The sequence below is a fragment of the Oncorhynchus gorbuscha genome, linkage group LG11 (assembly GCF_021184085.1).
Source record: "Oncorhynchus gorbuscha isolate QuinsamMale2020 ecotype Even-year linkage group LG11, OgorEven_v1.0, whole genome shotgun sequence".
Taxonomy (NCBI): Eukaryota; Metazoa; Chordata; class Actinopteri; order Salmoniformes; family Salmonidae; genus Oncorhynchus; species Oncorhynchus gorbuscha.
This window is the reverse complement of record NC_060183.1, coordinates 40,058,565-40,202,743: the sequence shown is the minus strand read 5'-3', so window position 1 is coordinate 40,202,743 and position 144,179 is coordinate 40,058,565. Positions and strand designations below refer to the sequence as shown.

At 44.5% G+C, this 144,179-nt stretch overlaps 5 protein-coding genes across 11 annotated transcripts in view; 2 read left to right on the top strand and 3 right to left on the bottom strand.

The window, feature by feature from the left end:
- The window catches only part of LOC124048622 (protein prune homolog 2-like), a 10,308-nt gene extending 9,112 nt beyond the window's left edge, over positions 1-1,196 (top strand). For both annotated transcript variants that reach the window (XM_046369590.1, XM_046369591.1), the window contains exon 11: positions 1-1,196. This exon is cut by the window's left edge and continues 109 nt beyond it. The gene's annotated coding sequence lies outside the window, so the exon portion shown is untranslated.
- On the bottom strand, positions 356-43,017 carry pcsk5a (proprotein convertase subtilisin/kexin type 5a). 2 transcript variants are annotated; one of them, XM_046369588.1, is made up of 37 exons: positions 42,588-43,017; positions 41,183-41,287; positions 40,617-40,790; positions 40,097-40,240; positions 39,639-39,715; positions 39,248-39,336; positions 37,746-37,918; positions 36,914-37,132; positions 36,459-36,559; positions 36,076-36,179; positions 34,710-34,827; positions 34,227-34,415; positions 32,192-32,328; positions 31,851-31,976; positions 31,460-31,562; positions 30,972-31,162; positions 27,986-28,070; positions 27,593-27,696; positions 25,630-25,771; positions 24,802-24,917; positions 23,194-23,296; positions 21,655-21,791; positions 21,113-21,313; positions 20,823-20,891; positions 20,660-20,702; positions 20,343-20,485; positions 19,736-19,936; positions 19,374-19,457; positions 18,959-19,157; positions 16,575-16,789; positions 13,949-14,191; positions 13,470-13,697; positions 12,566-12,743; positions 10,135-10,352; positions 3,727-3,827; positions 2,848-3,073; positions 356-2,538 (listed from the first exon to the last, which is right to left on the bottom strand). In XM_046369588.1, exons 1-37 carry the CDS (start codon positions 42,768-42,770, stop codon positions 2,096-2,098), a joined length of 5,712 nt encoding a protein of 1,903 aa, XP_046225544.1. In that variant the 5' UTR covers positions 42,771-43,017; the 3' UTR covers positions 356-2,095. The 2 variants fall into 2 exon arrangements, with proteins under 2 accessions (XP_046225544.1, XP_046225545.1); XM_046369589.1 differs by having other exon boundaries at positions 2,848-3,046.
- An 8,894-nt stretch (positions 43,018-51,911) lies between these two features.
- Positions 51,912-88,900, bottom strand: LOC124048619 (inhibitory synaptic factor 2A-like). Its single transcript, XM_046369585.1, has 3 exons — positions 88,021-88,900; positions 83,231-83,305; positions 51,912-53,427 (listed from the first exon to the last, which is right to left on the bottom strand). The coding sequence occupies exons 1-3, from the start codon at positions 88,884-88,886 to the stop codon at positions 53,226-53,228; spliced, it is 1,143 nt and encodes a 380-aa protein (XP_046225541.1). The 5' UTR covers positions 88,887-88,900; the 3' UTR covers positions 51,912-53,225.
- Positions 88,901-89,338: 438 nt separating this feature from the next.
- Positions 89,339-103,172, bottom strand: LOC124048618 (extensin-like). Of its 4 annotated transcripts, none has more exons than XM_046369582.1 (3): positions 99,016-99,994; positions 92,061-92,118; positions 89,339-91,954 (listed from the first exon to the last, which is right to left on the bottom strand). In XM_046369582.1, the coding sequence occupies exon 3, from the start codon at positions 91,031-91,033 to the stop codon at positions 89,339-89,341; it is 1,695 nt and encodes a 564-aa protein (XP_046225538.1). In that variant the 5' UTR covers positions 91,034-91,954; positions 92,061-92,118; positions 99,016-99,994. The 4 variants fall into 4 exon arrangements, with proteins under 4 accessions (XP_046225538.1, XP_046225537.1, XP_046225539.1 ...); XM_046369581.1 differs by having other exon boundaries at positions 89,339-92,118; positions 99,016-99,142; positions 99,252-99,994; XM_046369583.1 differs by lacking the exon at positions 99,016-99,994 and adding an exon at positions 102,797-103,172 and having other exon boundaries at positions 89,339-92,118.
- On the top strand, positions 95,701-114,479 carry LOC124048620 (BCL2/adenovirus E1B 19 kDa protein-interacting protein 3-like). 2 transcript variants are annotated; one of them, XM_046369587.1, is made up of 7 exons: positions 95,701-95,793; positions 103,331-103,396; positions 109,218-109,371; positions 109,625-109,712; positions 112,169-112,248; positions 112,900-113,049; positions 113,509-114,479. In XM_046369587.1, the coding sequence occupies exons 2-7, from the start codon at positions 103,360-103,362 to the stop codon at positions 113,555-113,557; spliced, it is 558 nt and encodes a 185-aa protein (XP_046225543.1). In that variant the 5' UTR covers positions 95,701-95,793; positions 103,331-103,359; the 3' UTR covers positions 113,558-114,479. The 2 variants fall into 2 exon arrangements, with proteins under 2 accessions (XP_046225543.1, XP_046225542.1); XM_046369586.1 differs by lacking the exon at positions 95,701-95,793 and having other exon boundaries at positions 103,258-103,396.
- Positions 114,480-144,179: the final 29,700 nt, after the last annotated feature.

Here is a 144,179-nt window from a genome sequence, read left to right as displayed (position 1 = left end):
GTCTTGTGTGCTGGATGCAGTAAAAACAGATGTACTGTAAGGTATATTCCTGTGTATTTGTGCGACGTGGAGTCGCCATATTCCCTGTTAGCACTCAGACGTAGATCCTATGAAGACCACTGTAAAATCCATCTACAACACCTCTGACAGACCAGAGATGAGCATGTGGGGTTTCTTAATGCTGGTCTTTGGGACCCACAGGTTGCACTGTTTTGTTTCTTCCCAGCACTAACGTACCTGGTAGCAAACCATGGTCTTGATGATGAGTTGAATAATGAGGTGTGTTAGTGCTGGGTTGGAACAAAAATGTGCACTCATGCATGTTGCCCAGGACCAGTATTAATAATCCCCACGATGAGACTACTGGGATACTTGACAGTAAATCCACATTACCATGATAGTTTGTGAAGAACATAAATATGATGTGGTCACTCACAGTGCAGTACACACGTCCATTCAAAGTTTTAATGTTGTACTTAATAATGCATGAGAAGTGGTGAAGCACTAATATTGTCCATCTTGGATTTAGACAAGTCATTATGTCCTTGAGACATCACATCAATGACGGAACGTCAAAATCAATCTCACATATCTATGACATACTAAAATCCAATCCCCTTAGGAAACGACCAAGTAACGCGTCTCATCAATCTTGTTTTACATCTGAAAATCTTTTGGATCTTGATGAGAGTGTTAGACAGATAAATCCCTAGATGTTTTCACTTTGAATCAATCTGACGAACAGTGGATGACAAGAGTAACCACAGAAAAATATAATGAATTATATTTGTGTGTAACTAAGTGAATGTGTGAAAACAAGCTATCATTACATTGTGAGAGCATGTCTTTTCAGATGACTGGTCCTGTGAGAGTCGAGTGTGATGTGTGTGTGTGTGTGTGTGTGTGCGCGTGTGTCCTGTCAGTGTGTTTCCGTCAGACATCCTACATGTTCACCATCTAGGGCTCTTGTCTCTGCACCAAACAGGATATGACCTCAAGAGGAGGACAGAGAGAGAGAAGCGGGGGTCTCTGTGTAAAGCACAATATCGCGTACTGTGTGTGTCAGTGTGTGTGCGTGTTTCAATGCATGCTTCCTCAGATGCTCGGTGGCTCTTTGACCCAGGGCTCTTCTACATTGTGTGTAAAATGTGTTATATGATGGAACACTATATCAATAAATACAACTTTTACTCCGAGCATTGCTCCTGTGCTTTTCCCTCACGTTCCATCTTTCCATCTATGCCATTGACCTTTCTACCACAACACCAGGGTCGTATTCATTAGGGCGTGCGATGAAAATGAGCATTTCTTATTGAATAAGTACAAGTTGTCCCGTTTTCTTTCTTTTGGTGCCGTATCAATGCGACACATTTGTGTCTCTATTAGTGTTATCGCATGTCATTTCTTCAAATTCAATTAAACTTTATTTGAATAACAACACAATATTTGCTCATCAAAATTCAATGACTGCAAAGTAATTATACAATAGACAAGTGGCAAAACCATAGGTCTGAAAGTGTTAGGACTCCACTCCATCAGCGTTACTGCTGGGTTTAAATTTAAAGGCAGTGTTCCCGAGTTAGCGGAGACTGCGTTCAGGGTAAACGCTGCATATGTCGGCTCAATCGGAAATGACCTTAACATTTATTTTGTGCAATCTGTAACGCTTCATCGATTCCAGACTGAATAGAGACCGTATTAAACTTCAAAACCACCACAATTACAAAGAGTAAAACCATTTTGAAACCAATTTTTACGACAAATAGGATATTGTTTTACAGGCTTCATGGTTGAAGCCACACACAAAATAAACCAAAAGACACAACAAAATAAAATATACATTTCCCATAAATGTTAAAAATAACTGGTCTTTAACTAGAACATACAGTTTTATGAATGAACTGCATTTGTTTTAAACACCCCTCAGTATGAAATAGCTATTCATTCTTGTTTTAACTGAATATCAAAGGAGGACAAATAAAATGGATGCAAGCCCGGAGGGAAAGATCTAGTCAGAGAGAGAGAGAGAAAATAAAGAGGTAGAGAGAAAAAGGAAGAAAGAGGTAGAACTGTAGAAAAAGTGTAAAATCACTCATCAGCGAAATGTATAGCTCTCATCATCGTACTCCAGCTCGTCGTCATTATCATTCCCTGGCTGTCCGTACCTGAACTTCCTGTAGACCGTTCCATCCTGACCCATGTACACAATGTCCTCATCTTCGTCCTCATCTTCCTCATCCTTATTCCCGTAGCGCTCAGTGAGATCCACCAACTGGGCCTCGCGGAAATGCCCGCTGGAACTGGCGTGCCCGGCGGATGTGGTATTATGATGCCCGCCACCCAGCTTCTCGTAGCCACGGGGGGCCGTGATGGGGTCGGGGAGGGAGGGGCTCTTGGAGCGGGAGCGTCGGATGAGAAAAACTATGGTACCCAGGCCCAGCAGCAGTAGGATGGAGGTGATGATGAAGAGCGCCATGTTCCCGGCTGACTCCTCTTCATCATTGCGGAAGGCCAGGTTAGTGCTGAGGACGCACTCCCCTGTAGACCGGAGAGAAAGACAACAGACATGTGATCGGGTGGTTGAATACATGAACATGATACCTGTTACTATAAACTCATTCCAGACCTGGGTTTAAATCAAATCGTTCCAATCCTCTTAGTGTTTGCTTTAACCATGGCTGGATTGCCAGATGGGTGAGGTTTGCACTTTTCTATCTGTTCGACAGCACCAGGTAAGTTCAATCAAGCACAGCTAAAGTACTTTGAATGTTATAGTATTTGAACTCTGGTCTGCTTCATTCTAAGGGGTATGCTGGTCTGTATATTGGAACAGAGCCCTGAGCCCACCTCTTGTCTCAGTGCAGTTGCAGCATTCTTGCTGCTGCTGCTGCTGCGCTTTGGAATCTCCCTCTACTAGCATGTCGTTCTGACAGCAGAGCAGACAGCGTCCCCCGGCTGTGAGGATGGCATGGGCAGGACAAATGGTGCAGTTGTATGGACCAGGTCCGCGACAGTCCAGACAGGAACCGTCACAGTCCTCACAATCCTGGCCAGAAGACCACAAGTGGACAGGCTGTCACACAAACAGGGTGAATCTCAAAACTATTTTCCTTGTCATAAGGTGAATGCACCAATTTGTAAGTCGCTCTGGATAAGAGCGTCTGCTAAATGACTTAAATGTAAATGTAATGTAAATGATAACTCGACAAAGAAACAGGGGGTGAGTCTCAATTCTCTATCCTCGTGTCCTCTTCCCTGCCTCCTCCTCAGAATATTTCTCCCCTTGGACCTTCTCCAATGTGTTTTGAGAGGGAGTCAAGGAGAGAAGATGTGAGGAATCAGCACACAGGCCCCACCTCTAACTCCTAGCCCCGCTACATGCTATAATGCACATGTGCAGATGTGAAAGGACAAGGTAAGTTTAAGTCAAGGGTGCAGAGCACCGGTCCTTGAGAGCCACAAACCTGCCTTTTAACTAGGGGCACATTTCTACCCGGTAACGAGGTACCGTTCTCCAGCCAAACAACACTAACAACTATCGATCAAACACGTTTAAGTTAAATCAGTCATTTAACACTGCACTCATTTCTGCATTGACATCAGGACGTATGCAACTTTTTTTGTGACTCATTGACATCAGTGTCAAGCCTGACATATGTGACTAACATGAAGCACATTATACAGTACAGAGATGGTGAGTGGTGAGTAATGGGTATTCGTGGTTACCTGTAGCACGGGGTATTGACCCATGTTGCAGTGGGACTCACACATTCCGTCTGACAGCGTGTAGCCCATGTGACACAAGTCACACGCCTGAGATCCTTTTCCTGGAAATATGGGACAATTACATTGTTGGGCACTTGGACTGTAGCGTAGATGGCATGACATGCCAGTGCATTGTTTTTGTTTTTTTCCTGTTGGATTTAGTTAGTCAATTTAAAGACACAACTCAGCAAACAGTCAGTATTCGTGAGTATTCCGGTTCCGGTTGGAGCGAGTGGTCGCATCTGCACTTCGCTCCCACGCTCCCACGGGTAGTATAACTTTTTCATTATATTTCATTATATCACAACGGTTTGATTTGTCTTATCTTAGCAATTTCTTCTCAGCTAGCTACATAGCCGTCTTTGTATCAAAGATAATTGCGTAATTATCGTATTTCGCCGTCCTAACGTAGTCTTCACTAGCCAGCTAGCTAACGTCCACTGATTAGCTGCACTGGAGAAACTATTACACTCAACTGAACGACTTGATTAGTTTAGTGTTAGCTAGCTACATAGCTGTCTTTGCTGTCTTCGTATCATCGTATCCAAGATAATTGTGTTGTTTAGGTTTAGAGTGTGTAGTCTTAGAGTGATTATCTTAATTTACCGAGGTTAGCTAGCCATTTACCGAGGTTAGCTAGCCAGCTATTTGTCGTCCTTAACGTAGGTGACTCTGCTAGCTAGCCAACGCTAGCCAACGTCTTCTGTATAGAACTCAACTACCCGGTCGCATTCACAGGTAGTATCACATTTTCACTTCATTTCATTACAGTACAACGGTTTGATTTGTTTGATCGTAGCTAGCTACTTAGCTAGCTACATAGCCGTCTTTGTATCAAAGATAATTGTGTAGTCTAGAGCGATTTTCTAGGTTCGCTAGCCATCTATTGTCGTTCTTTTAACGCAACGTAACGTAAACAACACTGCTAGCTAGCCTGCTAGCCCCCGAATAGCAACACTGCAGAAACTATTACACTCAACGGAACGACTTGATTAGTGTAGTGTCAACAACGCACCCACTGCCAGCTGGCCTACTTCAGCAGTACTGTATCATTTTAATCATTTTAGTCAATATGATTCTTGCTACGTAGCTTAACTTTCTGAACATTCGAGACGTGTAGTCCACTTGTCATTCCAATCTCCTTTGCATTAGCGTAGCCTCTTCTGTAGCCTGTCAACTATGTGTCTGTTTATCCCTGTTCTCTCCTCTCTGCACAGACCATACAAACGCTCCTCACCGCGTGGCCGCGGCCATCCTACTCTGGTGGTCCCAGCGCGCACGACCCACGTGGAGTTCCAGGTCTCCGGTAGCCTCTGGAACTGCCAATCTGCGGTCAACAAGGCAGAGTTCATCTCAGCCTATGCCTCCCTCCAGTCCCTCGACTTCTTGGCACTGACGGAAACATGGATCACCACAGACAACACTGCTACTCCTACTGCTCTCTCTTCGTCCGCCCACGTGTTCTCGCACACCCCGAGAGCGTCTGGTCAGCGGGGTGGTGGCACCGGGATCCTCATCTCTCCCAAGTGGTCATTCTCTCTTTCTCCCCTTACCCATCTGTCTATCGCCTCCTTTGAATTCCATGCTGTCACAGTTACTAGCCCTTTCAAGCTTAACATCCTTATCATTTATCGCCCTCCAGGTTCCCTCGGAGAGTTCATCAATGAGCTTGATGCCTTGATAAGCTCCTTTCCTGAGGACGGCTCACCTCTCACAGTTCTGGGCGACTTTAACCTCCCCACGTCTACCTTTGACTCTTTCCTCTCTACCTCCTTCTTTCCACTCCTCTCCTCTTTTGACCTCACCCTCTCACCTTCCCCCTACTCACAAGGCAGGCAATACGCTCGACCTCATCTTTACTAGATGCTGTTCTTCCACTAACCTCATTGCAACTCCCCTCCAAGTCTCCGACCACTGCCTTGTATCCTTTTCCCTCTCGCTCTCATCCAACACCTCCCACACTGCCCCTACTCGGATGGTATCGCGCCGTCCCAACCTTCGCTCTCTCTCCCCCGCTACTCTCTCCTCTTCCATCCTATCATCTCTTCCCTCCGCTCAAACCTTCTCCCACCTATCTCCTGATTCTGCCTCCTCAACCCTCCTCTCCTCCCTCTCTGCATCCCTTGACTCTCTATGTCCCCTATCCTCCAGGCCGGCTCGGTCCTCCCCTCCCGCTCCGTGGCTCGATGACTCATTGCGAGCTCACAGAACAGGGCTCCGGGCAGCCGAGCGGAAATGGAGGAAAACTCGCCTCCCTGCGGACCTGGCATCCTTTCACTCCCTCCTCTCTACATTTTCCTCCTCTGTCTCTGCTGCTAAAGCCACTTTCTACCACGCTAAATTCCAAGCATCTGCCTCTAACCCTAGGAAGCTCTTTGCCACCTTCTCCTCCCTCCTGAATCCTCCGCCCCTCCCCCCCCCCTCCCTCTCTGCAGATGAATTCGTCAACCATTTTGAAAAGAAGGTCGACGACATCCGATCCTCGTTTGCTAAGTCAAACGACACCGCTGGTTCTGCTCACACTGCCCTACCCTGTGCTCTGACCTCTTTCTCCCCTCTCTCTCCAGATGAAATCTCGCGTCTTGTGACGGCCGGCCGCCCAACAACCTGCCCGCTTGACCCTATCCCCTCCTCTCTTCTCCAGACCATTTCCGGAGACCTTCTCCCTTACCTCACCTCGCTCATCAACTCATCCCTGACCGCTGGCTACGTCCCTTCCGTCTTCAAGAGAGCGAGAGTTGCACCCCTTCTGAAAAAACCTACACTCGATCCCTCCGATGTCAACAATTACAGACCAGTATCCCTTCTTTCTTTTCTCTCCAAAACTCTTGAACGTGCCGTCCTTGGCCAGCTCTCCCGCTATCTCTCTCTGAATGACCTTCTTGATCCAAATCAGTCAGGTTTCAAGACTAGTCATTCAACTGAGACTGCTCTCCTCTGTATCACGGAGGCGCTCCGCACTGCTAAAGCTAACTCTCTCTCCTCTGCTCTCATCCTTCTAGATCTATCGGCTGCCTTCGATACTGTGAACCATCAGATCCTCCTCTCCACCCTCTCCGAGTTGGGCATCTCCGGCGCGGCCCACGCTTGATTGCGTCCTACCTGACAGGTCGCTCCTACCAGGTGGCGTGGCGAGAATCTGTCTCCTCACCACGCGCTCTCACCACTGGTGTCCCCCAGGGCTCTGTTCTTGGCCCTCTCCTATTCTCGCTATACACCAAGTCACTTGGCTCTGTCATAACCTCACATGGTCTCTCTTATCATTGCTATGCAGACGACACACAATTAATCTTCTCCTTTCCCCCTTCTGATGACCAGGTGGCGAATCGCATCTCTGCATGTCTGGCAGACATATCAGTGTGGATGACGGATCACCACCTCAAGCTGAACCTCGGCAAGACGGAGCTGCTCTTCCTCCCGGGGAAGGACTGCCCGTTCCATGATCTCGCCATCACGGTTGACAACTCCATTGTGTCCTCCTCCCAGAGCGCCAAGAACCTTGGCGTGATCCTGGACAACACCCTGTCGTTCTCAACCAACATCAAGGCGGTGGCCCGTTCCTGTAGGTTCATGCTCTACAACATCCGCAGAGTACGACCCTGCCTCACACAGGAAGCGGCGCAGGTCCTCATCCAGGCACTTGTCATCTCCCGTCTGGATTACTGCAACTCGCTGTTGGCTGGGCTCCCTGCCTGTGCCATTAAACCCCTTCAACTCATCCAGAACGCCGCAGCCCGTCTGGTGTTCAACCTTCCCAAGTTCTCTCACGTCACCCCGCTCCTCCGCTCTCTCCACTGGCTTCCAGTTGAAGCTCGCATCCGCTACAAGACCATGGTGCTTGCCTACGGAGCTGTGAGGGGAACGGCACCTCAGTACCTCCAGGCTCTGATCAGGCCCTACACCCAAACAAGGGCACTGCGTTCATCCACCTCTGGCCTGCTCGCCTCCCTACCACTGAGGAAGTACAGCTCCCGCTCAGCCCAGTCAAAACTGTTCGCTGCCCTGGCCCCCCAATGGTGGAACAAACTCCCTCACGACGCCAGGACAGCGGAGTCAATCACCACCTTCCGGAGACACCTGAAACCCCACCTCTTTAAGGAATACCTAGGATAGGATAAGTAATCCCTCTCACCCCACCCCCCCTAAGTTTTAGATGCACTATTGTTAAGTGACTGTCCCACTGGATGTCATAAGGTGAATGCACCAATTTGTAAGTCGCTCTGGATAAGAGCGTCTGCTAAATGACTTAAATGTAAATGTAAATGCAAACAGATAACATTCTGAGAACCATATGTTTCTGAGAGCTTGGTGAGAGTGTGGTTGTCCTATGGTTATTTTGCATACAACTTTCTGGGAATGATGCAGGATAGATGCTTGGCTTCTCAACACGTTTGACAAAAACAAAAATGTTCTTGGTATTTCATTACTTGAACAGACTTTTCTTAAAAAGTTCAAACGCGGTTACGTTTCATTTAAATTTTGGTCATGTTCTAAGAACATTCTCCCAATGGTTTGACACTAGGAAATGTTGACAAATAGTTCAGAGAATGTTCATTCTCCTGAGGGAATTTCAATCTTTCTGGATAACGTTTTCTACAGGTTTCCTCACGGTTCTATTTAAAGCCATGTTCTCAGAACATTCAGAGATTATTAAGAAACAACTTTCTTCTGCGGGAATTTCCAGTCGGGCCACACAAATCAGTATTCAACATCCATCCATGTCTGAAGATGTCGGGGAATGACGTGGAAACCGGCCACTAGGGGCATTAGTGAACTCTTGTTACTCTGTTATGGTTCTGGTTTTGCTAGGGCATTGTGGGCGGGGATGGCAGATGGGCGTAAGCATCTGCCTTTGGTTCCAAAGGTTGCACCTTCAAATCCTGCGATAGAAAGTTGTTTTTGAGATGTGTTTTAAGCCTATCCCAAACCTTAACCATTCAGAATGAATGCCTAACCTTAAGATTTTGGCGTAAATGCCTAAACTTAACCCTAACCTTAAAACATTTGGAGTTAATGCCTAAGCATCTGACTCTGGTGCCAAAGATTGCATGTTTGAATCCAGTGATACAAAGTTGTTTTAATTGTTGGTTTTAGCCTATCCCAAACCTTAACCCTTACCTTAAACATTAAGTTAATGTCTTAACGTAACTTTAGAAACACTGAGAAATGTGAAGAATGTGAACTCGGAGACTGTGAGAGCTGGTTGGGAATTTCAGTACTTTAGCATAATGTTTTCTGCATGTTTCCTCGTGGTTCTAGTTAAAGTCATGTTCCCAGAACATTAAGAAAACTTACCATAAAAAAAACACAAGAAAACTTTATTAAGATTCAAAGAACACTTTAAGAATCATCAACCAAATTCTTAAGGAGCGCTTGTTTCTGTTGAAAATGGGGTCTATTTGAATAGGCTAAAATTAACAGCTTTGAATGAGTAAAAATAAAAAAAGAATTCTACTGACTAATTCCATGGATACAGAACAGAAGATCAAAAGTTTGAATTTCACTGACACTGTGCCACAGTGAAAAAATAAATGTGTTTGCATGATTAATGCCTAAGCAAACACATTTTCATGTGTCCCTTCTGTGCTTGAAGGTTAAAACAATTAACCCAAACTAAGCTAACAGTGTTATTGAAACGTTCTCAGAACGTAATTTAAATACCTTAAAACCACCTATAATTTCCATTCTCAGAACATTTAAAAAACGTCCCAGGAAAGGTTTTGGGAACGATAGTGAAACATTCTCAGAACCCCACTGCAACCTAAAAATGTACGTTCCCAAAACAGGGAAAAATGTTCACTTCCATTCTCAGAACGTTTTGTTTTACCGGTCAGGAAACTTATGGCTTTGTTCCCAGAACCAATGGGAAACGAAAAACATACGTTCCCACAACTTCTAAGGAATCAGATGTGCTAACTGGGAAATCTGTCTCGTCGTTCTCTGTTTTAGGAATAGGTCGATATTCAATCACTTGTGAATGCCAAAAACAGATTGATGTACTTTTCCCAGACCAGAATAAGGCTAATTCTGGACTAAAATGCATACTCAATGAAAAATCTCCATCGAAAGTACCTTTCAGTCCTGGAATAGGCTTAATCTGGGTCCAGGTCCGGGAAACAGCCCCTTCATGATTATGGTAACAAGTATTGACTGGGTTTCAAAGTATCTTGTGATCCAACTGTGAAAAAATGACTCAGACACACACACACACACACACACACACACACACACACACACACACACACACACACACACACACACACACACACACACACACACACACACACACACACACACACACACACACACACACACACACACACACACACACACACACACACACACACACACGTCTCTTGTCCTCCCTACCTGAGCAGGTTCTGCAGCTCGAGTGACAGGGCTCACAGGTGTGGTGCTGGCTGTCCTGATAGTGGCCCTGGGGACAGCTGGAGTGACAGTGTCCCTGTTTCCTCAGGTAGAGCAGTCCATCTGCACAGTTCAGACAGCCATCAGCCCTGCCCCCGGAACACTCACCGCAGCTTGGGTCACACCTCTCACACGTCCTCGAGGTCATGTTTCCATAGTGACTGCGAAACAGTCAGACAGGGACACCCATCATAATAATATAGTTGCTAATGGCAGCCTGCAGTACACTGGTCCGACTTCAATTGGAGTTACTCAATGAGAAGTGGCAGCAATGAGCTAGCCTGCAAGGTTACTTCCTGGAGTAGCTCAAACTGTGCATGTTATGTCTCCATAGGACACCATCTTAACTGACATAAGGAAAGTATTCAGACCCCTTTGTCCACATTTTGTTACATTACAGCCTTATTCTAAAATGTATGAAATAAATGTTTCCCCTCATCAATCTACACACAATATACCATAATGACAAAGCGAAAACAAGTTTACATTTTTTCCAAATGTATTAAAATTAAACACAAATACTTTATTTGAGCTCAGGAGCATCCTGTTTCCATTGATCATCCTTGAGATGTTTCTACAACTTCATTGGAGTCCACCTGTGGTAAATTTAATTGATTGGCACACATCTGTCTATATAAGGTCCGACAGTTGACAGTTCATATCAGAGCAAAAAGGTAAGCCATGAGAGACAGGATTGTGTCGAGGCATAGATCTAAGGAAGGGTACCAAAACACTTCTGCAGCATTGAAGATCCTGAATAACACAGTGGCCTCCATCATTCATAAATGAAAGAAGATTGGAAACACCAAAACTCTTCCTAGAGCTGGCCGCTCGGCCACACTGAGTAATCGAGGGAGAAGAGCCTTGGTCAGGGAGGTGACCAAGAACCCGATGGTCACTCTGACAGAGCTCCAGAGTTCCTCTGTGGAGATGGGAGAACCTTCCAGGACAACCATCTCTGCAGCTCTCCACCAATCAAGCCTTGATGGTAGAGTGACCAGACGGAAGCCACTCCTCAGTAAAAGAACAATGACAGCCCGTTTCGACTTTGCCAAAAGGCACCTAAATGACTCAGACCTTGAGAAACAAGATTCTCTGGTCTGATGAAACCAATATTGAACTCTTTGGCCTGAATGCCAAGCATCTCGTCTGGAGAAAACCTGGCATCATCCCTACGTTGAAGCATGGTGGTGGCAGCATCATGCTGTGGGGATGTTTTTCAGCAGCAGGGACTGGGAGACTAGTCAGGATTGAGGGAAAGATGAACGGAACAAAGTACAGAGAGATCCTTGATAAAAATCTGCTCCAGAGTGCTCAGGACCTCAGACTGGGGGCAAAGACCACGACCGTAAGCACACAGCCAAGACAACACAGGAGTGGCTTCGGGACAAGTCTCTGAATGTCCTTGAGTGGCCCAGACAGAGCCCAAACTTGAAACCGATCTAACATTTCTGGAGAGACCTGAAAATAGCTGTGCAGCGAAACTCCCCATCCAACCCGACAGAGCTTGAGACAATCTGCAGAGAAGAATGGGAGAAACTCCCCAAATACAGATTGTAGCGTCACACTCAAGAAGACTCGAGGCTGTAATCGCTGCCAAAGGTGCGTTCAACAAAGTACTGAGTGAAGGGTCTGAATACTTATGTAAATGTGATACTTCAGTTTTATATTGTTTAAAAACCTGTTCATGCTTTGTCATTATGAGGTATTGTGTGTAAATTGATGAGTGAAAACAATTCTTTAACACATTTTAGAACAAGGCTTGAAAAAGTCAAGGGGTCTGAATACTTTGTGAATGCACTGTCAGTGGTGTGTCCCAATGCTTATAGCTGTGTGTTTGGGAAACATCACAGCAATAAATATGCGTTTTTACCATTTGTGTGCCTTTTGTAGCCTCTTTGAGATATTTAAACTGGCCATCAATTGAACAGCACATTACATGTGACCGTCTCAATCACTCCTGCTCAAATACTATCTGGTCTACTTAACATTCATATGAAAGGCCATTTCAATCTCAGTCGTGAGCTCCATTGTTATTCAATGGACTGTACCTGTTGTCTGAGGTCTCAATATATTACACAGCACAGAAGACACGAGTGCGAGTGAAACAACACAATATGATGGATGGTCTGCCCAGACTCCGTTGGTCCGACGGAGCATGGTGATACAACGCTAAAATGTTGTGTTTGTGAGTTGCTGTACATGAGCCACATATACTGGAGTTAATGTTAACTGTTCATAAATGATAGAACTGTCATAAATAATATAAGTTGTTTTGGATCAAATAAAAATGGATCAAATAACTAAGCAACCATATCATAACATTATCTTCCAAAGTCAAAGTGACAACTAAATAACAACGCTATAATTAAACCTTGGTTGGCAGGTGTCCACACACTCCTTGCCCTCTCTGAATAGGTGGTCCTTGCAACTGAGACACTCGTGGCTGTGTCTGCCCATGCAGGTGAGACAGGCTGGGTGGCAGCCTTCACATCTCTGGCTTGACTCATCTTGGTAGAACCCAGTAGGACAGAAGTCCATACAGGTACCATCTACACACACACACACACACACACACACACACACACACACACACACACACACACACACACACACACACACACACACACACACACACACACACACACACACACACACACACACACACACACACACACACACACACACACACACACATGAAATGGTGGCTCAGGCAAAATTAACAATTACCGATCACGACGGCTGGCATGGAAAAGTGTCTGTTTGTTAAATTTGCTACTCATGAATTAAACATCTAAACCAGAGGTGTCAAACACAGGGTCTAATCTGGCTGGCAGGGGTTTGAGCAAAAAATAGGGGGGGGAACTAACTCAATATACTTTAAAAAGACTAAAACCAAATCGAAACTGTGTAGAAATGATAATGGACCTATATTCAAACAGTTTCTTGACTGTCCAGCATGCTAATAATTACTAGACAGCCGGGGGAGCATTTTTAATTCCAAGAACGATGGATAGAATAATATTTTTTTTAGCCAATTTTGACGGCAAGGAAATATAACATATTATCACTGTCGCCCTCCGGACCCCAATGAAAACCGAATGCGGCCAACATGACAAAATGAGTTTGTCACCCCTTGTTCTAAACCAAAAACGACTTTCAGTGACTGTTTTGTCCTCTTCTCTTCTATTCTTAGCATTGCACTTAGCATGGTCTTATCCACAGCTAGCGGAACACTGTATGATCAAGGGTTGAGGAATGAGAATGACTCCACTCACTCAGTATAAAATGGTTCTGGTTGCAGCTCAGACAGTGGCTCTTGCCCGGCCCATTGCACTGCTGGCAGTACTTGTGGCATGGGTGGCATTCTCCAGTGTAGTGGCGGGGGTTGCACCTGTTAACCAGGGGGTCACACTGCCCATGGGCGTCCAGTCTCTGGCCCTCTCTGCAGCTGGAGCAGGAGCCAGCGTGGGGCCCCGAGCACGTAAGACAGGAGCCATCACAGTCTGGAAAAAGTTGACACAGAGAAACGAGATATCACACAGAAACCAGATACGCCACAGCACTGGGTTGCATGGAATCTAGATGACCTAGTCAAGAGTCTAGATGACCTATAGTACACTGGAGAAGTGCATACTTTCCCCCTTATGGTTGGCTTTCTTTATTTGGTGGGTCACATTAAACTTTCCAAGGGTTTCAGGGGATCTCAGTCCTAAAATGCTTGGGAACCACTGTGTCAAGATCCAAGCCTCCTCACCTTTGCACTGCCCAGTCCTGCTGTCCCTGTAGGTGTGGGAGGGGCAGTTTGGCAGACAGGCTCCGTTGTGCAGGGTGGCCTCTGGGTCTGCACAGGAGTCACAGTCGTCCCCATCCGGACCGTCACACTGGGCACAGTCAAGGTGACAGCGGACACACACGCCCTGCTCAGAGTCCTGGAAGAACCTCTCGGGACAGTCCGTCACACAGCGGCCCTCGTAGAGGAAGTGGTACTCCTCACAGCCTGGGAAGGAGGCGAGGGAGGGAGGAATGGAGAGAGGGAGAGAGAGAAAGGAGACTGATGGATTAAGATAGGGAATTTCTTGTTCCCTGTCTGGCTACCTATTGATTTTTATATTTATTTCTCTCTCTTTGCCCTTTATCCTGATAACGTATGTGACATCAACAGAGAGGTATATTTCCTGGGTGATTTAAATATTGACTGGCTTTCCTCAAAGCTGCTTCAAACTGTAACTGGTGTCTGCAACCTGGTCCAGATGATCAGTCAACCTACCAGGGTCGTTACAAACAGCACAGGAATGAAATCATCAACATATATTGAGCACATCTTTACTAATGCTGTAGAAATGTGCTTTAAAGCAGTATCCAAATCCATTGGATATAGTGATCACAATATAGTAGCCATATCTAGGAAAACCAAAGTTCCAAAAGCTGGATATAGTGTATAAGAGGTCATAGAAGACGTTTTGTAGTGATACCTATGTTGTTGATGGTGTGTAATCCGGAGCAACCAGATGCTGCACTTGACACATTTATGAAATTGCTTATTGAAGTTAATAATAAGCATGCACCCATGAAGAAAATGGCTAAAAACCTTTAAATCCCCTTGGATTGATGAGGAATTGAAAAATGTTATGGTTGAGAGGGATGAAGCAAAAGGAATGGCAAATAAGTCTGGCTGCACAACCGATTGGCAAACGTACTGCAAATTGAGAAGTCCTGTGACTAAACTGAATAAAAAGAAGAAACTATACTATGAAACAAAGATACATGATATAAAGAATGATAGTAAAAAGCTTTTGGAGCACCTTAAATTAAATTTGGGGCAAAAAGGCAAACAACTCCATTTCATCATTCATTCATCACATAACCCACTGATAGGCATTTACTTTAATTCTTTTTTTTTAATTGGCAAGATTAGCAAATTTAGGCATGGCATGCCAGCAACAAACGCTGCCACTATAACTGATGAAATTATGAAAGACAAGCATTTAAAATTCTGTGAGTGTGTAAGTGGTGAAAAAAATGTCAGCACGCTTATAGGGAAAGACATTTAGAAGCACGGCATTTACACAAATTACTGAGAGAAATTGAAGATAAAAAGATTGTAGGAGCCATTTCGTTACACTTCAGTGCGGCTTTTGACATTATCGATCATAGTCTGCTGATGGAAAAACGTATTTGTTACGGCTTTACACCCCCTGCTATTTTGTAGATAAAGAGTTACCGGTCTAACCGAACACAGAGGGTGTTCTTGAATGGAAGCCTCTCCAACATAATCCAGGTAGAATCAGGAATTCCCCAGGGCAGCTGTCTAGGCCCCTTACTTTTTCAATTTTTACGAATGACATGCCACTGGCCTTGAGTAAAGCCAGTGTGTCTATGTATGCGGACGACAACACTATACACATCAGCTACTGCAGTGAGTGAAATCACTGCAACCCTTATCAAAGAGCTGCAGTTCGTTTCATAATGGGTGGCAAGGAATAAATATTTAAAAAACTAAAAGCATTGTATTTGAGACAAATCATTCACTAAACCCTAAACCTCAACTAAATCTTGAAATAAATAACGTGGAAATTTAGCAATTTGAGGTGACTAAAGTGCTTGGAGAAACCCTAGATTGTAAACTGTCATGGTCAAGTCTGTCCTTTTTAACAACACTATCAACAAGGCAGGTCTTACGGGCTCTAGTTTTGTCACACCTGGTGTGCTGTTCAGTCATGTGGTCAGGTGCCACAAAGAGGGACCTCGAAAAATTGGCTCAGAACAGGGCAGCAGGACTGCCCCTTAAATGTACACAGAGAGCTAATATTAACAACATGCATGTAAATATGCATGTAATTGGAGGAGAGATTGACTTCATCACTACTTGTTTTCTTGTAAGAAGTGTTGACATGCTGAATGCACCGAGCTGTCTAAACTACTAGCACACAGCTCAGACACCCCATGAGTACCCCACAAAGACATGCCTCCAGAGCAGAACAGAACAGTCCAGAACAGATTATGGGAGGCACACATTACTACATAGTGCCATGGCTACATGGAACTCTATCCCACAAACAGTAGACTCTATTTTTTTTTAAACAGATAGAAATATACACCTTATGGAACGGCGGAGACTGTGAAGAGACACACATACACATGATAAGACGCCCTCTACACCCACGTACACATAGACTGTAGATATGTGATAGTAGAGTAGTGGCCTGAGGGAACACACTTTATATGTTGTGAAAAGTGTCACGAAATGCAATGTCATGTCATATTGAAATGGTACATAAACTGCCTTAATGTTGCTGGACACCAGGAAGAGTAGACCTGTAATTGGGATCCTTAATAAATGACAAATATGCCATCACTACTCTCATCTGTGTGTGTCTCACCTGTGCACTCGCTGTTGGGGCTACACTCCTGGCAGGCTGTGGGACAGTGCTGACACTCCCCGTCTCTGAGCGTGTGTGCAGGCGGGCAGGCCTCCACACACTGGTGTTGGTACAGAAAGAAGGGCTCCACACAGCTCAGACAGTGGGTGCCATTTTTCTCACAGGAGGCACATCCTGTCGCACAGCCGCGACACACCTGGCCCGCTGCATACCCACTAAAAGTACACAGTGGGAGATCACAGCAGAAAGGACGTTAAGTTGCACACTGGGGTTCCCGGGATCATTCTCTACCCTTCTCCCCAAAGTGTGCACTCGTTCACTCCCTCTCGTGGACTGGTGGTAGAAGTATGGTGTAAATTGCCTAGACCAATCCAAAGCTTCTAAATCCACAAGGGGGAGTGAGCAATTGGAGTCAATCCACGACATTGTGATGGAGAAGAGCATCTCCGGGAAAGCTGTCATGACAACTGAGAGGGTTTGAGTAGGTACAGTAGAGTTCAGCAGGCACTCCAGTTCTGTAAAATGAAAGATATACACGCCATTTAGATAAAGAGGTGAATACATCACCATGTCATACAATATATCATCATTTTCCACAGCAATGATGTGTGGGGAGAGGAGCAATGAATCATGATCAAAATGGTGTATGAGCCCTGGGTTGGAACAGAAACCTGCAGACTCTGGGAGTTTCTAGGAGCAAGATGAAAGATGGATTTTTTTTTTACATTGCAGCCTTATTCTAAAATCAATCTACACATAATACCCCAAAACGACAACGTGAAAACAGGTTTTTAGAAATGTTTGTCAAATGAAAAAAATAAAAAAATAAAGTATTCAGACCCTTTGCTATGAGACTCGAAATTGAGGTCAGGTGCATCCTGTTTCCAATGATCATCCTTGAAATGTTTCTACAACTTGGTTGGAGTAAACCTGTGGTAAATTCAATTAATTGGCACACATCTGTCTATAGGGGTTGAAGAAATTGACTGTCGAGCTCCGAAACAGGATTGTGTCGAGGCACAGATCTGGAGAAGGGTCCCAAAACATTTCTGCAGCATTGAAGGTCCCCAAGTAAACAGTGGCCTCCATCATTCTTAAATGGAAGAAGTTTGGAACCACCAAGACTCTACCTATAGCTGGCTGCTCGGACAAACTGAGCAATCGGGGGTGAAGGGTCTTGGTCAGGGAAGTGACCAAGAACCTGATGGTCACTGACAGAGCGCCAGAGTTCCTCTGTGCAGAAGGACAACCATCTCTGCAGCACTCCACCAATCAGGCCTTTATGGTAGAGTGGCTAGACGGAAGCCACTCCTCAGTTAAAGTCACATGACAGCCCGCTTGGAGTTTGCAAAAAGGCACCTAAAGGACTCTCAGACCATAAGAACCAAGATTGAACTCTGGTCAGGTCAGGAGGAAACCTGGCACAATCCTTACGGTTTTCATGTTCTTTCTTCAAGAGGGGTGTTATAGTGCACCGGGCGACGCAAAATTAACTCGCCCATTGTCAGACTCTGGTTACCGGTCACCGGTCCGTATACACGCTCGGCTGCCTGGAACGGCTGCCTAGTTGAACAGCTAGGTATCCAAGTCGTGCAGTACTTGCATGATCATTGAGAAGCAAAATAGCAGTTAGTAGGGCCTCTGCATGGTTAAGACACAGATAGTTTTTTTTGTTGCCGCAAACACAAAACTCAAGCAGGAAGTTGCATGCCGCTGTCTAGACAGCATATCAAACACCAGCAAGACACAGACACGAAGTCTAAGCAGCGATATAAATGTTCATTTTTCATCATCATTGCACGCATTGGCTAAGCAGGAGGCAGACAGGCAGTCTAAGTAGTAGTGCTCTTTTTTCAGGAACTCTGTCTGGTGGCTACGATATGGCAGCAACTATAAAGGTGACCCTACACCCTGACACAAAACACTGATTGGTTTTGCGCCAATGAAACGTGTAGGGACTGTATGCTGCTTGTGCAACTGCAATACCCGTCACAGCGGACAGGATGAGGTTGTATAGCCTTCATAATATGTATGTTTGGGAACGTTCGTTCATCTCACCGCAGGGTTTTTGTTTCCGCTGTTCAGAAATACGAGGCAGAGACATAGGTGGATCAGAAGAGACATCACGGTTCAGAAGAGTAAAGAGAGAAACATGAAGGGAGGGGTCGAGTGTGAGCAGTAGTTACATAGTGTGCGTAAAATAACGCAGGCGCAGAAACATGACCCAGTTTCCCGGAAGGGCGGGAACGAGGGCAAAAGCTCCGTACAAGCAGCCACAGACTACATAAAAATGCTATCCACGAGTTCATCTGACTAAGTAGATCAAGGGCCTCTTTGCCTAAATCCCGAGCTATCACCTTTACCATACTCATATGAACTCTGACCTCTGGCATTGACGAACACACTGTCCGTCTTGCAGGTAGAGCGGGGCCTTGCGTACCACCTGACAGCGGGTGCAGCGATGCTCGTCCGCACACTGCACACACCCCCGAGGACACGGCTCACACACACCGCTCAGCCGGCCGGCGAACGAGCTCGCCGGGCACTTCAACACACACACCTGCTCTGCTGACAGGAACCGCCCTGGGAGGAGCACAGGAAGGATACGGTCAGAATACACACAGACGCACACGCAAGCATGCACACTGTCACGGTCTGCAATCAGGACCAGAACTGAACCAGTGGGATGTGCTTATCTTTCTCTTTTTCGCAGGGTTTAAGGCGACCTCACTGGAAACAGACGAGCACACACTACACACATTCTGACAAATTGACAGGCAGAAATATGGTCAGGCAGACCTTTCGCACAGGTTTTACACTGGCTCTTCTCCTCTCCTGAACACGAGTCACAGGAGGCATGGCAGGCCTCACACTCTCCTTCACCTGCAGGGAAGAACACGAGAAAAGACCAAACAAGTCAATATTATACAGTACCCAAGTACTAAAGTTGTTGGGATTAAAAAGTTACATTTTTTAAATTGCTTTCCTGCAGCAAGGTGCAATGTTAATGTAACAAACTCCCTCACAGGGTAAAGTGAAGTGCCAAGGTCATTAGTAATCGTCTAACAATAACTTGTGTAATGAAATACATTTCTGAAGTACGCACTAACAGTGTGGTAACATCCATATATTTTTCGGTAAATTGATCCTTTAAATCTCACCAGTGAGGAAGGTCTTAACAGGGCAGGAATCCTGTTTAGAGACACACTCCCCCTCTTCCCGGCTCTTCCCCTCCTCACACGACACACAGTCGTCACTGTCGGGACCGCTGCATGTCACACAGTCAGAGTGACACTCTTCACACTCCTGGGTGTCTTCGTCTCCGTAGAAACCGTCCGGACACTCCGGCACACACTTCCCCTCTGGGTGGAACAGAGCACACTTTAAAACATAAGAACACACACACGCAAGCACGCACGCACGCACACACACACACAAACAAGCACACACACAAACCCCCAACACACACACTTCCCCTCTGGGTGGAACAGAGCACACTTTAAAACATAAGAACACACACACGCAAGCACGCACGCACACACACAAACCCCCAACACACACACTTCCCCTCTGGGTGGAACAGAGCACACTTTAAAACATGTCAAGAACACACACACACACACACACACACACACACACACACACACACACACACACACACACACACACACACACACACACACACACACACACACACACACACACACACACACACACACACACACACACACACACACACACACACAGTTACACCGACCAAACCCTTACCTGATAAGAAGAGGTCGGTTTCACACCAGTAACACTCATGTTCGTCACAGCTGACGCACTTTTCATCACACGGCACACAGGTCATCTCCTCCTCTACGGTGAACGTCTTCGCTGGGCAGTTCTTGTAGCAGCCATCTTGGAATCTACACTCAATGCAAGAAGTTGATTTGTGTCGTCTTCCTCCCCTATCACCCATTCATTTACATATCACACATGGAGATATTGACAATTGAGGTGATATTCCATAAATTAAGGGGAGGAGGGGGGGGGGGGTTCGTTAAGATTAAAACGAGATTTTTATTCCTTGCTCTACTTACTTGTAAAAGCCGTCAGTGCAGGATAGGCAATGCCTGGGGTTATCTGAGGAATAGAGAAAAACTACACTCAGACATCTCCTCATCCTATCCCTCTCCCCGTGGCCCTCGCCAACCGTGTTCAAACTGTTAGATAGATAGGGTTCACATGGGTAGACTAACTTACACAGTACACACTTCTTACAGCCTTCCTCACAGGCCATACAGTCATCATACTCTGGATCCTCCACCTCACCTGTAGAGGGAGAGAGAGGGGCAGAGACAGAAAGACAGACAGATAGAGGGGAGTCAGACAAAGAGAGCGAGAGAGAGTGAGTCAGAGAGAGAGAGATGGGGGGGGGGGATTACAATTCTCTATGGAGACAGAAATACTTCAAAGACCTTTCTTCTTCATGTTCATACCTGTAGCGGCAGATATGACATAAGAACACAACATTCTGGCTATATATCTGTCACCTTCTCCACACTCCAGCCGGGTGCAGACTCCATCAGTGGTGTAGTAGGAGGAGTTACAGCGCAGGCAGCGTGTGGCGGAGGAGCAGAGGTTGCAGTTGTCGGGGCAGGCCTCGCAACTATTCTCCTGGGTATGGTAATGTCCTTCCGGACAAGCGTCGACACATCCACCCTTGTACAAGTAGCGGTCCATGTTGAATTTATCTGAGGGAAACGCATAGGGATGGATGGCAGGCAGGCAGACAGACGCACAATCGTTACACACACACACACACACACACACACACACACACACACACACACACACACACACACACACACACACACACACACACACACACACACACACACACACACACACACACACACACACACACACACACACACACACACACACACACACACACACACACACACTATTAGTCTATTACCGTAAAACATAGTTTTTTTAGTGGTGTAAAGTGCAATGTGTTTGTTGTCCCAGAGCCAGAGCACATGTCCACTGGACTGTGTCAATTAGAATGACAGGTGTCCCTTCCCCTCACCGGTGTCACAGCTGGTGCAGTTGGCAGGCCCTCCATCCAGGCACATGGCACAGGTGTGGTCACACAGGTGGCACTGGCCACCTGACTGGTACTTCCCCCGGGCACACTGAGCCACGCAGCAACCCTGATCCAGAGACCTGAGACAATGAGGCAACAGCACCTAACTCTTAAACTACATGTGCTTCCGGTGGAGCATGCTAGCGGTACTTGTACACTTCCAGTCATTGCGCTGACGCCAGTAAGCATTGGCTCGCAAAACTACCTCCAACTTGCTTCAAACTGCACGCAGAGACATAAAAATGGTATCCACCACGAGTCCATCTGACTCTGAATAAGTAGAAAAACTGCTTAATGGCCAGATTCTCGCACTATCGATTAAAAAAAAGGTGCAATCTGGAACTTTCAATTGCCTGTAAAAAGTGCTGGCTCTTTTTTTTGTTGCCTCTAGGCTAATTCTGCTTTTGAATTGCCTTGTACATTGCCTGTACATTCCAAAAGGGAATGTACAGTTACCAGAATGCACCTTTTATATGTAAAAAAGAAGTGTCTCAGACAGGATGACACAGGAAGAGAGCATTTTATATTCAAGGCTGAACTGTACAGTATGTCACCTGAATCAACCTCTTTGTTATGACATCTGCTCCAGTATATCTATACATTTCTCAGACTATAGACACATCTAGAGGGGCCACAGATGATACCACTGATGGTACAATCCTAACCATAGATTAAAGGGATACTTTGGGATTTGGCAACGAAGCCCTTTATCAACTATGGCCCCTCTTGGTTATTCTATGGTGAAGACTATAAGCTGTGAACCTTCTAGGTGAGTCGATGGTTAGGACTGTATCAACTATGGCCCCTCTAGGTGAGTCGATACCATTTTATGTCTGTGTCCAGCATGAGGGAAGTCAAGAGGTAGTTTTGTGAGCCATTGCTAACTAGCGTTAGCGCAATGGCAATGACTGGAAGTCTATGGTTAACTGCTAGCATGATACCTCTAACTTCCTTCATACTGGACACAGTGTCATAAAAATGGCATCCACAAGTTACTCTACTGTAACTCTGTGGATGTATATAGAGGGAGTCATTGCCAAAATCCCAAAGTTTCCCTCTGAAGTCATGAAGCGGTAGAGGAGATGCCATTCATTTTCAATGCAGCTAGACGGGGGCGGACTTCTATCCAGGCGGAGCGATCGACGGTGCTCATGCATGTGAAAGCCACTCAGCCAAGACGGAGAAAATTAAGAATCTGCTCCATTTTTGGGAAATCTGCTCCGCCCCATCTCTTCTTGTATGGAAATCTCTTTACCTAGAGGGGTCACAGCTGTTATAGTCCTCACCAGACTCACCTAGAGGGGCCATAGTTGATCCGGTCCTCGCCATAGACTTACCTAGAGGGGCCATAGTTGATCCGGTCCTCGCCATGGCCTTACATAGACACCATAGACTTACCTAGAAGGCTCACAGCTGATATAGTCCTCCCCATAGCCTTACCTAGAGGGGCCATAGTTGATACAGTCCTCACCATAGACTTACCTAGAGGGGCCACAGCTGATACATTCCTCGGACTTTGGGCCTGTACACTTCAGACACGTGGCGTCACATGCATGGCACTTCCCATGGCTATCCTGGTACTCTCCTGCATGCAAAACACAAAGACAACATTTTACATTTACGTTGCACTAATTCAATGTAAATACCCTGTAATATTTTAATACAGAACGTAAGAATCCAGCTGTACCTAGCAACTGCAGATGAGGCATATACAACTATATTTGATTTGTAATGAAAGGAAACTGATCAGATTACGTTTAATTACTTCTATGTATAGTTACTTTGTAATAATAATAGAACGTGTGACCTACACTAACACAGTAGCTATACGATACACTATCTGAATAGATCAGGGGTGAAAGTAGAATTCATTCGTCGCTGTAAGTGCTGTTATTGTGAAGTGGAAACGTCTGGAAGCAACCGTGGCTCACCCGCGAAGTGGTAGGCCACACAAGCTCACAGAACAAGACTGCGGAGTGCTGAAGTGCGTAGAGTGTTGCAACGCTCACTACCAAGTTTCGAACTGCCTCTGGAAGCAACATCAGCACAAGAACCGTTCGCCGGGAGCTTCATGAAATGGGTTTCCATGGCTGATCAGCTGCACACAAGCCTAAGATCACCATGCGCAATGCCAAGTGTCGGCTGGAGTGGGGTAAAGCTCGTCACCATGGGACTCTGGAGCAGTGAATACATTCTGTGGAGTGATGAATCACGCTTCACCATCTGGCAGTCCAACGCCCGAATCAGGGTTTGGCGGACGCCAGGAGAACGCTAGGCCACTTAGTTCCAGTGGAAGGAAATCTTAACGCTATAGCGCATTCTAGATGATTCTGTGAACTTGACTGGCTTACACAGAGCCCTGACTTCAACCCCATCGAACCCCTTTGGTGATGAATTGGAACACCGACTGCGAGTCAGGCCTAATCGCCCAACATCAGCGCCGACCTCACTAATGCTCTTGTGGCTGAATGGAAGCAAGTCCCCGCAGCAATGTTCCAACATCTAGTTGAAAGCCTTCCCAGAAGAGTGGATGCTGTTACTGTATAACAGCAAAGTGGGGACCAACTCCATATTAATGCCCATGATTTTGGAATGAGATGTTCGTCGAGCACGTGTCCACATACTTTTGGTCATGTAGTGTATTTACAGCCTCCAAACAGTGGTGAATGGAAAGAGACATCTGCTACACAAAACGACACAAAGTGTAATGACATTTGGCGAATGTCTTTAGGCCAGAATTTATGCATCCACTGCTGTCCGTGCGCGTCTCAGTGTGGGTCTGCCTTGGCAAAATGTCTGTGTTCTCGTGGAGCCACATGGCATTTTGGAGCATAGGCTACACAACACGTTTTCATGTCCATTCGCTCATTATTCCTGCCTCTGACATGCAGTAATGATAAGATGTGGTGTAATAGCCTACAGTTTACTTTAAAATGTTGTTTTAATAATTGTGATAGGCTCACGTTTTAAGGTATGGTGTACCCCCACTATTTATTTTGCTAGGATGCCGTGCCGCCTTACTTTCACCCCTGGAATAGACACTGGGTTGTACGAGTGAGTTTAAGGAGAGTGATTGATTGATTGACTGACCATCACCACAGACAGTGCTGACCATACACACTTTGTCCATAAGACTGTATCCACCAGCACAGCTGCTGCAGTTCCCCTTCCCCGCTCCCACACAGGTGAGACAGCTGGAATCACACCTGAGGAGGTACCAGCAGACTGGCTGAGATTACATAAACAGACACATGTGCACAGAAATACACACACACACACACACACACACACACACACACACACACACACACACACACACACACACACACACACACACACACACACACACACACACAAGAGAGAGAGAGAAAGGTCACTAGTTCGTATCGCCAAGGTGAAAAATCAGTCAATGTGCACATGAGGAAGGTGTAACAGTATAATTTTAAACCGTCCCCTCGCCCATACCCGGGCGCGAACCAGGGACCTTCTGCACACATCAACAACAGTCACCCTCGAAGCATCGTTACCCATCGCTCCACAAAAGCCGCGGCCCTTGCAGAGCAAGGGGAAACACTACTTCAAGGTCTCAGAGCAAGTGACGTAACCGATTGAAACGCTATTTAGCGCACACCGCTAACTAAGCTAGCCGTTTCACATCCGTTACAAAGGCACAACCTTAAATTGCTCTGGGGTCACCTTGGAAAATGGCAGACCCTGGCTGTGACCCCACTCTCAGGGGGAGTTGGAATATGCAACAAAATAAACGCACTGACAATTCACACATGTGTATTAACACACGCATGTGTAAAATAGGACAAAAAAGCAATCCAGCAAATGATTATCATACACATGTTGGAATGAGGCCAGCCATAATAATAATGAACAATCCACCTACACCAAGACACAGAGCTCACTCACCTCCTGCATATCCTGGGTCCATCACTAGTTTTCTGTGGGCTGCTGTCCGTGGCATAGAAGCCAACACTACAGGAGGAAACACACCTCCACTCCTCCATCAGGTACCCATCAGCACACTGGTTACACGCCTCAATGCCCGCACCTGTGATAACACACATGTGCACCCATACAAACACACGCAAACTGTAACCAATCTAAGCACCCGGAGACAACATCTGCACTCTAAACACATAAATTGTCCTCCTCATGACACATTATCGCTTCAGACGGTGACGCTGATGACTAGCTAAATGATTAGTACTGTATTTGTTTTACTTTTTTTGGGGGGGGGGGGGGGATATAAATTTGTACATATACACTGCTCAAAAAAATAAAGGGAACACGAAAATAACACATCCTAGATCTGAATGAATGAAATATTTGTATTAAATACTTTTTTCTTTATAGTTGAATGTGCTGACAACAACATCACACAAAAATGATCAATGGAAATCAAATGTATCAACCCATGGAGGTCTGGATTTGGAGTCACACTCAAAATTAAAGTGGAAAACCACTCTACAGGCTGATCCAACTTTGATGTAATGTCCTTAAAACAAGTCAAAATGAGGCTCAGTAGTGTGTGTGGCCTCCACGTGCCTGTATGACCTCCCTACAACGCCTGGGCATTCTCCTGATGAGGTGACGGATGGTCTCCTGAGGGATCTCCTCCCAGACCTGGACTAAAGCATCCGCCAACTCCTGGACAGTCTGTTGGTGGATGGAGCGAGACATGATGTCCCAGATGTGCTCAATTGGATTCAGGTCTGAGGAACGGGCGAGCCAGTCCATAGCTACAATACCTTCCTCTTGCAGGAACTGCTGACACACTCCAGCCACATGAGGTCTAGCATTGTCTTGCATTAGGAGGAGCCCAGGGCCAACCACACCAGCATATGGTCTCACAAGGGGTCTGAGGATCTCAACTCGGTACCTAATGGCAGTCAGGCTACCTACGAGCACATGGAGGGCTGTGCGGCCCCCCAAAGAAATGCCACCCCACACCATGACTGACCCACCGCCAAACCGGTCATGCTGGAGGATGTTGCAGGCAGCAGAATGTTCTCCACGTCGTCTCCAGACTGTCACGTTTGTCACATGTGCTCAGTGTGAACCTGCTTTCATCTGTGAAGAGCACAGGGCGCCAGTGGCGAATTTGCCAATCTTGGTGTTCTCTGGCAAATGCCAAACGTCCTGCACGGTATTGGGCTGTGAGCACAACCCCCACCTGTGGACGTCGGGCCCTCATACCACCCTCATGGAGTCTCTTTCTGACCGTTTGAGCAGACACATGCACATTTGTGGCCTGCTGGAGGTAATTTTGCAGGGCTCTGGCAGTGATCCTCCTGCTCCTCCTTGCACAAAGGCGGAGGTAGCGGTCCTGCTGCTGGGTTGTTGCCCTCCTACGGCCTCCTCCACGTCTCCTGATGTACTGGCCTGTCTGGTAGCGCCTCCATGCTCTGGACACTACGCTGACAGACACAGCAAACCTTCTTGCCACAGCTCGCATTGATGTGCCATCCTGGATGAGCTGCACTACCTGAGCCACTTGTGTGGGTTGTAGACTCCGTCTCACGCTACCACTAGAGTGAAAGCCACCAGAGTGAAAGCACCAGCATTCAAAAGTGACCAAAACATCAGCCAGGAAGCATAGGAACTGAGAAGTGGTCTGTAGTCACCACCTGCAGAACCACTCCTTTATTGGGGGTGTCTTGCTAATTGCCTATAATTTCCACCTGTTGTCTATTCCATTTGCACAACAGCATGTGAAATTTATTGTCAATCAGTGTCGCTTCCTAAGTGGACAGTTTGACTTCACAGAAGTGTGATTGACTTGGAGTTACATTGTGTTGTTTAAGTGTTCCCTTTATTTTTTTGAGCAGTGTATATATGGCTTTTTGATCCAAGTCACCCCTCCCTTTACCTGCACAGGTGGCACAGGCCTCGTGGCAGGGCTCGCAGGTGCTCTCCTGTTCGTTGTGGTAACTTCCTGGTCCACAGCTCCTCTGGCAGCGGTTCCCCACCAGACTGAAGGGGGGTGCGGGGGGGGGATAGATCGATAGTGAGATACTCATCATTATCTGGGCTCTGTGTTCCGACCCAGAGCGCACGCACTCATTGAGAAGTTTCATCTGATAGCTCTCAACACTGCAAAATACAAAAAATATTATAATAGGAGTTTGCTTTGTTGCAATAGATTTAGAATGTGTGTGCGTGTGCAAATTAGTATTCTCTGTGGCAGAGATGGAGAATCACTGTGTACAGAGAAGAAATGCATGAGTTGGTAATTCGGGCGTCATCAGAGGGATTGGTTCACCTTGTGCCTGATTTGCATTCTGTGCAGATGTTCGCCGAGGTGCATCTCAAGCAGTTTTCACTGCACTTCCTGCACATATTTGCACCTGTGGGGAAAACAACAATGCAAGCATTCATACCTGCCAAATATAATTCCACTCCAGTTGAAGTAAAAGCATTGTTCATTAAGCACATATTCAGTAGAGACATCTGCTTGGTTTTTACAACAATACAGCATAATATCCTTAAAACCCTTTACACTTGGGGGAATTGGCCTATATGGATGGGGCTAAATTGAAATGTTTCTTACATAAGAAATATGAAAAGCATGTGCATAACAATCTTGGCAATTGAAAAGGGAACCGTTTGGAGATGATGGGAACATTATTAGACCAAAAGGTGAGGACACAACAGTTCACCTGACTAGTCTGAAATACTGTCGATTTGATTTCTAGTTTACATTGACGGTACTTTGCCGCATTTGTTGATTAAATCTGAAAATATTCTGCATACCTCCAGTAACACGATAAGAATATTACTGGGCAATGTGGGCAATTGCAACATAAAACAAAGAAATGACAAGGGCTTAAAGTGAGAGGTCAAACTGGTTGTCTCCAGGTGGCCACACACATCTCCAAAGTGTGCACGAAGAAGAGTCTTCAACTACAAGGTGTTTTTGGAGCCGTGCCGTTGAGGAACTAGAGCAAGCACACTTGTAGTCGATTTGGTTGGAGCACAATCCAAAAATGGTCCATTATAAATCCCAATCTGGCTCAGGTGGGCATCATTTGAAGGCTTGTTCTAATTGCCGACATGACTAGCTGAGTTAGAGAGTACGATATTACAGTGTGGGGTTTTTCAAAATGCAATTCAGGGAAACAGATCATCATTTTGGTGTGCATAGAAAGGAGTGCATTCAAAGTTGCGTGACGCAGCAAATTTTCATAACAACAGACAAAAATAGTCTCATTCGGTTCAGAACAACCCCGGGTATAACAACGATATGATATGGAAATGTGAAGTGCACATTTTGATTCATGGGTGTTTAGCTTGCTTCTATGACATCAAAGCAGGATTTATTATAATCCTCAACGTCTCATCTTTAAAAATACATAAAGTCCTCTTAAAATGTATAGAATTTCCCTCACTCAAACAACAAAACATTTGCAAACGCTTTGCCCAAACAGCGGGAGGGATGGGGGCAGCTTCTTGTCATGCGAGTTGGGTGTAGTAATAAAGGCCTAGTTCACACATTTTATGGATTTCTTTTTTTTAAAAATTATTTTATATTTGATTTTGATATATCAGAGGATTCTGCAGCACCCTCAGCACCCTTGCTTACTGCAGCTATGCGTATGCGGGAACGAGGGCTACCCTGTTGAATGTTAATGTTTAGTGGATGGCCATGTTAAACATTTCCTCATGAGTTATAAAGCTCAGATAGATAAATAGTAAATAACAAAATATATATATGTTTTGCATGCACTTTTTGTACCAGTATGCAATGCTATAGTAAATAGTATTAGAAATAGTACAATGTAGATTTCACGAAACAAAATACTCCACAATGCAAGTAACCATTTCACTGTACCGTTTACACCTTCTGTATCCTGGGCATGTCCCAAATAAACTTAGATTTGATTTGATATAGTGTGTGTTTACCAGAGATGGTAATGTGAAGAACAACATGAACTGCACTAAAGTCAAATTTGGATATAAGTTTAGGCAACGAGACAGTTTCCAAGAATTCTCAGTTAGAATGCCCTGCTTTTATTTCGTCACACTCACAACCGTAAGCCATTTTCTGTAATTAACTCATCATTAACTTGTGAGTTATTTTCCTGTAATAATAAATATAAATTAGATAAAGTTAAGACGTTGTCAACTATATGATATGGTCATTATTTTAACTGGCTAGCCAGCTACCTTAATGTTAGCTAGCTAATAAGCTAGAAACAAACCAAAGCATTGTTTAGAAAGTTGCTTTTAGTTGCCTAGTTTGCTAGATTGACATATACCAAATACATTTTTAAACGGATGGGTTTATTGGTGTTAAAATACACCAGCTATGTTATGTTGGACCACGTTATTGTGTTTATGCAAATTTTATATCACTGCGACATATGTCTACAGACCTGTCGATAGATTAGGTATAGACCAGCCTTTAGTCTTGAAATCTTTGGTTGTTTAGTACACTACCATACTCACTTTGTTTACCACATGGCCTCACATGTGAATCGTTAAAGGGATGGGTGGGGCTAAGGCTTAAGAGGGCGTGAACAATGCTGAATGGGTGTAGACAAACAAGAGCTCTCCAGTAGGTACCAAAAACATTCAAAGGCCATTTTTTCAAAAGTGGGATTACAAGTGAATCAACTTTCAAAGCAGAATTACTTTCCCATTGTTCCATAACTGTAGTGTATAATATACAATTTTCTAGCTCCGAGTCTATACCTTCATCCAATGTAAAAAACACAATTTCAAATGTTGTCTACATAAGACCGAATCGAGTTGGTTGGTCACATATACTAACCATCAATTTTACAATTGACATGCGGTAAGATTTCAGCTGCTTTATTACTGTAATTATTGTTTTTAGAAGTAGTGGGTCAGGGAAAATCCGACAAATTTCCCGGTGCACTGCTCTAATTCATTGTTTTCTCCTTCCCCCTGTGAACATACCGCAGAGTTGGCTAGCAAGTCTAACGATTCGTCACGATATCACCTTACATCTACAATAAAGTGTGTCCCTCTGTGATGTACACAAAGTAGTTTTGTTTCGCATCTTCAAATTGTGTTCTAGTTTTTAAAATGAAATTCGATATAGATCGATGTACGTTTGTCGTAGAATGATGATGAATGCCTCACAACGTAGGTGGCAAATCCTGAATCGCATCCTATTCCCTAGACAGTGCACTACTTTGGACCAATATTCTATGAGAGTCTAGCCATAAGTAGCGCACTACTTGGGCATTCGGGTGTCATTTGGAACACACACAGGGACATACCATGGTCCAAGTAATAATTGTCACCACAGCTTGCCGTGCAACTATTGGTTCCCTCGGTCAGGTAGTGTCCAGCGCGACATGTAGTACACTGGTCACTGCGGCTGCCCGTGCAGATTTCACAGGAGGAGAAACACTTCTTACAGCGACGCCGGTCGCCCCAGAATCCCACTGGGCACACAGACACACACGTCCTGTAAGAGAGAAAGCACATGCCTTGGTTGTTTAGTGCAACACTAGGATTGTCTCCACATGGGACACATACTAAATGCATGTGTTAACTGTGTGTCCTACAGAGTTCAAAGCTGGAAAGCCCGAGGGCTACTGTGAGAGACATCTGTGACTCGATAACAGCCGATTAAGTGAGGTTGGTAAATATGTAATAATGGGCCGCCGGACTATTGCGGCAGCCCATGATTTAAAGCACGAGTGGAAGACCTAGTACAACGTCACTGACTCCAACCTATACATTTAGAGTGAATAGTCTTGACCTGCTGTTGTTCTTGAACTTGAGGAAGAGGTGTAGACATGTGACACACTGCTGGGGGCCTGGTCCCTCACAGCCATCCTCACTGCACTCGGGGTCACATCGGCCTGGAAGGAACGAAACAAAACTTACATTTCTCATCATGCATTTTCATAGCCTGGAATAATTCATTTGACAAAGCATCTCTTACAAACACAAAAGGTGTTGGAACTCTTTAGACTTGGCGAAGCCTGGAGACTTATTAGCTTTGGCGTAGGCTACTAGTTAAACAAATGGAGCTCGATACAGGCCACAAGTTAGTAGTTCGATTCCGGTGTCTAAGCTATAAAAGGGTGTGATAATTGTGTGTCGTCTTGTTCCAAAGCTGCTCTGTGACAACGGGTAAAGTGACTCACCGTTGTATTCCTCAGTGAGGTCATCACCGTCAGTTGGCAGCTCTGCCGAGCGGGCTTGCTCACGCCGCATGGAGTATGGTTGCTCTGAGGTGCCATAAAGCACTAGAGACCACTCTCTCAATTCCCCTGTAAATCAAGAAAAAGAAAAAAACGACCTGTTATCAGGTTTTTACTTAACTACATGACTTGACCAAAATCAACTAGGTCCCCAAGTCTTTCCTGGTCAGGTCACGTGATCAAGAAAAGAAAAAAAATCAGGACTCGACTCATGTGTAACAGTATTTGATATCTGGTGTAATTCTTGTGGTATTGAATGATGGTAAAAGTATAGCATGGCAAACCTGTTTCACTGTTGTCCCTTTGTTGAGATGGAGTATCCAGGACCTCCAGACTCCACTCTCCTGATGCCTTCTCCCCCCAGCAGTGAGTGGTCATGAACTCCCAGCTCTGGAAGCCCTCAATGGAGTGGTCAAGAGGCCTGGACCAACATACAACCACGGTATAATAAACTCAGCAAAAAAAGAAACGTCCTCTCACTGTCAACTGCGTTTATTTTCAGCAAACATGTGTAAATATTTGTGTGTACATAACAAGATTCAACAACTGAGACGTAAACTGAACCAAGATCCACAGACATGTGACTAACAGAAATGGAATCATGTGTCCCTGAACAAAGGGGTGGGTTGTCAAAATCAAAATAACAGTCGGTATCTGGTGTGGCCACCAGCTGCTTTAAGTACTGCAGTGCATCTGTTCCTCATGGACTGCACCAGACGTGCCAGTTCTTGCTGTGAGAGTTAGCCCACTCTTCCACCAAGGCACCTGCAGGTTCCTGGACATTTCTGGAGGGAATGGCCCTAGCCCTCCGATCCAAAAGGTCCCAGACGTGCTCAATGGGATTGAGATCCGGGCTCTTTGCTTGCCATGGCAGAACACTGACATTCCTGTCTTGCAGGAAATCACGCACAGAATGAGCAATATGGCTGGTGGCATTGTCATGATGGAGGGTCATGTCAGGATGAGCCTGCAGGGAAGGTACCAAATGAGGGAGGAGGATGTCTTCCCTGTAACGCACAGCGTTGAGATTGCCTTCAATCACAACAAGCTCAGTCCAATGAGGCTGTGATACACCGCCCCAGACCATGACGGACCCTCCACCTCCAAATCGATCCCGCCCCAGAGTACAGGCCTCGGTAAAACGCTCATTCCTTCGACGATAAACGTGAATCCGACCATCACCCCTGGTGAGACAAAACCGCGACTCATCAGAAAAGAGCACTTTTTGCCAGTCCTGTCTGGTCCAGCGACAGTGGGTTTGGGCCCATAGGCGACATTGTTGCCGGTGATGTCTGGTGAGGACATGCCTTACAACAGGCCTACAAGCCCTCAGTCTAGCATCTCTCAGCCTATTGCGGACAGTCTGAGCACTGATGGAGGGATTGTGTGTTCCTGGTGTAACTCGGGCAGTTGTTGTTGCCATCCTGTACCTGTCCCACAGGTGTGATGATCGGATGTACTGATCCTGTGCAGGTGTTGTTACACGTGGTCTGCCACTGCGAGGATGAGCTGTCCGTCTTGTCTCCCTGTAGCGCTGTCTTAGGCGCCTCACAGTACGGACATAGCAATTTATTGCCCTGGCCACATCTGCAGTTCTCATGCCTCCTTGCAGCATGCCTAAGGCACATTCACGCAGATGAGCAGGGACCCTGGGCATCTTTCTGTTGGTGTTTTTCAGAGCCAATAGAAAGGCCTCTTTAGTGTCTTCAGTTTTCATAACTACGACCTTAATTGCCTACCGTCTGTAAGCTGTTAGTGTCTTAACGACCGTTCCACAGGTGCATGTTCATGAATGGTTCATTAAGAAATAGTGTTTAAACCCTTTACAATAAATACCTGTGAAGTTATGTGGATTTTTACAAATGCCCTCTGAAAGACATTGACCACTATGACCAGGACCACAACACGACCATAGTGTAATATAATGCAAATGTTGACCAGGACCAAAATACAACAGAGCCACGTTACACTGTCATTTCTGGATTCTCTCCATAACCAAAGTTTATCGATACGATTTCAGACCACTTTTTTGGTGAGAAAACTTTGAGGTGAACTATCACTTTAAGTCACTCGGCACATCAGCCAGTTTCTATCATCAACAAATATTTAGAATTTGTTAAGAGTGGGTGAAGCGACCAATCCCACTTGTATTGAGTACTACAGCACAACACCCTTTTCACACTATCATGCCAACCTGAACCGTACTGTTCCTTTTCACATTGTCCTTTCCACAGCTCCAGGAACTATGGTGTATGTGTAACCAGGCCAGCGCAATACAGTTCATCTTGTCTTGGCTCAGAAGTGTGAAAAGGGACTTACCTGTTTGCCAGTAGCTGTGACTTGGTCCCAGCGGGTGACGTGAGTGTGACGGAGAGGTCACCTCTGTGACTGTGGGTGATGGTGACACGGATGACTACATGCTCCAGATAAACAATGTGCTGCAGGGGATGATGGGAGCAGCCGGTGGACTCATACACAGACCTCAGCACAAGGCCTGGAGGAATGGTTCTGTAATGTGACAGAGAGAGAGAGAGAGAGAGAGAGAGAGAGAGAGAGAGAGAGAGAGAGAGAGAGAGAGAGAGAGAGAGAGAGAGAGAGGTGACAGGGGAGCGGAAGAGAATGTGGGAGAGAGAGTGAGAGAGAAGGACAGAGATACAGAGAAAGAGAGAGAAAGTATGAGCGAAACAGAGAGATTGTGAGGGAATTCCCATGCCGATGGATTCTCTGTGGAGATGGATAGATGGATATGCTTCAAAGGGAATAGAGGATTGTGTCCATGGTGGGAAGCAGTCAGTCAAGTACCTGCTCTCTTGGGTGGGAGCCTCCTTACACACATGTTGGGAGGGGACCAGTCTCCATCGCTCAGCCTCCTTCACCATGCTCTCTGCATCCAGCAGCCCAAAGCCGTACAGGTGGCTCACTGCCAATTAATAATTGAATGAATTGAATGAATGGACAGAAGGAATAACCAATACACTAACAAACAAACAAATGAATGGATCGATGACTTAAGTAAGCCATCCATGAAGCAATCCACAAAATTGTTTGACTACAGAGGTAGCAAAACTGTACTTCAATTCTATGATACTCCCCCACTTAACATACTGCTTGACTAGTTGGGCCCAAGCTTGCTGTACAACATTAAAACCTATTCAGTCTGTCTACAAACAGGCTCTCAAAGTGCTTGATAGGAAGCCCAATAGCCATCATCATTGTCACATCCTTAGAAAGCATGAGCTCTTGAGTTGGGAAAATCTTGTGCAATACACCGACGCATGTCTTGTATTCAAGATCCTTAATGGCCTGGCTCCCCCTCCACTCAATATTTTTGTTAAACAGAAAACCCAGACATATGGCAGCAGATCCACAAGGTCTGCCATGAAACAGTTGACTGTATAGTTCCCCTAAGGAAAAGCACCTTTAGTAAATCTGCATTCTCTGTGAGAGCTTCCCATGTCTGGAATACACTGCCATCAGACACACATAACTGCACCACATATCACACTTTCACAAAATGCTTGAAGACACGGCTAAAGGTCAATCAGATTTGTGAACATGGTCCCTAGCTGTGTGTTGCCGCTTTCCATGTTGTCTGTTGTCTGTAGCTTGTGAGGTGTGGAAACACTTTGTTGCTTTTATGAATTTTGTTTTGCTGCTTTTTGTTCTATGTTGCTCTGTCTGTATGCTATGTCTTGCTTGTCCTATGTTGCTATGTCTTGCTTGTTCTATGGTGCTATTGTCTATATTGTAATTGTTTTTAATAACCTGCCCAGGGACTGCGGTTGAAAATGAGCCGGCTGGCTAAAACCGGCACTTTTACTGAAACGTTGATTAATGTGCACTGTCCCTGTAAAAATAAAATAAAATAAACTAAACTAAATTAGTCGGTCAATCTAGCAATTAGTCGGTCAATCTAGCAATTAGTCGGTCAATCTAGCAATTAGTCGGTCAATCTAGATAGGAATGTCTTAAATGTGGTTGTTTGTCGTTTGATGTGTAGTGGTACAGAAATAATTGTTCCCTTGTATGTGTTTTGGATGTCAATGGAAATGATTATAAATGAAGGAAAGCCCTTTTAGTTTTCTGTAGCCAAGCGTTAAGGAAACACAAACTCATTTGTGGACAGGATATGGGAAACAAATTCAATCAAATCAGATCAGATAGATACCCTGGTATCCAGCCCCGTTGGTGTGCCAGTCAGGGGAGGTCAGGTGACTGGCCTGTGACGTTCTGACAATAATGTGCTGCACGTCCCTCCACGTCAGCAGTGGGCTGGGTCAGGGCCCCACAGACACAAGTTAACAACACTGTATATAGTATATTATCTTAGTAATACTATAAAAACATGATCAATAGCTTATAACTAGGGCCATGAGTTTTTCTTGACCACGTGACCTGACAAGGAAGAATTTTCAGTCCAAGTTTTAGCCTTTAACTAGGGCCTAGAGTTGTTCCTGGTCAGGTCACGTGGTCAAGAAAATATTATAGGTAACAAGGAGGTTATCATTAGATTTATATCTCGGTGATGATATCTCTAGGAAAGTAGGTTACTTGGCCTCCAGGGCGAGTGCGATGACCCCTGCTGCCATTGGAGCGGAGACTGAGGTCCCAGAATGCTCCTTGCTACAGCCTTGTTTCAGGTCCAATGTTACCTGCCAGATAGAAAGTATTGTTGTGTGACTACAAAATGGTACAGTAGATGTGCTATTATGCCTTATAAACATCAAGATACACTTTGTAACTTTCAGGTCATTTAATTTCCCCTGTGACAACGACAAACACATTCTGTCAAGAAGCAAAATTGAAAAAAAAAAAATAATGGATACATTCACCCCATCCTTTCCTTTCACAAACAAGCGCTGCAGCTGAAAAGAGCTGAAGTGGCTGCACCGTTGAGACGGGTTTAAATCACTGTCATATGCAGCTATTGTATCAAATAATGAAGTCAAATCTAAATGTACTCATCACGCATAGCCGGGTTGGGGCCGATATACAGCTTGACTCACCATCTTGGCTCCCTGTCTGTCGGTGGAGAAGGAGCTGTAGGTGGAGGCCAGTGTCGAGGGGCATGGCTCCAGGTAGTCGGGTCTGGCCCCGCTATGGGTGGTGCTGCTGATGGAGATGGTGTAGATGCTGTTGGTGTAGCCGTCACAGGAGCAGTGATCCCTGCTCCGCCCACCGTTACCCGACGCCCACACGAAGATGGAGCCACGCCCCTTCCTTCCCTGGGAGTGGGGGTTCATGGGAGTAGTAGTTTTGGTCAAATGACCTTCGTCAAGGTTTTATAGGATTTGGATTCTACACACTGATCTAAGGTTGTTCTTGCGTATTCCCTTCACCGTTGGTTTACATTAGGGGGGGGGGGTGCAAACTGATCCTAGATCTAAGGGCACCCTTCTCCCCTGTGATTAATGCCAAGCGTGAAGAGCCACTAATGGTTCATATTTGTATGTTATTTACATATTGATATGAAGATAAAGATAAGCACTAGAAGTAAACAGACAGACAGACAGACAGACAGACAGACAGACAGACAGACAGACAGACAGACAGACAGACAGACAGACAGACAGACAGACAGACAGACAGACAGACAGACAGACAGACAGACAGACAGACAGACAGACAGACAGACAGACAGACAGGACACTACAGACAGCTTTATTTTCTTGAGATTTCAGGACTTTTTGTGGAGCAAAATTGTTTGACCATTGAAAATCCTATTTTCAAGGTAGAGAAACAAGTAAACACACACGTGCACATGCACATAGTGGAGAATACATGTTTGACTGTACTGATGCAGAGAAGTTAGACAGACACACACACACACACACTCACAGTGCGTATGCCGTTGTCTAATGCGAGGCGAGCCAGAGGGCCAGGTCCTTCCACAGTCCTCCCATCATCCTCCGGCCCCCAGCTGGCAGAGTAAATATCAATGTGCTGCTGCCTGAAGCTCAGGGATTGGGCCTCTACTATGTCCGTCACATCTCCGTCCAGCATACGAATGCCTGCAGATACAGGAGTGGGATGGACCTTCATAACCTTAGTATTCACTACATAGGATGGATCACCCATAGGAATAGTCCGACTAGAATGAGATTATATTTTTATGAGACCGCCTGATTTTGAGGAGACCTTCAGCACCATACAGTATGTGTGCATCTTCAATTTACAATATACCTTCTATTTAATATTTGTAAAACTGAACTTGGACTGAATATACAGTATTTGTGTCATGTTTGTCATTTATTATCATGTCTTGTCCCTGTGCTCCCCATTCTATTCGTTTCCCTCTGCTGGTCTTATTAGGTTCTTTCCCTCTTTCTATCCCTCTCTCTCCCCCTCCCTCTCTCACTCTCTCGCTCTCTCTTCTCTCTATCGTTCCGTTCCTGCTCCCAGCTGTTCCTATTCCCCTAATCATCATTTAGTCTTCCCACACCTGTTCCCGATCCTTTCCCCTGATTAGAGTCCCTATTTCTTCCTTTGTGTTCCGTTCCTGTCCTGTCGGTTCCGTGTTTAGAATTCACCGTGCTGTGATTGTGTATCGCCCTGTCCTGTCGTGTTTTTGCCTTCATCAGATGCTGCGTGTGAGCAGGTGTCTCTGTCAGCTACGGCCTGCGCCTACCCGAAGCGACCTGCAGTCTGTGGCCGCTTCTCCTGTTATTCCCCTCTACAGACTAGAGGATTTCTGTTATTCCCTGTTTGGACATTTCCTGTTAAGGATTCAGGATTTGTCGTTTTCTGTTTGGACTTGAATAAACTCTGTTTCTGTTAAGTCGCTTTTGGGTCCTCTTTCACCTGCATGACAATTTGTCCATATTTAATGTGCTGGCACCAAGGAGATACATTTTGTTTTTAAATACCTTTTTCTCCCCAATTTCGATCTTGTCTCATCTCTACAACTCCCCAACCGGCTCGGGAGGCGAAGGTCGAGTCATGGGTCCTCCAAAACATGCTCGGCCTAACCACACTTCTTAACACCTGCCCGCTTAACCTGGAAGCCAGGCGCACCAATGTGTCGGAGGAAACACTATTCAACTGATGACCGAAGTCAGCATGCAGGCAGCCGGCCTGCCACAAGTAGTTGCTAGAGTGCAATGAGCCAAGTATAGACCCCCCCCCCCCCCGGCCAAACCCTCCCCTAACACGGATGACGCTGGGCCAATTGTGCGCCGCCCTATGGGACACCCGATCACGGCCGGTTGTGATACCGCCCGTGATCGAACCTGGGTCTGTAGTATCGCCTCTAGCACTGCGATGCAGTGCCTTAGACTGCTCGGGAGTCCCCTGCATTTCATGTATTTATAAACGTGACTAATAAAGAACTCAAAACTCACCACCTATCCGAGCATTGAAGGAGATTCCAACAGTGCACTGAGAGTTATTTGCTGCCGCGGCAACCATCCCAGCACATTTTGTCCCATGGCTTACCCGGAAAAAAAGGGAATGTATACCACATTAGCTTAGTTGCATATGTATGAGGAGACAGGCTATATGTACAACATCAAACTGGCAAAGAATAGACACATTCAAACAAGTGAATATGCATATTCATATAATATGAACATAATATATGAGTGTAATTGTGGTTGCTTCATAACATGGGCTAAGATTCTGCAAAAAGCTGCAATAAGTAGGGCCTGGAGTTTTTCCTGACCACATCAACTTACCACAAAAAAACTCACAGCCCCAGCTATGAGCAATATGCATATTGAAAATTAGAATAACCTGTTGTCATTGCTGGAGTCGTATCTGGGCGTGGGGTCATCATCATTCCCATTGAAATCATAGCTTGCAAAGGGGTCCTAAGATACAGTGACATAAAAAAAAAACAAAAGTCAGTGGCTAATTGGCCTTTAGTGTCTTCCAGTCTAGCCTGGTCTGGTGAGCCTGGTCTGCCTGGTCTGGTCTAGCCTGGTCTGGTCTAGCCTGGTCTGGTCTAGCCTATACTCCACCAGTCAGAGCCTATTGACTCACAAATCAACTAGGCGTGTCTGAACACTAAAGCGGACAAGACGTTTAGCCTGTATTTTAATACTCTGCATTGACCTTTAAAAGCTCCGGGCCAAGAGCTTTGACTGCATATTGTCTCAGCTCTGGACTTTTACATTCGGGACATATGCCAAATTGCTTTTAATAAATGTCCTTGTGAAGTCTTCAGAAGAGACGGTTCCCGAGGCACTTACAAAATTTGGCCTGAGATCAGGATGCTCTCTCTCGATGCCGTCATCCAAGATGGACACCACCACTCCCTTCCCTGTGTGTCCTCTCCTCCAGGCCCCCTCGATGTTCATGTAGGAAGGACAGCCCTGGGAGCCCTCACTGCAGTGCTGTTGATGGGGGGGGGGGGGGGGGGTCAGCACATGTCATGTTTACTTGTATCATTAGCTGTTACTTGAATAATAGTTATACCTACAAGGTGTCCTCGCAAAGCACAATACAAAACAATGGCGCAAATGTGGGTAATGCACAGACACTTGTAGCATGTTTGTAAATGTATGTTTGACCCCGTTTAAATATACCTTTTAAACTCATCCTTCCTTCCTTGAGGTAATTACTGACCTGTTTCGCTTACATTGCTCTCATCAATCATGTCATGTCATGTCAGATTAGGTAAGAGAAAGGATGCATTTTAAAAATGTTGGAACGAGGCCATTACTGTATATCTGCGGTGCAGCTGTGCCCTCTCAGCTGAGAGATACTCACAATGTACCACAAGCTGCACCACTGGGGGTCATTGAAAACCAGTGTCTGGGTCTGGTTAGGTTGGATGGGGCCTGGGTGAATGAGTTTCGTCCGAACGTCAATGGAGTAGATGTGACTGGCTCTGGAGTTCCTCTTGGTCCTCCAATGGACCACCTGTTGCTGCACCCACTCCACCTGCAGAGGAATAGAGGTTATAGGACTCCCGGTGTAGGCTACTCACAGTAGTATGGAATGCACACTATCGACAGTACAAGGCGGTGTTTCACGTGTTTGCTGAGTCTGGTGAAAGGTCAAATGATATTCATATCGATTTTTGTTTTTACATCAATTGAGTATGTCTTTTGTGTGCGCGTGACTGCTTGCTTTGTGTGTGTGTGCTCGTTCATGTGTGTGTGTGTGTGTGTGTGTGCTCGTTCATGTGTGTGCTCGTTCATGTGTGTGTGTGTGTGTTCATTCATGTGTGTGTGTGTGTGTGTGTGTGTGTGTGTGTGTGCAGCATGTCATGCAGCTAATAAATTATATAGGAGGGTATCAATAACACCTCCAATGGGATCTAGTTACTGTACCTTGGTCTCCTTGGCGACGAGGTCGGTAACATCTTTGTTGGACAACGTGGACCGCTCCACAGTCCCGCTGTGGTGGAAACTATAAAAGTTGTTCAAGTCTCCAATCTGGGCAAAGGTGGAAACCATTTTTAAAAAGTTAACTAAGCAAGCCAGTTAATAACAAATTCTTATTTACAATGACGGCCTACCGGGGAACAGTGGGTTAACTGCCGTGTTCAGGGGCAGAACAGCAGATTTTTTTACCTTGTCAGCTCAGGGATTTGATCCAGCAACCTTTTGGTTACTGGCCCAATGCTCTGAACACTAGGCTACCTGCCGTGTATAATCGTGTATATGTATACTAACGGGATCTGCCGCTTTTTCAACTGTGTCCCCATGTCTAAATGGCTGATAAATTATGAAGCTGTCATTGACATCAGTCATTGAGAAGGTTACTTTACACCCCTACTAGACTTTCAGGCCAGGGCAACCTGAACCCCAGGTACTGAGCCATGGGCTGGGCTATACCCTGTGGGTACACTCCTTTCTGACACCCAGGTTGATCATAATACCACCATTACGTATGTGTGCCTGGACCTGAACAGAATGGAATTTAGGCTAGGCTACACAAAACAGACCATGTTTCCATCAGGGTGCTAATAGAGGGAAAGACTAAACAGTAAGAGTAGTGCTTTGGCTATTCTATCTGGGACCATACTGCTGTTGTAATCCATGAGTAGAAATGATGACTCCTTGGTCCCATATCATACATCGAACTACTGAGTTGTGAGGTGACTGAACTCAATCTCTCCTTGAACCAGGGTGGCAAATTGTAGCCTGAGCCTTCCTTTCCGCTCTGAAGAGATGTAGGCCTGGGTCATATGAAAATAGGGCTTTTGGCCTGCATCTTCTGATAAGGAAGATAGTCTGATGTGGGTGCTCACTACAAGGTCAATGACTTGGCTAATTTGATATGGGGGCCACATGACTGTTTGAAGTCTCAGAAACGAATCTGATGTCTGCCCCAGCCAAACAACCGTGAATGATTCAGATCCAATCCAGCATTTCATGCAAAAAGCTTGTCATTCACATGGGATAGAAAACGTCTTTCATCCAAATTAGGCGTACTTTAAAGGAAACAGCTAATACAAATAGACTTAGGCTATGTATCAAAATACTGGGTCAATGGACAAATTTGACAAAGGTAATGATGGTGCATAAGTAAAGTTAGATATCATGTTTAGGCCGAAGAATAGCGGACTAAACTAAACGGTGAACTTAATTCTGTCACCAGGAGTTTAGTCCATTGGCCCACTAAACGTATAGACCGGTGTAACGTTTTTCCCCATTTGCATTGCAGTCGAATCATGAAACATTAGGCTACAGTAGAAAAGTATAATGATCATATGCAACTTTGATAATTTACCTGGCCCAAATTGTGAAATCCATATTTCTCCGCTATACTGTCTGCAGAGGCGGGTGCCCCATCTATCCTGATCGCCCAGTCATTTGTGTATATTATTGTTTGACAGAGTGGCATGAGACTCCCCATCCAAACAAACGCGAAAATAGTCATCATTCCGGTTGAAAGAGGTAAATTCCGTGTCATCTCGCTCAAAAGTTTTTACAAAAGTTCTCTCGGACTCCTTTCACCGTCTGAAGCGCCTTCACATAGCGAGGAAGTTGTCATTTACTATGATAGACCTATGTTCGTAATTTGTTTTTGAATATTATCGGTGAATGACTGTGTTCAAAACGTGTCCTGCAGAAAATGTCATTTCCCTGTTGAAATCTACCAGTGAGGACCAACTTAATTTAGAATGCAGACGAGCCTAGATATCAGATTGCCATCTTCAATGACCCCAAAGTATCTCCTTTCAGTCACTCGTTGGTGACACAAATCAAATAGGCCTATTATTGGTCAAACTGTAGGCCTATATTGCACAATGTTTACAAAGTGATTTGATTGACAAAAATGATATCATTTACAAATGCTTGATGAATCATTAGTAATGGCCTAGTCTATGAAGGATTTCCTGACTGAGACATGTTGACTGTGTACTTTCATTTCAATTACTCCCCGAGAAGTGTTAACTTATATGATTAGGCCTAGACTATTTTGTGTGGCAGATGAGTAGCCTTCTTATAGTGAGGAGTTGACACAACTGTCCTTGGGAGTTTAAAAAAAAAACAATGTAATTATGTCAGACTCGGTGTTCCTAATTAGAATGACAATCCCTCCTATTCATTTAGGATCACTTCAAGACAGAGGCCTGCAGATTTATTGCAAAGCATTTACTGGGATCGACACATCAGTGGCATATGGATCTGTGGCGTACACTTTTGAGGTATGAAGTCATCTGATATACAGTGAATAATACTCCCTTCAACTATCTGTTATCCATTGAAAACACCATTTGTCTGTGCAATACCTTGACCTGACACCCTTTGAATGAACATTAGACAATGAAGTCTCAATCCATTCCTAAAATGTGATAATGTTTGAAATGTTTTTCTGATCGAATATATACTGAACAAAAATATGAACGCAACATGTAAAGTGTTGGTCCCTTGTTTCATGAGCTTAAATAAAAGATCCCAGAAATTTTCCATATGCATTAAAAGCTTTTTTCTCTCAAATTTTGTGAACAAATTTGTTTACTTCCCTGTTAGTGAGCATTTATACTTTGCCGAGATAATCCATCCACCAGATAAGTGTGGCGTATCAGGAAGCTGGTTAAACAGCATGTTCATTACACAGGTTCACCTTGTGCTGGGGACAATAAAAGGTCACTCTAAAGTGTGCAGTTTTGTCACACAATGCCACAGAGGGAGAGTGCAATTGGCACGCCTGACTGAATGTCCACCAGAGCTGTTAGCAGATAATTTAATGTTAATTTCTCCACCATAAGCCACCTCGTTTGCAAAAATTTGGCATTATGTTCAACCGGCCTCATAACCGTAGACCACGTGCAACCGCGCCAGCCCACATCGGGTTTTCTTCACCTGCGCGATCATCTGAGACCAGCCACCTGGACAGATGATGAAACTGTGGGTTTGCACAACTGAATAATTTCTGCACAAACTGTTGTTTAAAAAAAAAATGGAACCTTTATTTAACTTGGCATGTCAGTTAAGAACAAATTATTATTTATAATAACAGCATTCCCTGGCCAAACCCGGACAACACTGGGCCAATTGTGCACCGCTCTATGGGACTCCAAATCACAGCCGGATGTGATGCAGCCTGGAAACCGTCTCAGGGAAGCTTATCTGCGTGCTTGTTGTCCTCACCAGGGTCTTGATCTGATTACAGGTCAGCGCCGTAACCGACTTCAGTGGGCAAACGCTCACCTTTGATGGCCACTGGCACGCTGGAGAAGTGTGTTCTTCACAGATTAATCCCATTTTCAACTGTACTGGGCAGATGGTAGACAGTGTATATGGCGTTGTGTTGGCGAGCAGTTTGCTGTTGTCAACATTGTGAACAGAGTGCCCGATGGTGGCGGTGGGGTTATGGTATGGGCAGGCATAAGCTATGGACAACAAACACAATTTCATTTTATCAGTGGCAATTTGTATGGATAGAGATCCTGAGGCCCATTGTCGTGCCATTCATCAGCCGCGATTACCTCATGTTTCAGCATGATAATGCACGGCCCCATGTCGCAAGGATCTGTATATAATTCCTGGAAGCTAAACATGTCCCAGTTCTTCCATGGCCTACATACTCGCCAGACATGTCACCCATTGAGGATGTTTGGGATGGTCTGGATCAACATGTACGACAGAGTGTTCCAATTCCCACCTATACCCAACAACTTTGCACAGCCATTGAAGAGGAGTGGGACAACATTCCACAGGCCACAATCAATAGCCTAATCAAATGGTGGTCACACCAGATACTGACTGGTTTTCTGATCCCCGGTTTCCTGATATTGAAAAATATATACATGTCATTTTTTACCCCTTTTTCTCGATTTCATGATATCCAATTGGTAGTTACAGTCTTGTCCCATCGCTGCAACTCCCATACGGGGACTCGGGAGAGGCGAAGGGCGAGAGCTATGTGTCCTCCGAAACACGACTCTGCCAAGCCACACTGCTTCTTGACACACTGCTCGCTTAACGCGGAAGCCATCCGCCCCAACGGGTCAGAGGAAACACCGGTCCAGCTGGCGACCGAAGTCAGCGTGCATGCGCAAGGGCCTAATGAATTTATTTCAATTGACAGATTTTCCTTAAATTACTTAATTCTGTAAACTCTTTGAAATTGTTGCATGTTGCGTTTATATTTTTGTTCAGTGTATATTCTTTCATCATCGAGCCATTGCAAGTTTGTCTAATGATTTATTATTGATATGAATCATTCATTATACTTCTAAATCATGTAGGCAGCGTGTTGTAATAGTTGTAATAGAATTCCCTTTATTCAGTTAAATGTATTCCTTTTGAATTGCACATTTTAATAAAAGGGTCGGTGATGCACTGTGCACATGGTTTTTATTATCTAGTATTTCACTTTGGAAAGAAAACAAACTGGATGAAAGCTGAAGAAAACAAAGAAAAAGCACCTCTCGGCAAGCAGTCACAGGACTTTGAAGTTATCTAACATGTCCTTGGAGAGACTGACTTTGATGTTTCGAAAAATTAAGCTCAAACAAACTGCAAATTCCCCTGGAAATAATTGTCAAACTGGATTCTTGAGCACCTAGACTACCCCGAGGGTAGCTCAGGCATCAGCCCTCCTACCTATTTATTTGGTGTTAAAATGTTTTTCTTTAATACTAACTCTAATGCACCTCTAGAGTACAGGTCCCAAGGGGGTAGTTGTTCAATGCAAATGCAAACAAACATCTTGAAGTTCTGACAGTCTGAAAGTCTTTAGTTTTGTTTTCAGCATTTGTTGCTTATTATTCAAACCTTAGAATTGTTCAATTGCTTGAACGCGTTCCACGGGACTTTCTCTGTCTGAGACTGCTGTTTTACCAGCAATAACAGCTCTTACTGAAAGAAATTGGGTTAGCCCTCATTTTGAACACATCCCCTTTCCCTTCCACTTTATGCAGTCTAATAAACAGGCTATAGGCCAGGTTGCTTTACCTCCACAACCCACTAATTAAACTAACTAGCTACTGTGACAAATGGCTGCAGGTCTAGGCCTATGATTAGGACAGTTATTCATTACACTTCACAGCACAATAAATATCTCAACCCCATTTTCCTCCTGATAATGGAAGCCAGAAAAATCACTCTGTATACCCCCCCGCGCCTCTTTAACTGGGCTTTATTTACATATAGTGATTAATGCCCTGGTCTTTCTTCACTGTGGTGATGTCGGGGGTGGCGGGGGAGAATTTAGCTCATATTTTATTAAACCAATCTGCGCCTGAATTGACTCAAACTTGGCAGGTCCTTAATTCATTATTCACTGTTCCCCTGTGACATAGCCACTGCAGCAGCACTACACATGTAGATGGCACTCCGATAAGTGCGGCGGTTCTGCCTTTGAAATCCCTCAATATGACTTTGTGCCATCCGATCTACGAGATGTGCAGAGGCAATGTTTAACTCCCTGCAGGCAAGAAAAGTTTATTTTCCATTTCCACTGTGTTTGTGTTTGTGTGTGTGTGTGTGTGTGTGCTCAAATCTTGCATGAAATCCCATTTTCTTCTGCAAACTATTCTCCATTGTTGGCAATACAGGGTCCTCATCTTTCAGCTTAATGAGAAAAATCTTTGTGCAGAATTACAGGTTAGTGATGTATTTAATCAAAGCACTAGTGAGGAAATAATAAAAGACATCTAGCTTGCTCCTCATCATTTTGTAGACATTTGGCAAACAATGCTTTGTATAGCTGTCTAAGTGGATCACATTGGCTGTACAGTGGAAGGACCATATTTGTTGTCATCTGATAAGAAAGTGAGACATAATTTCTCTATTCTTTAACAGCTTTGGCTAATGACTCATAATAGCATCCATCTTCAGCACGTACAAGGGCAGACATGGATTTCATGCACTTTTGTTGATGCCTCGGGTAAGAATTTGTCAGTGAAGCCTATTAGCTGCATTGCATTGGATTGCGTTGCGTGGGCCAACTTTGACCCTGGCATCGCTTTGAAGTGTCTCGAAACAGACATCGTGTTCATCCATTTGAACCCATCACTCCTGCTTCTCAGCCACTGTAACGCTACACTCTGACATCTGTCTTTAGACTCACACCGACAAAGCAGAGCCGAATTGATGTGAGGGGAGCTGCTTTTGTGAATCACCCTTATCTGTTCTGCAGCACTGACAAAATGTGTTACCTTTACCGTTTCCCAGTCCAACCTGGCTGTGTATTTGTATGTAATTCTGAGCCAGTCTTCCTCTCTTTCCCTTTTGTTCCTTCCTCCCAGGCGGACCTCGGATCTTCTTCTCTGTTCTGTAATCCCTGCTCTGTCATCAGGATTACAGCTCACTGCTGTACAGGATTAATGACTGACAACTCTACACTCCTCACACAGAGCCAAGGAAGGGAGATGGGGAAAGGCCTATGGATGTGTGGGTGAGAAACAACTGTGTTGCTCTGGGGGGGGGAATCATGTAATATCATCTGGGAGAAGCACTATACATTTGGGGTGTGTATGTTGGAGGGGTTGTGTGTGTGTGTGGGAGGGGGATTGTGCGTGTTTGTGTGTTTATATATATTTTTTAGGACTGTGATACTTGCACAGCAAAAGCACTTCCACTTATATACCTCATTGGAGCACAACAGGATACAGGGTTCAGTTGGTAAGCCTCGGGCCTCTACTGAACTGAATTAGGCTGTGTGATGCAATGTCCCAGAATGTGTGTGTGTGTGTGTGTGTGTGTGTGTGTGTGTGTGTGTGTGTGTGTGTGTGTGTGTGTGTGTGTGTGTGTGTGTGTGTGTGTGTGTGTGTGTGTGTGTGTGTGTGTGTGTGTGTGTGTGTGTGTGTGTGTGTGTGTGTGTGTGTGTGCGAGAGAGACTTTGTCACTCTGTGTGTGTGTGAGGGTCCAGGTGCTCACCAGCAAGAATTTGGCAGTGCTTTCTCTCCAAATGTTCAACCAAGTGTCCTATCTATCAACACATGAGGGCATGTTGCTTGAAACCTGTTCAGAGTGGCAGCCTGAAACAGTTAGGCTGTTTGGTTGTGTCTGTGAATCCTTGAAAAATCAATTCTGTCTCTGCAACATCTGCCACATTACATCTGTTCTCAAACGAAACACTCTGTTGTCCTTCCTTCCTTTCTTGTCTGTATTGGGAAACTGCAAGAAAAAATAAGGCTAGGTAGCTGAGTGGTTAGAGCATTGGGCCAGTAACTGAAAGGTTGCTGGGTCAAATCCCTGAGCTGACAAGGTACAAATCTGTCATTCTGCCTCTGAGCAAAGCAGCTAAACCATTGTTTCCCGGGTGCCGATTCAGAGGGGTTGGGTTAAATGCGGAAGACACATTTCAGTTGAAGGCATTCAGTTGGACAACTGACTATGTATCCCCCTTTCCCAATCAATTGCATATGATTTTGAAGAAAACAAAGTGACTGTTGTTGTCAAACGTTTGTGCAGACTTTTGACACAATATACACTGCTCAAAAAAATAAAGGGAACACTTAAACAACACAATGTAACTCCAAGTCAATCACACCTCTGTGAAATCAAACTGTCCACTTAGTAAGCAACACTGATTGACAATAAATGTCACATGCTGTTGTGCAAATGGAATAGACAACAGGTGGAAATTATAGGCAATTAGCAAGACACCCCCAATAAAGGAGTGGTTCTGCAGGTGGGGACCACAGACCACTTCTCAGTTCCTATGCTTCCTGGCTGATGTTTTGGTCACTTTTGAATGCTGGCTGTGCTTTCACTCTAGTGGTAGCATGAGATGGATTATACAACCCATACAAGTGGCTCAGGTAGTGCAGCTCATCCAGGATGGCACATCAATGCAAGCTGTGGCAAGAAGGTTTGCTGTGTCTGTCAGCGTAGTGTCCAGAGCATGGAGGCGCTACCAGGAGACAGGCCAGTACATCAGGAGACGTGGAGGAGGCCGTAGGAGGGCAACAACCCAGCAGCAGGACCGCTACCTCCGCCTTTGTGCAAGGAGGAGCAGGAGGAGCACTGCCAGAGCTCTGCTAAATGACCTCCAGCAGGCCACAAATGTGCATGTGTCTGCTCAAACGGTCAGAAACAGACTCCATGAGGGTGGTATGAGGGCCCGACGTCCACAGGTGGGGGTTGTGCTTACAGCCCAACACCGTGCAGGACGTTTGGCATTTGCCAGAGAACACCAAGATTGGCAAATTCGTCACTGGCGCCCAGTTTTCTTCACAGATGAAAGCAGGTTCACACTGAGCACGTGACAGATGTGACAGAGCCCGGAGAAGCCGTGGAGAACGTTCTGCTGCCTGCAACATCCTCCAGCATGACCAGTTTGGCGGTGGGCCAGTCATGGTGTGGGGTGGCATTTCTTCGGGGGGACGCACAGCCCTCTATGTGCTTGCCAGAGGTAGCTTGACTGCCATTAGGTACCAAGATGAGAACCTCAGACCCTTGTGAGACCATATGCTGGTGCAGTTGGCCCTGGGTTCCTCCTAATGCAAGAAAATGCTAGACCTCATATGGTTGGAGTGTGTCAGCAGTTCCTGCAAGAGGAAGGCATTGATGCTATGGACTGGCCCGCCCGACATCATGTCTCGCTCCATCCACCAACCCAACGTTGCACCACAGACTGTCCAGGAGTTGGCGGATGCTTTAGTCCAGGTCTGGGAGGAGATCCCTCAGGAGACCATCCGCCACCTCATCAGGAGCATGCCCAGGCATTGTAGGGAGGTCATACAGGCACGTGGAGGCCACACACACTACTGAGCCTCATTTTGACTTGTTTTAAGGACATTACATCAAAGTTGGATCAGCCTGTAGTGTGGTTTTCAACTTTAATTTTGAATGTGACTCCAAATCCAGACATCCATGGGTTGATACATTTGATTTCCATTGACCATTTTTGTGTGATTTTGTTGTCAGCACATTCATCTATGTAATCAAAAAAGTTTTCAATAAGAATATTTCATACATTCAGATCTAGGATGTGTTATTTTAGTGTTCCCTTTATTTTTTTGAGCAGTGTATATACAGTGGGGTAAAAACGTATTTAGTCAGCCACCAATTGTTCAAGTTCTCCCACTTAAAAAGATGGGAGAGGCCTGTAATTTTCATCATAGGTACATTTAAACTATGACAGACAAAATGAGAAAAGAAATCCAGAAAATCACATTGTAGGATTTTTAATGAATTTATTTGGAAAATAAGTATTTGGTCACCTACAAACAAGCAAGATTTCTGGCTCTCACAAACCTGTAAACTTCTTTAAGAGGCTCCTCTGTTCTCCACTCGTTACCTGTATTAATGGCAGCTGTTTGAACTTGTTATCAGTATAAAAGACACCTGTCCACAACCTCAAACAGTCATACTCCAAACTCCACTATGGCCAAGACCAAAGAGCTGTCAAGGGACACCAGAAACAAAATTGTAGACCTGCACCAGGCTGGGAAGACTGAATCTGCAATAGGTAAGCAGCTTGGTTTGAAGAAATCAACTGTGGGAGCAATTATTAGGAAATGGAAGACATACAAGAACAATGATAATCTCCTTCATTCTGGGGCTCCACGCAAGATCTCACCCCGTGGGGTCAAAATGATCACAAGAACCGTGAGCAAAAATCCCAGAACCACACGGGGGGACCTATTGAACAACCTGCAGAGAGCTGGGACCAAAGTAACAAAGCCTACCATCAGTAACACACTACGCCGCCAGGGACTCAAATCCTGCAGTGCCAGACATGTCCCCCTGCTTAAGCCAGTACATGTCCCGGCCCGTCTGAAGTTTGCTAGAGAGCATTTGGATGATCCAGAAGAAGATTGGGAGAATGTCATATGGTCAGATGAAACCAAAATATACGTTTTTGGCAAAAACTCAACTCGTCGTGTTTGGAGGACAAAGAATGCTGAGTTGCATCCAAAGAACACCAACGCTACTGTGAAGCATGGGGGTGGAAACATCATGCTTTGGGGCTGTTTTTCTGCACAGGGACCAGGACGACTGATCCGTGTAAAGGAAAGAATGAATGGAGCCATGTATCGTGAGATTTTGAGTGAAAACCTCCTTCCATCAGCAAGGGCATTGAAGATGAAATGTGGCAGGGTCTTTCAGCATGACAATGATCCCAAACACACCGCCCGAGCAACGAAGGAGCGGCTTCGTAAGAAACATTTCAAGGTCCTGGAGTGGCCTAGCCAGTCTCCAGATCTCAACCCCATAGAAAATCTTTGGAGGGAGTTGAAAGTCTGTGTTGCCCAGCAACAGCCCCAAAACATCACTGCTCTAGAGGAGATATGCATGGAGGAATGGGCCAAAATACCAGCAACAGTGTGTGAAAACCTTGTGAAGACTTACAGAAAACGTTTGACCTCTGTCATTGCCAACAAAGGGTATATAACAAAGTATTGAGATAAACCTTTGTTATTGACCAAATACTTATTTTCCACCATAATTTGCAAATAAATTAATTAAAAATCCTACAATGTGATTTTCTGGATTTTCATTTCTCATTTTGTCTGTCATAGTTGAAGTGTACATATGATGAAAATTACAGGCCTCTCTCATCTTTTTAAGTGGGAGAACGTGCACAATTGGTGGCTGACTAAATACTTTTTTGCCCCACTGTTATACAAAATATATATATTGTATATGTCACGATGAGAAGACCATCACTAACGAGGAATCTGCTGTGTTTTTGGTCGTTTGCAGTCGTCAAGCAGCTGTGGCTTAATTTTGTGAGACGAGCCCCGGAGCGTACAGGACAAGTGGGTCTGCAAAGCCATCTGGGGGACCATAATGCACTGCTTCTGCATCTTCTTGTGTTGGGTTGCATAATGTTTCGGGTCCTGCATCGCTTGAGGTCAACAGGCGTTTCATCCCAATCGATGTATTGGCATGCAGAACAGTTGTTCGTTGAAACACCATTGTGTCACGACCACAGTCTTACTGAAGTTGAAGTGATTATTCACTCATAATATATGGCACCCAGCGCATACTTTTCCATTGCGACTTGCAATAAAGTAAGTACTAGTGCTATAGGTGCTATATACTTCATCCTGTTAAAAGTCAATGAGAGCATAAAGGACATAAAGCAAACAAATTGTGGTAAAATAGTTTATAGACCAGTAATCCGTATCTGAAATATAGCAATTCAAGCAGTAGATCACTCTGTTTTACGTACACTTTAATCTTTTTTTTACCCTCACTTTTTCTTGTGGTGCATTTCTCAGCCTGACCTTGTGTGTGTAGTTTTTGAATGATCAACTCTATTAAAAGTTTGAAATAAGGGTCATCATAATAATTGATTGGCTGAAACATCTCTGGATATAAAAGCTGGTGTTCTGACCCTCATTTGTCCATTAGTGATGAGGATGGATCCTTCCTCTCTTCTCTCTGTACACTCATTCTTTTGCTCTCGTTTTGACTCCCTAGCCTTTTATACTTAGTCACTTCCCTATCCTTTCTTTTCTCCTTACCTTTTTCCTTTTCATCTTCTACACTTTCATTTCTATAATTGCCCCTACCAGGTAGGTCAATTTTTCCAGAAGACTTCAGCACATTTGACAGTGCATCCCTCCCGCGCGAACAACTGATCTCAGGTGCTGAAGAGGCATTTTGGCGCTACGACAACACATGCATGTTCCACTCTCCGTTCTATACAGTTCAAACACGTCAGGATCAAAACAGATTCCATTCATCACCACACTATGGGTCTTCCAGGTCCTTTAACTGCCATCATACCTCTTTAATATCCCTTTTATATCTCAGTTTTTTTCCATTTTTTTTTCATTTCCCCTCTTGTTTGCTGCTTCTGTTAAAACACTAGTTTTAAGCGTCCGTTTTTATCTTTCTCTCTCCTTCCATATCTGGGCCCCACACTCCACACACTACCACTCAGTCCTCCGCAGTCTTTAGAAGGAGTGTCCTAATTCATGGTGTCCTTCCCTACTCTTCCCCTTTTTAAAATTCACAAGAACCAAAAGCACTTCTTCCGGCTCTTCTTGCCGCTGTGAGGGGGGCGTGCCGGTGTCACCGGCAGGGGTGAGTCCTGGCGGTGTGGCGTGGTGGGCTGGGGGGTCACAGCGGCTAGGGGGGAGCCCTCTGGAGGGTCTCCTACCCGCCACGTGCGGGTTACTGCCCCCTCCTGCAGCCGGAAGTCATGCTCCACACTGCAGAGAAGAGACAGAATGATTAAGTCACAAATACCCGCCTCTCACTATCATGTCAACCTGAACCGTACCATACTGGCTTGGATATTTTCTTTTCACATTGGGTGCGTTCATACATTCACTCTTGCAATCTACTCCTTACTGAGCTCTGGTTTGAGAGTCCCAGAGCTCAGAATAATTGATGCATGTACAAACAACCTACACCTGGTTGTTATGACAGGTTTCAGTAAACATTAAAAAAACTCTATTCAATTCTTGCCAGTAAAACAGTTAAAGTCACTGGCCCTTCTAGATAACATGAAAACAGTCGAACCAGCTCTGCTAAGGTAAGTCAAATGTTCAGAGTAAAGTCTTCTCTCATTTACTGTATGTCTGGATGTAGCTACCAAGCTAGCCAGCTTTAGCCAGTTAGCGTCAGTGCTTGACTGCCATTGTGAGATCAGAATGCTAGGATCAACCCTACTCTTCACCCAGAGCGTCCAGTGTGTGGTCTGACCGCTCTCAGAGTGAAAAGCTCTGAATTTATGAACAGACAATCTGACAATGCTCTGAGTCTATGAACAGTCCAGAGCGCACTCTGGAGGCAATTTACGAACACACCCATTGTCCTTTCCTGCTTTGGTCCCAACAACTATGGTGGATGAGTAAATAAGTCAGCACAGTAAAGCCTGGTTCAGCTTGGCTCAATAGTGTGAATAAACCAAAAGAGGGGTAGAAAAATCAAGAGAAAAAGGGAAGAAAAATTAAAAGGCAGCTAAGATGCTGATTCGGTGGTGACTGTATAGCTTTAGGGCCTAGTATGTAGGAGTAGAGTCAGGTTTAAACGCTGACGCACCCCCTCCACAGTCTATAAGCTATTCAGGTGAGGCATTAATAAATAAACACATCATAGATAAAGAAAAGCCTATAAGGATCATATTTACCTGCAGCTACACGTTCAGTAAACTGAATTGTGCCTCCCCCTGCAAGCATATTTTATATTTTTTTACTTTGCTGCTTGCTGTTCTTTCTGATTATGCAGTGAGTGTCCTAGTTAGGTGGAGTTTCTCATCACAGCATCACTCCTCCCTCTTTCAGTGGGAGGAGAGAGAGAGAGAGAGAGAGCGAATGAGTGGGATAGAGAGATGCAGAGGGCGAGACACAACAGCAGGACCCTGAGCTTCAACAGCAGAACAATGAGATGTATCAGGAGCTTCATATTCTTCTCAATTCATACTAGACATCCGGCTTAGCCCCCCCCCCCACACACACACACACACACATATATATATAGTCACTCGCTCAACAGCCACTTCAGTTATTCAAACGCACAAGAACACTCAAGAATTTAGGCACTCAGACAGACACAGGCAGGTAGAGTAATGGACAAAAGGCAGGCAACAGTACAGACAGAGCATCTCAAAGAGGATTTCATCCATCCCCACTGTATACTACTGTAGAAGAAGGTATACTACTGTACAGAAGGTGGGGAAAAGTCACTTCAAAACCAAACCTCTTTTCGCTCTGGAATGAAAAGAGTCTATCCATGGAAGCATAAGGGACTGCTGTGTGACTGACTGCTCAAAGCTTTAGATAAAAACACAGACCAACTCCAGCAGCTTATATAGTGGCGAGACAGCCTCAAACACTAGCTGTGTAGCCTGCCCCATCCCAACACACACACACACACACACACACACACACACACACACACACACACACACACACACACACACACACACACACACACACACACACACACACACACACACACACACACACACACACACACACACACACACACACACACACACACACACACACACACACATGCCCCTCTGTACGTGCCACCACTATCCCAAGACAGCACCCCACCAGAGTTCCCCAGTGAGATGTCCTATGTTCCTGCTGTGTAAATGAAAAGCCCCAGTCTGTGGCCCCAGCGTGATCAACGCTCGACAGGCACTGGAGGGAGCTGTCCGCCCTCAACCTTAATTATCTCAGCTAGCATCGAGCATCAAGAAGCCTACTTAGTGACTACTGTGCTGTGGCACCAAACACAACACAACACACACACACACACCATGCATGCAAGCACACACACACACTCCTACCCCTTTGCTGTGCTACTGATGTGCTCTCCTAAAATATGTTTTAACCCTCAAGCTACAGATTGGTGTCAATTTGACACAAGAGGCATAATTTTGATCTTAGCCCAAATGTGGTTTATTCAATTCTTAATTTTTTTTTCATGACTGTCAATCAACTTGTTCTTAACAAATCTAAATTATTGTTTTGTGTGGACTTAGTTTAGTGAGTCCTTTTGGGTCATTTTGACCGCAGCCAAAAACACCTATTTCGGCCTATAGTAATTTGATAGATTCCAAAAAATATGATAGTAATTTATGTTTTTTATGGAAACATAATTACAAGTTATCCATATACAGCCAGAAGGTGGAGGGGGACCAGTATCAGTGATTGTGATCAGATAGACAGCTCATCTGCAGAGATACAGTGCCTTGCAAAAGTATTCATCCCCCTTGGCATTTTGCCTATTGTATTACAACCTGTAATTTAAATGGGTTTTTATTTGGATTTCATGTAATGGGCATACACAAAATAGTCCAAACTGGTGAGGTGAAATGAAAAAAATTCAAAAAAATGTAAAACAGAAAAGTGGTGCATGCATATGTATTCACCCTCTTTGCTATGAAGCCCTTTAAGATCTGGTGCAACCAATTACCTTCAGAAGTCATATAATTAGTTACATTGCACATAGGTGGACTTTATTTAAGTGTCACATGATCATGATCTATCATATGATCTCAGTATACATACACCTGTTCTGAAAGGCCCCAGAGTCTGCAACACAACTAAGCAAGGGGCACCACCAAGCAAGCAGCACCATCAAGACCAAGGAGCTCTCCAAACAGGTCAGGGACAAAGTTGTGGAGAAGTACACATCAGGGTTGGATTATTTAAAAAAAATCTGAAACTTTGAACATCCCACGGAGCACCATTAAATCCATTATTAAAAAATGGAAAGAATATGGCACCAAAACAAACCTGCAAAGAGGGTGTCACCCACCAAAACCCATGGACCAGGCAAGGAGGGCATTAATCAGAGAGGCAAAAAAGAGACCAAAGATAACCCTGAAGGAGCTGCAAAGCTCCACAGCGGAGATTGGAGTATCTGTCCATAGGACCACTTTAAGCCGTACACTCCACAGAACTGGGCTTTATGTAAGAGTTTGTCAGAAAAAATACATTGCTTAAAAAAAAATGAACAACACGTTTGGTGTTCGCCAAAAGGCATGTGGGAGACTCCTCAAACATATGGAAGAAGGTACTCTGGTCAGATGAGACTAAAATTGAGCTTTTTGGCCATCAAGGGAAATGTTATTTTTGGCGCAAACCCAACACCTCTCATCACCCTGAAAAGATCATCTCCACAGTGAAGCATGGTGGTGGCAGCATCATGCTGTGGGGATGTTTTTCATCAGCAGGGACTGGGAAACTGGTCAGAATTGAAGGAATGATGGATATGGCAACATACAGGTAAATTCTTGAGGGAAACCTGTTTCAGTCTTCAAGAGATTTGAGACTGGGGAGGAGGTTCACCTTCCAGCAGAACAATGACCCTAAGCATACTGCTAAAGCAATACTCGAGGGGTTTAAAGGAAAACATTGACATGTATTGGAATGGTCTAGTTTAAGCCCAGACCTCAATCCAATTGAGATTCTGGTATGACTTAAAGACTGCTGTACACCAGCGGAACCCATCCAACTTGAAGGAGCTGGAGCAGTTTTGCCTTGAATAATGGGCAAAAATCCCACTGGCTATAAAGACATACCCTGTAATTGCTGCAAAAGGTGGCTCTACAAAGTATTGACTTTGGGGGGGATGGGGGGTGGGGTGAATAGCTATTCACGCTCAAATTTTCATTTTTTTGGTCTTATTTCTTGTTTGTTTCACAATAAAACATATTTTGCATCTCCAAAGTGGTAGGCATGTTGTGTGAATCAAATGATACAACAAATCAATTTTTTCCAGGTTGTAAGGTAACAAAATAGAAAAAAATGCCAAGGGGGTGAATACTTTCGCAAGACTGCGCCATGTACTCACCTAAGATTGTACTTTTCTATACCACGTACAGTATCTTATGACTTTGTAAAAAAAAAAAAATTACCTTATTTCTGTGCACATAAAAAATCTACTGATGGTATATAAAGTCTGCCAATTGTAATAAATAATTGATTGACCTGCAATACACTCCGAATCAACACATATTCTCTGAAAAGTATTTCTAAGGCAAAACCAGGTTTCTCTGGTCATAATATTAAAGGACGACTGCACTTCCTGATTTGGTCTTGACTGAAGGCAATCAAGAGTTGTCTTGAATGCCGGTCTTGACTCAGCTCAGCTGTGCTACAACACAATATTCTATAACTGGCTAGTTTTGTCTCATCTCTCCTTATGTCCGCTGTTAGATCCTAGAACTACTAATATCTCTACAACAGGTGTAGGCTACATGTGGACATTGCACAAATATCGCCTAGCTTGAGTGTAGATACATTTAACAACGACAATGAGTGTGTTGAGATTACAATGACACAAATGTTACGCTGTAAATATCATATTGATGTGCTTATGCAGCCTAGACTTAGCTAATAAATAACACTACGTTGCGTGTAGAAGTACAACTTCAGGTGTCTAACCAGAACTAGAATGGCATTCTATTTGTCCATTTGGACAAATCTAAGGATTTGTCTGTCTAACCACACACTGACATGCACAGCTCTTTGGGTGAGGCTCTCTCTTCAGTGGGTGAGGAAGTCCCTTCCATTTCTGTAATGTATTACAGGGTATGGACAGGTGCAGTCAGGTGGCAGGAGGATTGGAGTGCATGACATTCCATCCTGGATATGACAGCGTTTTCCCATAGAGATAGCTAGAGGACTCATCTTTGTACCTGTGCCATTAAAGTGCCTGTGATAGCCTCAATGGTTCTGCCCATGCTATCTCCAATAAGAAGTAATCCGTTTTCTTCTTCACGATTGGCTGATCCCTCCTGATGACCCAGTGGGACATGACTCTAACCGGGTCACCAGGAGGGATCAGCCAATGAATTTGGAAGTCCCATCCAGTTGACTACATTAAAATGGTGGAAGCCCTGTTGAAAAATGTTTCTTAAAGGAAGCAAACGGAACAAAACAGGGATAAACATACCTGAATTTGTCTAAAAGAAACTCTTGTTTGCAACTGTTGGACTAAAGATTACACCCTAGATCAGGTAGATGCAGGCAAGAGTGTGCAAGGTGGTATTGAATGTGTCACCTTGATTACTCAAATGTTTCTTTTGACCTGTGCACCTACGCTGTAAACTTTCATTCATAGATTAGGTTGTAGAAACCTCATGATGGGTACAGGCAAAATTAGAGTTTCATGTAGTATCCTAAACCTATCGATGGTACATTGAGCTGGGTGAATGGAATGTGAATGACAGTCATCCAATATTCTGTAATAGCAATGAGGCCATGCTCATAAAAAAAAACGGCATCCCACATTTTAAATGGCACCGACCGCCACTGATCTATATACAGGGAGTACCAGTTCCCAGTGGGCAGGTTTGGGGAGTAAAGGATGACATGTAATCCGTTACATGTAAATTATTTTAAAAAAACGGTCACTTTTATCTGTTACGTTACCAGCAAAAATATTGTAATCAGATCACCGATACTTTTGAAAAACTAGATTCATTCGACGATTACTTTTCAATTCTGAAAGAACGTTTGCAAAAAACTTTGACACTTCTGTTTTCTCAATTACATTAAAATCAGCATTGAAAAAAGGCGCAAGTTTAAGTTTGTTCGACCTGAGCGAGTCTGACCAGAAGTTAGAGACCAATATGATGACACACACCAAATGTGTTTGATGGATCGCGGGAAAAGAGCAGGAATAGGCTTTTGTAGGCTACAGTCCAAGCTATGTCTTCCATTTGAGCGACTGCTGTCGGCATCCAAAGATTATCCAATTTAAATAAACGCTTGGAGGTAAGGATGACAGTAGTGGTGTAGTCTACGGCGATACGGATATCACTTATTATTGATATCTACATAGCGCATTGATGTGAATCACAATGCTGCTCTCTCATTTAGCTATTTGCGCCTTAAGGGTTGTGTTTGTTGTGGATGGCTGTTCACAAGTCTAAATGTGTATTTGAACCCAATAATGGTTGCATTCAAGAAGTTTAAACTGCCTATCAATCATTGTTTTTGAAACCAGTGGACAGCCAGTGAAAAATGTGCTCTTGCAACAGTTGCATAGTGCAGATAAAAGCCTATGGAATAAAAGTGAGGATTTTATTGCTCAATCTAAATCATGCCGATTAAAAAAATAAATGCATAGGCCTAATGGACACATGCTCAAACTCGCACACTTTGATAGACTTAAAGGGACAATCTGTCATTGCTACATCCATTTTTTGATTTATAAATTATACATACAGTACCAGTCAAAGGTTTGGACACACCTACTCATTCAAGGGTTTTTCTTCATCAAAAATATGGAATAATGTAGTAACCAAAAAATAGTAAAACAAATCAAAATATATTTTAGATTGTAGATTCTTGAAAGTATGGGACATTTCTCCAAAAAGTACGATCTTTGTCCCTATGTACAGTTGCAAACCGGCGGTTTTGGAGCAGTGGCTTCTACCTTGCTGAGCGGCCTTTCAGGTTGTCGACATAGGACTTGTTTTACTGTGGATATAGATACTTTTGTACCTGTTTCCTCCAGCATCTTCACAAGGTCCTTTGCTGTTGTTCTGGGATTGATTTGCACTTTTTGCAACAAAGTACGTTCATCTCTGGGTGACAGAACGCGTCTCCTTCCTGAGCGGTATAATGGCTGTGTGGTCCCATGGTGTTTATACTTGCATAATATTGTTTGTACAGATGAACGTCGTATCTTCAGGGGTTTGGAAATTGTTCCCAAGGATGAACCAGACTTGTGGAGGTCTTGGCTGATTTCTTTTGATTTTCCCATGATGTCAAGCAAAGAGGCACTGAGTTTAACGGTAGGCCTTGAAATACATCCACAGATAGACCTCCAATTGACACAAATTATGTCAATTAGCCAATCAGAAGCTTCTAAAGCCATTACATTAATTTTGGGAATTTTCCAAGCTGTTTAAAGGCACAGTCAACTTAGTGTATGTTATCTTCTGACCCACTGGAATTGTGATACAGTGAAAAAATCTGTCTGTAAACAATTGTTGGAAAAATTACTTGTATCATACACAAACTTTCCACAACTATAGTTTGTTAATGAAATTTGTGGAGTGGTTGAAAAAATAGTTTTAATACCTCCAACCTAAGTGTATGTAAACGTCAACTGTATATAAAAATATATATTTTCTAAATAACATTTAGTTCACATTTCTATTTCATCTTTACAATCATTTGAATGATATTTTGATTTAATCTCTTCAGTTTGTGTTGGAAAGAGAAAGGTTAATGTCTAATCATTTTTTCTTTCTCTTGTGGTCTCTGGATAGAAGAACCTAGCTAGCTCAGCCATTGGCTAGCCCTCCAGAAGCTGGAAAGAAGGCCTTTACCATTTAATTATATTAAACCAGAATTGTGCAGTGACAGTGGAATGAATCACATTTGGACTTGCAATGGATGGAACCATTCAAAATATGTCACGTGTGAGAGCACGAGCAAATAATCAGTGGTGCAAGCAGTACTTTTCCCACGCTAACGCTTGTAATGTTAGCTAGCTTGTGTTGTAGTAGTGTGACAATGGTGACGCTGGCTTCCGCAGCTGTTATTAACTTCAACATGGATGTTGTTGATCATTTTTTAATATCACCCTTTTTAAGATTAACTTTCAAACGTCTTTCAAACAAATTATCGCCGTTTGGTGAGTGGCACTGTTTTTGTTGTTGCAGCTTGCTTGTAAGCTAATTCTTTCTTTCTTTTTTTCACCTTTATTTAACCAGGTAGGCCAGTTGAGAACAAATTCTCATTTACAACTGTGACCTGGTCAAGATAACGCAAAGCAGTGCGACAAAAACAACAACACAGAGTTACACATAAACAAACGTACGGTCAATAATACATTAGAAAAAAAGAAAGAAAAATCTATGTACAGTGTGTGCAAATGTAGAAGAGTAGGGAGGTAGGCAATAAATAGGCGAAATACTTACAATGCTCTTTGAAAATAATGACTGTGTAACGTTGTTGAATTTAAACTTTAGATCACTGGTGTGATAAAATATACTTGCAATCGGAAGTAATTGCTGGTATGTTAATTTCATTTTGGAAATGAAATAGTTGTGTCACGTTTTAGAGAAGACCCAAATTCGAGGTACAGAATGGCAGGCAGTCTCAGGGTCAGGGCAGGCAGAGGTCAAAAATCCAGTGTGGTGTGACACAGAACGGCAGGCAGGGTCAGGGCAGGCGGAATGGTCAAAACTGGGAGAACTAGAAAACAGGAACTAGAAACAGGAGCAAGCCCCCCTCACCTCTGATTCAGAGGGGTTGGGTTAAATGCGGAAGATACAGTTTGGTTGAATGAATTCAATTGTGCAACTGACTTGGCACCCCCTTTTCCCTGGTGTGATAGTGGTGTCAGGCTACCATAGTTTGTGCAAACAGTGTGATTTGTTTTGCTGGTCGCATTATGTTATACATGTGTCCCTGTCGGTTCTGTCTCTGTGTGAGCGGCAACCCGGCAACCAGGCCTGTTTGATTAATTCATGATGTCTTCAAAATGCATTGCTCCTCACTAGAACTACAATGGTCTATCACATCCTCACACGGTCTCACTTATCATTGCAATGCAGATGACACTCAACTACTTTTCTCCTGCCTGGCAGTTATCTCAGCTTGGATGTCGACAGGAGGTCAGGTCCAGTCCTGCCCAGTCCAAGCTCTTCTCTGTCCTGGCACCCCAATGGTGGAATCAGCTTCCCCCTGAAGCTAGGACAGCAGAGTCCCTGCCCATTGTCTGAAAACACCTGAAACCCTACCTCTTCAAAGAGTATCTTAAATAAATCCACAGCAATCCCCTCGCACCCCCTCATCACCCCTGTTAGTCCAAGAACTGATGCTCTGGTAACGTTTGCTTCACCTGATATAGAGGTCCTGGATGGCAGGGAGCTTGGCCCCAGTGATGTACTGGGCCGTCCGCACCACCCTCTGTAGCGCTTTGCGGTTGAAGGTGGTGCATTTGCCATACAAAGTGCTGAAGCAGCCAGTCAAGATGCTCTCGATGGCACAGCTGTAGAACTTTTTGAGGATCCGAGAGCCCATGCCAAATCTTTTCAGGCGCTGTTGTGCCCTCTTCACGACTGTGTATATGGATCATGTTAAGTCCTTAGTGATGTGGATGCCAAGGAACTTGAAGCTCTCGACCCGCTTCACTACAGCTCCGTCGATGTGGATGGAGGCGTGTTCTTTCCTCATTCTCCTGTAGTCCACAATCAGCTCCTTGGTCTTACTGACATTGAGGGAGAGGTTGTTGTCCTTGCACCACACTGCCAAGTCTCTGACCTCCTCCCTATAGGCTGTCTCATCGCTTCAGTGATCAGGCCTTCCACCATCATGTCAGCAGCAAACTTGATGATGGTGTTGGAGTCGTGCGTGGCCACACAGTTATGGTGAACAGGGAGTACAGGAGGGGACTAAGCACGCACCCCGTAGGGGCCCCCATGTTGAGGGTCAGTGTGGAGGAGATGTTGTTGTCAACCGTCACCACCTGGGGTGGCCCATCAGGAAGTCCAGGATCCAGTTGCAGAGGGAGTACCCGAGCTTGGTGATAAGCTTGGAGGGGACTCTGGTGTTGAACACTGAACTGACATTTATGAACAGCATTCTCACATAGTTATTTCCCCTCTTGTCTAAGTGGGAGAGGGCAGTGTGAAGTGCAATAGAAATTGCGTCATCTGTGGATCTGTTGGGGCGGAATCGGAATTGTAGTGGATCCAGGGTGTCTGCGATGATGGTGTTGTGTGTTATGACCAGCCTTTCAAAGCAATTCATAATTACGGCTGTGAGTGCTGCAGGGCGACAATCATTTCGGCAGGTTACCTTGGGAACAGGGACTATGGTGGTCTGCTTAAAACATGTAGGTATTACAGACTGGGTCAGGGAGAGGTTGAGAATGTCAGTGAAGACACTTGCCAGCTGGTCAGCGCATGCTCTGAGTACACATCATAGTAATCCATCTGCCCCTGCGGCCTTGTGAATGCTAACCTGTTTAAAGGTTTTATTGGCTACGGAGAGCGTGATCACACAGTCGTCCGGAACAGCTGGTGCCCTCATGCATAGTTCAGTGTTGCTAGTCTCGAAGCACGCATAGAAGGTATTTAGCTTGTCTGGGCTTGCATCACTGGACAGCTCGCGGCTGGGTTTCCCTTTGCAATCCATGGTAGTTTGCAAGCCCTTGGTAAACTCTGATTTACCAACCCAAAATACTCCCGCACAACCTCTTCTTGTGTCTCCACCAGATGGAGACTACAAGTGTAATGGCTGCGCTAAATGCCCTGGCACTTGCAAATGTAGATCTTTCAAAACACCCCCAAACAAGGAAACAGATCCAAATCAAAGGCTCCACTAAGTTAGTTATTTATCTGATAACCCTTCCTTGGTAAAAATTATGTGGACAAAATTAAGCGTGAGGAGAGGGTGACCATGGCAATTTATTGTTAAAATGAGAGGCCACCTGGATTTCTTATTTAAAGACCCTTGCCCCCTTCGGTCTAAACTTAAAGTTTGATCTGAAGCCATTCTTGTGATTGTTGTGTTTTTGCTATCCATTGTAAATAATGTTTCTAGGCCTGTATAGCCAAATTGTGTCTATGATCGTATGTTATCCATTCACACTTTTTTATATGTTCTATTTATTTCTGTAAATCAACCAAGTCACAGCCAGCCCTGATTACAGACACCTTTGTGTGTCCTTTCAAACCATATAAACTAGTGACCCGCAGTGCTTGTCAATATACCCTGAAGACAAAAGCTTGGATGTTGAAACGTTGGTTATAAAATGATTGCATCTGAGCTCCTGGAGTGTGCGGCTTTCCTTTTCTTTTCAAGTTTGCAAGCCCTGCCACATCCGACGAGCATCAGAGCCGGTGTAGTAGGATTCGACCTTGGTCGTATTGACACTTTACCTGTTTGATGTTTCATAAGCGGGCGTAGCAGTATTTCGTATAAGCGTCTGGATTAGTGTCCCGCTCGTTAAGTTGCAGCTCTAGCCTTTAGCTCAGTGCGGATGTTGCCTGAAATCCATGGCTTCTGGTTGGGATATGTACGTACGGTCACCGTGGAGACAATGTTGTCAATGCACTTATTAATGAAGGTGGTGACTGATGTGGTAAACCCCAGAACATATTCCAGTCTGTGCTAGTGAAACAGTCCTGTAGCTTAGCATCCGCTTCATCGGACCATTTCCATATTGAGCGCGTACTTCCTGTTTGAGTATTTGCTTGTAAGCAGGAATTAGGAGGATAGAGTTACATGCTGACCACACTGCTCGCATCGCTTGTGCAAGCGTTACAAAATAAATGTACACATACATGTTATTCAAACATTGCACCCACACTGCTCGTGTGCATCAGCGAGCATCTGCGTAGACGGGCGCTAAAATAGAACTTGGTTCTATATGTGACGCTCAACGCGCTGCAAGTCCTGCCTCTCAAATCTCCTCATTGGTTTTTTTGAGCATATACTGTATCTACGTGGGTGATTGAAAGATGAAGTGAGGACCACACTCGGTTGTAGTAATGCACCATAAAGTTGGTTGCCAACCGCCATATCAAGTTCAAGAAGAAAAATAAGCCTTAAAGAAGGAGGAGAGATGATGAGAAACTAATTTGGTTTAGCCGTTTTATCTGTGGATTAATTGTCAGAGTAGAGGACCTTGTGCATTTCAGATAAAATAACAACCCAATGTTTATATCCCAGGACAAATTAGTTAGCAACAGCAAGCTAGTTAGCTAAATTACCATAAATGTTTAATGCTTTTCGACCAGTCCCCAAATTAATATAATTGGTTCAGAGTTTGTTTTGATATATCAACCTGCGTATCCAGATCGCGTCTAGTGTGGGGGGACAAAATCGACATGCGCGCCATGGTGCATGCAGACGCATGTGGGGTCTGGTCAGCATGTTATGATCAGATTTGCAAAATGGAGGGCATGGGGAGAGCTTTGTATGCATCTCGGTGTGTGGAGTAAAGGTGACAGAGTAGAAATTAAGTAAAAAGGATTTCAGTTTTCCTGCATTAAAGTCGCCGGCCACTATGAGCATCCGCCTCTGGGAGAGCATTTTCTTCTTTGCTTATGGCCCTATACAGCTCATTCAGCTCATGTGGTCTTAGTGCCAGCATTGGCTTGTGGTGGTAAATAGACAACTACAAAAAATATAGATGAAAACTCTCTTGGCAAATAGTGTGATCTAGAGTTTGTCATCAGGCCAGCAGAACCTTGAGACTTCCTTAATAGTAGAGATTGCGCACCAGTTGTTGTTAACAAAGAGACACACCCCCTCCTCTGAGCTTCCCCGACGCAACCATTCTGTGCTGCCAATGTATAGAAAAAACTGCTAGATTTATATTTACCTTATTCAGCCACGACTTTGAGAAACATAAGATATTACAGTTCTTCAGATCACATTGATAGGATAGCCTCGAACGGAAGCTCATCCAGTTTATTCTCCAGTGATTGCATAGAAGGGAGGTTTGAGGCAATTTATACACTCTCCGACGTAGTCTCGTCAGGTATCCAGCAAGCCAGCCTCTATAGCACCATCTCCTCCTTCTTCGAGTATTGGGGATTTGGGCCCGGTCCTCAATAATCAATATGTCTTTCTCCTCCGACTCATTGAAGTAGATGTGGAAATGATGGCAGAAACATAATGTACAAAAAAGTTACGATCAGCGCCAAATAAGACATAAAATTGCACAATTGGTTAGGAACCGCAATTCCCTCCGGCGCCATTATGACTGCTCATAAATAGCTATAACCATGTAAAAAAATCTAAATGACCTAAGATACACACTTAGTTTCACTCAAAAGAGCTCATAAAGGTATGTCAGTAAGTATGAATGCTTGGTATGAATACTTGGTAGAACTGTAATACAGAAACTAGCTACCCGATGAAGATACAAATTGTTCTAAAAATTATTATTCGACTGGAAATGTTATACAAATACCAGAACTCCTATAATATCCTCTAATATTCTACATGTGCAACTTGTTGTGATATTTTGGGAGCTATATCATTTAGTTTTGAAGTGACATAGAAGATTTTGGCATGCTTTTTGAAGCACGCTCCCATAGCCCCGATACGACTCCCATTATTTCACTAACTAATGCTGGCTGTGGGGTTAATAAAGAAAACGAAGACATATTTTTTGGTCAATGTCTTCCAGGATCACTTTTTACGTGAATTTAATAACTTTTTTGCAATACAATTGAGTATATTTCAAAAGTTTGTATACTGCCCCTTTTAAATGGCAGTTGTTTTTCACCACATAAATATGAGAATAAATATTTACTTCAAAATTCTGAAAACTAAATGATACTAATCAAATGATGGTAAATAATACATTGGAAAAAAACTTATGGTAACATATTCAATATAAATGTTCTCTAAGGTTCACACGGCGATTAAGTTAACATTTTTAGAAGATTCAGCAACAGGGCGTTTTCTTTGACCCCCCTCCCCTTCTCTTTTTGGGCGCTCCGAAATGCTTTGCTTCAATTTCAAAAAATGTGTTTCTTAAACAGTACTTAGTACTAGTACTAAAGTACTTAGCCTTAGTACTAAAATGTGGATTGTACTTTGGAAGAATGCTGCACATTATATGAAGGAAAAGTGCATATTTTCGTTAAGCAAAAATAAAAGTCTATTTTGGTCATTTTTATATCAGATAACATTCATTACATGTATAATGATGTTTCGATAAGAAATAAGATGATATTTTGCTATGATTGTTGCTTTTTCCAATAGTTTCTTCTTGGGGTCAAAATGACCCCAGTTGGTAATCTCTGTATGTATAATATGTTGGTAGCTTGAGGGTTACGGAAAAGATGTGTGGGTACATACAATTCAGTAATAATGGTTGTGTTGCAAATTATACTTCACTGCAGAGTGAGTCTAGATTCTGATAGTGAGATCTTAGAGAAAATTATTGGTATGGGATTCTTTACATGGGATTGTATCACTGATATGCATCTATACAGTGTATGCATTTAATCTTTAATGGGATCTTTTTGAGAATTTCTGAAGATATCGTTATGTAAAAAAGTTTTTGAATATACTGTAAGATGTTATCATATAATGTAAGACAATATTTGACAGTTTTCTGAATTTTTCCTTGATTCTCTTGAAGTGGGATTTGAGGTGAATACAGTCACAGCCGGAGAGACCTATAGGGACAGGGACTAGAGATGGGCTTAAAGAGACAACCCCCCCCACCCCAAAATGGGAATGTTCCTCAATACTGAAAAGGTTTTAGCAGCAAACCATTCCATTCCAACTGAGTGGCCTGACCTCGCTTTTGCTTGTTTCCACAGCTGGGTAGTACTGTATGTTGAAACAAAACAAATAAGGTGGCGAGTAGTGACCTTGCTCAAGGGCACTACAACAGCGTATCCCACCAGGGACTTGGATCAGCAACTTTCTGGTCACAAGCGCACTAGTTGTCCTAACCCCAAGGTCTTACGGTATGCTGTAAACACAATAACACAACTATATTAAGGGACAACCAAGGTGAATGTCAGATCGTCTGGGATGAAACATGATTTTGTCCTAAGAAAATGGGCTCTGGTGGATTGGATAGCAAAATGGCATCAGCATTTCCCCTTTATAATCACAGATCACTATGTTTATTTCGGTGTTTGCATGTATTTTACAGTGCCTTCAGAAAGTATTCATACCCCTTGACTTATTCCAAATTCAAAAAACACAATACCCCATAATGACAAAGTGAAAACATGTTTTTTGAAATGTTTGCACATTTATTGAAAAATAAATACAGAAATATCTCATTTACATAAGTGTTCACACCCCTGAGTCAATATTTTGTAGAAGAACCTTTGGCAGCGATTACAGCTGTGAGTTTTCCTGGGTATGTCTTGGATTGTGCAACATTTGCCCATTACTCTTTTCAAAATTCTTCAAGCTTTGTCAAATTGTTTGTTGATCATTGCTAGACAACCATTTTCAGGTCTTGCCATAGATTTTCAAGCAGATTTAAGTAAAAACTGTAACTCAGCCATTCAAGAATATTCACTGTTTTCTTGGAAGCAACCCCACTGTAGATTTGGCCTTGTGTTTTAGGTGAACTTATCTCCAAGTCTCTGGCGGAAAGCAGACTGACCCAGGTTTTCCTCTAGGATTTTGCCTGTGCTTAGCTCCATTCTGTACATTTGTTTTATCCTGAAAAACTCTCCAGTCCTTAACGATTACAAGCATACCCATAACATGATGAAACCACCACTGCTTGACAATATGGATAGTGGTACTCAGTAATGTATTGGATTTGCCCCAAACATCACACTTTATAATCAGGACAAAAAGTGAATTGCTTTGCCACATTTTTTGCAGTATTATTTTAGTGCCTTGTTGCAAACAGGATGTATGTTTTGTAATATTTGTATTCCGTACAGGCTTCCTTCTTTTTACTGTCAATTAGGTAAGTTATGTGGTGTAACTACAATGTTGTTGATCCAGCCTCTGTTTTCTCCTGTCACAGCCATTAAACTCTGTAACTGTTTTAATGTCCCCATCTGCCTCATGGTGAAAAATCCCTGAGCGGTGTCCTCCCTCTCCGGAAACTGAATTCTTTGCGAGACATTGGAAAACCTCACTGGTCTTTGTGGTTGAATCTGTGTTTGAAATTCACTGCTCGCCTCGGGGAGCTTACTGATAGTTGTATGTGTGGGGTACAGAGATGAGGCAGTCATAAAAAAATAATTTGAACACTATTATTGCACACAGAGTAAGTCCATGAAACTTTTTATGTGACTTGTTAAGCAATTGATTTTGTCCTGAACTTATTTAGGCTTGCCATAACAAAGGGGTTGAATACTTATTGACACAAGACATTTCAGCTTTTCATTTTTGATGAATTTGTAAACATTTTGAAAAAACATAAATCCACTTTGACATTGTATGTAGGCCAGTGTTAAAAAAAAACCTAAATCGAATCAATTTTAAGTTCTAGTAACACAACAAAATGTGGAAAAAGTCAAGGGGTGTGAAATACTTTCTGAATGTACTGTATATATTGGAGATGAAATTAAATATGGTAAAATTACAGAGGCCATAAAGTGTTATACTCACCATCTGTGCTTGGTGATAGGGGGCATCGCGTAGGCAATTGTTTGACTCAGGTGGGAGATTCCCCATGTCTCAAGGCATACATTTGATATTATATTCATATTTAGGAGTAGCTAGCAGTTACAGTACAGCAGGGGATGGCCATCTCTTATTGTCTTATTACGGCATTTGCCATACAAGTGAGAGGAGAATTTCTTACACATTTACCAGCAACAATATACTGTATCTTTGTAGTTCCCTCCAAGGAACCCAAACTTAATATGCTAAAAGAAAATGTAATTTTATTTTAGTGAGAAACTAAACTGAACAGTCAATCTATTCAGAAAACCATTGTGTTAGTGGTTCAGGGGATTCAACTCTCCCTCTGTCCCTCCCTCTGTCCCTCCCTCTGTCTCTCCCTCTGTCTCTCCCTCTGTCTCTCCCTCTGTCTCTCCCTCTGTCCCTCCCTCTGTCCCTCCCTCTGTCCATCCCTCTGTCCATCCCTCTGTCTCTCCCTCTGTCTCTCCCTCTGTCTCTCCCTCTGTCTCTCCCTGTCTCTCCCTCTGTCTCTCTCTCTGTCTCTCCCTCTGTCTCTCCCTCTGTCCCTCCCTCTGTCTCTCCCTCTGTCTCTTCCTCTGTCTCTTCCTCTGTCCCTCCCTCTGTCCCTCCCTCTGTCCCTCTGTTCCCCCCTGCCCCCTCTCCAACTCTCCTGGCCTATCTCCTTCTCCTCCTCCATCCCGCGCTATCTCTCTCTTTCTGTCTGTCTTGTTTTGTTGTTTTTCTTATTTTTTTTTACTAAAGGAGACTGCATCCGCAGGGTTGCAATTTTTGTAGGTTGTTATCCTTTTTGTTTAGACTCTCCAACAGTATGTTATCAAGTGCTGCTGGACAACAGTGGCATTAGATATGACCTTTCAAACTGCACATTTAGTAAGTAGAACTAAGACAAGGGGGGCTGCACTTTCAGTATACAGCTTTAAGTCGGCAGCATCATGGGATTCTCCTAACATACTAAAGCACACACATGCGGTGGAATAGATGCAAGATGCCCTTGTGTATATCTGAGGCTAACTGCTGCGCTACTGAGCTATTGACTGATAGCTTCTGGAGCGGAAGAGGCTGATGGATGGATGAATGGGTGGATGGATACAGAGGATATTTCAGGGGGAGAGGTGTGACAGACACTTCACTGGTGGTATGGAGGAATGGGTAAGAGAGAGAGAGGTAAATATCACTTAGGATCTCTCCTTCTGTCTCTCCTATTCACTCACACATGAACACACTCTTAGCTACCATGTGGAGCTTCCTTTTTTTTGTTCGTTTTTTTTATTTTTAGCCTTTTTACATTTTCGGAGTGTGAAGGTTAAGATGATCCCAAGGGAAGAGGCAGACATAGGGTTGAGGAAGGGGGGGGGGGGGAGGAGTTGAGCGGTGTGCAGAGATGCAGAAAATGGGGAACAGGTTGAGAGGAATGAGCAGGAACACACTTAATGCTCCTCAACATTTGACATCCTCGGGCGACTGACAGCGGACGGCAGTCACCGACGGCTGAGGGGCACCCCAATGTGACCACAGTGTTTTTAAAACGGTGCTTTGTCGAAGGGATGGAAGGGAGGAATGAATGCTGAGAACTAGGTAGGCTACAGTCCAAAAGGGGCAATATTGATTTGTAAAAGGAAGAGTGAAAAGAAATCACACTTGAATAATTTACCGAAAGCAATCAGACCTATTCTTACTATATTTAGACTTCAGATTCTTTTCAGCATCTAATACCTCTCCCAGACTCTCACCACCACAAAAATACTTTTAGATGGCTGAAGCAAGCACACAAAATCTATTTTTAGTTATTGAATTGTTCACCGAAAGTCTTTGTAACATTTCCAGACATATATGTAAATTAGAAGGGAATAAATCTGTATTGAGCTTACATGATATATTTGACTTTATTCGACTAGTAGACCCATGTTTCTCATATTGCATCCAAATAGCCTATTCATCCTCTTATATTAAGATAGGAGTTATTTCCTATAGAGGCAGCAGATTGGGGATTTTGCTAATGTAAGCGGTTTAGCTAAGCTAAATTAGTTGTGGGTGTAATATGAGTGTGATTTAGTATTTATATGACACATCCACATTATGCAGTTTATCCCTGTCCTGGACGCCACTCTTGATTTTCCCCTCGCTTCACTGTTTCAAAGACATGATGGCATGCATGACAAGGATGGATACCATCTGGCCTCACTATTGGCATGAGCAGTATCTGTGATTATTGCCAAAGACAGCATAAACAACCCAGCTAGCAAACAACGTTCTGAGAACCATACCTCACTATTGGCATGAGCAGTATCTGTGATTATTGCCAAAGACAGCATAAACAACCCAACTAGCACACAACGTTCTGAGAACCTTACCTCACTATTGGCATGAGCAGTGTCTGTGATTATTGCCAAAGACAGCATAAACAACCCAACTAGCACACAACGTTCTGAGAACCTTACCTCACTATTGGCATGAGCAGTGTCTGTGATTATTGCCAAAGACAACATAAAAAACTCAGCTAACACACAATGTTCTGAGAACCATATGTTTCTTAGAGCTTGGTGAGAGCGTTGTTGTCCTATGGTTATTTTGCATACAACCTTCCCACAATGTTCTGTGAATGGTGCAAGGATACCCAGCTAGCATATAACATTCTCAGAACCATGTGTTTCTTAGGTGGGAATTTCAGTACTTCAGCATTTCCTACAGGTTCCCAATGGTTCTTATAAAATTCTCAGAACATGAAGAAAACTGTCCATAAAAACCACAAGAAAACATTAGTAACATTCAAAGAACGTTCTAACAATGTTATTTAAAAACATATCATTTCCGTTTTCAGTGTCAACAAAACTCTCTCTATCTTCTATTTTGTAGTGTGTTAAGGGGTTTTGGCCACGCCCACTCATTTGCCACACCTGATCTTAATGAGAGCTTGTTTCCTTTGAAATGGGGTCTGTTTGAATAGACAAAAATGAACAGCTTTGTATAAGTAACTAAAAAAATATTTAACCTTTATTTATCCAGGTTTGGATCAAAGCTATTTTTCAAGCGAAACCTGGTCCAACCCAAGACAGCAACAGGGGGAACAATGTTTGAGACAAATATCAGACATACTGTAAGAACCTAGACATAGACACACCAACCTGGTGGCACAGTGGACTAATTTCATGGATAGAGAACAGAAGTTTATAGATTTGAATTTCACTGACGCCATGCCAGAATTAATGCATGATTACTGCCTAAGTAAATTAATTTCCATGTTTCCTATCTGTGCTTGGAGTTCAAAAACAGTTAACCCCAGCTTAGCTAGTGGTGTTATTAAAAGTATTTTTGAAACATGTTTCCATGGCTTTGTTCCCAGAACCAATGGGAAAACCAAAAACGTACATTCCCACAACTTCCAAGGAACCAAATGTGCTAGCTGGGAAGGGCTCTATATCTCACTCACTCTCTCTCCCTCTCTCTCTCACCCTCAGTGAACAGACTTTCACCACCCACACTCACATACCCACACCCACACAAATAATACACACACACACAAAGGAGCATAACCACTTTCAGAAATAAACGCATGCACTCACATACATACACATACGGTACAACAATGCAAGTTTACAATGAAATACACCATTATATTAATGTGATTATGGATCCTTGGTTTAATGCAATATCAACATGTGCCATTATAATATGTCACAGTGTGCGTTATTGTATGCCATTAAGTTCAATTGAAGGTGTCTGTAGATGCTGTAACTCAATTATAATGCGTTGCGTATCTCGGTGTGTGAAGAGCCAGATCATGCTGGCTGAGCATTATATCCCTGTGTTATTCATCTGAATGGGAAGTGAACCTACAGTGTTTTCTCACCTCTTCCTTGTGAGCTGCCTGTTGCTTCATGGCCTGGATGCCTCCGAATGAAAGATGGATTACATTAGGAGCACAGCGCACAGCCGACTCTGCCCTTTGCACACACGCACACGCACACGCACACACACACACACACACACACACACACACACACACACACACACACACACACACACACACACACACACACACACACACACACACACACACACACACACACACACACACACACACACACATGCGCGTGTGCACGCCCGCAAACACACACACACATGGTTGCGCACACACATGCACGCATACATACGCACACCATCTACTCCATTAGCAGCTTCATCCACAGGCTGCTAACTCAGACACGCTGGGTCGGAAATCCCTGACAGGGTAGTTAGCGAAAGGTCAGTGTGAAGAATCTGACAAATCCCTTTTTTAGAAAAACCTGATGCCTACACATCTAGTTCCGCAGAATGCCCACCACCAGTCTATCAGTCAGAGCTTTACTCTCTGCCTTTCTGGTCTTGACTTTCTTCCTCTAGCGTGCGTGCGCGCAGACACAAACATTCTCTCTCTCATTTGTTGAAGCCTAATGTGATTTCCTATTCTGCCACGACTTTCACTACCGTTTACCATCATTTCAGGCACCGTCATTGTTGTCAATGTTTAATGAATGACTTTAGGGTTGGCACCGGGTGAGAAGCCTTCCTCCCAGAGATGTAGTCACACATAAAGTTCATCTTGGTCAGTAAGTGTCTGTGAGGTTGGTTAAATGCATAACCTACGAGACTAGAGGATGAAGAATATGGTGTTTTAGGCTGCTGTATTGTAAAGCAGGTTTTTGATTGGTCAGGGCCTAGGGAAATATTTGATTCTAATTCATTCCGATATCAAGGTGGAATACAAACCAATAAGTAACCCATCCACACGGTACCCATTCCTCTCACCTCCTGTAGTCTCCCTTCAGCTATCCTCCCTTCCCCTCATCTCTTCTCTACTCCACTCCTCTCCTTTTACTCTCGCGTCCTCTCCTCTCCTTCCCCCTCTCCTCTCCTCTCTTCCCCTTCCCCTCCCTCTGAGTATGCACCGAGCTTTCCCCCCCATCATCCCTCATCCCTCTTTAGTTGTGAAATGTATATTCCACAGAGCAGAGAAGCGGGAGGCAAAAGTGACACAGCCAACCTAATGAAGGAGGTGGCCATCCCTGATGTCTATGAAAGACCATATTTCTCAGGATCAATCCGCTACAATACCCAGCTGTCACATCCTATGGGCAATCCGCCTTGACAGAGAAACATTTCATGTGGTTGCCAAGCCCTGCTCCGACTCAGGCTCCGTACAGAGGAAGTGAGGGAGATGCCAACAAAGAGACGTGAACCCAAAACACGGGAACCATAGTAGCACTCTGGGTCTCTGGTGCTCTGCAGCCAGCCAGAAGCACATTATGGAGGTCATAAGAGGAGGAAAAGAGGTCCCTTGCACCACAGCTGATGTCCCTAAAGGCACTCTTGAGTGACAGAAGGAGATGCGGTGCTTTGTTTCTACTAGATTCTACACTTAGCAGTGCTCTCACATGCACGCACACACACACACTCACACACTGCATTTTAATTACAGCACAGGAACTGGCAAGGAACCGAGACCTTGATGCTTTGAGTGAGTCGTGTCCTTTTAAAAATTCATTTAATTCAGTAAAAGTCTATCAATTCCTGTCATTCCTCTCAGGTTTTTAAACATGCAGAGAGCGTAGAGCGCTCAGTCACAAGGACAGCTCAGTCCAGCCCTCTGGCTCCGATCCTTCACACACCGACCAGACGGGTCCTGAGGAGAGAGGTTTTTACCTCTATTATTACTTTTTAAAATCTTTTAACGTGTTGATGAATATTTAATGCAGATGAATATTTCACTGCGGCACACGGCAGTCAGGAGTTGAGAAAAGAGATGCAGAGAAAGAGAGCGAGAGCGAGGGGAGTGAGAGAGAGCGAGTGAAAGAGACATTGAGATGCAAGGAGAGTCCACCTCTTCTTCCACCAACATGCAGTCTCGCTACTCCTCTCTGCCCCACCCAGCTCTCCTCTCCTCTGGTGCATTATCAGTCAGAGGACAGGACAGTACAGTGTCGGAGAGCCGAGTAATGTCACCCAGGGTTGTATCAGTGGAGTTCTGCTGCGGAAAGCGCTGAGTCATGATGTGTGTTGAGTCATGATGTGTGTGTGTGCAGTGTAGGAGAGCGATGAGTTGGTAGGCGCTGTCAGGGGATGTTTATCTCAAACCAATGAGATGGATCATTACGAGTCCACCCTCACTCCAGTGATTCTACCCCCCCCCCCCCCTCGTCGTCCCGTCGTCCCACAGACCCAGCGGATACTGCTACACTCTTCCGCAGTCGCAAGACACTCTACACTTCAAGGGTGCGTCGACGCGCTTAAAAACTTTGGAAACGTATTCGAGGTCAAAGGTTCCCACGGGACTAAAGGAGTCTCAGACGGAGGACGATCTACGAACCTGAATGAAAAGCCATTGCTATCACACAGTGTATGAGCTGATAACAGCCAGCAAAGCAAGATGGGGGAAAAAAAAACCTCAGCAGCCATTCTATAGCGCTTATCTGCAGTTCACTGAGTACGATATGAAGGATTGTCCTCGCAAACCATAGCTAAGACTCTTAGGAGCTACTCACAGGAAATCGAAACTCACTCGCTTCCACAAGAAAGGTGCATCATTAAACAATATCTTGTGAGGTGGAGACAGAGGTTTGGTCAGCGATGTGATTAGGCTGATGTCCCCGTAAACCCTGTAGGGATCGAAGCACAAGAGTTCGCTGCTATAACTCAAGCTTTGTTCCATAAATATGCCATTAGCAAAATGCATAATAGGGAGGACTTTTAGATTCCAAACTCTACTCACTAATTAACACTCCTGCACGCCTCACAATGATATTCACATATTAATATGCAGTTAATGCGCCACGGGTGCTGGATAAATAATATCAGATACAGGCGTTCCTGTACTTTTACAGATACCAACTTTAGAGGAAATACACTGGAAACAAATGTAGCATTTACTTGTTGAGCCGCAATGCAATTTGTAACTATGTTACATTTTTGGTGCAATTGTGTCTACATTTGTGCTTAAAGTTTTCAAATAGCATTTTTAAGTAAAGGGTTCTTTTACAGGAAATATTCTGAAGAAACTATAGAATAAAGGTTTATGTCTGTCTATTAAGCTCATTGACCAACATTTCTCACACTTAAGAGTCATTCCCAGTGGCCAAAACTAGTAACAATGTCGTCAGTCTGGCATCTTTTCCTCATGGGTTGGAGTGAACAGTATTTACCTGCATATAGGTGACGAGTTTCAGGAAACTAGGCGTATGTCGCGCATCACTACTTTACAGTAGAGGTGTTGTTTTGGGCAGAAATGCATTCTGGAACATGTGAACATTCAAGTGCCTTAATAACAAACTTGTATTCCATCTGTAAATACAAATTAAATTGTTACATTTAGTTGGTTTAGCCATGGAAAAAAACAGGGACTTTCCCGCTAGCCATGATTGGCTGAGATAATGGATGGGCTGGGCATGCCGAGAAATGAGTTTGGATGGGTCTGCCATGTAGCACAATTCTGTCTATAACATGAGCTGGTCAGTATGTGTAGGTCAAATCAAAACTAATGTTATTTGTCACATACCCATGGTTAGCAGATGTTAATGTGAGTGTAGCGAAATTCTGTGCTTCTAGTTCCGACAATACAGCTAAAACCAACGAGTAATCTAACCTAACAATTCCACAACAACTACCTTATACACACAATGTAACGGAATGAATACGAATATGTACATAAAAATATATGAATGAGTGATGGTACAGAACAGCATAGGCAAGATGCAGTAGATGGTATCGAGTACAGTATATACATATGAGATGAGTAATGTAGGGTATGTAAACATATAAAACTGGCATTGTTTAAAGTGGCTAGTGATACATGTAATTACATCAAGATGGCAAGATGCAGTAGATGGTATAGAGTACAGTATATACATATGAGATGTGTAATGTAGGGTATGTAAACATTATATGAAGTGGCATTGTTTAAAGTGGCTAGTGATACATTTTTTACATCAATTGTTAATTGTTGGCAGCAGCCACTCAATGTTAGTGGTGGCTGTTTAACAGTCTGATGGCCTTGAGATAGAAGCTGTTTTCAGTCTCTCGGTCCCTGCTTTGATGCACCTGTACTGACCTCATCTTCTGGATGATAGCGGGGTGAACAGGCAGTGGCTCGGGTGGTTGTTGTCCTTGATGATCTTTATGGCCTTCCTGTGACGTCGGGTGGTGTAGGTGTCCTGGAGGGCAGGTAGTTTGACTCCCGGTGATGCGTTGTGCAGACTTCACTACCCTCTGGAGAGCCTTACGATTGTGGGTGGAGCAGTTGCCGTACCAGGCGGTGATACAGCCCGACAGGATACTCTCAATTGTGCATCTGTAAAAGTTTGTGAGTGCTTTTGGTGACAAGCCAAATTTCTTCATCCTCCTGAGGTTGAAGAGGCGCTGCTGCGCCTTCTTCACCACGCTGTCTGTGTGGGTGGACCAATTCAGTTTGTCCGTGATGTGTACGCCGAGGAACTTAAAACTTTACTAACCTCTCCACTACTGTCCCGTCGATGTGGATAGGTGGGTGCTCCCTCTGCTGTTTCCTGTCCACGATCAGTCCACGATCATCTCCTTTGTTTTGTTGACTTTGAGTGTGAGGTTATTTTCCTGGCACCACACTCCGAGGGCCCTCACCTCCCTGTAGGCATTCTCATCGTTGTTTGTAATCAAGCCTACCACTGTTGTGTCTTCTGCAAACTTGATGATTGATTTGGAGGCGTGCATGGCCACGCAGTCGTGGGTAAACAGGGAGTTGAGGAGAGGGCTCAGAACACACCCTTGTGGGGCCCCAGTGTTGAGGATCAGCGGGGTGGAGATGTTGTTACCTACCGTAACCAACTGGGGGCGGCCCGTCAGGATGTCCAGTACCCAGTTGCACAGGGCAGGGTTGAGACCCAGGGTCTCGAGCTTGATGGCGAGTTTGGAGGGTACTATGGTGTAAAATGCTGAGCTGTAGTCGATGTACAGCATTCTCACATAGATATTCCTCTTGTCCAGATGGACCTATTGGGGCGGTAAGCAAATTGGAGTGGGTCTAGGGTATCAGGTAGGGTGGAGGTGATATGGTCCTTGACTAGTCTCTCAAAGCACTTCATGATGACGGAAGTGAGTGCTACGGGGCGGTAGCCGTTTTGCTCAGTTCGCTTAGCTTTCTTGGGAACAGGAACAATGGTGGCCCTCTTGAAGCATGTGGGAACAGCAGACTGGGATAAGGATTGATTGAATATGTCCGTAAACAGACCAGCCAGCTGGTCTGCGCATGCTTTGAGGACGCGGCTGGGGATGCCGTCTGGGCCTGCAGCCTTGCGAGGGTTAACACGTTTAAATGTTTTACTCACGTCGGCTGCAGTGAAGGAGAGTCTGCAGGTTTTGGTAGCGGGCCATGTCAGTGGCACTGTATTGTCCTCAAAGCGAGCAAAGAAGTTGTTTAGTCTGTCTGGGAGCAAAACATCCTGGTCCGCGACGGGGCTGGTTTTCTTTTTGCAATCCATGATTGACTGTTGACCCTGCCACATACCTCTCATGTCTTAGCCGTTGAATTGCGGCTCTACTTCGTCTCTATACTGACAATTAGCATGTTTGATTGCCTGGCGGAGGGAATAGTATTCGGACATGTTCCCGGTCACCTTGCCCTGATTAAAAGCAGTGGTTCGCGCTACAGTTTCGCGCGAATGCTGCCATCAATCCACGGTTTCTGGTTGGGGAATGTTTTAATAAACACTGTGGGTACAACATCACCGACGCAATTGCTAATAAACTCGCTCACCGAATCAGCGTATTCATCAATGTTGTTGTTTGACGCAATACGGAACATACTCCAGTCCACGTGATTGAAGCAATCTTGAAGTGTGGAATCAGATTGGTTGGACCAGCGTTGAACAGACCTGAGCACGGGAGCTTCCAGTTTTAGTTTCTGTCTATAGGCTGGAAGCAACAAAATGGAGTCGTGGTCAGCTTTTCCGAAAGGAGGGCGGAGGGGGGGGGGGGCTTATATGCGTCGCGGAAGTTAGAATAACAATGATCCAGGGTTGTACCAGCCCTGGTAGTACAATCGATATGCTGATAGAATTTAGGGAGTCTTGTTTTCAGATTAGCCTTGTTAAAATCCCCAGCTACAATGAATGCAGCCTTGGGATATGTGGTTTCCGGTTTACATAGAGTCAAATGAAGTTCATTCAGGGCCATCAATGTGTCTGCTTGGGGGGGGGGGAATATATGCGGCTGTGATAATAATCTAAGAGAATTCTCTTGGTAGATAATGTGGTCGGCATTTGATTGTGAGGAAGTCAGGTGAACAGAAGGACTTGAGTTCCTGTATGTTGTTATGATCACACCACGTCTTGTTAATCATAAAGCATACCCCCCATGCCCTTCTCCTTACCAGAAAGATGCTCGTTTCTGTCGGGGCGATGCCTGAAGAAACCACCTGGCTGTACCGACTCCGATATCGTGTCACGAGTGAGCCATGTTTCCGTAAAGCAAAGAATGTCTCTTATGTCTCTCTGGAATGCTACCCTTGCTCGGATTTCATCTACCTTGTTGTCAAGAGACTGGACATTGGCGAGTAGTATGTTCGGGAGCGGTGCGCGATGTGCCTGTCTCCAAAACCTGACCAGAAGATCGCTTCGTCTGCCCCCTTTTACGGCGTCGTTGTTTTAAGAGAACACACAGAAGGCTGTTGTATAAAACACCTGTCTCCGGATTACACCTTCAACGGCAACCATGGAATTCCGTGACAGAGGAAGAAGTGTCCATCCATGTATACGATAGTCTAGCACGCTCCATTTTCAGATATTGTACTTTTCTAAGTTTGTCAGAAAGTTGGTGTTAGCTAGATAGCTACCGTTAGCTGTCTGGCTCGCTAGCTAACATTACGTGTACAAAATAAGTAGTAATATTATTTGTATCTCAGAGCCATTTGCATTGCTAGTTATAGCCTAATGTTAGCTAGAAACTCAAATTTAACCTAGTTGGTTAACTACCAGCAGATTCATGATGGATAGTAATGTTATGAGTTGGGATTATGGTTCATTGTTTACCGAGCTACATGTCAAAACAAAAGACTCCACTATGCAAGTAGCCATTTCACTGTACCTTCTGTATCCTGTGCATGTGACAAATAAACATACATTTTATTTGATATAGTGTGTGTTTACCAGAGACGGTAATGTGAAGAACATGACCTGCACCAAAGTCAAATTATGATATAATATTAAGCCAACGAGACAGTATCCAAGTTCTAAAGTTCTCTGGTAGAATGTCCTGGTTTATTTTGTCACACTCGCAAACGTAAGCTACTTTCTGTAATTGGCTCATCATTAACTTGTAAATAATGATCTTGTTGTGAGTTTATTATCCTGTAATAATGAAGAAAATTAGCTAAAGTGAAGACGTTGTCAGCTACAGTAGCTTGCGAAATATTCAACCCCCTTGGCATTTTTCCTATTTTGTTGCCTTACAACTGGCAATTAAAAAATATTTTTTGGGGGGTGGTATCATTTGATTTACACAACATGCTTACCACTTTGAAGATGCAAAATATTGTTATTGTGAAGCAAACAAGAAATAAGACCAGAAAACAGAAAACTTGAGCGTGCATAACTATCCCCCCCCCCTTTGGGTAGAGCCACCGTTTGCAGCAATTACAACTGCAAGTCTCTTGGGGTATGTCTCTATAAGCTTGGCACATCTAGCCAGTGGGATTTTTGATCATTCTTCAATGTAAAACTGTTCCAGCTCCTTCAAGTTGGAGGACTTCCACTGGTGTACAGCAATCTTTAAGTATTTTCAGGTCTCTCCAGAGATGTTCAATCAGGTTCAAGTCCGGGCTCTGGCTGGGCCACTCAAGGACATTCAGAGACTTGTCCTGAAACCACTCCTGCGTTGTCTTGGCTGTGTGCTTAGGGTTGTGAACCTTTGCCCCAGTCTGAGGTCCTGAGCGCTATTGAGCAGGTTTTCATTCAAAATCAATAAATATCAAACACCCATCAACCTATTTCCACGGATCTAACTCAACCGAAACACTGAGATGACTGAACTGAAACACTGAAAGGTAAAAAAATATATCTTGATATTCAATCAGAATAAGAAGAACAAGAACCTGTGAGTCTTTCGTGTCTTTTATCTCTACCTCCTTTCTCACCTCTCTTTTTTGACACCTCTTTCCATCCACTGCCAGACCATGCTCAACTAAGCTTCAAAGCAAAGGAATTGCCTGCTCACTAAAGCCTGTGAAATCCACGTTCGAGCTCAGCAGAGGCCTTGACAGGACAATATGGTGACAAGTGTTCCTTTGACCAGAAAACAGTAGTATTGTGTGTAACGTTAAGTAGTATAGAGAAACACCAGACCCGCCTGGGTTACCTAGATCACATGGTGAGGATAATATGCCTGTCTAAACTCTCCATGACTTATCTCATATTCTAACTCTTTCTCTCTACACTCTCTCTCTCTCTACACTCTCTCTTTTTACACTCTCTCTCTCAGAGGCAGACTTTTCTCGCTCACTTAATCTCATCTCACTATACTGCCAGTCTCAGGGCTTCCTCTTTTGTGTGCGTCTCTTGCCTTTTCTCTCTCTCTCTCTCTCTCTCTCTCTCTCTCTCTCTCTCTCTCTCTCTCTCTCTCTCTCTCTCTCTCTCTCTCTCTCTCTCTCTCTCTCTCTCTCTCTCTCTCTCTCTTTTCCTCTCTCACTCCGCTTTGCTTAGATTTCAGTAGGGACCTGACAGGCCAACTTCCAGCATTTTCTCTGTCTCTCTCTCTTCTTTTCCTCCTTCTCTCCTCTCTCCCTCCACTGCTCTCCTGTCTTTCGTACTCCCCCTTGTTCTCATGATTTTGACATTTACAACTAAGAGACATGGGTTTCCATTTCATAGTAATCCTCCAGTGCTCACCCGCCTGTTATTCATCTTACTGTAAACTGTGAAATCCTGTTTGTTAATTGACTGATTTCAATTCACATTTCCAACAGCCACGGGGTGATTAAGCAGTATTTGTGACTTTTCGTGTATGTGTGTGTGTGCCTCCATCTCTTTAAGAGTCTTCTGCGTTTTTGTTCATGTGTCAGTGAATGTGTGTGAGTGTGGAATGCCTGCCTTCACCAATCCCCCTCACTGGGCTCAGTGAACAAACCTGCTGCAGCATTATTCACACCTAAGACTTGAAAGCGTCGGATGAATAGCCTATATCCTAAATGTTGCGGCCCGTTGCTCGATAATCTTGCTCTGCACAGAGACTGCCTTATGGATGTCGTAATCCTGCCGAGCCATAAAACTGACTGAATCGCAAATATGGATGAGATTTGAAGTGACAGTGTACCAACCGCATGTTACTGTAGAATAGGATGCCCACAATCTGCTTTTACAGTAATACATAGGCACTCATATGCACACACACACATGCACACACATGCATACACTTCCAACCCCTGCCTTACCTGTATATGATGCAGGCACAGTCTCTGCACGTGCCACAGTTCTCTATGTCCTGACCCGTCCGGTAGGAGTGTCTCCTGGAGGGGAAAACACAGATGACATCATCACCAGGGGACCATTACAGCTGCCACCTTGGCTTGAGTCACAGCGTCAGGAGAGGGGATGTGTGTGTGTGTGTGTGTGTGTGTGTGTGTGTGTGTGTGTGTGTGTGTGTGTGTGTGTGTGTGTGTGTGTGTGTGTGTGTGTGTGTGTGTGTGTGTGTGTGTGTGTGTGTGTGTGTGTGTGTGTGTGTGTGTGTGTGTGTGTGTGTGTGTGTGTGAAAGAGAGAGAGAGCGAAAGGGACTGGAAATAAGCAGGATATCAGTCTTATCATCCCTGGCTAGGTTTCATCACTTCATCTGAGAAGTAGCTAGCTCTATTTTTATCGTGATGAAGTGTTGCCTCAGTCCCATGATTCTCCTCCTGCTAACTCCTCATCCAGAAATCCACTCCTGATCATATCTTTTGAATGATTTTACCCCAACCGACTCCCCGACGTCTACGTAAAGCATGACTTTATCTTTAGGGGGGAAAAATTCTGTTTATGAGGTAAAAGTCAAGTCTGAATTCCTTACATGTAGACCCATCTCAGAACAAGATAATTTATGAGAGAAGAATACATGATTATATAGGCTTTAAAGACCATTGGGAACATCTTTGATTTGAAAGATAGGTCAACCCTGTGATATACACCCAGGGGCAAAACTGGTTGCTGTGACGACAGGATGACGTCTTTTACCAGTGTTGTAGTCGAGTCACTAAACATTGAGTCTGAGTCGAGTCCCAAGTCACCTGTGCTCAAGTCGAGTCACGAGTCCCTATGGCTAAAGTCCGAGTCCAGGTCCGAGTCACAAATGGTCAAGTCACGAGTCGGTCTTATGTCATTATTTTCTAGTCGCCACCAGATGGTAGTATATTGCCACTCCCTCATTTAAAAAAAAACCAAATGTACTATTCATCACTACCTCACAAGTTCTATTCAATTACCTGTGTTTCACTAATTATTTACTTCATAAATGAATGGTAAGTCAGGCTCTCAGCTACATTTTTGTAATTGCAGACTGATATTTGTGTAGGTTTTTTATTGCGGAGTGAAAACTAAAGAGGACTTGAACCTGGCTATGGGATGCAGGGGGACAGTCTGAGGGTAGAGCGAGACATTTTCAAAGACAGGCTACTTTTCTATACTCAAGCAGAGAGAAAGAGAGAGACACGTAAGCTAGACTGTAGTTTTACTATTAAACTCAATACTAATATTGTTTTCAATTTCGTGAAGCAGTTTGTGTTTCTTAATAACCAGGCAAAGCTAAATAGTAGGCTGGTGACTGGTGGTTGCGGGGAAGCAAGAGAGTAGCTTGCACGATTTGTAGCCTGCTACGATCGGAGGCGGAGCCGGAGCGGAGCTTGGCTGCCTGTCTGCTCACAATAATCGCTTGCTCCCCCGCAGCTTAGCAGCTGATGTAGGCTGCGTGTGCCTGGTGTGCATCCTTCCCACTGCTAGAGAACAGAACTTCTCGCTGCTCTGCACACCCAGTGCTGCTAATACTCTGCTTATCGTAGGAGACTATCCGAGTCACCAATGGTCGAGAAAGCGAGTCCGAGTCCAAGTCACCAACGGTCGAGTCCAAGTTGAGTCAAAAGTCATGAACTTGGTCCTGGACTCGAGTGCTACAACACTGTCTTTTACTACGTCCGTTTGACATCATGGTCTGGTTGTATACTGTTTGTATAATAAAGAAGATTTGTTAACGTCTTTTTAGCAACCGGGAAAATACGTCTTTACCTGATCGTAACCTGGTTACAAGACAAGGATGACAATCAAAATATTACTTCCTTCCCCCAACGTTTGATCTTGTTCGGAAAAATACATCTTTACCTGGTTGTATAACAGAGACCATCTGGTTATATGACGTATTTTCAATGTTTCCCGGTATATAAATATGGCTCTGAGTACAGTCATACATATGTCATCCCACCCAAGCGTTCATATTAGCAACCACATTACATTGGTGATTACACCGTTCATGACTTTCTCTCCATAGACCACATGCATGTCTTCTCCTCTCCTGGAGTTTTCCTAACCTCCTCTGATCTAACATGTTGGTATGATAACGATGGTGGCGAAATCCGTAAGCAGCTTAGAAACGTGGGAAGTAGATTAATTAAAGTGCTGATGGGAATCATAAAAGGGTTTACACTGAGAGCCTGCGCCGCAGCTAAAACCAACGCCCGCACTCGCATTACCTCATCATCAGCACTGATCGCTATCGCTACTCGCCAAATTGAGGAAATTGTGGAGAAATTAGGTGTAACTCATCCCACAAAAAAAAAAAAATGCTACGTATTTATTTATCGTTTGGAAAGAATATGGAAAGAGTTTTGACTTGTTGTTGACGTGTTGGATTTAATCACAGATTTCATCTCTTTCTCTCTCCCTTCCCATCTTTCTTTCATCTGTCATATCCTCCTCATATCCCCCCCCCCTTCTCCTCTCCTCCTCATTTTCACCAAATGTACATTTCATAATGTCTGCACTGCACAGTCAGGTTGCCAAAGCATTTACAGCATCACAAGGCTGGACTGGCCTACAAATAGATGGGCGGTCGAACAGGAATGCTCAAACAAAACAAATGTCCATCTGTAATACGAAGAGCGCAACATGAGTGATATCGGCCAAGGAGTGATATCTACCAACAATAACCCTCAATACGATTCCAGAATGAGAAAGAACATGCTATCGTGTCAATATGATCACATTGTATTGGCTGGGGCCGATTCATTTTCGCAATGGACAAATTCTTTGCACAAACAATTACCTCTTGAAGCAGAGCTATGACAACTTATGTGGGACATTTACTTTCCAGGCCTTCGTGTTCCTGTGCTCCAAGGCATTCCTTGATTCTTATTCCAACTTTCTAACTGTTTTCTAATGCCAGCCTGCGTCCCACTGCTGGCTTGCCTCTGAAGCTAAGTAGGGTTGGTCCTGGTTAGTCCCTGAATGGGAGACCAGATGCTGCTGCAAGTGATGTTGGAGGGGCAGTAGACGGCACTCTTTCCTCTGGTCTAAAAAAATATCTCCCAATCTCCCAGGATGCAGTGATTGGGGACATTGCCCTGTGTAGGGTGATGTCTTTTAGATGGGACGTTTAAACGGGTGTCCTGACTCTCGGTGGTCACTAAAGATCCCATTGCACTTATCGCAAGAGTAGGGGTGTTAGCCCTGGTGTCCTGGCTAAATTCATGATCTGGCCCTCATACAATCATGGCCACCTAATCATCCCCAGTTTCCAATAGGCTCATTCATCCCCTGTAATTATTCCCCAGATTGTTGCTGTAAATGAGAATGTGTTTTCACTCAACTTACCTGGTAAAATAAGTGAAATACACTGAACAAAAATCTTTACGCAACATGTAAAGTGTTGGTGCCATGTTTCATGAGCTGAAATAAAATGTCCCAGAATTGTTCCATATGCACAAAAAGCTTAATTCTCTCAAATGTTGTGCACAAATTTGCCAAGATAATCCATCCACCTGACAGGTGTGGAATATCAAGAAGCTGATTAAACAGCATAATTATTACACAGGTGCACCTTGTGCCGGTGACAATAAAAGGCCACTCTAAAATGTGCAGTTTTGTCACACAATGCCACAGATGTCTCAAGTTTTGAGGGAGTGTACAGTTGGCATGCTGACTGCAGGAATGTCCACCAGAGCTGTTGCCAGACAATTTCATGTTCATTTCTCTACCATAAGCCGCCGCAAACATCATTTTAGAGAATCTGGTGTAACGGATGTGAAACGGCTAGCTTAGTTAGCGTTGTGCGCTAAATAGCATTTCAATCGGTGACATCACATGCTCTGAGACCTTGAAGTAGTAGTTCCCCTTGCTCTGCAAGGGCCGCGGCTTTTGTGGAGCAATGGGTAACGATGCTTCGTGGGTGACTGTTGTTGATGTGTGCAGAGGGTCCCTGATTCGCACTCGGGTATGGGCGAGAGGACGGTTTAAAGTTATACTGTTACACTGGCAGTACATCCAACTGGCCTCAACCGCAGACAACGTGTATGGCGTCATGTGGGCGAGTGGTTTTCTGATGTCAATGTTGTAAACAGAGTGCCCCATGGTAGCGGTTGGGGTTATAGAATGGGCAGGCATAAGCTGCGGACAACGAACACAATTGCATTTTATCGAAGGCAATTTGTATGCACAGAAATTCCGTGACGAGAGCCTAAGGCCCATTGTGAAGCCCATTTTTTTAAAGGTATCTGTGACCAATAGATGCATATCTGTATTCCCAGTCATGTGAAATCCTTAGATTAGGGCCTAATTAATTTATTTCAAATGACTGATTTCCTCATATGAACTGTAACTCAGTAAAATTTTAAAATTGTTGCATGTTAAGTTCAAATGTTTTTTTAGTGTAAATAAAATTAAAATAATTCCACTAACCAATCCCTTATTTGTCTCATTTTTTCCCTCCTCTTTTTTCAAAGTAACCAATTTAATTAAAAATTTATTTTCAAAATTCAAATAGGCTTATATAATTACAATATTGTCTTATTTTTTATTTATATATATACATTTTTTAAATAGTGCCAAGCAGGCATTATGAATATGGTCCTGAGTTTTTCATGGTCATCTCCCTTTAATTTATATTTTCAGGAAATATTCAGAGCTGAATACCGAATCTGCGTTGGCACAACAATGTATTATTGTAGCTGACTGTAATTGAATGGCTCTGTGGGACTCACTCACCCATCTCTCTCTGCCTCCTTCTTCTCCAGGTCCTGTATGACATCCAGCAGGACCTTGATGGTGTTCTGGCTAGTCTCCAGGACCCCCTCCATGCTGTGCAGCTGGGTCTGCAGGCTCCGGATGTCGTGCAGGGGCCCGTTGGGGCCCATCAGTTTCTCTGCTACCCAGGTCGGATCCAGTTTACTCCTGGCCCCCGACACCAGCCCCCCCAGGATTTCCTGCACCTGCCTCAGGGTGTCAGCCTGGGTGGAGGTGAGGGGCCCAACCGTGGGGCCCCCTCCAGAGCCAGAGCAGCCACGGGCCCCGGACAGGCACTGGCCAGGGGGGAGAGCTTGCTGGCTGTTGGGGGTGTTGGTCCCAGAGCAGAGAATTTTATGGAGGGCCCCAAGCTGAGCCCCTAGCTGAGCCTGAGCCTGGCCCAGGCAGGTGGGTCTGGAGATGGCCTTGGTGGGCGAGGAGCCCTGGTCCGCCTGGTTCCCTTTCAGAGGGACCGCCAAGGGTGTTTGAGCTCTCTGTTTCAGAGAGCTGGCTCGAGGACAGGGCAGGGGTGACCCTGATCTTCCTGACCTCTCCTTCTCACTCGCCCGCCTGAGCAGGGGCGCCTGGCAGGCCAAGCCTGGGGTGCAACTCACCCCCTCTTTGCGTGGGGTGTACGGGGGAGGGGGCGGGGGTGGTGGTGGAAGTATCCTCCTCTCCCCCCTACACTCCCACTCTATCACCCTCTTGTCCTGAGTGCTGCAGTTTTGGGCCTGAGGCGGGGGGGTGTAGGGGGGCGCAGGGCGAAACGTGGAAGCGTAGAGGGGCACAGTTTTCGTTGGAGTTGCACAAGATGGCGCTGTTGGAAGTGTATGATAGGGTTTTACCATTGGAGGCGGGGAGTTGCAGCTTTTTACAATGGGAGAGGGAGAGGAGCAGTATTTTATTTGAATGTGGGCGGAGTAGGAAGGTACTACTGGAGGTTGGGAGGAGCAGGGTGGTACGGTCTGACATGGGGGGTTCCCAGGTGGTATGGTCTGAATTAAGGAGATGTAGGCAGGGGCAGTTTGGGCTGGGGGGTGGCATGATGTCACAGTTGGAGGTTGAGATATGAGTTGATTTAAGGAAGAGCAGGATAGGGCAGTTTGTGTTAGGATGGTGCAGGGTGCTATATTTGGAGTTGGTGTTGGGGTGGGGCAAGTTGGGGCAGTGGAGGGGGCTAGAACAGGAGTTGGTTTTGGGTCATGGCCATTAGGGGCTGTATAGGGGGCTATCGTTGGAGATGGTGGTGCGGTGGGACAATTTGGATTTGAGGCTGTGGTTGTAGTTCTGGCGGTGCATGTTAGTTTGGGTGGGACCGTTTCAGTTTGTGTAGCGAGAGGTGGAGTGGTTTGAGCTTTAGATGGAAGGTTGGAGGAAGCGCTGATTTTTTCGGGGGATATTTACAGATAGACCGGGGTGCGGAGGCGCAAGGCAGAGCCACCAGTGGTGGTGTTTCACAATATGGATGGGTGGAGGTTGGCACAGTTTTAGGTACGGAAGCATAGAGAGGCACAGTCTGAGTTTTGGGGGTGGAGGGTTCGACAGTCGAGGGAGGTGGGGAGGCGCAGTGTTGCACAGTGGGAGGAGGCGGGGAGGCGCAGTGCTGCACGGTGGGAGGAGGCGGGGAGGTGCAGAGACTGTCAGTTTGTGTTTGGGTGGTGCAGGGCTGCACAGTCGAGGGAGGTGGGGAGGTGCAGGGCTGCACAGTCGAGGGAGGTGGGGAGGTGCAGGGCTGCACAGTCGAGGGAGGTGGGGAGGTGCAGGGCTGCACAGTCGAGGGTGGTGGGGAGGTGCAGGGCTGCACAGTCGAGGGCTGTGGGGAGGTGCACGGCTGCACAGTCGAGGGAGGTGGGGAAGTGCAGGGCTGCACAGTCGAGGGAGGTGGGGAGGTGCAGGGCTGCACAGTTGAGGGAGGTGGGGAGTTAGGAGGGGAGACACAGGGACTGTCTGTCTGTGTGGGAGTGGTACAGTAGGACACCTCCCTTCCCGGGTCACTGATACCACGGTTCATGCGCCATCTCCTCCTTACTTGGGACATAGTTGCACTCCCCTGGCGTTTAGATCCCTCCCTCCCACAGGTCACAGAACCGCAGTAGCAAGGCTCTGCAGTGTGCCGAAGCCAAACTGGGGGAGGGGAAGAAGAAGAGTCATGCCTGGAAGAGTCCACGTGATTCCCAACAGCAGGGGAGCTGGTGTTAGCCTCAGTGTTCGCCTCGCTAGTCCTGAGGCAGTGGGGTTGGTCCACCAATCCCTGTTTAGCCTTAGACCCAAGGCCGTTTCCATCTATAGATGCAGGTTCTGAAATGTGGTTGTGGGTAGTGTAGTACTCATCCTTTTTATCGTCCTGTTCGTCATCCCCATTCACCCCCACCGAGTCTCCCACATTTCGGTTGCGAGTGCTGACAGCCGAGGGCGCCCGTGGCTTGGGCTTCTTGAGGCAGGAGGGGGTCTGGATAGCCATGCTGGCGCACTGCCTCCGGGAGAGAGGTAGTGTGAGGGAGCAAGGCCGTGGGGGCGATGGTGGTGCCCAGCAGCGGCGCGTGGGCCCCGGGGTAAGCGGGTGAGGGGGTGCCCGTGCCAAAAATGCTGCCACTACCTCAATAGTGTCTGCCATATCTCCTCGGACAGCCCCAACCACCGAGGCCTGGTTGGAGGAAACCTCGTCCCCCATTGACCTCTCTGTTAGCCATCCCTGGGGGGCCATGGGGCTCATGCGGGTGTTCTTCCGCAGGGGGTGGGGGCTGTCACGCTCAGCGGCAGTCCTCTCTGGGCCTTTGGTTCCAGCGCCAGTGGTCCCGCCAACAACGCCATCCTCCAGGTCTTTGAAGCGCACCTGGTGGGTGCGGTTGCGGCGGCGCTTGAGGCGGCTTTCGATGTCCGGCGAGTCGCGGTTGAGCAGCACGGAGCGCACGGTCATGGCGCCAGGCGGTTTGTCGGCGGTCTTGCTGTTGGTGTATTGGCCAATGAGCAAGTGATTCGGCTCTTTGCTCACCATGTCTCCTGTGGCGTCTTGTTCTTCCCCTCGACATCCACAGTCCCTGCAGGCCGTTTGACGTGATAAAGTCCTCTGTCGGAGAGTAGGTAGTAATTCTATTCTATCTCAATGCAATTTGTCTGTTGACAATTCGTTTCTTCTCTATGACAATGGGATACATGTAATGTCGCATTTGTTGAGCTGGAGTTCCATCACCAAGCAGATCTGGGGCGACAGCTGTAGCTTGTTGGTTTGAGTGATCATAGAGGTGATTTGAGATAACTGTCACACTGCAGTGCCGTCCGTCCTGCCATCCCCCTTCTGCAGCACTCCATAGGACTGGTCCTTTCTCAGGTGTGTGTGTGTGTGTTTCTCTAGCTATCTGACTTCCTGAGAAATGTAACCAAAGCCAGAAGGTCTGTGCTTTGCTCAGACTATGGATAGAGAGAACTGTATTCGGAGCTTTAACATCATAAAGTCAGTCTTCAGGGTGAACCGGAGTCTCATAGTCCACAGAACTTAATTTACTTATAATTTTCGTCCACTCAGCTTCCTGATTTCCGTATAAAGAGCAGTTCCATAGAGCCGCAATAAAAGTATAATAACGTCAGCACATTAAACATGGGAGCAAGTGCCAACTTAAAGTATGCCTCGTACAAAATCTACATCTAAAAGAGGACATGTTATTTCACATTAAATAAGTCAGAAGACCCAGAAGAGAGAGGTGGGCGTGAGAGCAGGACACACAGTTATGTTGCATGACTCCTGGATGCACTCAGCGCCAACGTACCTCTAATAACATCCCAGGAGATGGAATCGTGACAGGGACACTGTATCTACCGGCGAATAGGCACAGCTCCTCTGAATACACCTTATCCATCCTTCCCATCCCCCGAATATACAGGCTGGCCCTTCCTGTCCGCTTAGCATTGTCCCAGGGGGCTGGAGGAAGAATGGATTGGTAAGATGTGGGACAGCACTGTGCGACTCCCCATAATGGTCTATCTTCCTCTCTCACATTCTCTCCTCTCTCTCTCTCTTCCAGTACCTCTTCTTAGTGACTCATCTTCCACTCTTTGTGCAGGATAACAGAATAGCCTGGGTTCCTGAGGTGAGAGAGAGAGAGAGAGAGAGAGAGAGAGAGAGAGAGAGAGAGAGAGAGAGAGAGAGAGAGAGAGAGAGAGAGAGAGAATTAGTCTTCATATTGTTGTCCTCACATTTCCCGTGGAAGATAATGAAATGGACCTCATAAGAATGAAGTTCATAATAAATAAGCCAGTTGTTAAACATTCATAAGAGCAGGGTCAACAGAGAAACGCACAAAGTGTGAGTGAAGGGGAGATTAAGTGTCTTTTAAGATAAGTAATGAAAATGAGAGAAAGACAGAATGAGGGAGCATTGACAGAGAGAGGGAGAGAGTGTGTTTGCTTGTGTGAGAGAGAGAGAAACAGAACAACACAGATAGAGAGAAGAGCAAAGATAATAGACATGCAGACAGACATATACTTTCAGTGATTGACAAGTGTCCTGCCGTAACAAGATGCTTTGTGACAAGAGGCAGGCCTGTGGTCTGACAGTCTCTCTGTGGAGCCAGAGACAATTAGTGTTGCCTCACAGCTCAGAGGTTATTTAGGGAATAGAGACCCCAGGGGCCATCGCTGTTATTTACGTTCCCTTTTTTTCAGATCTTGTTTCTTTTTATAAAAGAGGAACATCTTTGTCACAGCCGTCAACCTTTTAAAAACACGATTATTAGGATGAATTATAATCGCAGTCACGCTTAATGGGCCCGGGGGGGGACCGTGGGCTCCTGCACAGATGTGAATAAGTTAGTGGATGTGGAAACCACAGGATTTCATCCTTGTTTTACATCCATGTTACCACTGTGGTGTGGATCTGTGTACCGACGACCTGCTTAAATGTGACTCCCTGAGGAGCGTGTATCAGACATTCTTCATTGCTGCTTTGAAACACAATGTAGTGGGGACACAGTCATTCACTGGAATTAGAATGATTTTGTTGTTATGCTTATCGTGCTAGATGTGAATGAAACGTTATACACGGAACCGGAATATAAACGTAACATGGAAAGTGTTGGGTCCCGTGTTTCATGAGCTGAAATAAAAAAGATAACCCGAAATTCTGCAAACGCACAAAAGTTTTATTTCTCTCAAATGCTGTGCACACATTTTGTTGACATACCTGTTAGTGAGCATTTCTCCTTTGCCAAGATAATCCATCCACATAACAGGTGTGGCGTAAGCTGATTAAACAGCATGATTATTACACAGGTGCACCTTATGTTTGGGATAATAAAACACCACTCTAAAATGTGCAGTTTTGTCACACAACACAATGCCACATATGTCTCAAGTTTTTGAGGGAGCGTAGAATTGGCATGCTGACTGCAGGAATGTCCACCAGCATTTAATTTCTCTACCATAAGCTGCCTCCAACGTCGTTTTAGAGAATTTGGCAGAGCGTCCAACCGGCCTCACAACCGCAGACCAGGACCTCCACATCTGGCTTCTTCACCTGCGGGATCATCTGAGGCCAGCCACCCGGACAGCTTTTGAAACGGTGTGTTTTTGCAGAACTGAAGAATTTCAGCACAAACTGTCAGAAACCGCCTCAGGGTAGCTCATCTGCGTGTTCGTCATCCTCACCAGGGTCTTGACCTGACTTCAGTTCAACTTTTGATGGCCATTGGCACGCTGGAGAAGTGTGCTCTTCATGGATGAATCCTGGTTTCAACTGTACCGGGCAGATGGCAGACAGCGTGTATGGCGTCGTGTGGGCGAGCGGTTTGCTGATGTCAACGTTGTTCAATGAAATGCTTTGGCAACAGCTCTGGTGGTCACTCCTGCTGCCAGCATTGCAATCAACAGCCTGATCAACTCTATCCGAAGGAGTGTCACACTGCATGAGGCAAATGATGGTCACACCAGATACTGACAGGTTTTCTGAACCACGCCCCAACCTTATTTTTAAGGTATCTGTGACCAACAGATGCATATCTGTATTACCAGTCATGTGAGATCCATAGATTAGGGCCTAATGAATTTATTTAAAATAACTGATTTCCTTATATGAACAGCAATGCAGTAAAATATTTGATTTCTATTTTTTGTTCAGTGCAAATGATTAACGATCATCGCAGCATTGAAACCATGTAGTGGGAGGACAGACAGTCATTCATTTGAATTAGAATGATGTTTGTTGTAATAGTTATTGTGCTGTAGCTCAGATAGTCAAGCATGGCACTTGCAAAACCAGGATAGTGGGTTTGATTCCCGGGACCACCCATAAGTTAAAAAAAATAAATAAATGCATAAATCTGTTTGGATAGAAGCGTCTGCTAAATGACATATATTATAGTGCTAGATGTGGACAGGCCTTTATGAATGATACAGGATCATGAAATACTGTAGTTCAGTGGTGTCTATAACAGAGCCTTATTTTCTTCCTCTTTATGGCCAGGATTTGATCGACACTATTTCTTAACCTTGACGGTCATCCTCCCCGTTTCCTCCTTCTCCACTTCCAAACTAAATTTCTCTCTCTCTCTCTTTCCTCAATCTTCCCTCTGTCCATGAAGAGTGTTTCCCATTCACCCTTCACCCTGACAGATTTCCCAAGTTCCACTCGTTGCAGAACCATTACCCTCCACTCATTCTCCTCCATGTCAACCCAATTCCACCCCTCCCTATCTTTCTTTCATCTACAACTCCTTCCTTTTTTCCCTTTCTTTATTTTCTTATTTTAAACTCCCATCCAGTCTCCAACCCTCTCTTTCTCCCACCCTCTTTCTCTCTCATTATCCTCCTCTTCTCTCTCTCTCTCTCTCTCTCTTTCTCTCTCATCCTCACCCCCTCCCTTTCTTTCTCTCTCCTCCTCTCTATCTCTCTCCCTCCTCTGCACCCTCTGTCTATCCACCCCCTCTCTCTCCTTCCATCTCTCCCTTTCTCTCCTCCCACTCAGTCTGCAAACTGCCCTGAGATCAAGATTTACGCCGACAGTTTAATGAATCCAGTGCCTCTTAATGCTCGGCACACTCTTGTGGCTGAGGCCCAGCCTTTCCTCATGTGACATTTCCATGTTAAGCTTCATTGGCAGACAACAGATAAAATCAGCAGGCAGGAGAAGTGAAGGTGTGCAATGGAATAACGTCATGTTTGATCTCTGTGCTTACTAAGCCATGTTGACATTGAGAGACCAATGTTACATATATACAGGAGACAAATTGGAGCTGGAGGCTAAGTCTTGTGTTATATATGACATATTTGATTTCTCGTGCTGTTACAACTTGTGCCAATAAAGCACCTTGGAGTTCTGCACTCTGTGTGTGTGTTTGTGTGTGTTTGTTGAGGGGGAGGCAGGCAGAGTGCTGCAGATTGAATTGTTATGTAAAGGCGTGTCAGATTGCATTGTCTGGGCATGGCTAACTTTATCCGACATGACTGTGTACACGCACAGCCACCGACAGGGGAAGGGGGAGAGGGTTGGGTGGAGGTAGGTAGGTAGGTAGGTAGGTAGACATGGATGGATATATTTAGAGAGAGGGAGAGAAAGAGGAGGCGGGAGGGAGGGAAGAACCCCCCTCGCAAGGGAGGAGAGAAAATGTCATGGTTAGGGTTCAGTGAAGTGGTAGATCAGGAACATCAGAGTAAAGGACCAGGAGAAGAACTAAGAAAAGGTATATGACCAGTTATTGGTCCTGGGAGCAAGGGGAGAGAGTGAAGAGATACCTGCACAGCCAAGGGGATTGGATTTATAGACCGGTGAGCTGTCTGAACAATATATACAGCATAGGCACAAAGCAATAGTGATGGTTTATCCTGTGGTTATATTTCTGTGGGCAGGCAGAACAGAGGTAATAGCGGGTGTGTTTAATGTTGTGTGAGAGAGAGAAAGGGAGAGAGTCCAATTCAGTACACACCTCATAGGAGCAGCCTCGAGGTAGGTGCACATTGCATTATGTCTGTTCATGACTGTAATTTATGAAGTAGATTAAGGATCTCGCTACAGAAGTTTCTCGTGGGAAAATATTTCATTAAGTTTTATAATGACCCAGGAAACACACGTGTACAAACACACACACACACATCAGCCCATCGAGAATAGATGAAATACAGTCCGTAAATCCTTCGGTAGATGTAGCTGGGACTGTGTGTAACATATAAGCTGTGGTACAGTGAACAAGACTAAAGAAGACTCCAGGCTAGAGCTGAGCCCAACCTTCTAATAAGTAAGCTGACGTGACATGTCCCTCTACGCACATAGCTCACACATAGCTTGACAGAACAATATGTTTTCACAGGTGCCAGGTCACATTACAATAGAAATCTACAGCTGGACAGCCATCGGCTACAGCAACATAACAGGTTAAGGATGTATACCTTGAGCCTACAACGTGGTATGTTAGATGTTGTGAAAGATTGCTGAGAATTTCACTCTTTTGGATCATAATGTTGTTTTTGTATTATTATTTGTTTTCATGTTTGTTCTTTTTGCAACTGTCTGGAAAGAACTTTGAGGATCTAGAGCATATAAATAAAATATGTATTTTATCATTATTAGACCAAATAATAAAGACAATCGCTGTACATTAATGACCAGCCAATTGAATCAGCTGGTTTGCTCGTTAGTGCATTTGTGCTTATATTACTTCGTAGCTAGCTAGGTTACAGCTAATCCTGCAGCTAGCTAGCTAATGTTACCGCTAGCATTTTCAACCGAGGTCTTCAGTGCACCACAAAAATATGTTGGATTCTGGAGAAAAGGCCTGGGTATTACCTCCGTGAGGCTGAATGAGTTTTCAGGTTTAAGGCAAGGTTATTCGTAACTCCAGGCTATCTCAATTTTCACCAAATTGAGCCACTAGCCGGATTACTCACAATTTTTCCAATGAGTGTCCGAAATGATTGTTCCGTCCGTGCTATCTTGACCCAACTCCACTACCGGAGAAGGATGTAGGACAGTGGCTTGCTCTCGTAGGTCAGTGGGAAGTGCCAGTGATACCACATTACCATCTTCAGGAAGCTAATTCAAGGGGATCCACAATATGTGGCAAACTAGGTTAACAGCCGGCAAACTAGTTGCAATTATTATTACTTTTACGTTGTGGTCAGGTTGTATACTAGTTGGAAAATTTGATTTTGTTAATTGTCTTTTTAGCAACCTGAAAAAGACGTCTTTATCTGGTTGTAATCTGTAATCTTGGTGCTATCTTGAAAAAAATATGTTTTTTATCTGGGCGCAACAGAGACGGTTTAGTTGTAAATCTCGTTATTTCACGTCTTCTCAACAAAAAACATGTACAACCAGAATATAACGTCATTTTGGTCTCGTGCCAAATGTCACCCACGGGATCAGTCCGGTTTTCTATTGATAAGTCTCCCAAGTGGGAAAATGAAAGATGTAAAGTCACATTTTGTTACCCATGCCAGGTGGTTGCGGTGGCGTAGTTTCAAAGGCCTGAATAGCATTGGGAACAGGTGATGGGGATACACTGTCTAGGCCATGGCACACTATGTTCTGTGGGCTGGCAAGCTGTTGTGCTGCAATGTCCCTGTCTGGCCCAATGTCCCAAGACCAAGAGCACATCACTGTATTTCAGGAATAGGAAAGCTCATCCTGATCACATTTAAGACACCTGGACATCAGACCATCACTTTAATCTAACCCTTATTTTACCAAGTAAGTTGATTTAGAACACACAACATCCTAGACACGAAGGGGGGGATGTATAACCGGGGAGAAAGAAAGTCTGAGTATGAAAGAGATGGAGAAATGGAGAGAGAGAGAAGGGATAGGGGAAGTGGAAGAAGTGAGATATCTAAACGAAGAAACAGGGAGGTAGAGATAGAGAGAGATGGTGATATGGCGGAAACGGCAAGGTCACATTTCTGGCACGGAGCCTAAAGGGGCCCCTAGAAATGCACAGTGATGAGATGAGAGTGAGAGGGGAAAGATAGGGAGCAGAATGACAGACAGCCCTAACAGCACAGTGTTTCTACAAAGAGGAAGCAAGGGGGTAAGAGTGTAGGGACGTGTGTGTATCTGGGTGTGTGCGTGCGCGAACGAGCGTGTTCACGCCTAAGTGAGTGTGATACTGTTAACATGAAGAAGAAAAAAACATCTGTGTAACCTATGAACTCCATTTACCATATGGGCGCAATGAGAACACACGCTGTAACATTTCACATATAAAAAGTCACATATAGTACACACACCAAGGCATGCATCGCATGATGCACACAGTGTACACTCGTGCTCTCATCTCATCCATACGCTCCAGCCATTACCACAATCCCGTTCTCCCCAATTAAGGTGCCACCAACCTTATGTGACATACACCCCCCCACCACACACACACACACACACACTTTTACTCGTGGAGAATATGCACTGATAGCATTCTGCTTCAATGTGCAAATCGGCATCTCTGACGACCCAATCTAAGCCCCTTGGCCTTTAAAGCTGCTCATAAAGATGCACATTCTCACACACAACTCCCACACCTGCTGTAAAGCACATTCCAACACGCACACACACACTCACACATGCATATGCACTCAAACACACACACACACACATGCAAGCACACGCTCAAACACACACACACACACACATGCATATGCACTCAAACACACACACACACACACATGCAAGCACACGCTCAAACATACTCACACAGACACACACACACGCAAGCATTGTGCACACAACCAGACACACACGCATGAGCACCTACACACACACACACACACACACACACACACACACACACACACACACACACACACACACACACACACACACACACACACACACACACACACACACACACACACACACACACACACACACACACACACACACACACACACACAGCACAGCACAGGTTTCTCCCCCAGTCAATTCTAACCATGGTTGTAACAAGGTTACACACCAGAGTAGAAAGCAAGAGAAGGATAACCAAGTAGAAACCAATAACTCACCAGTTAATCCACTGCACCAACGAAGAGCATGTATTCCTTATATCAGTATTTTACACTTGCCCTCCGATTCTCTGTTTTTCTTTTCCCTCCTCTCCTGGGACTAGTCCTCCTCTCCCTCTGTCGTGGGCTGTTTGGGTAGAAGTAAAGTGATGCTCGGTATATCCTTCAGGACACTGAACAGAGGAGTCACACACACCACCTCTTCTTCTCTTCTCTCACTTTACTGTTTCACTCACATGCTTCTTCTTCTCTGTCCTCCTCGCTGTTTGTTGTTCTTTGGTATTCTTTCATTTTCACATCGCTCCAGTTTTTCTTTCTTTCTTTCACTCCTCTCTGTCACTGCTGCTTTGTGTGCTCCGATCCTCCGTTCCCTAATATAATCAGTGAGTACTCCATCTGTCCCCCCCTCTCTCACTCCCTCTGCTGTGCCCTCTGTTTCACTCTCTTCTCCCCAAATTCATCTCCTCAACTGTGAGCCTCTTCATCTCCCAGCCTGAGAACTGTGGCTTTGCAGGTGAATGTCAGTGCGTGTGTGTGTGTGTGTGTGTGTGTGTGTGTGTGTGTGTGTGTGTGTGTGTGTGTGTGTGTGTGTGTGTGTGTGTGTGTGTGTGTGTGTGTGTGTGTGTGTGTGTGTGTGTGTGTGTGTGTGTGTGTGTGTGTGTGTGTGTGTGTGTGTGTGTGTGTGTGCAGGCACGTGTGTGAGACAGAATGGGAGGGAGAGCAGGAGTAGAGACACAGTGAACAAACAGGCAGTTATCCTCTTAGATGCTCCGTTCAGTTCGCTCCCTCTCTTTCTGTCTCCCTCTCTCTTTCGCTCTCCCTCTCTGACCTCTCTTTCCCTCCCAGTGACGCCGCACAAGTCTTGTACACTTGTCAGCAGAGGGAGGGAGAACGAAAGAGAGAGAGAGAGAGAGAGAGAGACAGTAGGAGGCAGGAGAAGGTGGGGCTTGTGTGTGTCTGTCTAATTAAAAAGCAGAGTATGTACAGCTGCAGAGAGAGGGAACGAGGGAGAGTGGGAGAGAGTCGAGCGAAGGAGTGAAGTGATCTAGGGGGCGGGACCAATGGGCAGAGAGGGAACGGGGAGTCACTAGGGGATGGGGATAGAGGGAGAGTGTGAGAGAGAGAGAAGGGGGGGGGGGAGACCCTAGTGTGTGAGGTTGGAAAAGGAAGGAGGTATGACCGGACACCAAGGTCAGCTGTAAAGGGCTGGGAGAAGGGCAGAGGGGGAAGCAGAGAAGAAAAGAGAGAGGATGAGAGGGATAAGAACAGACAGGTCGAATTCTGCAGACGTATGTTGCTCGTAATATGAACAGAAGAAGCACAACCAGAGGAATCTTGATGAGGGGAACAATGGAGAGAGTGCATATGGGTAAAGCACCATAGAAATATTCCCCTAAAAACAGATCCCCTAGAATTCTATTCATAGCCATACACACGGTTAAAATATAAGGTTAAACAGCTGTTCTGTATGGATACAGTATCTACAGTATAAATATGTTCAAAATCACCTTGATGTTAATCTGAAAAAACTACTGTATAAGCAGTTTTATCCCAGTGATGATTCATAGATAAATGTGGCCCTGGCTGCAATTTATGCCGAGGTCTTTCTGTGTGTGTGTGTGTATGCCTATGTGTGTATATCTTTGTGTGTGTGTGTGTACATACTCTATGTGTACGTGTGTGACTACACTGCCACACACATTTGCACATTCCTTGCATGTGTGTGTTTATGTGCAAATTAAGCAGTGCCCTGTGATGTCACGCCCCAGTGGATACATCTAATATGTTGTTTTATTCAGTCACGCTCAGGTTGTTGCTCGCTCTCTCTCTCTCTCTCTCTCTCTCTCTCTTTTACATGAAAGAGAGTATATTATATAGTCCCTTGACTAGAACCAATTGATTCAGGCAATTTTATTCTTGTATTGTTGCGACTGTATCATCATTCCTGCAGTACTTATCACCTCAGGCTAGTGTCAACCACCTAGGCTGGCTGGGAGAGGAGATGGAGAGATAAGGTAAATGCCTTGGGGGGGTTGACAGATCTCATCCCATTTTATCAACCCTGATTACTTATCTTGTCTTCTCGTCTCTCTCTCTCTCTCTCTCTCTGTACCTCCTGTTATTGCCCAGTTGCTCTACATTCAGCCTTAAATGTACATTTGAAACGGCAGAGGAAGAACAGGTTCATTGATTAAAGATCCACCAGGGACTATGAATAATATTATGGGCCATGGTAAATACGTGCATATGTTTCAATGGTGGCAGTTGAGAGAGGATGACAGCCACTAATACTTCATTAATATTAAGTACTCATCCTCGGCGGATTTGAGACAGATATTAAGTTTTACAAAAGGCCGTGGCTGCAGTCATGTCCCTCAATTCATTAAACTAGAAGTGTGAACCAAGCGCTTCAAAGTGCAATAGGCCTCAGTTGTTTGCTTATACAGAACCATGGAGAAGTGTTGATCCGTGATCCCTCTATAAGTCAATAGGCATCCGTCCTCTAGGGGCGAGACCAGGAAGTGTAATTATTATTTATCACGCTAATCCAAACGGGCTCGGCGGGGCAGCCAATCAGATCCTGTTTTCACTGGGTCCACGGGAGCCAACGGAGGAACACAACTAGTCCCGGCGTTCATTAATCAAGCCAGTCACGTCTGGCCGGCTACAAAAGCGACTTTTAAGCAGAAGCCTTTAGTGCCGACTCAGATCAAGTCATCAATCATCTCCTAATGCAGTCTGGTAGAATCGGGAACATTGTCTAATGGGAGGATCTTACCGTAGCCATTACCTGAAAAGGTTGTATTATTTCTCTATCTGCGAACGTAAAACATGATGGATTAGCACCACAGACGGTCATTTGCTGGACTCTTTAAGAGCAGGGCATCCCAGAATGCATCTCATCTTCTATGACACAGAGACGTGGTCTAAGACGGAACATTGTCACAGAGATCTTAAATTCCATTGATGAATGGGTAACTTCTGGGTTTCTGTACGATTGTATCTCATAATGACTTTCTCAGGGCAGAACGGGAGGATAGATGAGATGAGAAACAAAGCTAAACCAATAGGTGGGGGGGGGGGGGGGGCAAAGGAATAGTTTGTTAAAGCCAGTGTCATAGACCTAGTTTTGGCCCCCGGGTAACTTGTGGATCGTTGGCGCCAGGGTTTTAAGGGCCCGAAGGGTTGGCCAGAGACGGAAAGCAAAACACCATAACGGGAGAAGGACTGATTCTTCAGCCTTCTGTGACAATGACTGCTGTATTTGAATCAATACAAATTGCATTGTCCCTAAAAATGCAATGCTAATGCGGTAGTAAAAAGTGTCTGACTGCACAAAACATGTTAAACACGAGTACAGTATTTCTATAGGCCTGGCGAGTTGTGAAAACTGTAGCCTAATGTAAGGGCCTGCAGTAAAGATACTGTAGTCTTCTTTAGGAGCTGTGGCAACCAGGTGGCAGTGTTGCCTATAAGGAGCAGGACAACCAGTTGTATAACGGACACAAAGCAACAACATCAACAACATCAACTGAAGAGGTTCATAATAGCCTACATAATCATCAACATATCTACTCTTCTTATAAGAGATGTCTTTCATCTATTGATGTTCACCCCTCCCTCCACCCCCCACCCCACTGCAGCTTGCCGTGCGGTTCTTTGAAGAGGACAATGATGAGAAGGAAAGTGCAAAAACATGGACTGAGAGGAGCTACTGTGCGTCATGGCACCCACGCCCTTGTGCTGTGCTATCTCTACGGACACAACAACATGCACTTACTTCATAGGCAGAATGAGCATGAGCCCGCGGAGTGCTGATGTCACTAGTTGCCGGGCTTCCTCTCAATGGAACGAAATAGATGAGTCACTGTCCATCCACCACAAGCTGTCACAACAACTCACAAGCCCCTTCATTTGACGCAACGAATTACAGACGGCAAACGGTTCAAGCGGGGTACACATATCAGTGTGTGGAGTAAACATTTCAAAACATTGCAAAGAACGACACTTTTCCAATGTGTAGGCCATTGAAATTCATGTCAAATGTTAATGGGAGTATCTATTGTATTCTAATCCACCACACACGTGTTGTCAGCTAGTTTAAATTGCTGTGTGGCTCTTAATTAAATTGCTGTTGAGCTTCAGTCGGTTTTGTTTACCTCGACATGCCCTGCACATGGGGAGGGAGGGATAACTGCGTGCAGTACGTCACGGTCTACGCGCTAAGGCAACAACAATACACGAGAAAGCGACATACGGTAGGCGGTTTATAACACACCGTTTTCTCCACACTGTGCGTTTTTGTCCGTTTCAGAATCTCTCTCCACCCTTCAGCCACTAACCATGTCAGGCTCGTCGACTCCAGAGGACGCGTTGTACGGTAAGGGTTTTGGGGCGATGGATCGTTATTGGGTCAATGCAAAGTCGGGTCAATTGTGATTGATTTGTGCTGTAGTAACTATGAAATGTTTATATATATATATATATAAAAAAAAGCCTTGTAACTGCCCTATGATGACTCTTTCTCTGTGTATACCCTAGGGATAAACTATGTTCAACTGTTTTTCTAGGCTAACATTTAAATAAATAATTCCAAGAGGGGTCCATCAGGAAAATAACATTATTGATGTATAAATTATTATGTTCGTCCTCATTAGGCCTACAATGCTTATTTTTAGTAACAATCAATTAATGATGCATGAACAGTGACCTCTTTCACCAGAATAAGTTTGTTTATCACATTTTAATTTATTAATGGACAACGATTATTTATAGTCATTATCCACGACCTAATGCATGGTTAACGTGGACTTGTGAGAAAATGGGCATGTCAATGAGAGAAATGTAAGTATGCCATTTTGAAGTTATCATTGTTGTTGCCACTGACATGGTCATCCTGTCAACAGATTTTATGACTCACCAGTTTGTATATCACTAAGCCAATTAAAGCCCAGGAGATTTACCTGAAGCTTATAGCTCACTGTACAGTTTGTTTATAGCCTCTATGGCACATGGGGGATGTTGTATAACTTTCATAATATCACAGCTAGGACATACACAAAGCTTTGGCACAACGACACATCTGTGCTTTGTTTTTCAAGAACTAGGCCTATATTAACACACATAACATACACCTGATATGCACTACAGTACTTCTATGGAAGGATACTGGGCTATTGACAGACATTGGGTGCTGCTGCAGTGCAGCCTGGTCAAGGCCACAGAGAGAGAGAGAGAGAGAGAGAGAACGAGCAGGCTGGCAGCCAGTGGTTATGTCATGACTCTCTCTCTCTCATTCTGGGAGGAAAATTAGGGCAATGGCACAGTTTGCCCTCTGCCCTCCCTTCCCCTTTCCCCATCTCCACCCCCCTCTCCACTGTTGCTGTCTATATGATCTCTCACTTACCCTAAAGCAAATAATAAATGGGAAGAGACAAAAATAGGGGATGGGAGGATGTGTGGAGGAGGAGAGCAGGTGATGATGTTTGCATTCCGCAGAGAGAAAGAGATAGAATGAGAGATAAGGAAATAGATGAGAATGAGACAGGAGAGGAAAGAGAGAGTGAGACGGGAGAGTAAAGGGTGGCTAATCTCATACAGAAATAAGATCTTACATAATCATTCTGTCAGGCTGTGTCAGTGGTTGTCCCTGTTTGTTTTTGTGTTAGTGTGTGTGTTGTGTGTGTGTGGTTGTCCCTGTTTATTGTGTGTGTTACACTCAAGCTAAACTAAGGACCAGGGGGAAACACAACATTCGCTGTTACAAATGCCCTTATGTCAGTAAGTCATTGGGTCTTGTCTAATACTATGTCAGGAATGGGATGTCCTGTCTGCTTAAAAATGTACTCTTGAATAATTTCAGCCATTAGTTTTGAAGGTGATGCTCACAAGCCAAAAGTGGTTCCCGTTTTTTTGTGTACTACGTCATCAAATTGTGTATGATATGTTACGTCCTACAGATATATATTTTTTTGTGCAATTCGTATGGTGAATCCCATGTGTACTATATGTTACCAACTTGTTGTGCTTAAGATCCTGGATTGCGACTTTAAAGGGGACCGAATACCTATGTCATGTCCAACAACAACAGCAACACAGACCTGAGGGTTTTACTAAAAAGAAGGATCAATGAGTTAGCCAGCAATGTTTGATAAACCATGAGAAATGACTGTTGATTTTCTGGTTCACTATAATAAAGCCAAACGTATAAATTAGACCATGCCCATTTCAAGCTTATCTTTCCCCCCCAAAAATAATTTGGAATATTTAGGCAAGTTAGCTGGCTAACTCGTCGATCCTGCTTTGGGGTAGCCCCTCTGCATTTTTGTGTCCTAACATTAGCCCATCTACTGTAATGATTGAGCAACAACAAACAATGACAATATCTTTAGAATTTGTCTGTCTATTTTTTGTCTGTTCCTGCTGTGTCATTCCACCTGCATGGCTGATAGGCTGATAGGCTGTGTTGGTTTTACCTTCCACCTGGTTTAGCCTTCCAGAATTAGGTTTCAGTAAAGTTATTCTGGGAGATTCAATGTGATTGAATAAGATTAACTGAAATGTAAACTATGGAATGATCCAGGATTAGCTCTTCTCTCAGATGCAACATTACTGAGAGGTTGCAAAATGAACAGTAATACATTACACTCACAAAAGTTTCAGGGGAATAGAGACAATTCAAATGTCATTATGACTATGTACAGTGTTTACAATGTGCTTTAACAATGTAATAGTTCAAGTACAAAAGGGAAAATAAATAAACATAAATATGGGTTGCATTTACAATTGTATTTGTTCTTCACTTGTTGTCCTTTTCTTGTGGCAACCGGTCACAAATCTTGCTGCTGTGATGGAACACTGGTATTTCACCCAATAGATATGGGAGTTTATCACAATTTCTTTTTTTCCCAAATTCTTTGTGTATCTGTGTAATCGGAGGGAAATATGTGTCTCTAATATAGTCATACATTTGGCAGGAGGTTAGGAAGTGCAGCTCAGTTTCCACCTCATTTTGTTGGCAGTGTGCACAGAGCCAGGTCTGCCTATGGTGGCCTTTCTCAACAGCAAGGCTATGCTCACTGAGTCTGTACATAGTTAAAGCTTTCCTTAAGTTTGGGTCAGTCACAGTGGTCATGTATTCTGCGATAGTGTGCTCTCTGTTTAGGGCTAAATAGCAGTCTAATTTGCTCAGTTTTTTCGTTAATTCTTTCCAATGTGTCAAGTAATCATCTTTTGTTTTCTCATGATTTGGTTGGGTCTTATTGTGTTGCTGTCCCGGGGCTCTGTGGGGTCTGTATGTGTTTGTGAACAGAGCCCCAGGACCTGCTTGCTTAGGGGAATCTTCTCCAGGTTCATCTCTCTGCATTTGATTGCTTTGTTATGGAAGGTTTGGGAATCGCTTCCTTTTAGGTGGTTGTAGAATTTAACGGCTCTTTTCTGGATTTTGATAATAATCAGGTATGGGCCTAATTCTGCTCTGCATGCATTATTTGCATTATGTTTTTTTCTTACTGAGATTGACTGTCAGGGCCCAGGGCTGATAGAGTCTGTGCAGAAGATCTAGATGCTGCTGTAGGCCCATCTTGGCTGGGGACAGAGGCACTAGATCATCAGCCAACTGTAGACTTTTGACTTCAGATTCTAGTAGGGTGAGGCCGGGTGCTTCAGACTGTTCTAGTGCCCTCAACAATTCGTTGATACAGTGGGACAAAAAAGTATTTAGTCAGCCACCAATTGTGCAAGTTCTCCCACTTAAAAAGATGAGAGAGGCCTGTAATTTTCATCATAGGTACACTTCAACTATGACAGACAAACTTATATATATATTTTTTATGAATTTATTTTCAAATTATGGTGGAAAATAAGTATTTGGTCACCTACACAAGTAAGATGTCTGGCTCTCACAGACCTGTGAGACCTGTAACGTCTTCTTTAAGGGATTCCTCTGTCCTCCACTCGTTACCTGTATTAATGGTACCTGTTTGAACTTGTTATCAGTATAAAAGACACCTGTCCACAACCTCAAACAGTCACACTCCAAACTCCACCATGGCCAAGACCAAAGAGCTGTCAAAGGTCACCAGAAACAAAATTGTAGACCTGCACCAGGCTGGGAAGACTGAATCTGCAATAGGTAAGCAGCTTGGTTTGAAGAAATCAACTGTGGGAGCAATTATTAGGAAATGGAAGACATACAAGACCACTGATAATCTCCCTCGATCTGGGGCTCCACGCAAGATCTCACCCCGTGGGGTCAAAATGATCACAAGAACGGTGAGCAAAAATCCCAGAACCACACAGGTGGACCTAGTGAATGACCTGCAGAGAGCTGGGACCAAAGTAACAAAGCCTACCATCAGTAACACACTACGCCGCCAGGGACTCAAATCCTGCAGTGCCAGACATGTCCCCCTGCTTAAGCCAGTACATGTCCCGGCCCGTCTGAAGTTTGCTAGAGAGCATTTGGATGATCCAGAAGAAGATTGGGAGAATGTCATATGGTCAGATGAAACCAAAATATACGTTTTTGGCAAAAACTCAAATCATCGTGTTTGGAGGACAAAGAATGCTGAGTTGCATCCAAAGAACACCATACCTACTGTGAAGCATGGGGGTGGAAACATCATGCTTTGGGGCTGTTTTTCTGCACAGGGACCAGGACGACTGATCCATATAAAGGAAAGAATGAATGGGGCCATGTATCGTGAGATTTTGAGTGAAAACCTCCTTCCATCAGCATGGGCATTGAAGATGAAACGTGGCTGGGTCTTTCAGCATGACAATGATCCCAAACACACCGCCCGGGCAACGAAGGAGTGGCTTCGTAAGAAGCATTTCAAGGTCCTGGAGTGGCCTAGCCAGTCTCCAGATCTCAACCCCATAGAAAATCTTTGGAGGGAGTTGAAAGTCTGTGTTGCCCAGCAACAGCTCCAAAACATCACTGTTCTAGAAGAGATCTGCATGGAGGAATGGGCCAAAATACCAGCAACATTGTGTGAAGACCTTGTGAAGACTTACAGAAAACGTTTGACCTCTGTCATTGCCAACAAAGGGTGTATAACAAATTATTGAGATAAACTTTTGTTATTGACCAAATACTTATTTTCCACCATAATTTGCAAATGAATTCATTAAAAATACTACAATGTGATTTTCTGGATTTTTTTCTCATTTTGTCTGTCATAGTTGAAGTGTACCTATGACGAATATTACAGGCCTCATCTTTTTAAGTGGGAGAACTTGCACAATTGGTGGCTGACTAAATACTTTTTTGCCCACTGTATATATGTTGAAGAGGGTGGGGCTCAAGATGCATCCATGTCTCACCCCACAACCCTGTGGAAAGAAATGTATGTGTTTTTTGGCCATTTTAACTGCTCACTTGTTGTTTGTGTACATGGATTTTATAATGTCATATGTTTTCCACCCCAACACCACTTTCCATCAATTTGTATAGCAGACCCTAATGCCAGACTGAGTCAAAATCTTTTCTGAAATCAACAAAGCATGAGACGACTTTGCCTTTGTTTATTTTGTTTGTCAATTAGAGTGTGTAGGGTGAATACATGATCTGTTGTACGGTCATTTGGTAAAAAGACAATTTGCCATTTGCTCAGTTTTTTGTTTTCACTGAGGAAATGTATGAGTCTGCTGTTAGTGATAATGTAGAGGATTCTCCCAAGGTTGCTGTTGATGCATATCCCATGGTAGTTATTGGGGTCAAATTTGTCTCCACTTTTGTGGATCGGGGTATGATCAGTCCTTGATTCCAAATATTGGGGAAGATGCCAGAGCTGAGGATGATGTTAAATAGTTTAAGTATAGCCAATTTGTGGTCTAAATGTTTTAGCATTTAATTTAGGATACCATGAACACCACAGGCCTTTTGGGTTTGAGAGTTTGTATTTTGAGCTGTAGCTCCTTCAATGTAATTGGAGAATCCAGTGGGTTCTGGATATAAGCTGATTCTAAGATTTGCAATTGATTATGTATATGTTTTTGCTGTTTGTTCTTTGTTATAGAGCCAGAAAGATTGGAGAAGTGGTTTATCCATACATCTCCATTTTGGATAGATAACACTTTGTGTTGTTGTTTGTTTAGTGTGTTCCAATTTTCCCAGAAATGGTTTGTTTAGATTCTATGGATTCTTCAATTACATTGAGCTGATTTCTGACATGCTCCCCCCCCCCCCCCACACACAGGCTCGTGGGTGGAGCTGGAGGAGCTAATATCAGCAGTGAGCAGCAGGGATAGTCTGACAGGGCAACAACAGGACACAGCCTCCTGGGCCCTGCAGGGGGAGTTAGAGAGGATCCTGCTGGAGGCACAGCTTGAGTGTGAGAGGAGTAAAGACAGGTCAGTATCCTACACCAACAAAAATCTCTCTCCCCCTCTGTGTGTGTGTGTGTGTGTGTGTGTGTGTGTGTGTGTGTGTGTGTGTGTGTGTGTGTGTGTGTGTGTGTGTGTGTGTGTGTGTGTGTGTGTGTGTGTGTGTGTGTGTGTGTGTGTGTGTGTGTGTGTGTGTGTGTGTGTGTGTGTGTGTGTGTGTGTACACACATGGATGTCGGTTTTTACTGAGAAGTCCCGTTGACCTGCTCTCTTTGTTCAGTCCTCCCCTGGTGGTGACTCCTCCGCAGACCACTGCTTCTCCTCCCCACAGTGAAGGCAGCAGCAGTACAGACTGTGTTACCATACAGGTACGAAACACACACACGCATGCAGGCACATAACACTCAAATGACATATTTTACTGTAGCAATCCTTTGCTATTAGATATCTCTAACACCACACAAGTCAGTGTTATCAAATCAAATAAATACACCAATTATTCGTCACATGCTTTGCAAACAATAGGTGTAGACTAACAGTGAAATTATTACTTATGGGCCCTTCCCAACAGAGAAAGAAGCTATTCAGGGTCCTGTTGGCTCCAGACTTGGTGCATTGGTACCACTTGCTGTGCAGTAGCAGAGAGAACAGTCTATGACTTGGGTGGCTGGAGTCTTTGACAAATTTAAGGGCCTTCTTCTGACACCGCCTGGTATAGAGGTCCTGGATGGCAAGGAGCTCGGCCCCATTGATGTACTGGCCTGTACGCACTACCCTCTGTAGTGCATTGTGTCAGATGCCAAGCAGTTACAGTGATGCAGCCAGTCAAGATGCTCTCACTGGTGCAGCTATAGAACCTTTTTACTATCTGAGGGCCCAAGCCAAATCTTTTCACCCTGTTGGTGTGTGTGGACCATGATAGATCCTTATTGATGTGGACACAGAGGAACTTGAAGCTTTCAATCCGTCCCACTACAGCCACGTTGATGTGAATGGGGGCATGCTCAGCCCTCCATTTCCTGTAGGTCCTTTGTCTTGCTGACGTTGAGGGAGAGGTTGTTGTTCTTTGCATCTCACTGCCTCTCTGACCTCCTCCCTATAGGCCTACCACCATTGTGTCGTCGGCAAACCTAATGATGGTGTTGGAGTCGTGCGTGGCCATGTAGTTGTGGGTGAACAGGGAGTACAGGAGGGGACTAAGCACACAACCCTTAGGGGCCCCATATTGAGGGTCAGCGTGGCGGATGTGTTGTTGCCTTCCCTCACCACCTGTTGGCGGCCCATCAGGAAGTCCAGGATCCAGTTGCAGAGGGAGGTCTTCAGGCCCAGGGTCCTTAGCTTAGTGATGTGCTTGTTAAACGCTGAGCTGTCGTCAATGAACAGCATTCTCACATAGGTGTTCCTTTTGTCTAGGTGGGAAAGGGCTGTGTGGACTACAATAAAGATGGTGTTGTGGATCTGTTGGGGTGATATGCGAATTGGAGTTGGTCCAGGGTGTCTGGGACGAAGTTGTTGATGTGAGCCATGACCAGCCTTTCAAAGCATTTCATCGCTACAGATATGAGTGCTACGGGGCGATAGTCATTTAGACAGGTTACCTTCTGGTTCTTGGGCACACGGACGATGGTGGTCTACTTGAAACATGTAGGTATTAAAGACTTTGTCAGGGAGAGGTTGAAAATGTCAGTGAAGACACTTGCCAGCTGGTCAGCGCATGCTCTGAGTATGCGTCCTGGTAATCCGCCTGGACCTGCAGCCCTGTGAATGTTAACCTGTTTGCAGGTCTTATGCTCATTGGCTATGGAGAGCATGATCACACATGCAGAACAGCTGGCGCTCTCGTCCAGAACAGCTGGCGCTCTCATGCATGGTTCAGTGTTGCTTGCCTCGAAGCGAGCATAGAAGGCATTTAGCTCATCTGGAAGGCTTGCCTCACTGGGCAGCTCGTGGCTGGATTTCTGTGATAATTTGTTATCCGTGATAGTTGCAAGCCCCGCCACATCCGATGAGCGTCAGAGCCGGTGTGGTAGGATTTGACGTGAATGCCTGTGAATACCTGTTTGATGTTTCGTCGGAGTGCGTAGTGGGATTTCTTATAAGCGTCCGGATTAGTGTCCCACTTCTTGAGAACAGCAGCTCTAGCCTTTAGCTCAGTGCGGATGTTGCCTGTAATCAATGGCTTCTGGTTGGGATATGTACATACAGTCACTGTGGGGACGACGTCATCGATTGACTTATTAATGATGTTGGTGACTGATGTGGTATACTCATCAATGCCATTGGAGGAATCCCGGAACATATCATAGCCTGTGCTAGCGAAACAGTCCTGTAGCTTAGCTTCATCTGACCAAATCCGTATTGAGGATAGTCTTGAACGGAGCTCGTCCAGTTTGTTCCCCAGTGATTGTACGTTATCCAATACAAGGAGGGTTTATGTACTCGCCGACGTAGTTTCGTCAGGGTGCCCGCACGTCGGCCTCTCTTACGGGGATTAGGGCCTGGTCTGGGGTCAGCAGTATGTCCTGCGCCACCGCCTCATTGAAGTGGAAATCTTCATCCAAATCAATGTTAGTGATAGCTGTTCCGATGTCTAGAAGCTATTTTCGGTCATAGGAAATGATGGCGGAAACATTATTTACAAAAAAAGTTCATATTAGGACAAAAAAAACTGAAAATAGCAGAATTTGTCAGGAGCCCGGTAAAACGGCTGCTATACATTGCAGCGCCATTCTTAGTCAAAACATGATGGCAAATGTAATTGATAATTGACATTTAACTTTCCCTCTCTTCTCTACCTCTCTCTTCCTCCCCCTCTCCATCTCAGTCCGAAGAAGATGGGGAGAGGAGGCTCATTTCCGAGTGGGTATGGGACTGGTCCAGTCGGCCAGAGAACCTTCCACCAAAGTAAGAACCTACGCATCGAATTGGAACGACTCCGAATTGATTCTCATTCTAATTCGTTCTAATTCCATTTACCTTACATTGACCATGTCTCAGTGAATCATTTCACCCCTAGTTTCATTTTTAGGCCGTCATTGTAATTAAGAATTTGTTCTTAACTGACTTGCCTAGTTAAATAACGGTTAAATAATACACAAGTACTTGGCTGCCTATAACAAGTACTGACCCATGAGGAGCCTGTGGATGTGCTATAGGGAATGTAGTCATTATTTTTTATACATAATGAATGAAATCTTGTACAGTAACATTGAAACATGACAGATATCTCTCTCTGTTACACCTAAACATGACGGATGATAGTCTTGCACATAGTTTCATTTAATTTTTACATTAATGTACATGAATGTATGTTTCTTCTCATGTTATGGCGCTACTGAACAGCTCACAGTCTTTTCTTGAAATATTCTGAGAAAATATGAGAACTAGAATTTCTCCTGAGAAATCTCCTTTTATCTTGAGGAACAAAGCGTGTTTTCTTCTCTCTATGTTCCCCTTTCTCCATCTCTTTCTTTCTTCATCTTCCTTGTCTCCCTTTCTCCCTCGCTTTTTTCCTCCCTCTCTCTCGATTCTGCCTTATGCCTCTCTTGCACTCAGGGAGTTTGTGTTCCAGCACCCGAAGCAGCAGTCGGGCTCTCTGAGCGTAAGGAAGAGTGAGGTGATGAAAAGAGGCCTATTCTCCTCTGACGTCCTCATGATCCTCATCCCCTCACTGCTTGTCTCGCACCTGCTCACACTGGGAGTAGGGTAAGAGACACCACACGCACGCACGCACGCACGCACGCACGCACGCACGCACGCACGCACGCACGCACGCACGCACGCACGCACGCACGCACGCACGCACACACACACACACACACACACACACACACACACACACACACACACACACACACACACACACACACACACACACACACACACACACACACACACACACACACACTCACTCACTCTCACACACACAGTCGAAAGCATATACACGCACTATAATAGATAAATACAGGACATATAAGCTACCGACACTAAGAGATAGAGATACAGGTTGTCTTAGTAACGATAATGTAGTAACCTACTATATGACCACCAGCACCTGATGCTTTTTAAAATGATAGATCTCTTTCCTAATAGCAGCAATCTGTTTTTATACAACAAGGAGGTAAATGTGCATCCTTCATTATTAGCAGTATATTTCTCTCGCAGGATCTACATAGGGAAGCGATTGGCTGCCTCCACAACTAGCACTCTGTGACGTGCTTCCGGGCAGCGCTCCCATTCGCTGACGGCAGACCAATAGGATCTCAGCCCTCGCCACAGTACACTTGTTGCCCTTTCTCCCTGTCATGCGGCAACTTTCTTTACCAATGTCTCTCTGTATGTCTGTCTGTCTGTCCACCATCCACCAGAACTTTGTGTGTCTGTCCGTCAGTCACCCAGCATCTCTGAATCTGGGATTGTCCCAGGGCCAGAGCGTGTCTGTTTGTGTGTTTGTCTCTCTCTCTCTCTGTGTGTGTGTGTGTGTGTGTGTGTGTGTGTGTGTGTGTGTGTGTGTGTGTGTGTGTGTGTGTGTGTGTGTGTGTGTGTGTGTGTGTGTGTGTGTGTGTGTGTGTGTGTGTGTGTGTGTGTGTGTGTGTGTGTGTGTGTGTGTCAGGGCAGGACAGTTGATACTCTACGGACATTGTGTCAATGACTCAGACTGAGGTCACTTTTACTCTCCCAGCAGAGTAACACTGATCTCAATGAACTAACAGAGAGAAACGAGTGATAAGATCGAGTGAGAAAAGAGAGAGGAAGAAAGAGAATAACACCCAGCTAAATCCCCATTGAATGTGTTAGCAGATTGTTGAAGAAATGGGGTATATTGCCCAATGCTTTCCCAAATAAAAACCAGAATCTAATCCTGGTGAAAGAAACAGTTCACCAACAGAGCCATATACAGACAGTATATGCCTATATGACTCTGGTCACCAATATTATGTGTCAGACATGCCAGAACTGTGATGAGCCCAGGTTATTTGTATTAGGTTGAGGAATGGTTTGTTTAATGTTCTTTGTGGTTTATGACCACAAAAGTGTCTCTGGTTTTGCACTTTGTCCTATATAACCATCTGACTGTTTGAACTCTGAACTCTTTGAATGACTATAACCCCATTAAACTTCATTTGTCACCCGTGTCCGTTATCCATTTGTCCATCTTACTCCATTTTTCCTTTTCCATCCACTTTTGTGTTTAGACATTCGTTGTATTTTAGAGCTTATTATTTATTTTATAAATGGTAAAAGTGTGTTTTAGATCTTATTATTTATTTTATAAACGGTATAAGTGCTAGAGAGCTATGACCAAATAAGAGATATATCAAAACTAAGACATTTGTATAAGTTAGCCCCGGAACTCATTCAACTATTTGTCTGGATTATTTGTGTGATGCCATTGTTTAACTGAAATAGGTTCTCATTTAGCCATACAAGAGTGGAAAGAAGGACGAACAGGCTGTTTCAGTAATGTGAGTCATTTATCTGTACCGTAAACTACAACATCTGCTGGCCATTCTAAGAGCTTTTACATGGGAGATGAATCATTGCATATCATTTACATTTAAGTCATTTAGCAGACGCTCTTATCCAGAGCGACTTACAAATTGGTGCATTCACCTTATGACATCCAGTGGAACAACCACTTTACAATAGTGCATCTAAATATTTTAGGGGGGGGGGGTGAGAAGGATTACTTTATCCTATCCTAGGTATTCCTTAAAGAGGTGGGGTTTCAGGTGTCTCCGGAAGGTGGTGATTGACTCCGCTGTCCTGGCGTCATGAGGGAGTTTGTTCCACCATTGGGGAGCCAGAGCAGCGAACAGTTTTGACTGAGCTGAGCGGGAACTGTACTTCCTCAGTGGTAGGGAGGCGAGCAGGCCAGAGGTGGATGAACGCAGTGCCCTTATTTGGGTGTAGGGCCTGATCAGAGCCTGGAGGTACTGAGGTGCCGTTCCCCTCACAGCTCCGTAGGCAAGCACCATGGTCTTGTAGCGGATGCGAGCTTCAACTGGAAGCCAGTGGAGAGAGCGGAGGAGCGGGGTGACGTGAGAGAACTTGGGAAGGTTGAACACTAGACGGGCTGCGGCGTTCTGGATGAGTTGTAGGGGTTTAATGGCACAGGCAGGGAGCCCAGACAACAGCGAGTTGCAGTAATCCAGACGGGAGATGACAAGTGCCTGGATTAGGACCTGCGCCGCTTCCTGTGTGAGGCAGGGTCGTACTCTGTGGATGTTGTAGAGCATGAACCTACAGGAACGGGCCACCGCCTTGATGTTAGTTGAGAACGACAGTTTGTTGTCCAGGATCACGCCAAGGTTCTTAGCGCTCTGGGAGGAGGACACAATGGAGTTGTCAACCGTGATGGCGAGATCATGGAACGGGCAGTCCTTCCCCGGGAGGAAGAGCAGCTCCGTCTTGCCGAAGTTCAGCTTGAGGTGGTGATCCGTCATCCACACTGATATGTCTGCCAGACATGCAGAGATGCGATTCGCCACCTGGTCATCAGAAGGGGGAAAGGAGAAGATTAATTGTGTGTCGTCTGCATAGCAATGATAGGAGAGACCATATCAAAGTGTTTACCTAATAAGTTCACCTTGCTAACAGTATTACTTGCGTGTGTTGAGATAGATCCGGCCACAGTTAGCTACCATCTCATGGCACGCGCACGCATCGGGCTGAAGGTTTTTACAGGAACGTAGTGACATCATCAACACCCGTCTGTTTTTTCCAACCCCCCTGACATCACTTCAGACCTTAACCCTTTTATTTATTTATTCTTTACAAGCGTGCGCTGACATGTAATCAGTCCTTTAACACTTGAAGCTTTGACAACAACAAAAAAGTGAAATCCGCACACTCGTCAGCTTTCCCAAGAAACAAACACCAACCATGTGCAACGCATGTCCCCCTATCCCGGTTGAACATCATATATAAAGTAACAGGGCTGGGTTCGGCAAAGGGAGCGGAGTGCTATTTTAACTGCACTGGGTAAATTGCCCCCATTTGTTAGGAGCCCTGGCCCAAGTAAATGGCTTTTTCATCCACTAGCAGGATGTTTGGTGTGAAAGCTCCTGCTAGGCTCACACTGCTAGCCCAAACACACCGAGCTGACTGCGCAACCCTATATGGGTCGCTCCACCAAGTTGGTGCTTTTCGAGAAGTGTAACTTTTTTTTTTTAAACGACAAGGTTGATTTAACCTCATTTTTTACATTCTGTCATAAAGAGCACGCGTTCAAGTGGTTAACCTCTCTAAGTCTAAGCCGTTGGGTTCTAAGCTAACATAACGGAATTGTTTTAAGATGGTCATACTATGGATCATTTCACCATTTGATTTCAAGAAACAACGTTTTGAAGTGTCTGTCTTATATCTAGGAGATTCAAGAAAGTGCAGGAAAAAATGTGTAGTTTTTTTTTCTCTCACATATTTAAACCCTTTTCCTGGGTAGGCACAAAACTACCTTCATCCTTCCATACATTTATTAAAATCGGTTACCTTCAGACAAATCCCGTGAAACCGGTGGACGTCGTAGAGCAAAACGGAGAACACCGTCGTTTTCGTGACGCGACAGACATTTTGGTGAGAAGACTGATTTTCGGCACGACTTGTGGTCTGACAAACTGTGGTGGATTGAGACACATCCAATAGATTTCTCTATCTTAAACTGACCGATTTGGATGGGGATTTTTTTATTATGTTACATAGACTGACACACCGGTGAGTCAATAGACTGTCAAAGCAACAACATAATTAGGGCTTTACAATGATGGTGAAAACGTGGAGAAAGGGTTAAGATAGGGTTAAGTGTGTTCAAATCACAGAGGGTGCATGGAGGGACATGACAAAATTCAGAATTTTTCTTTATTCATATAAAACATCTGATTGATTGAATTCTCCATGTGGTCTATATTAAAGGGCATAATTTAATAAAATATACTTTTAAAATTCAATATTGGTGCACAATATCTACCTAAACTCAGCAAAAAAAGAAAACGCTCTCTCACTGTCAACTGCGTTTATTTTCACCAAACTTAACATGTGTAAATATTTGAATGAACATAAAAGGATTTAACAACTGAGACAAAAATTGAACAAGTTCCACAGACATGTGACTAACAGAAATGGAGTAATGTGCCCCTGAACAAAGGGGGGTGGGGTGGGGGATCAAAATCAAAAGTAAGTAACAGTCAGTATCTGGTGTGGCCACCAACTGCATTAAGTACTGCAGTGCATCTCTTCCTCATGGACTGCACCAGATTTGGCCGTTATTGCTGTGAGATGTTACCCCTCTCTTCCACCAAGGCATTTGCAATTTCCCGTTCATTTCTGGGGGAATGGCCCTAGCCCTCACCCTCCGATCCAACAAGTCCCAGACGTGCTCAATGGGATTGAGATCAAGGCTCTTTGCTAGCCATGGCAGAACACTGACATTCCTGTCTTGCAGGAAATCACGCACAGAACAAGCAGAATGGCTGGTGGCATTGTCATGCTGGAGGGTCATGTCAGGATGAGCCTGCAGGAAGGGTGCCATATGAGGGAGGAGGATGTCTTCCGTGTAACGCACAGCGTTGAGATTGCCTGCATTGACAACAAGCTCAGTCTGATGATGCTGTGACACACCACCCCAGACCATAACGGACCCTACACCTCCAAATCAATCCCGCTCCAGAGTACAGGGCTCGGTGTAATGTTCGTTCCTTCGATGTTAAAAGCGAATCCGATAATCAACCCCAGTGAGACACAACTGTGACGCGTCAGTGAAGAGCACTTTTTGCCTATCCTGTCTGGTCCAGCAACAGTGGGTTTGTGCCCATAGGCGACATTGTTGCCAGTGATGTCTGGTGTGGACCTGCCACACAACAGGCCTACAAGCCTCCAGTCCAGCCTCTCTCAGCCTATTGCAGACAGTCTGAGCACTGATGGAGGGATTGTGTGTTCCTGGTGTAACTCGGGCAGTTGTTGCCATCCTGTACCTGTCCCGCAGGTGTGATGTTCGGATGTACCGATCCTGTGCAGGTGTTGTCACATGTGATCTGCCACTGCGAGGACGATCAGCTGTCCGTCCTGTCTCCCTGTACACTGTCTAAGGCATCTCACAGTACGGACGTTGCTATTTTTTGCCTTGGCCACATCTGCAGTCATCATGCCTCCTTGCAGCATGCTTAAGGCACGTTCACGAAGATGAGCAGGGACCCTGGGCATCTTTCTTTTGGTGTTTTTCAGAGTCAGTAGAAAGGCCTCTTTTAGTGTCCTAAGTTTTCATAACTGTGACCTTAATTGCCTACCATCTGTAATCTGGGAAACACTGGGAAACAGTGTTTAAACCCTTTACAATGAAGATCTGTGAAGTTATTATTATTATTATTATTATTTTTACGAATGACCTTTGAAAGACAGAGTCCACAAAAAAAGGATGTTTCTTTTTTTTCTGAGTTTAAAATATCGGGGATGCAAAGTCACTCTTTTTGTGGAACGACCCATATACTGTACACATAGTGTTGTTGGAAGAGCACAAAAGCACCTGGTTTCCATTCTCAAGCACACACACACACACACACAAACACACACACACCTTCTGTTCTGTACTGCAACGTTTTTACACAACCTGCATTAAAGAACAAGCACTGTATGGAGAAAGTAAACCTTTCTCAGGAATGCTGTATATTGTTTACAATCCCTCTATGTTGATTGTAATTGGTCAATCTGGGTTAGGTCATGTTCTAATTACGGTTTTAGAGGACAGGTGGTTTTGAAGGGTAGATCTAAGCAGATTCTTCTACAGTGATCCACCGTGTCCCCCTCTCACCCTAAACCAGTTCACACAGCAGATACCTGGCTCTCACAGGTTGTGCAGAGAGACCCAATCTACCATAACCCCTTACCCACCCCACCCCCTCCCTAACCCCCACCCGCCCCATCCCACTACAAATACACAGCCCATTTCAGTAAAGACTGTAGCCTTCTCCGTAGCAGGGGGCAGTGTGTGGCCCTCCTACGAGAGTTTGTTCCTAGTTTGCATACATTTCAAATCAAACAATCTAGTCTTAAAAATAAAGTATGAAACCTCTACTTCACACCTAATGCCTCTAGACATAATCGGAGCCTAATAACAAACATTGGTGTATGGTGAGTGTGAAGGAATCTGTCATATTTCAGTCTCTGGATGAGCTTTCTGTGAGGAGAGGAGAAGCTTCACAGAGACTAGGGGCCAATATTAAAAAAGCCTCTCAGAGTAGGAGTGCTGATCTAGGAACAGGTCCCCCACTGTCAATATAAACATATTCATTATGCTCTAAAAGGCCAAACTGATCCTAAATCGGCACTCCTACTCAAATACTTAGTGAATATGGACCCAGTATACCGAGGCCTGAACTGAGAGGAAGGCAGCTACAGTTGGCTGGAAAAAAATGTGTTCATTTCCTGAAACTGCACTTCAGAGAGAAACGGTAAAAGGCATTATCTTTCTGCTCCAGTACCGCCAAGCAGGAAATATAGGTTCCAGTTTCAAAAGGCCTGGTCCGAAAGAAGGAATGCGTTTAAATTGGCATGTCATCAATGACTTGACATTCAAACAAGGTCACAAGATTACACTAACCCCTTCTAAAGGAAGTGCACTTCCCCACACGTTTTCCCTAAGTCTTCCTCTCCCTGATGTATTTACCTTAAGGAACAATATACCTCAAAACACCACCACACACTCCTTCACAAAAATGCCAAAGCACAATTACACACAGTCTGATACGCAACTGCAGTCGCACACTACCTATCAACTTCACATTCGGGTAATGGTGTTTCTGGGATTTTAAGAAATCCGGAGCTTAGCCCAAAGCCATTAAGGCCCCCCCCCAGACATTTTTTTAAATAATGAATTTGGTGCAATTTGAGATGAACATTGAGATATTAGAACATTCATAGATTATATATTTTTCAGGTATATTGCACCTTCCCACTTGCCACAGAAGACACTGCCAGTACTCGGTATTACAGTTGCTACTGTGGGTTTCTCTAAACTGGAACACTCTCTCCTCTTAAACACATACATCTACAGGGTATTGCCAAAAAAACACTCAACAACTTCAAACATAGACTCTGACCTGTCCAATGAGCCAAACTGATCCCACAGTGCCCAAACACCTCCCTCCCTCGCTCTCGCTCTCGCTCTCGCTCTCTCTCCTTAAAGAAGAGTAAAGATAAGGCCTCAACATTTTGCTGAATTTCTGTCCCTGTCCATTCGAAAGTGCTGACCGAATAGGCCGACCTCATTGCAGCTCGTTTGCTTTCACTTGCTTATAATTAGAGCTAAGTGTTAATGATATAAGAATAAACATTATGAATTTACTGAACGTAAATGTAGTAATGGTTTGTGTAGGGTTCAAAAGTCAAAACTCATGTCAGCATTCATTATTATTGAAGGAGAATGTGGTTCTTATGGAGGTACTCAAATCCACAAGGGAGTTAGTAGAAACCATATTTACAGTGCATTTACCCCCACCCCCCCACAGTCTACTGTGTGCTCAACCCACCTCTTTTCTCTCTCCATCTGTCCTCTTCTGTCAATTTCTCCTGTGTTGTTGTCTGTGTTGCAGTCTCAGGTTTTTGTTTGTTGCTGTCTCCTTTATCAATCTTCTTCTGTTATGGCCTGTTCTGTTCTTTTGGTGTCTCTCCATCACCTATGTCCCTGTTGCTGTCTCTGTGTCTTGTCTGGTGTCTCTCTCCATCATTTATCCTTCTATTGCTGTATCTGTGTCTTGTCTGGTGTCTCTCTCCATCATTTACCCTGCTGTTGCTGTATCTGTGTCTTGTCTGGTGTCTCTCTCCATCGCCTATGTTCCTGTTGCTGTCTCTGTGTCTTGTCTGGTGTCTCTCTCCATCATTTATCCTTCTGTTGCTGTATCTGTGTCTTGTCTGGTGTCTCTCTCCATGAGATCCTACTCTTCTGTTGCTGTCTCTGTGTCTTGTCTGGTGTCTCTCTCCATCATTTACCCTTCTGTTGCTCTCTCTGTGTCTTGTCTGGTGTCTCTCTGCATCATTTACCCTTCTGTTGCTGTATCTGTGTCTTGTCTGGTGTCTCTCTCCATCATTTACCCTTCTGTTGCTCTCTCTGTGTCTTGTCTGGTGTCTCTATCCATCATTTACCCTTCTGTTGCTCTCTCTGTGTCTTGTCTGGTTTCTCTCTCCATCATGTATCCTTCTGTTGCTGTCTCTGTGTCTTGTCTGGTGTCTCTCTCCATCATTTACCCTGCTGTTGCTGTATCTGTGTCTTGTCTGGTGTCTCTCTCCATGAGATCCTACTCTTCTGTTGATGTCTCTGTGTCTTGTCTGGTGTCTCTCTCCATCATTTACCCTTCTGTTGCTGTCTCTGTGTCATGTCTGGTGTCTCTCTCCATCATTTACCCTTCTGTTGCTCTCTCTGTGTCTTGTCTGGTGTCTCTCTCCATCATTTACCCTTCTGTTGCTCTCTCTGTGTCTTGTCTGGTTTCTCTCTCCATCATGTATCCTTCTGTTGCTGTCTCTGTGTCTTGTCTGGTGTCTCTCTCCATCATTTACCCTGCTGTTGCTGTATCTGTGTCTTGTCTGGTGTCTCTCTCCATGAGATCCTACTCTTCTGTTGATGTCTCTGTGTCTTGTCTGGTGTACATTTACATTTACATTTAAGTCATTTAGCAGACGCTCTTATCCAGAGCGACTTACAAATTGGTGCATTCACCTTATGACATCCAGTGGGACAGTCACTTAACAATAGTGCATCTAAAACTTAGGGGGGTGGGGTGAGAGGGATGTGTCTCTCTCCATCATTTACCCTTCTGTTGCTGTCTCTGTGTCATGTCTGGTGTCTCTCTCCATCATTTACCCTTCTGTTGCTCTCTCTGTGTCTTGTCTGGTGTCTCTCTCCATCATTTACCCTTCTGTTGCTCTCTCTGCGTCTTGTCTGGTGTCTCTCTCCATCATTTACCCTTCTGTTGCTGTCTCTGTGTCTTGTCTGGTGTCTCTCTCCATCATTTACCCTTCTGTTGCTGTCTCTATGTCTTGTCTGGTGTCTCTCTCCATCATTTACCCTTCTGTTGCTGTCTCTGTGTCTTGTCTGGTGTCTCTCTCCATCATTTACCCTTCTGTTGCTGTCTCTGTGTCTTGTCTGGTGTCTCTCTCCATCATTTACCCTTCTGTTGCTCTCTATGTGTCTTGTCTGGTGTCTCTCTCCATCATTTACCCTTCTGTTGCTGTCTCTGTGTCTTGTCTGGTGTCTCTCTCCATCATTTACCCTTCTGTTGCTGTCTCTGTGTCTTGTCTGGTGTCTCTCTCCATCATTTACCCTTCTGTTGCTGTCTCTGTGTCTTGTCTGGTGTCTCTCTCCATCATTTACCCTTCTGTTGCTGTCTCTGTGTCTTGTCTGGTGTCTCTCTCCATAATTTACCCTTCTGTTGCAGTCTCTGTGTCTGGTGTGTCTCTTTAGTTTTGCCATCCAAAACGGTCAAGGGGATACTGGGGTTGCTTAACTTGTTTTGGGCCTGTGTCTGGGTGACCTAAATCATCCTCTTCCCTACAATTTGCCCCTGGTTGCTGCTGTTCTAAGAGCTCCACTGTCCTGCTGTTCTCATCTGTCATCCTTTTTAGCTCATCTGAAAAGTATCAAGTTAGAGGTGCAACATGTCATTTGTTAGTTGTAAAGGGTGACTGCACTTCCTAATTTGGCCTCATTTTAGATTTGGTTCCTTAAGAAATGCTAGTGGCCATGATTGATTTCAAAAGTGAGGTTTGATGTGGATGTCTCATGTGTTTTCGCAGGTGGGAAGAGTTAGACAAATTATTTTGCCAATTATCTTCATCCGGCTGACTTTGGATAGCCTATCTCCCTCCGGGGCTAGTTAAGGACCGTCAATAAATTACACAATGTAACTGAGACAATATTTTCACACCTTTTAGTTGTCATTAAATGCTTGCATATGAAAAGTCATTGAAATTTGGAGCTATAGGATTTAACACATTGTCCTATGTACATTATGCAATTTACTGATGGTCTCTAACTAGCAACATAGGAATATCCAAAGTCACCTCTAATTTACCACAGGCATTGCGATTGGGTCGCATGCAGCTGCACTCCAAATTGATGATTACTTGTGTGCTGCCAGCTGTGTGCAGGATTGAAACTAACCCAACCTTCATTTAAGTTGTGATGCAGTCATGACCACAAGTCTCACAAAACTTAGTTTTGGATGAAACTGAATTTATGACCAAAATTATCCTATTTACACTTTGTAGTCAATTTTCAAAGTAGAATAAATGTTTCTGACTCATATCTGTAAGGGGTGCGTAATTGATGGCAGGGAAGTCAGACGCAGGAGAGCAGAACTAGGTAATAGCCGGAGCAGTTTAATTCCAAAACCAACGGCATCAAGAATATAACAACTTGGGTACAAAACCCGATGCGCACCAGTCAACATGTGCACAAGCACTTACAACAAACAATACCACACAAAGAAATGGTGGGAAACAGAGGGTTAAATACACAACACGTAATGAGGGAATGAAAACCAGGTGTGTGGGAAAACAAGATGAAACAAATGGAAAAATAAAAAATGGATCGGCGATGACTAGAAGACCGGTGACGTTGACCGCCGAACACCACCCGAGCAAGGAGAGGAACCGACTTCGGAAGAAGGTGTGACAATATCGATGCCACATAGTCTGTTGTTGAAATGAGAAGTTGGTTTATAAGGGCAGTTGCTGTTTAACGTTACTGTATACTAACATGACCAAAGCTACTCAACTTTAACAAACTCCAAACTTGACAGATAAGAAGCTACATAGCCCCTAGGATATATGCATATAAAGAGACATTTGATAAAAAGACCTGTAGAATGAAATAAGTTATAAGACCTTCATGATTCATTCATTTTGTCAGTTCTACCTGCTAATGTGAGATTTCTTTAGATGACATAACATTTGAGGATACATAACTGCCTACAGTCAAATCTTGGCCCAATTCTTCTAGCTAGCTAGAATATGGCACCGGAGGGCGTGGCTGCCATTTTATGGGCTCTAAACCAACCATGCTATTTTTTTCTCGCATTGTTTGTAACTGATTTTGTACATAATGTTGCTGCTACTGTCTCTTATGACTGAAAAAGAGCTTCTGGACATCAGAACAGCGATTGCTCACCTTGAACTGGACGAATAATTTTTCTTTAATGAGTCGGACGAGATGGTTTTACTCCAGACACCTGAATAGGCCCCCATCCCCGTCATTCGCAGGAGAAAGAGACAGAGGTTTCACGGAAGGGGATCGGGGTGCCTTGTGAGGATCCGGCGACGAGTGGCTAATCTGCCTTTGCCATCGGTACTATTGGCCAACGTACAATCACTGAATAATAAAGGGGACAAACTACAATCACGTATATCCCACCAACGGGACATTAGAAACTAATATCTAATGTTTCACAGAGTCGTGGCTGAACGACGACATGAATAACATACAGCCGGCGGGTTATACACTGTAACGGCAGAATAGAACTACAGCCTCTGGTAAGACAAGGGGTGGTGCTCTATGTATATTTGCAAAAAGCTGGTGCACAATATCTAAGGAAGTCTCTAGGTTTTGCTCACCTGAGATTGAGTATCTCATGATAATATGGAGACCACACTAACTACCTAGAGAGTTTTCATCTATATTCGTCGTAGCTGTTTATTTCCCACCACAAACCGATGCAGGCACTAAGAACACAGTCAATAAGCAGAATACGGCCATAAGCAAACAGGAAAACGTTCATACAGAGGCAGCGGTCCTAGTGGCCGGGGACTTTAATGCAGTGAAACTTAAATCCATTTTACCAAATTTCTACCAGCATGTTAAATGTGCAACCAGAGGGGAAAAAACTGTACTCCACACACAGAAATGCGTACAAAGCCTTCCTTCGCCCTTAATTTGACAAATTGACCATAATTCTATCCTCCCGATTCCTGCTTACAAGCTCAAATTAAAGCAGGAAGCACCAGGTCAAAAAAAGGGTCTGATGAAGCAGATGCTAAGCTACAGGACTGTTTTGCTAGCACAGGCTGGAATATGTTCCGGGATTCTTCCGATGGCATTGAGGAGTACACCACTGTCACGATCGTCGTATGGAGTAGACCAAATCGCAGCGTGGTGTGAATGCATACTTTAATGATTGACGAAAAACACGAAGTACACTAAACAAAACAAACAAACTAACAAGACGAACGTGACTGCTATAGAAACACTGTGCTAACATGCAACATAACATAGACAATAACCCACAAACTACCCAAAGAAGATGGCTGCCTAAATATGGTTCCCAATCAGAGACAACGATAAACAGGTGCCTCTAATTGAGAACCAATCTAGACAACCATAGACATACATAAACACCTAGATGGTAAACAACCCCATAAACCTATAAAACCCCTAGACAGTACAAAACCACATGCATCACCCATGTCACACCCTGACCTAACCAAAATATATAAAGAAAACAAAGAATACTCAAGTCAGGGCGTGATAGTACCCCCCCACAAAGGTGCGGACTCCGGCCGCAAAAACCTAATCTAAAGGGGAGGGTCCGGGTGGGCCTCTTTCACGGCGGCGGCTCGGGTGCGGGACGTGGACCCCCTCTACCTCAGTCTTGGCCCACTTAGGTGGCGCCTCAGGAGCAGGGACCCTCGCAGCAGGCCCCAGACTGAAGATCATCGTAGAAAGTGTCACTGGACGGAAAGGCGCCTCTGGACTGAGAGGCGACTCTGGCAGCTCTGGACAGGAGGGCGACTCCGGCATCGCCGGCGTGACAGGCGGCTCTGGCGGCTCCTGGCTGGCTGACGACTCTGGCGGCTCCTGACTGGCTGACGGCTCTGGCGGGTCCTGGCTGACAGACGGCTCTGGCGGCTCTTGGTTGGCTGTCGGCTCTGACGGCTCCTGGCTGGCTGGTGGCTCTGGCGGCTCCTGGCTGGCTGGCGGCTCTGGTGGCTCCTGGCTGGCTGGTGGCTCTAGCTGCTCCTGGCTGACTGGCGGCTCAGGACAGACGGGAGACTCTGGCGGCTCAGGACAGACGGGAGACTCTGGCGGCTCAGGACAGACGGGAGACTCTTGCGGCTCAGGACAGACGGGAGACTCTTGCGGCTCAGGACAGACGGGAGACTCTGGCGGCTCAGGACAGACGGGAGACTCTGGCGGCTCAGGACAGATGGGAGACTCTGGCGGCTCAGGACAGACGGGAGACTCTAGCAGCGCTGGGCAGGAGGCTCTGGCAGTGCTGGACAGGCGGGGGCACCTGTAGGGATGAGATGGAGAGACAAGCCTGGTGCGTGGTGCCGGCACTGGTGGTACTGGGCGAGGACATGCACCTCAGGGCTAGTGCAGGGAGGAGGAACAGGGAGCACCGGGCTCTGGAGACCCACAGGAAGCCTGGTGCAGGGGCCTGCCACCGGAGGCCTGGTGCATGGAGATGGCACCGGATAGACCGGACCATGAAGGCGCACTGGAGATCTTGAGAGCAGGGCTGGCACCATCCACCCTGGCTGGATCCTCAACCTAGCCCGGCAGATGCGGGGCGCTGGGATGTCGTGCACAGGGTTAAGCACGCGTACTGGGGACACCGTGCTCTCCACCGCATAACAGGGTTCCTGACCAGTACAACGCCCGCCACGGTGAGCACGGCTCGGAGAACTGTAATGCTGAGCTGGCACAGGACGTGCAGGGCTAGGAAGACACAAGGAGGCCTGGTGCATGGGGCTGGCACAGTCTTCACCAGACGGCTAGGACGCACCTCAGGATGAGTATGGAGAGCTGACCCAGGTGACATCAAATCCCCGATATGCTCCGTCGGGTGGATGTCGTGCCTCAGGCACCAACACAGCACCTCCCTCATAACTCTCTCCTCCAATCTCCCCATTAACTCCTTCACTGTCTCTGCTTCGCTCACCTCCAATAGCGCCCTGACAGCGATAAACAGCTACCTCTAATTGAGAACCAATCTAGGCAACCATAGACATACATAAACACCTAGATGGTAAACAACCCCATAAACCTATAAAACCCCTAGACAGTACAAAAACACATACATCACCCATGTCACATCCTGACCTAACCAAAATATATAAAGAAAACAAAGAATACTCAGGTCAGGGCGTGACAATCACATCAGTCACTGGCTTCATCATTAAGAGCATTGTTGATGTCGTCCCCACAGCGACCATACGTACATACCTCAACCATGGATTACAGGCAACATCCACACTGAACTAAAGGGTAGAGCTGATGCTTTCAAGCAGCGGGACTCTAACCCGGAAGCTTATAAGAAATCCTGCTATGCCCTCCGACAAAACATTAAACAGGCAAAGTATCAATACAGAACTAAGATTGAATCGTATTACATTGGCTCCGATGCTCGTTGGATGTGGCAGGGTGTGGCAGGGATGTTAAACTATTACAGACTACAAAGTGAAGTACAGCCAAGAGCTGCCCATTAACACGAGCTTTACCAGAGCTTTTTATTTTATTTTAATTTTACCTTTATTTAACTAGGCAAGTCAGTTAAGAACAAATTCTTATTTTCAATGACGGCCTAGGAACAGTGGGTTAACTGCCTGTTCAGGGGCAGAACGACAGATTTGTACCTTGTCAGCTCGGGGATTTGAACTTGCAACCTTTCGGTTACTAGTCCAACGCTCTAACCGCTCTAACCACTAGGCTACCCTGATAAGCTAAATTACTTATATGCTTGCTTCGATTCAATTAACACTGAAACATGCATGTGAGCGTTAGCTGTTCAAGACAAAACTGCGCAATCACGCTCTCCACATCCAATGTGATTAAGACCATTAAACAGGTCAACATTCACAAGGCCACAGGGCCAGACGGATTACCAGGATGTGTACACCGAGCATGTGCTGACCAACTGGCAAGTGTCTTCACTGACATTTTCAACCTCTCAATGTCTGTAATACCAGCGTGTTTCAAGCAGACCACCATAATCCCTGTGCCCAAGAACACTAAGGTAACCTGCCTAAGTGACTACCGACCCGTAGCACTCACATCTGTAGCCATGAAGTGCTTTGAAAGGCTGGTCATGGCTCACATCAACACCATTATCCCAGAAACCTTAGACCCACTCCAATTTGCATACCACCCCAACAGACCCACCGCCCCAGTGCAATCTCTATTTCACTCCACACTGCCCTTTCACACCTGGACAAAAGGAACACCCATGTGAGAAAGACATTTATTGACTAGAGCTCAGCGTTCAACATCATAGTGTCCTCAAAGCTCATCACTAAGCTAAGGACCCTGGGACTCAACACCTCCCTCTGCAACTGAATCCTGGACTTCCTAACGGGCCACCCCCAGGTGGTAAGTGTAGACATCTGCCATGCTGATCCTCAATACGGTCCCCTCAGCGGTGCGTGTTCATTCCCCTCCTGTGCTCCTTGTTAACTCAAGACTGCACAGCCAGGCACTACTCCAACACAATCATTAAGTTTGCAGATGACACAACAGACGAAGACAGCCTATAGGGAGGAGGTCAGAGACCTGACCGTGTGGTGAGAGGACAACAACCTTTCCCACATCGTGATCAAGACAAAGGAGATGATTGTGGACTACAGGAAAAGGAGGACCAAGCACCCCCCCATTCTCATCGACGGGGCTGTAGTGGAGCAGGTTGAGAGCTTCAATCAATCAAATCAATCAATCAATCAAATGTATTTATAAAGTCCTTCTTACATCAGTATATGTCACAAAGTGCTGTACAGAAACCCAGCCTAAAACTCCAAACAGCAAGCAATGCAGGTGTAGAAGCACTGTGGCTAGGAAAACTCCATAGAAAGGCCGGAACCTAGGAAGAAACTTAGAGAGGATCCAGGCTATGAGGGGTGGCCAGTCCTCTTCTGGCTGTACTGGGTGGAGATTATAACAGAACATTGCCAAGATGTTCAAATGTTCATAGATGACCAGCAGGGTCAAATGATAATAATCACAGCGGTTGTAGAGGGTGCAACAGGTCAGCACCTCAGGAGGAAATGTCAGTTGGCTTTTCATAGTCGATCATTCAGAGTATCTCTACCGCTTCTGCTGTCTCTAGAGAGTTGAAAACAGAAGGTCTGGGACAGGTAGCACGTTTGGTGAACAGGTCAGGGATCCATAGCTGCAGGCAGAAAAGTTGAATTTGGAGCAGCAACACAACCAGGTGGACTGGGGACAGCAAGGAATCATCAGGCTAGGTAGTCTTGAGGCATGGTCCTAGGGCTCAGGTCTTCAGAGAGAAAGAAAGAAAGAAAGAAAGAAAGAAAGAAAGAAAGAAAGAAAGAAAGAGAGAGAAAAAAAGAGAGCGAATTAAAGAGAGCATACTTAAATTCACACAGCAAAACATGAAAACCATGAAAACAATAGTGGTCCTAAAACGGTGCCTTGAGGAACTCCGAAATGTACAGTTGAGAGGACAAACCATCTACAGAGACAAACTGATATCTTTCCGACAGATAAGATCTAAACCAGGTCAGAACTTGTCCGTGTAGACCAATTTGGGTTTCCAATCTCTACAAAAAATGTGGTGATCAATGGTATCAAAAGCAGCACTAAGGTCTAGGAGCACGAGGACAGATGCATTTTCTGGGACAAGGTTTGACCTTTTCCAGAGAGGCTTTATTACTGCCACTTTTAGTGAGTTTGGTACACATCCGGTGGATTGTGAGACGTTTAGTATGTTCAACATAGGAGGGCCAAGCACAGGAAGCAGCTCTTTCAGTAGTTTAGTTGGGATAGGGTCCATTATGTAGCTTGACGGTTTAGAGGCCATGATTATTTTCATCAATGTGTCAAGAGAGAGTTTAAACAAACTTGAATGTCTCCCTTGATCCTAGGTCCTGGCAGAATTGTGCAGGCTCGGGACAACTGAGCTTTGGAGGAATACGCAGATTTAAAGAGGAGTCCGTAATTTGGTTTCTAATGATCATGATCTTTTCGTCAAAGCAGTTCATGAATTTATCACTGCTGAAGTGAAAGTCATCCTCTCTTGGGGAATACTGCCTTTTAGTTAGCTCTTGCGACAGTATCAATAATACATTTTGGATTGTTCTTAATTTCCTCAATTAAGTTGGAAAAATTTGATGATCGAGCAGCAGTGACGGCTCTTCGATACTGCACGGTACTGTCTTTCCAAGCTAATCAGAAGACTTCCAGTTTGGTGCAGCGCCACTTCCGTTCCAATTTTCTGGAAACCTGCTTCAGAGCTTGGGTATTTTCTGTATACCAGGGAGCTAGTTTCTTATGACAAATGTTTTCGACTGCATTTAGGGTATTACGCAAGGTTAAATTGAGTTCCTCAGTTAGGTGGTTAACTGATTTTTGGGTACGTGGAAGGAGTCTGGAAGTGCATCTAGGAATCTTTGGGTTGTCCGAGAATTTATGATCCTTGGTTGGGGTCTGAGAAGATTGTTTGTTGCGATTGCAAATGTAATAAAATGGTGGTCGAATAGTCCAGGATTATGAGGAAAAACATTAAGATCCACAACATTTATTCCACGGGACAAAACTAGGTCCAGAGTGTGACTGTAGCAATGAGTAGGTCCGGAGACAGGTTGGAAAAAACCCAGTCGATGATGGCTCCGAAAGCCTTTTGGAGTGGGTCTGTGGACTTGTCCATGTGAATATTAAAGTCACCAAAAATTTGAAAATGATCTGCCATGACTGCAAGGTCAGATAGGAAATCAGTGAACTCAGTGAGTAACGCTGTTAACAAAAACACCCTCATAAAGAAAATGAGAATTAAAAACAGGTTCAGCCCCTGGTTCGACCGTGATCTCGCAGAGTTACTCCACCTCAAGAATTACATTGGGCGAAAGGCTCGGCACATGCATACTCAGGCAGACTGGCTCTTGTTCAGGCAATTTAGAAATACAGTAAGTGCACTCGGGATATCCGGAAGGCCAAAGTTAGTTACTTTAAGGAGCAGTATTTTCTCTATGGCTCTAAACCCAAGAAGTTCTGGAAAACGGTTAAAGACCTGGAGAATAAACCCTCCTCCTCACTGCTGCCCATGTCCCTTAATGATGATGATATGGTTATTACTGACAAGAGGCACATGGCTGAGCTCTTTAATCACCACTTCATTAAGTCAGGATTCCTATTTGACTCAGCCATGCTTCCTTGCCTGTCCAACATTTCCTCATGTGACTATACCCGATGCTTCTCCCTCTTTTTCCCCTGCTCCGGTACAAATTTTCTCCCTGCAGGCATTCACTGAGTCAGAGATACTAAAGGAGCTCCTGAAACTTGACCCCAAAAATCATCTGGGTCAGATGGTTTAGACCCTTTCTTATTTAATGTTGCTGCCCCTATCATCGCCATGCCTATCTCCAACCTTTTTAACATGTCTCTCCTTTCTGGGGAGGTTCCCATTGCTTGAAAAGCAGCCATGGTTCGTCCTTTATTTAAAGGGGAGATCAAGCTGATCCTAACTGTTATCCTAATAGGTCTATTTTTTTGTTGCCTTGTTTATCAAAAGTGTTGGAAAAACTTCTTCTTGATGTCTATTGTATTCTCTCTGGTATGCCATCTGGTTTCCGCTCAGGTTATGGATGTGTCACTGCAACCTTAAAGGTCCTCAATGATGTCACCATTGCCCTTCATTCTAAGCAATGTTGCGCTGCTATTTTTATGGACTTGGCCAAAGCTTTTGATATGGTAGACCATTCCATTATTGTGGGCTAAGGAATATTGGTGTCTCCGAGGGGCCTTTAGCCTGGTTTGCTAACTACCTCTCTCAAAGAGTGCAATGTATAAAGTCAGAACATATACTGTCTCAACCACTGCCTGTCACTAAGTGAGTACCCAAAGGCTCGATCCTAGGCCCCATGCTCTTCTCAATTTACATCAACAACATAGCTCAGGCAGTAGGAAGCTCTCTCATCCATTTATATGCAGATGATACAGTCTTATACTCAGCTGGCCCCTCCCCGGATTTTGTGTTAAATGCTCTACAACAAAGCTTTCTTAGTGTCCATCAAGCTTTCTCTGAACACCTCCAAAACAAAGGTCATGTGGTTTGGTAAGAACTTGGGAGTATGGCTAGATGGTACACTGTCCTTCTCTCAGCACTTGGTTTTCTCTCTTGTAAATCACTCCTCTTTCACCCCAGCTGCCAAACTAACCCTGATTCAGATGACCATTCTACCCATGCTAGATTACGGAGACATCATTTATAGATTGGCAGGTAAGTGTGCTCATGAGCGGCTAGATGTTCTTTACCATTCGGCCATCAGATTTGCCATCAATGCCCCTTATAGGACACATCACTGCACTCTATACTCCTATGTAAACTGGTCCTCTCTGTATACCCTTCGCAAACCAACTGGTTGATGCTTATTTATAAAACCCTCTTAGGCCTCACTGCAGCCCTCATCCTCCACATACAACACCCGTTCTGCCAGACACATTCTGTTAAAAGGTCCCCAAAGCACACACATCCCTGGGTCGCTCCTCTTTTCAGTTCGCTGATTTTTTACATTTACATTTACATTTAAGTCATTTAGCAGACGCTCTTATCCAGAGCGACTTACAAATTGGTGCATTCACCTTATGACATCCAGTGGGACAGTCACTTAACAATGGTGCATCTAAAACTTAGGGGGGGGGTGGGGTGAGAGGGATTACTTATCCTATCCTAGGTATTCCTTAAAGAGGTGGGGTTTCAGGTGTCTCCGGAAGGTGGTGATTGACTCCGCTGTCCTGGCGTCGTGAGGGAGTTTGTTCCACCATTGGGGGGGCCAGGGCAGCGAACAGTTTTGACTGGGCTGAGCGGGAGCTGTACTTCCTCAGTGGTAGGGAGGCGAGCAGGCCAGAGGTGGATGAACGCAGTGCCCTTGTTTGGGTGTAGGGCCTGATCAGAGCCTGGAGGTACTGAGGTGCCGTTCCCCTCACAGCTCCGTAGGCAAGCACCATGGTCTTGTAGCGGATGCGAGCTTCAACTGGAAGCCAGTGGAGAGAACGGAGGAGCGGGGTGACGTGAGAGAACTTGGGAAGGTTGAACACCAGACGGGCTGCGGCGTTCTGGATGAGTTGAAGGGGTTTAATGGCACAGGCAGGGAGCCCAGCCAACAGCGAGTTGCAGTAATCCAGACGGGAGATGACAAGTGCCTGGATTAGGACCTGCGCTGCTTCCTGTGTCGTACTCTGCGGATGTTGTAGAGCATGAACCTACAGGAACGGGCCACCGCCTTGATGTTGGTTGAGAACGACAGGGTGTTGTCCAGGATCACGCCAAGGTTCTTGGCGCTCTGGGAGGAGGACACAATGGAGTTGTCAACCGTGATGGCGAGATCATGGAACGGGCAGTCCTTCCCCGGGAGGAAGAGCAGCTCCGTCTTGCCGAGGTTCAGCTTGAGGTGGTGATCCGTCATCCACACTGATATGTCTGCCAGACATGCAGAGATGCGATTCGCCACCTGGTCATCAGAAGGGGGAAAGGAGAAGATTAATTGTGTGTCAGCAATGATAAGAGAGACCATGTGAGGTTATGACAGAGCCAAGTGACTTGGTGTATAGCGAGAATAGGAGAGGGCCAAGAACAGAGCCCTGGGGGACACCAGTGGTGAGAGCGCGTGGTGAGGAGACAGATTCTCGCCACGCCACCTGGTAGGAGCGACCTGTCAGGTAGGACGCAATCCAAGCGTGGGCCGCGCCGGAGATGCCCAACTCGGAGAGGGTGGAGAGGAGGATCTGATGGTTCACAGTATCGAAGGCAGCCGATAGATCTAGAAGGATGAGAGCAGAGGAGAGAGAGTTAGCTTTAGCAGTGCGGAGCGCCTCCGTGATACAGAGGAGAGCAGTCTCAGTTGAATGACTAGTCTTGAAACCTGACTGATTTGGATCAAGAAGGTCATTCAGAGAGAGATAGCGGGAGAGCTGGCCAAGGACGGCACGTTCAAGAGTTTTGGAGAGAAAAGAAAGAAGGGATACTGGTCTGTAATTGTTGACATCGGAGGGATCGAGTGTAGGTTTTTTCAGAAGGGGTGCAACTCTCGCTCTCTTGAGGAAATTTTTGATCAAGAGAGAGCATTAGAAAATATACACACATTTTCTTTATGACTAAACTTTCAAATATGTATTTTACAGTTAAAAGGATGGTGAAATCTTATAGTTAGTGGTTTTATAATTTGATTATACTATATTTAGGAAGCAAATAGGTCATTTCAAGCTTTTTTCGTGCAGTTTTGTTGAATAGGAAATACGTCATAAAATATTTTATATTTTCATATTTGTATCATATTTCTACTGTACATGAGCTTGTATCCTCAAAGTGACTACACCTCAGAAATTTACAACTACTTTTTCCACAAAGGTGAGATTTTTTTAGATTACATGTAGTTATATTTAAGAGGTTTTAAGGCCGTATGTATTTAAAGTGTTGTGTTCATCTACAATCAAACCACAAAGCTGGCCATTTTCCCACTCTATTTCTGGTTGCCCCTCCCCTTCCCTTCTAGGTTCAAGTTTGTTTAGCTGTCGTATACACGTGATAATATATTATACATAGCCTTCAGAATGTATACTCGGCTATGAAAAGCCAACTGATATTTACGTCTGAGGTACTGTCCTGTTGCAGCCTATACAATCACTGTGATTATTATTTGACCCTGCTGGTCATCTATGAACGTTTGAACATCTTGAACAACAATCTGACCTTAATGGCCATGTACTCTTATAATCTCTACTTGGCACAGCCAGAAGAGGACTGGCTACCCATCAGAGCCTGGTTCCTCTCTAGGTTTCTTCCTAGGTTCTTGTCTTTCTGGGGAGTTTTTCTTTGCCACAGTGCTTCTACATCTGCATTGCTTGCTGTTTTGAGTTTTAGGCTATGTTTCAGTATATATCACTTTGTGACATATACGGATGTAAAAAGAGCTGTATAAATAAATTGTATTTTATTTTATTTACACCCCTTGAATTTTTTCCACACAATGACGTGTTAGTGAATCATTAAGGGACTTCTTTGATTCCATTCGATCAGTCTTCATTCATTTTCAAAAGGCAGTCAAGTGTTGGTTGTGCACAGTAAATTAATTCACAATGAATGCATCATCTAATTTACATACAGATTATATTGTATTACACAGTCACTTCGATGTGTAGCTTAATTAGCTGCTAACTTCCATATCGATAATAACAACAGGTCAATGTAAAAACCTTTGAAATGTTACAGCCTGAATTTTAAATGTATGAAATTGAGATGCTGCGTCACTGGCCTACACACAATACCTCATAATGTCAAAAGTGGAATTGTGTTTGAAGAAATATTTACAATTTTAAATGTAAAGCTGAAATGTCTTGAGTCAATAAGTATTCAACTCCTTTGTTATGGCAAGCCTAAATGAGTTCAGGAGCAAAAATGTGCTTAACAAGTCACATAAGAAGCTGCACGGACTAACTCTGTGTGCAATAATAGTGTTTAACATGATTTTAACATGGTTTCAAGTTCCCTCAGTCGAGCAGTAAATTTCAAAGCAGTGAATTTCAAACACAGATTCAACAACAAAGACCAGGGAGGTTTTCCAAGGGCAATACATAGATACAGGCGTCCTTCCTAATTCAGTTGCCAGGGAGGAAGGAAACCGCTCAGCGATTGTTTACCATGATGGTGACTTTAAAAGAGTTACAGAGTTTAATGGCTGTCATAGGAGAAAACTGAGGATGGATTAACAACATAAAATAATAAAATAATACTGAAAACAATAAGGCTAAGCAATACACTTTTTGCCCTGAATACAAAGTGTTGTATTTGGGGCAAATCCAATACAACACATGACCACTTTTTCAGGATAAACGGAATAGAGCTAAACACAGAAAAATCCTAGAGGAAAACTTGGTTCAGTCTGCTTTCCAGACACTTTCCAGACACTGGGAAATGAATTCACCTTCCAGCAGGACAATAACCAAAAACACAAGGCCAAATCTACACTGGAGTTACTTACCAAGAAGACAGTGAATGTTCCTGAGTGGCTGTTACAGTTAAATCTACTTGAAAATCTATGGCAAGACCTGAAAATGGTTGTTGAGCAATGATCAACAACCAATGTGACAGACCTTGAAGAATTTATAAAAGAATAATTGGCAAATGTTGCACAATCCAGGTGTGGAAAGCTCTTAGAGACTTACCCAGAAATACTCACAGCTGTAATCACTATCCATGGTGCTTATACAAAGTATTGACTCAGGGTTTGTGAATACTTATATATTTCTGTATCGCATTGTCACTAAATTAGCAAAAATGTCTAAAAACATGTTTTCACTTTGTCATTAAGGGGCATTATGTGAAATGAATTCAGGCTGTAACATAACAAAATGTGGAATAAGTCAAAGGGTATGAATACTTTCTGAAGGCACTGTACCTTACCATAATTGTATTGAAAACTCAATGCCCCCCTTGCTAAAAATATTTTCAGAATACTCTAAAATCTCAGGACAAAAAATGTAAATTGAAAAAAATGAAATAAGGGGATTAGGAAAAAGACTCATGATCTACAGCAATGCTTTAAGTGTACCAGAAAAAATATGAAATACTGATACTAATAAGTGACAACAAACAAGAAATATATTTGGTCATAACAGACTTTATACGGGCAAATAAACTAATAGAACAAAAAGGAAAGTTGTACATTTTCCTATGTCTGGGGTGGTTTTAATCTTCCAGACTTGGAATTGTATCAACTCACTTTTATTTGAGATATATAGTTAAATGCACTAAAATGGAACAATGTTCAGTTTTGTCACACAACACAAAGACACAGATGTCTCATATTTTGAGGGAGCATGCTGACTGCAGGAATGTCCACCAGAGCTGTTGCCAGAGAATGTAATGTTAATTTCTCTACAATAAGCCGTCTCCAACATAGTTTTAGAGTATTTTCCAGTACGTCCAGCCGGCCTCACAACCGTAGACCACGTGTAAACATGCCAGCCCAGGACCTCCACATCCATCTTCTTCACCTGCGGGATCATCTGAGACCAGCCACCTGGACAGATGATGAAGCAGTGGGTTTGCAAACTGTCAAAAACTGTCTCAGGCATGCTCATCTGCGTGATCGTCGTCCTCACCAGGGTCTTGACCTAATGGCAGTTCCGCGTCATAACTGACTTCAGTGGGCAATGTTCACCTTCAATGGCCACTGGCAGGGTGGAGATGTCTGCTCTTCATGGATGAATGATTAATCCTGGTTTCAACAGTACGGAGCAGATGGCAAACGGCGTGTATGCAGTCGTGTGGGCAAGCGGTTTGCTGATGTTAACGTTGTGAACAGAGTGTCCCGTGGTGGCGGTGGGGTTATGGTATGGGCAGGCATAAGCTACGGATAATTAACACAACTGCATTTTATCGATGGCAATTTGAATGCATAGAGATACCATGACGAGATTCTGAGGCCCACTGTCGTACCATTCATCCACCGCCATCACCTCATGTTTCAGCATGATAATGCACGGCCCCATGTTGCAAGGATCTGTACACAATTCATGGAAGCTGAAAATGTCCCAGTTCTAGCATGGCCTGTACCTTTGGCATTCTAGTTGTCAATTTGTTGAGGTAATCTGAAGAAATTTCACCCCATGCTTCCTGAAGCACATCACACAAGTTGGAATGGCTTGATGAGTGCTTCTTTTAGTACCATACGGTCAAGCTGCACCCACAACAGCTCAATAGGGTTGAGATCCGGTGACTGTGCTGGCCACTCCATTATACAGTCGTGGCCAAAAATGTTGAGAATGACACAAATATTAATTTCCACAAAGTTTTCTGCCTCAGTGTCTTTAGATATTTTTGTCAGATGTTACTATGGAATACTGAAGTATAATTATAAGCATTTCATAAGTGTCAAAGGCTTTCATTGACAATTACATGAAGTTGATGCAAAGAGTCAATATTTGCAGTGTTGACTCTTCTTTTTCAAGACCTCTGCAGTCCGCCCCGGCATTGACGGTAGACAGAATACCAGCTGACTGCTTCTTCCCTAAATAGTTCTTGCATAGTTTGGAGTTGTGCTTTGGGTCACTGTCCTGTTGTAGGTGGAAATTGGCTCCAATTAAGCGCTGTCCACAGGGTATGACATGGAGTGATAGCCTTCCTTCTTCAAGACCCCTTTTACCCTGTACTTAACTCCCACTTTACCACCACCAAAACACCCCCAGACAATCACAATGCCTCCACCATGCTTGACAGATGGCGTCAAGCACTCCTCCAGAATCTTTTCATTTTTTTTGCATCTCACGAATGTTCTTCTTTGTGATCCGAATACAAACTTAGATTAGTCTGTCCATGACACTTTTTTCCAATCTTCCTCTGTCCAGTGTCTGTGTTCTTTTGCCCATCTTAATCTTACATTTTTATTGGCCAGTCTGAGATATGGCTTTTTATTTGCAATTATGCCTAAAAGGCAGGCATCCCGGAGTCGCCTCTTCAATGTTGACGTTGAGACTGGTGTTTTGCGTCTGTTTCTCAGACGCCTAACATGATGTTTTAAGGCTCCTAACGAATTGCGCTTTTTTATGCATTTTTTCACATGGTTTGTAACTTATTTTGTACATAATGTTGATGCTACCGTCTCTTATTACCGAAAAGTGCTTCTGAATATCAACACAGAACTCACCTTGAACTGGATCAGAACTCACCTCGAACTGGATAAAAAAAGTATTTAATGAGTCGGACGCAAAGGATATAATGTTGCTCCCAGACAAACCCAAATCCCCGTCATTTGCATGAAGAAAATAAGGAAATACAGGGGTTACCCCTGGTGAGAACTCGTGGGTAATCCATCTCGACCATCTGTTCTATTAGCAAACATTCAATCAATGGAAAATAAACTGGATGAGCTCCGCTCGAGACTATCCTACCGACAGGACATTAAAAACTGTAATATCTTATGTTTCACCAAGTCATGGGTGAATGACGATACAGATAATATACAGTTGGCTGGGTTTTCCGTGCATAGGCAGCTACGTCCGGTAAAACAAGGGGTGGGGGTGTCTATTTGTCAATAACAGCTGGTGCGCAATATCTAATATGAAGGTAGTCTCGAGGTATTGCTCGCCTGAGGTAGAGTACCTCATGATAAGCTGTAGACCACACTATCTACCAAGAGAGCTTTGATCTATATTTTTCGTAGCTATCTATTTACCACCACAAACTGACGCTGGGATTAAGACCGCACTCAACGAGCTGTATAAGGCCATAAGCAAACAACAAAATGCTCATCCAGAAGCGGTGCTCCTAGTGGCCGGGGACTTTAATGCAGGCAAAAGAACTCCACACACAGAGACGCCCTACAAAGCCCACCCTTGCATTTCATTTGGAAAAACTGACCATAATTCTATACTCCTGATTCTTGCTAAAGCAATAAGTACTAGTGACTCACCCAGTACGGAAGTGGTCAGATGACACGGATGCAATGCTACAGGTTTTTTTTTCTAACACAGACTGGAATATTTATTTTATTTTTATTGACCTTTATATAACCAGGAAAAGCCCATTGAGACCCAGTCTTTTTTTCAAGGGAGACCTGGCCGAGAAGGCAGCACCAATCAATATATTTCATAATTAAACATGCGAAAATACAATACAACATGATCCAGCCTGAAAAAATTAATTTACACTCCTCTGTAACAGAGTCTCCCATCAATATTTTACATTAATTCAGTGGCACTAGCATATCTAGATGAAGCATGGTTTGTAGACTATTCCATGCCTCTGGTGCCCAAGAAGAAAATGCAGTCTTGCCTAATACTGTGAATGTCCTGGGGACTTTAAGTAGCAACCACCTAGCAGACCAGGTATAGTAATTGCTGGTGGTGAAGGAGACCAGACTACAGAGGTAAAGAGGGAGTTTACCCAAAAGGGCTTTGTAGATGAACACAAACAAACATATCTTTCTGTGCATATAAAGTGAGGTCCAACCTACCATTTGGTACAATGTGCAATGGTGGGTGAGTGACTTGGCATTTGTAATAAAGCACAAGGATGCATGATAACAGAGTCCAGTCTCTGTAAGACAGAGGAGGATGCATGCACATACGAGTCACCATAATCAATTACAGAGAGAAAAGTGGCCTGAACAAGATTCTTTCTAGCCATAAACAGGAAGAAAGTCTTATTACTAAAATAAAAACACAATTTCAGTTTAAGCTTTGTTACAAGATTATCCACATGAACTTTAAAGGACAACTTGTCATCCAACCAAATACCTAGGTATTTTTAGGATGACACTTTTTCAATAGATAAGACACCACATGTGACATTGCTAACCTTCTCTGGCAGAGTTCTAGCTCTGGTAAAGGTCATGAATTTATTTATTTTTTACATTCAAGACCAGTTTGAGACCATTAAAGGAGGCCTGCAGTGACTGAAAAGCAGTCTGGAGCTCTTCAACAGCCTGAACCAGTGAATTAGCACCTGAATATATGACTGTATCATCTGCACATAGATGTATCTTTGCCGATTGCATCCTATTTCCCAAATCATTAATACAAATTGAGATCAACACTGGAGATAAAACGGAACCCTGGGGCACACCTATATTAATTTCAAGAAAGCTAGACTTGTGATTGTCAGTATATGCACATTGTGTTCTGTCAGAAAGATAATTCCTAAACCAATTTACTGCCCCTCCACTGAGACCAATGTTTCTGAGTCTAGCTAGAAACAATTCATGGTCAACTGAATCAAAGGCCTTTAATAAATCCACAAACAGAGCAGCACAAGGTTGCTTTTTATAAGTGCATTAATGATCTAAAGCCAGACTGAACCCTGCTCAGTATGTTCTTTTTAATTAAGAAGTTTTAAAATTGTGAGTTGACTAGTGATTCATATGGTTTGACCAGGATAGGGAGTTTGGAGATAGGACGATAGTTATTAGCATCTGAGGGATTTCCACCCTTTAGCAGTGGGAGGACATAAGACTTGCCTAGTTAAATAAAGGTTAAAAAAAGCTGATTTCCCAATGCTGGGTATGGAATTGGTCAAGAGACTCAAGTTGAAAATGTGATCCACAGGTTCAGTAATAATACCAGCTGCTATCTCTAAGAGGTAGGGGTCCAGGTTGTCTGGACCTGCAGACCTTTTAGTGTCTACTGCCTTTAGTGATTTATAGACATCAGTATAAGAAACAGGCTCAAAGTTAAAATGGTTCACATAAGGGCCTATATTATAGTTGACTGTAACAGAGCTTACATTAGAGGTCTGGGCCCCACCGTTATTAAAAACTGAACCAGCAGATATGAAGTGCTTGTTAAAAAATGATTGTGTCCCACTTGTTGTTGATTCTTCACAAAAAAATACAGTTTTATATCTTTATGTTTGAAGCCTGAAATGTGGCAAAAGGTCGCAAAGTTCAAGGGGGCCGAATACTTTCGCAAGGCACTGTAAATGAAGTTCCTACAGTACATTCCTTTCCTCTCTTTCTTCCTTTAGCTAGGTTGTGCTGGACTATGGTATGTGAAGAATCAATCTATCTATTTAGAATGTTTCTATTTTAATGTCTACTTAGAGTATTTATCTGGTCAAAATCTTAGTGAATTATGTCTGTTTGTAATAGTGTGTTATATGTGAAAATTTGATCGTATTATAAATTGTATTTGAATGTTTTAGGACTCTTGGAAGATTAGTCCAAATGAGGACTAAAAGATATCCTAATAAAATTAAATCAGGCCTTTATGGTAGAGTGGCCAGATGGAAGCCACTCCTCAGCACAGGCCTTTATGGTAGAGTGGCCAGATGGAAGCCACTCCTCAGCACAGGCCTTTATGGTAGAGTGGCCAGATTTAAGCCACTCCTCAGCACAGGCCTTTATGGTAGAGTGGCCAGATGGAAGCCACTCCTCAGCACAGGCCTTTATGGTAGAGTGGCCAGATTTAAGCCACTCCTCAGCACATGACATACTCGCTTGAAGTTTGCCAAAAGGCACATAAACACTCTCAGACCATGAGAAACAAGATTCTCTGGCCTGAATGCCAAGCGTCACGTTTGGAGGAAGCCTGGAACCATCCCTACGGTGAAGCATGGTGGTAGCAGCATCATGCTGTGGGGGGGGTTCAGTGGGAGAGACTGGGAGACTAGTCAGGATCAAGGGAAAGATGAACAGAGCAATGTACAGAGAGATCCTTGATGAAAACCTGCCCCAGAGCACTCAGGACCTCAGACTGGGGCGAAGGTTCACCTTCCAACAGAACAATGACCCTAAACACACTGCCAAGACAAAGCAGAAGTGGCTTCGGGACAAGTCTCTGAATGTCCTTGTGTAACATGACAATATGTGAAAAAAAATCAAGGTGTCTGAATACTTCCGAAGACTAGATTAACCCTAGAAGACTAAATAAACCCTAGAAAACTAGATTAACCCTAGAAGACTAGATTAACCCTAGATGACTAGATTAACCCTAGAAGACTAGATTAACCCTTGAAGACTAGATTAACCCTTGAAGACTAGATTAACCCTTGAAGACTAGATTAACCCTAGAAGACTAAATAAACCCTAGAAGAATAGATTAACCCTAGAAGACTAGATTAACCCTAGAAGACTAGATAAACCCTAGAAGACTAGATAAACCCTAGAAGACTAGATTAACCCTAGAAGACTAGATAAACCCTAGAAGACTAGATTAACCCTAGAAGACTAGATTAACCCTAGAAGACTAGATTAACCCTAGAAGACTAGATAAACCCTAGAAGACTAGATTAACCCTAGAAGACTAGATTAACCCTAGAAGACTAGATTAACCGTTGCTCACCAGAATCTAGTTGACAGCGGTAAAGTTATCTCTGTCATCTCTCCTTCTTTTGCGGAGAAAATACTCATACGGATCAGGGAGAAAATGCAAAAGAACAATAATGATAAAAAATGGAATGATTGTTGTGCAAAATATCCAGATGACTTCAGTTTGATAAGGAAATAGAAACCTGTGAAAAACGACCCAACATGTTCCTGATAAGATTTCAGTTCAGCTTGGATGCATATTTTATGTGGTGGAAATACTATTAGCTTTTATTATGCTGATAAAATTATCAACTCTATCTTTATAGGCATCTATCTTTCAGGTATCTAACTGTCCATTCACATTATTTCAAGATGCTTCAGGAAAGAAATCGTATTTCAAAATGTAGCCTACATTTGGTGTATAATTTTACTGCAAGAAATGCTTGACGTGCCACAGGCCTATTTGAAGTCCCCATCTTGTGACTGTCGAATTTGTATAGCGCTTCACAACCATCAAACATAACACCAGCCATGTCACCCATGATACAAGTCAGTATTTGACATCCATCCATGTCTAAGGATGTCGGGAGATGGCATGGAAACCGGCCACTAGGGGCAAGAGTGAGCGCTGTTTACCGTCAAGTGTCGTGGATGGGAATGGCGGATGGGTGTAAGCATCTGCCTCTTGTTGCACGTTCAAATCCAGCAATAGAAAGTTGTTTGTCATATTTGAGTTTTAAGCCTATCCCAAACCCTTACCTTAACCATGAGGAGTTAATTCCTAACCTTACGAATTTGGAGTTAACGCCTGCATTTAACCCTAACCTTAAAAATTCAGAGTTAATGCCTAAACTTAACTTTAAACACTTTGACATTTGGCATTTGATAAACACACGGATGAATGTCTGTTTCTGACCTGAGACTGTTAGAGGTGGCAGCAGCATAACACAGCCAGCACTGCTGTCATCCTCTTTTACCACTTCTACAAATCCCAAACATTACTTCTCTGACCATCCTTTCTCTTTATTTTCAACTCTCTATTCCACAGCTTTTCTCTTATTGAATTCAACTCTGACAATCTTCTTTTTGGCACCGTGGATGGA

Coding starts and splice junctions, on each gene's coding strand:
- pcsk5a (XM_046369588.1), bottom strand. CDS start 42,770: ATGACACGGAATTTACCTCTTTCAACCGGAATGATGACTATTTTCGCG. Junction 34,828..36,075: donor CAACGGGGCTGGATACCAGG/GTATCTATCTGA, acceptor ATTAATTGGCAG/TGAGCCACCTGTACGGCTTT. Junction 23,297..24,801: donor CAGCACTGTCTGTGGTGATG/GTCAGTCAATCA, acceptor TTTTGCATGCAG/GAGAGTACCAGGATAGCCAT.
- LOC124048619 (XM_046369585.1), bottom strand. CDS start 88,886: ATGGTAAAACCCTATCATACACTTCCAACAGCGCCATCTTGTGCAACT. Junction 83,306..88,020: donor AAGGAGGCAGAGAGAGATGG/GTGAGTGAGTCC, acceptor TTTCCCCTCCAG/GAGACACTCCTACCGGACGG. Junction 53,428..83,230: donor TGTGCCTGCATCATATACAG/GTAAGGCAGGGG, acceptor TCTTCTCTGCAG/TGTGGAGCATGACTTCCGGC.
- LOC124048618 (XM_046369583.1), bottom strand. CDS start 91,033: ATGGTGAGCAAAGAGCCGAATCACTTGCTCATTGGCCAATACACCAAC.
- LOC124048620 (XM_046369587.1), top strand. CDS start 103,360: ATGTCAGGCTCGTCGACTCCAGAGGACGCGTTGTACG. Junction 109,372..109,624: donor TGTGAGAGGAGTAAAGACAG/GTCAGTATCCTA, acceptor CTCTTTGTTCAG/TCCTCCCCTGGTGGTGACTC. Junction 113,050..113,508: donor CTGCTCACACTGGGAGTAGG/GTAAGAGACACC, acceptor TTTCTCTCGCAG/GATCTACATAGGGAAGCGAT.